At 44.7% G+C, this 144,179-nt stretch overlaps 2 protein-coding genes across 6 annotated transcripts; one reads left to right on the plus strand and one right to left on the minus strand.

Moving 5' to 3' along the window:
* Positions 1-22,308: 22,308 nt before the first annotated feature.
* On the minus strand, positions 22,309-39,743 carry pex11a (peroxisomal biogenesis factor 11 alpha). Of its 5 annotated transcripts, none has more exons than XM_078427244.1 (4): positions 39,644-39,743; positions 37,447-37,558; positions 28,355-28,470; positions 22,309-23,555 (listed from the first exon to the last, which is right to left on the minus strand). In XM_078427244.1, exons 2-4 carry the CDS (start codon positions 37,500-37,502, stop codon positions 22,978-22,980), a joined length of 750 nt encoding a protein of 249 aa, XP_078283370.1. In that variant the 5' UTR covers positions 37,503-37,558; positions 39,644-39,743; the 3' UTR covers positions 22,309-22,977. The 5 variants fall into 5 exon arrangements, with proteins under 5 accessions (XP_078283370.1, XP_078283375.1, XP_078283374.1 ...); XM_078427249.1 differs by having other exon boundaries at positions 37,447-37,534; positions 39,644-39,737; XM_078427248.1 differs by having other exon boundaries at positions 37,447-37,534; positions 39,623-39,731.
* Positions 39,744-40,617: 874 nt separating this feature from the next.
* Positions 40,618-103,809, plus strand: wdr93 (WD repeat domain 93). The gene is made up of 17 exons (XM_078427409.1): positions 40,618-40,714; positions 42,094-42,388; positions 43,174-43,375; positions 51,100-51,164; positions 53,814-53,892; positions 67,549-67,652; positions 76,305-76,386; positions 79,376-79,556; positions 80,686-80,756; positions 83,010-83,099; positions 85,324-85,455; positions 86,123-86,324; positions 88,742-88,802; positions 98,633-98,789; positions 101,696-101,870; positions 103,510-103,619; positions 103,736-103,809. Exons 2-17 carry the CDS (start codon positions 42,128-42,130, stop codon positions 103,807-103,809), a joined length of 2,046 nt encoding a protein of 681 aa, XP_078283535.1. The 5' UTR covers positions 40,618-40,714; positions 42,094-42,127.
* Positions 103,810-144,179: the final 40,370 nt, after the last annotated feature.

A 144,179-nucleotide genomic window follows, 5' to 3' on the forward strand; every position in this document is an offset into this window, starting at 1 on the left:
GATAACAACAATCTAGGTGGATCAATGGTCAGCGTGGACCCGATGGGCCGAAGGGTCTGTTTCAATGCTGTATCTCTAAACTAAAACCTATCTGCCTGCAAAAATCTCTTAATGGTGAGCATTTACTGACAGTGATTGAATGAATGTGTGATTAGCCACTTGTTTTTCCCTTCACCTCTCATCCTGTGTTGCTTTGGAAACATCAGACAGCCCGTGACAGCTGGCAGGCAGTGAACTGGAAGTGCAGCAGGTTTATACATACCACCCCCGCATAATGGCTGTTCAGGTTAAGGGAATTCACCTTTACACAATTCCAGGGGCTAGTGGAAACAAGGGATATGGGGAGAAGGCAGGCACAGGTTACTGATTGTAGATGATCAGCCATGATCACAATGAATGGCGGTGCTGGCTTGAAGGGCCAAATGGCCTCCCCCTGCACCTATTTTCTATGTTTCTATGTTTCTACAATCACTAACCCACAATTTGACAATTGGTTTAAAATTCGCTCTCATGGAATTTTAGAATAAAAGTTAAAGCAACGGAATACCACCGTATTACGAACAGTTTGCGAGCAACACAGTCTCCTTAACATTAAAGAGCACAAAGTGCTGAAGTAACTCAGCAGGTCAGGCAGCATCTCGGAATCAAGGGATATGGGGAGAAAGCAGGAATGGGGTACTGATTTTGAATGATCAGCCATGATCAAATTGAATGGCGGTGCTGGCTCAAACAGGTGAATGGCCTACTCCTGCACCTATTTTCTATGTTTCTATGTTTCCATGAAGAAGGGTCTCGACCTGAAACGTCATCTATCCATGTTCTCCAGAGATGCTGCCTGACCCGCTGAGTTACTCCAGCACTTTGTGTCCTTTTGTGTAAACCAGCATCCACAGTTCAAGGTTTCGACACCTTAATCGATCTTATCGAAACGTATAAGATTATTAAGGGGTTGGACACGTTAGAGGCGGGAAACATGTTCCCAATGTTGGGGGAGTCCAGAACCAGGGGCCACAGTTTAAGAATAAGGGGTAGGCCATTTAGAACTAAGATGAGGAAAAACCTTTCAGTCAGAGAGTTGTGAATCTGTGGAATTCTCTGCCTCAGAAGGCAGTGGAGGCCAATTCTCTGAATGCATTCAAGAGAGAGCTAGATAGAGCTCTTAAGGATAGCGGAGTCAGGGGGTATGGGGAGAAGGCAGGAACGGGGTACTGGTTGAGAATGATCAGCCATGATCACATTGAATGGCGGTGCTGGCTCGAAAGGCCGTAAGGCCTCCTCCTGCACCTATTGTCTATTGTCTATAATGTAAAGATCACTTGCACGTTTCTTTGAAAAGGGAAGGAATGAACTCGTGGACTCAAGAAACTGCAGATGCTGGTTCTTAGATAAAAAACACACAAAAAGTGCTGGAGGAACTCAGCGGGTCAGGCAGGTGTGACTGACCTGCTGAGTTACTCCAGCATTTTGTGTATCTTATTTAGGTATGAACCTCTGTCAACCAGTGCATTGAAGCCTGAGGTAGCCACTCCAAACATTCAGTGTGATCTTTAACTGGATAATCATTCAGTTTATGCTTTGCACAGATTATAGCAGAACAGAAATTAAAATGTCATAATAGACACAAAATGCTGGAGTAACAGCGGGACAGGCAGCATCTCTGGAGATAAGGAATGGGTGACGCTTCGGGCCGAGACCCTTCTTCTGACACAAACCGAAACGTCACCCATTCTCTTCTCTCCGGAGATGCTGTCTGACCCGCTGAGTTACTCCAGCATTTTGTGTCTATCTTCGGTTTAAACCAGCATCTGCAGTTCCTTCCTACACATTAAAATGTTATTAGTTCATAAGCTCATGTGATCGGAGTAGAATGAGGCCATTCAGCTCATCAGGTCTACTCCGCCATTCAATAATGGATGATCAATCTTTCCCTCTCAACCCCATTCTCCTGCCTTCTCCCCATAATCCCTGACACCCGTACTAATCAAGAATCTATCTATCTCTGCCTTAAAAATGCCCATTGACTTGGCCTCCACAGCCTTCTGTGGGTCATTGGTTAAACGTCTTTCGAAGGAAGTTGAGAATACTGAATATTCACTTTGTTCACTATGCAAATGAGGAGTCAACATCTATAAAATGAGGTGCAGATTTTGCATTTGGACAAAATGACTCAATCGGAAAAGGATTTGATTTTCTGGAAGGCAGCTCCCTCCAGTGGAGTGTGAAGGAATTTTTTTTTAAATCGTGAGCTAAAAGAAAATGTCGGAGGAACTCAGTAGGTTAGGCAGCATCTGTGGAGGGAAACAGACAGATGGAGTTTTGGGCGACCTTATTCAAAGTTATTTTTCCCTCTCATGATGTGGGACGGAGCAGTGGGCAGAAGATGCCATCAAGATCACCCATTATTCTGCCTCAAAGGTATCACAAAATGCTGGAGTAACTCAGCAGGTCAGGCAGCATCTAGGAGAGAGGGAATGGGTGACGTTTCGGGTCGAGACCCTTCTTCAGACTGACCCTTTTGAGTCTGAAGAAGGGCCTCGACCCGAAACGTCACCCATTCCCTCTTTCCTAGATGTTGTCTGACCTGCTGAGTTACTCCAGCATTTTGTGATACCTTCGATTTGTACCAGCATCTACAGTTATTTTCCTACACTATTCTGCCTCAAAGCCATTTGGATCAATCAAGGCAATTGAGCATTGAATTAGTTTCAGAACAATTCAAAACCTCCCCCTTCCCAGTTCTCCCTCTATCTTCCTGTCTCCACGTATATCCTTCCTTTGTCCCGCCCCCCTGACATCAGTCTGAAGAAGGGTCTCGACCCGAAACGTCACCCATTCCTTCTCTCCTGAGATGCTGCCTGACCCATTGAGTTACTCCAGCATTTTGTGAAATAAATACCTTCGATTTGTACCAACATCTGCAGTTATTTTCTTACAAAACGAGAATTAGTTTCCTTGTAATAACTTTAGGATCAATCCCCAATCTCTTGTGGAAATTTGTCATATTTGTTGCGATGAAGAAGAAGACCATTCGGTCCATCAAGACCAGACCTACTCTCAGAGAGTTCCCATCTGTCCCATTCCCCATTTATTTGGTCTCAAAGATACTCACCAGTTTGAAGAAGGGTCTCGACCCGAAACGTCACCCAGTCCAGAGATGCTGCCGGTCCCGCTGAGTTACTCCAGCATTTTGTGTCTATCTTTGGTTTAAACCAGCGTCTGCAGTTCCTTCCTGGACACTCACGTTCGCATGCCTGTTTACTGAACACAATATAAATGTATTTCAATTCTTAGTTTAGTTTAGTTTAGTTAAGAGGTACAGTGTGGAAACAGGCCCTACAGCCCCCAGATTCCTTGCTGACCATTGATCACCCGTTCACATCAGTTCTATGTGATCCCACTTTCTCCCCGCAGACTACAGGCAAGTTACAGAGGTCAATTAACCTAGAAATCCATACGTCTTTGGGATGTGGGAGGGAACCGAGGCACCCGGAGGAGACCCACGTGGTCACAGGGAGAACGTACAAACTCCACACAGACAGCACCCATAGTCAGTATCGAACCCGGTCCTCTGGCACTGTTAGGCAGCAACTCTACCGCTGCACCACAGTGCCACAGTTCACTCGGCCATCTTGTAAAATGATCCTTCTGTAATATAACCTTCCAGTGGGAGAGATCCATTTTTCATATGACTGAATTGGAGCTGAGGGATTGTTCATTATTGAGTCTGACATCAGACCTTGTTCAACATATGTATTTCTTTCTAAGTACACCAAACTCTCATTTCAAAATGAAGAGTAGACTAAAGCCTTTGCACAACATTTGATTTCCCGATGCAGGAATAAGTGCCCTGATGCAATTAGTTTAGGCAAGGCAAGGCAAGGCAAGTTTATTTATATAGCACATTTCATACACCAATGGCGGTTCAAAGTGCTTTTCACAGAGCATAAAAAAATGTAGAACAAGGAGAAAAGGTAGGAAAATACAAATAATAAGAGTATTAAGATAAATAAATAATAGTTATAAGTAAGATTAATAGAGTAATGGGGGATCATGACAGAAGCCTCCTCGTGGCGATGCCCCGGAGAAGACGACACGATGCGCTCTGTGACGCGTCGAGCGACCAATTCTGTCAACATGTTGGACGACGACAGAAGCCAACAGCGAGCTAACATCGTCTGACACACGAGCGAACGATAGAGTAATAGAATTAGACAAAAAGTAATAAGATATAAAAAGTAATAAGATAAATAAATAATAAGATATGGCACGGTGGCGCAGCGGTAGAGTTGCTGCCTTACAGCGAATGCAGCGCCGGAGACTCAGGTTCGATCCTGAGTACGGGCGCCGTCAGTACGGAGTTTGTACGTTCTCCCCGTGACCTGCGTGGGTTTTCTCCGAGATCTTCGGTTTCCTCCCACACTCCAAAGACGTACAGGTTTGTAGGTTAATTGGCTGGGCAAATGTAAAAAATTGTCCCTAGTGGGTGTAGGATAGTGTTAATGTGTGGGGATCGCTGGTCGGTGCGGACCCGGTGGGCCGAAGGGCCTTTTTCTGCGCTGTATCTCTAAATCTAAAAAATAAATTAAAAATCTAATAAGAATAGACCAATGGTAAGATATATAGTAGCAAGAATCAAAGTGTTAGTCATAGACTGCAGAACACGAAGGTTTTGAATATATATAGAGTTTGGGCCTGTTTGAGTTCTTCGGGGAGTTTATTCCAGATGCACGAAGCAGAGTGACTAAAAGCTGCTTCACAGTGTTTGGTTTTTACTCGGAGTGTTTAATAGACTGGTCCCAGCTGACCTAAGGGGTACAGCGTGGAAATCGCTTAGGTTTCTCTACGTTTAGAGATACAGCGTGGAAATCGGCCCTTTGGCCCACCGGGTCAGTGCTGACCTTACAAGACCATGCATGGCCCGTTCACACTAGTTCTATATTATTCCACATTCCATACACTCTCTACAAACTAGCGGCGATTTACAGAAGCCAATTAACCTACAAACCCGCACATCTTTGGGATGAGGGAGGAAACTGTCTTTGGGATGTGGTCCCATGTCACGTATCTACACACTGTAAATGGATCGATTGCATTCATGTAATGTCTTTCCGCTGACTGGTTAGCCCGCAACAAAAGCTTTTCGCTGTACCTCGGTACACGTAACAGTAAACTAAACTGAACTGGAGTGCCTCAGCGGGTCTGGTGAACTTGGACAGGTGACGTTTCGGGTTGGAATCTATCCCTGAATAGATGAGTTACTCTGCCGATGAAATAAAAATCTGTCAAACAAAAATACCAGTTTTTGGACACTCTAGATTTTGGCATTCTTTAGAAAACTTGTTGAGTCTTTCAAAAGGATATGTTGACTTAAAAGAAAGTTTTTCACTCTGAAGATCGGAGAACATTCATTTAATATTTACAATAAACTTGAAAACATGGGGAAGCAAATCTGGTCCTTAAAGTTTACACTATGCGACATTCTAACACAGTGGAATCTTTGTCATGCCATCCCATGAGTACAATCAACCCACACACAAGTACCACAGGTGGTGAATCTGTGGAACTCATTGCCACAGACGGCTGTGGAGGCCAAGTCATGGATATTTTTAAGGCAGAGATTGACAGATTCTTGATCGGTACGGGTGTCAGGTTCATGAGGAGAAGGCTGGAGGATGGGGTTGAGAGGGAAAGATAGATCAGCCATGATTGAATGGTGGAGTAGACTTGATGGGCCGAATGGCCTAATTTCTGCTCCTATCACTTGTGAATTTATGAACTCATGATGTGGTGTAAAAGACAAAGAAACAGAGTACAGAATATAGTGTAACAGCCACAGAGGAAGCACAGATAAAAATGTACAAAGCTGCAGCAAGATGGATTATGGGATCGTGAATTATGGCATCCTTAGCTTACGAGAATCTGATAACAGCGTGGAAGAAGCTGTTCCTAAATCTATTGGGTTTGTGATTTACATCTTTTGTATCTTCTTCTCTGCGGAGGGGGAAGAAGGGGAAGAAGTGGGGATGACCTGGGTGCCAAATATCTCTGTACCGCCCACTCCCCTGATATCAGTCTGAAGAAGGGTGTCGACCCAAAAAACCTGGGCCTCCTCCATTGTCAGAGTGAGGCCCAGCGCAAATTGGAGGAACAGCACCTCATATTTCGCTTGGGCAGCTTACACCCCAGCGGTATGAACATTGACTTCTCCAACTTCAAGTAGCCCTTGCTTTCCCTCTCTCTCCATCCCCTCCCCCTTCCCAGTTCTCCCACCAGTCTTACTGTCTCTGACTACATTTTAGCTCTGTATCGTCCACTCCCCTGACATCAGTCTCGACCCAAAACGTCACCCATTCCTTCTCTCCAGAGATGCTGCCTGTCCCGCTGAGTTACTCCAGCATTTTGTGTCTATCCTTGATGAGTTTATGGAACGTGTTGCCCGAGGAGGTGTTTGAGGCAGGTAGATAGGATAGATAGGAAAGGTTTAGAGGGATATGGGCCAAATGGGACTAGCTTAGATGGGGCATCTTGGTCAGCATGGACGAGTTGGGCCGAAGGGCCTGTTTCCATGTTGACTGTATTCAATGACTCAATGACTCTACACAGGTTGGAATATTTTCACGTCCTCTCTCTTATCTCCCTTTGGATAGTCTTAGACTGGTGACTCTATGACTCTATGACTCTCGATGGCTATGTTAGCTGTTCTCCTAAGGCAGCATGAAGTGCAGATGGAATCAATGGCAGAGAGTCTAATTTGTGTGACGGACTGGGCTACGTCCACAAATCTCTGCGATTTATTTTCACCTGACATTTACCTCACATAGTGAGACCACACCTTGGAGTACTGTGTGCAGTTTTGGTCTCCAAACTTGGGGAAGGACATTCTTGCTATTGAGGGAGTGCAGCGTAGGTTCACTAGGTTAATTCCCGGAATGGCGGGACTGTCGTACGTTGAAAGACTGGAGCGACTGGAGCGACTGGGCTTGTATACACTGGAATTTAGAAGAATGAGAGGGGATCTTATTGAAACATATAAGATTATTAAGGGATTGGTCACGCTAGAGGCAGGAAACATGTTCCCGATGTTGGGGGAGTCCCGAACCAGGGGCCACAGTTTAAGAATAAGGGGTAGGCCACTTAGAACGGAGATGAGGAAAAACTTTTTCACTCAGAGAGTTGTGAAGCTGTGGAAATCTCTGCCGCAGAAGGCAGTGGAGGCCAATTCCCTGGACGCTTTCAAGAGAGTTAGATAGAGCTCTTAATGATAGCGGAGTCAAGGGATATGGGGAGAAGGCAGGAATGGGGTACTGATTGTGGATGATCAGCCATGATGACGGTGAATGGCGGTGCTGGCTCGAAGGGCCGAATGGCCGACTCCTGCACCTATTGTCTATTGTCACATACAATGGCATGAAACCAAGCCAATCTTAATCATCCTTCGACATCAGTTCTTAAATCTTGAAGAAATATAACGGACTACAAATATAACAAATGCAACAGACCACTATCGTGTTATGTCAAATAAAAGCCTTGTGAGACAAGGCAAAACACATTCACAAGAAATTTGTCCTGTCATTAAATTTCCGTTGCATTTCAAAGAGGCAGTAAGTTCTCTATCAGTGAACTATTGTTTGCCCTGGTCACATTTCATCTGTCATGGTTTTGTCATGGTGATGTTGACCTTGGCACTTGGCTCAGTGCAAAACACTTCTGGGAACTGCACCGACAATAGCTGATGTTATTCAGTAAAGAACAGTGAAGTTTGGACAGCTACATCGACAGCATACAAGGTCAACACTGCAATTAATCCCTCCTTCCTTTGAGGTGGCAGCTTCTACAGAACTGCCTGCGAGTCTGTCAGAGCTGGCGTTGAGATTCGTCTTAACCCTCTCTCAGAAACCGTGCAAAATGCTGCAAGCAAGAGATAACGGTCTTGGCTTTTCTTATGACCGATTATAGAAAATATAATAATAATAACAATAATGCATTACATTTATATAGCGCTTTTCTAGAAACCCAAAGACGCTTTACATATTAGATCTAACATAAAGATAAATAAATAAACGAACAGAAAAGGATGAATAAGGTGGAGCGACGGTCAATGATTGAAGGCAGTGTTGAACAAGTGAAACTTCAGTGATGTTTTAAATGTGGTGAGTGAGGAGGAGTCTCTGACGGTTTGGGGTAGTGAGTTCCAGAGGGTGGGAGCAGCGATGGAGAAAGCCCTGTCCCCCCAGGATCTGAGTTTGGTCCGGATGGGGGGGGACAGGAGGTTAGCAGCAGCAGAGCGGAGGGTGTGTGTGGAGGAGGTCAGTCAGGTAGGATGGGACCAGGTTATGGAGGGATTTGTAGGTCATGAGGAGGATTTTGTACTGGATTCTCTGGGGGATGGGGAGCCAGTAGAGCTTGTAGAGGACGGGGGTGATATGGTCACGGGTCGGGGAGTGGGTGAGTAGACGGGCAGTGGAGTTCTGGATGTATTGGAGTTACATGTGTGAAAATATCACATGTGTGAAAATATCACTGCAAACCCTCATCATAAAGTTCTCCTATGCAAGACACTGGAGAGGCCATATTTTGTGGCACGGTGTCCAGTTTTTGTCAGCTGGTTGTGGGAAGGATGGCATTGAGCTGGGACGAGTGCACAGAAGATTTACTAGAAAGTTGCCAGGATTCGAATTCCTGAGCTGTAGGGAGAGGTTGGGCAGGCTGGAACTCTATTCCCTGGAGTGCAGGAAGCTGAGGGATGGTCTTATAGAGGCGTACAAAATCATAAGGGGAACACATGTGTGCTTTGCCCAGAGTGGGGGAATCGTCAGGACATAGGTTTAAGGTGAGAGGGGAAAAGATTTAATAGGAGCCTGGCGGGTAACCTTTTTACACAAAGGGTGGTGGGTGTATGGAACGAGCTGCCGGAGGAGGTGGTTGAGGCTGGGACTATCGCAACGTTTACGAACGTCCAAGAAACATGGATAGGACAGGTTTAGAGGGATATGGGCCAAACACAAGCAGGTGAGACTAGTGACGATGAGACAGGTTGGTCGGGTGTGGGCATGTTGGACTGATGGGCCTATTTCCATGCTGTGTGACTCTATACAGGGTGAAACACACAGAATCTTTTACTCAGAATAGGGGAATCAAGAACCAGATGACATAGGTTTAAGATGAGAGGAGAAAGATTTGATAGGATTCTGAGTAGCTTTCTCTACATGGTCAATGGAACAAGGTGCCAGACGAGGTGGCTGAGGCAGGGACAATAACAACATTTAAAAGATACAGGTACATGGATAGGAAAGATTTAGAGGGATACTAGATCACGTGGACCCGTTGGGCCCAAACCTCTCCTGCATCGCTGCAGCACCCTCTCCTCCCGCCTTCCCCCTTTCCCCCCTTTCCCCCTCCCCCTTCCCACCTCCCTCCCTCCTCCCTCCCCACCCTCCTCCCCCCACGCCCCCTCCTCCCCTCCCCCTCCCCCCCACTCCATTAGCCTCAACCCCCCCTTATCCTCCCTCCTCCCCCTTCCTCCCTCCGCCCCCTCCCTCCCTCCCTCCCGCCCTAGGAGATAGATTTAATGTGAATAACTTTAAAAATATAACACCGATTTCAATGAAATGTCTTCCATTAGCACCAAAGGGACGACGGTGAGTAAGGTGGGCTTAAAATTGTCGCGCTATCGTGTACGGTTTTGGCTGTAGTTCAGGAACAAACAAACAAACAAACAAGAGTTTTAGCATATAGATGGGTCAATTGCAGGCACATGGGACTAGCTTAGATGGCCTAGGTTAAAGTTTGAAGAAGGGTCTCGACCTTAAACGTCATCCATTCCTTCTATCCAGAGATGCTGCCTATCCCGCTGAGTTACCCCAGCACTTTGCGTCTATCTAGCTCAGGTGGGGCACCTTGGTCGACATAGATGATTTGGGCCGAAAGATTTGTTTCCATGCAGTATGAATCCATGACTTTATAAAAGGCACGATATATGTTATACATTCACCAAGAACATAGATATGAAGATGGATTGTTGTTGACACTTCCATATCAGCAGAGTCACTGAGTCGTTCGTGCCCTATCTGCCTCCCGCAGATGTGGCTTGACCTGCCGATTACCCCCAGCAGCTTTTGTTTTTATTTTTTGTGGTTCAGTTGGATGAATGTCTCAAGGCATAATTTCATCAGCAAGGAGTCTCTCCCTTCTCATCGCCACAAGAAGCAAATGAACCGATTCAATCTCACAGTGGCTTAGAGCACATTATCCCATCAAATGCCAGAAAGCTTAGTAATTCCATGGGACTGCACAAGTCATACACATGGAGGTGCAGCGGTAGAGTTGCTGCCTTACAGCGCCAGAGACCCGGGGTTCGATCCTGACTGCGGGTGCCGTCCGTACGGAGTTTGTACGTTCTCCCCGTGACTGCGTGGGTTTTCTCCGGGTGCCCCGGTTTCCTCCCACACTCTAAAGACGTACAGGTTCGTGGGTTAATTAGCTTTGGTAAAGGCGTAGGATAGTTTTAATGTACAGGGTGATCGCCGGTCATCGCAGACTCAGTGGGCTGAAGGGGCTGTTTCCACTCCGTATCTATAAACTAAACTAAAACTAAAGCCCTCGGCTTGCTGCCGACACTTGGCTCGTGATTTCCTGACTGCACTCTGGTGTCAGGCTCCTGCTGTGATTTTTACAAACAGCGCAGTTCTGAACCTGTGACAGGAATAACAATTCCATTCATACAAAATGGGAGGTGTAATTACAAAGGATCAAAGCCATCATTGGGTCATTCACTTCACTGAAGTAATTGGTTTTATTTAAATCATCGTGTGTTCCAGTTATGTTGATATCTTTATAAATTAGATTTAATTATTTAACAGATATAACAGACAGGGCAGCATGGTGGTGCAGTGCCTTACAGCGCCAGAGACCCGGCTTCCATCCTGATTACGGGTGCCGTCTGTCCGGAGTCTATACGTTCTCCCCGTGACCTGCGTGGGTTTTCTCCGGGTTCTTTGGTTTCCTCCCACGCTCCAAAGACGTACAGATTGGTAGGTAAATTAGCTTTGTATAATTGCAAATTGTCCCTAATGTGTGTAGGATAGCATTAACGCGCGGGGATCGCTGGTCTGGGCGGTCTCGGTGAGCCAAGGGGCCTGTTTCCATGCTGTGTCTCTATATCTCAAATCTAAACTAAGATATAGATGTTTCAGAATACCAGCGACTCTCGGCAGTACTCATCGTGTTTGACAGCCTGTTGAAGACAGCTTCATCGGTTGTCAATGTTTCTTCAGCTGCTACTTGAACGACATTTGATTTGCTTCCGATGCAATGGCATTAAATCACCAAGGCCCTACCTACCTCACCGTGATAGCAGAGGCCATTCAGCCCATCAGACGCGTGCAAGTTCGCAGTACAGGAGCCTCACCACTCGCGTTCCCTCTCCTCGTGTTTCCCTGTGGCCCTGCAATTTTATGTAGAAACAAAACCCAGTCCTTCACGGGTTCTGACCTCCCCACCATCAAAGGGATTTACACCGAGCTGCTGTCATGTTTACCAGGGAACAGTGAAAAGCTTTTGTGTCGCGTGATATCCAGTCAGCGGAAAGACGATACCTGATTACAATCAAGCCATCCACAGTGTACAGATACAGGATGAAGGGAATAACACTTAGGGCAAGATAAAGTCCAGTAAAGTCTGATTAAAGATAGTCCGAGGGTCTCCGGTGAATCAGATGGGAAGTCAGGACCGCTCTCTGGTTGGTGGGAGGATGGTTCAGTTGCCTGATACCAGCTGGGAAGAAATTGTTCCTGAATTCAACTAATAGGAGTATAATAGAACAAATGAGGGGGCTTGTTGCCACATGTGAAGGCAGGCAGTAGATACGACTAGCTTAGAACGTATAAAACTTTGTCGGCATCAGAAACGTGGCGCCATTTGTGTACTGGCCGGGTGAAGCTTGCTATATGATTTTACTGGCTTGCATGCAAAACAAAGCATTTCACTGCACGTATGTACATGTGACAATAAAATATCATTGCATTGAATCATAGAGTCACAGCTTGATACAGTGTGAAAAGAGGCCATTCGGCCCAACGCCCACACCGGCCAACAATGTCCCAGCCACACTAGTCCCACCTGACCGCGTTTGGTCCATATCCCTCCAAACCTGTCCTATCCATGTACTTGTCTAACTGTTTCTTAAATGTTGGGATTGTCCCTGCCTCAACTACCTCCTCTGGCAGCTTGTTCCATGCACCCACCACCCTTTGTGTGAAAAAGTTACCCTTCAGATTCCTGTTAAATCTTTTCCCCTTCACCTTAATCTAATCATTGAATATCCTGAAACCACAACCACTGTAAGGGGAGAATAGAAAATAGAACAGAAAATAGGTGCAGGAATAGGCCATTCGGCCCTTCGAGCCAGCACCGCCATTCAATATGATCATGGCTGATCATCCAAAATCAGTACCCCGTTCCTGCTTTCTCCCCATATCCCTTGATTCCGTTATCCCTAAGAGCTATATCTAACTGTCTGTAGAACAGGGTTAGAGGGACTTTGTACGATAGCATTTGCTGAGACAGACAGCAGGAGAGTGACTCTTCCAACTGAACTCAATAATACAGCCAATTTTAGTCAGTCTACTGCATACCTGACAGCAATGTAACATTGCCTCAGGTTCCATTCTGAATCTCAAAGGTACAGCAAAACTGCACTATTACCACTAATTATGGGATGTCAGCACTTGAGGGATTACTGCTGACTGTTCCAGTGGACCATAAATAGTCAAGCCAAGAAAAATGTTTTATCTGCCGATTGGGAGGATGTTCCAACCATCAGTTTGAGAATTTTCACTGTAGTTCTGACACTGTAATATTAGTAATACACCAGAAGATGTGGGCCCAGACGATAGCCAGAAAGGGCATTTGGATAATTAGGAGTAGGTAATTAAAAAAAACCAACAGACCACGTCCAGAGAAATGTCTCTTGGGACTCTTGATTCAAAAAGGAACAGTGAACGTTTCCATAGCCTACCTAATGCTTCTTCAACTCATTTTAAACAAGGCAAGGTAAATTACTGTAGGAAAGAACTGCAGACACTGGTTGAAATCGAAGGTAGACACAAAGTGCTGGAGTAACTCAGCAGGACAGGCAGCATCTCTGGAGAGAAGGAATGGGTGACGATTCAGGTTTGAAGAAGGGTCCCGCCCCGAAATGTCACCCATTCCTTCTATCCAGAGATGCTGCCTGTCCCGCTGAGTTACTCCAGCATTTTGTGTCTACCTTCAAGATAAAGTACTGCTTGTGGTAAGTGCATTAAGGTTCCTTGGATCAATATTCTGAACATATGCTATTAAAATCATTTCAGCTGCATCTTCTCCAATAAAGTGCTATTGCTTTAGGCTATTCTCTGAGAAATCCTCTTTTCTAAAATATATCCCTTATCCCCTTAAAAATAATGGCATGTCACTGGTCCTATTTAATATTCCAGTCAACTTTCTGCATCGATATTCAGCAGATTACCATAATTTTATTTAAAACGGTTGTATCATGGAAGTGCACTAATTGTGTACAGGAGAGAGTGGAGCTGTCCTCCATAATTGGAGATGGGTACAAAAAGAAAAGGTTATCAGTGCATGACTGGACAATATTGAACGCAAATACTGAATATGCTGGAAATCTGAAATAACAGAGGATGTTGGAAATACTCAGCAGGCCAGACAGAATCTGTGAAGACCTGGACAAAAGCAATGTTTTGGGTCAAGCTTACATTAGCACCGGTAATGCTCGAGATGGGTGAAGTTTTTCATTACAGAGAAAGGGGAAGTAGGGGGAAAACATAAAGAAAGGCAAAAGAGAGTTTGTGACTACTGAGCAAGGGTGTTACCATCCTTAGACGTCCCACCAAGCCAATATTGTTTCCCTTTCCTCTGACTCGCAGTCTGAAGAAGGGCCTTGACCCAAAACGTCACCTATTCCTGTTCTCCAGAGATTCTGCCTGACCCGCAGAGTTACTCCAGCTTTTTGTGTCGATCTTCAATATTGTATCCAGGTGGCTAATTCGCCCTGGATCCTGTGTGACCTAACCCTTCCAGACTGCCCACAATGCTTCACTTTGTTAATGGTCTAGCAAAAATCCATGTAGACATGCTTCAGTCTTCTGATGAATTCTCCAGTCTCACCCATGGGTGATGATGATATAAATATCTCTGCTAGGGTCCTCATGATTTCTTCTCTGGCTTCCCACAGAGATGTAGGATAATCTCCTGGGGATTTATCCAGCATTATGCACTTTAAGGCTGCCAGCATCTCCTGTTTTTGTAATGTAGATATGTTGCCAGGCATCACTGTTCTCTTCCTTCAACTCCCTGGCATCTACAACTTGTCCACAGTAAATACAGGTTGACCCTCTTCCTGGACTCCAAATCTAGTTCACCCAAGGAACGGGTTAACAGTTTCAGATTTATATTTTAAAAATTGTAAACCTGCGAATTACCTGATCTGAAAAAAAAGACCTCCATTGATGGGTCACCTAGAAAAGCAGAGACCACAGTGGTCCAGCTGGTAGAGCTGCTGCCTCACAGCACCAGAGACCCGGGTTAAATCCTGACTATGGTTCTGTCTGTGCGGAGGTTGTACGTTCTCCCTGTGACCGCGTGGGTTTTTTCCAGGTGGTCCAGTTTTCTCCCACATTCCAAAGACGCGCAGGTTTGTAGGTTAATTGGCCTCTGTAAATTGCCACTCGTGTATCGGATGTGAAAGTGGGATAACACTTTCCACCAGGAAAAATATGGCTGTTCTATAAATGGCTTTTGCTCATTCCAATTCCACATTGACAGCATACAAGAGCATTCAAATCAATGCACAATGAGACAATATACAGAAAATAAATCTCAGTTGCCTTCTTATTGGGGCGGCACGGTGGCGCAGCGGTAGAGTTGTTGCCTTACAGCGGCAGGGACCAGGGTTCGATCCTGACTACGGGTGCTGTCTGTACAGAGTTTGTCCGTTCTCCCCGCGATCGCGTGGATTTTCTCCAGGTGATGCGGTTTCCTCCCGCACTCCAAAGACGTACAGGTTTGCAGGTTAATTGGTTTCTGGGAATTGTAATTCGTTCCTAGCGTGTAGGATAGTGCTAGTGTGCGGGGTGATCACTGATCGGCACAGACTCGGTGGGCCAAAGGGCCAGTTTCCACGCTGTATCTCCAAAGTAAATCAACTAAAGTGAATGAAGATTTAGACCTTCCGAGACGTTTGATTAATAGGGATAATTGCTCTTCCAATTCCAAAAAGGTGCTATCCAAATATTTGTTTTAATATAAAGGGGACTATGTTTACACTGGGATGAACAAATTATACCTAGAACCAAAAATTACAAATTCAAATGGCTTTCAATGCACCACCAGCTTCTGAGTAATTGATTAGATTTTTCTGTTTGATGTTTGTTTTGATGAATACTTTTAATGTCCAGAGGTGCCTAATGTACACATGAATGGTGAATAGCAAATGCTCAGCTTTACCAACAAGCCTCAAGAGCAAAAAACAACTCTGTGCTTCTGCAAAGTCGAGAGCACGGTAAAAATCACTAATTGGTAGTTTTTTAGCTTTGGAGCAAGCAGATTTATGTGAGGAACTGTAAATTACCATTCACTACCCACGTGATGTGTTACTGCAGTATTTATTTACTCGGTTGCAAAGCATACAAGATATATTGTGGGTCTTTCTGCTATTTTTAGTGCACACTGTCGTACTGAACTCACTCATTTTGGAATCACACTGCTGTCAACTGGTGAAAGGAATACTTCGTTTTATTCAGACTCTTAAGTGTATCTTCAAAGCACAAGCACTTGCAGTTTGCTCCATCTACTGTCTGTTGAGACAGAACATGATTAGCCTTGGACTTGTGAAAACCAGCAATCATTGAATACCAGACTCATGAACACTTCAGTTAGTTGCTGGTGACAAAAGTTTGCGTGGTTCAAGGGTTTGGAAAGGGCATAAATCGCGTTTGCAAGACCCATCACCCTCCTTGTCCTTCTGTTCTCCTTCAATGATGTGGTGTCCAGTCCAAACCTATTTTGACTATGGTTTTAGCATTGGACAATTGGATGCCACAGATAGTCACAACATGCTGGAGTAACCCAACGGGTCAGGCAGCATCTCTGGAGAAAAGGAATAGATGACATTTTGGGTCAACACCCTTCTTCAGACCTGAGAGTTTCTTCCCACAGGCCATCAGGACTGTCAACTTTTATAACTCCAGAGACTAAATTTTTGTCTGCACTATAGTAACTTATTAACTTTATTTATATGCTGTAACTGTAATTCTTTTTTGTGTACAATCCGCAGGCATTGCCACTTTCATTTCACTGCACATCGTGTATGTGTATGTGACAAATAAACTTGACTTGACTTGAAATGTCACCGACTCCTGTTTTTTTCCAGAGATGCTGCCTGACCCACTGAGTTACTTCAGCATTTTCTCCCCTCTCCCATCGGGCAAGAGGTATAGAAGTGTGAAAACGCACACCTCCCAATTCAGGGACAGTTTCGTCCCAGCTGTTATCAGGCAACTGGACCATCTTAAGGAGTGGTCCTTAATAATTTTGGCTGCTTTCCAGAGGCAGCATGAAGTATAGCTGAAGTTGATGTCGGGGGAGGCTGCTTTGTGATCGACTGGGCTGCATTTATAACTATTGCGGGTTTGGGCAGAACCATACCAAACACCACCATCAGTGAGGATAGATGACAAAACATCCTGCATGACGCCACACAAGAATACCTTCTCAGCCCTTTACGATACTCGAACAATGATGATATGGAAAGCCTTAAGGAGAAATGGTCCCGAGTAAAATTATGTCAAGACAACCACCTCTCCCTCAAGATAGGGTGACGTTTTGGGTCGAGACCATTCTTCAGTCTGAAGAAGGGTCTCAACCCAAAACGTCAACTCATTCCTACTCTCCAGAGATGCTGCCTGTCCCGCGGAGTAGCTCCAGCTTTTTGTGTCTATCGTCAGTTGAAACCAGCATCTGCAGTTCCTTTCTTCACCTCTCCTTCAATGTCAGCAAGATGAAAGGAACTAGTTGTCGACTTCAGGAAATAGGTGGTGTGCAAACCCCAGTCCCCATCGATAATGCCGGAGTGGAGATGGTCGACCACTAAAAGTTTATAGGTGTAAATATCACCAACAGGTTGTCCTGGTCCAACAATGTTGAAGCTTCGGCCAACGGTGGCGCAGCGGTAGAGTTGCTGCCTTACAGCGAATGCAGCGCCGGAGACTCAGGTTTGATCCTGACTACGGGCGCCGTCTGTACGGAGTTTTGTACGTTCTCCCCGTGACCTGCGTGGGTTTTCTCCGAGATCTTCGGTTTCCTCCCACACTCCAAAGACGTACAGGTATGTGGGTTAATTGGCTGGGCAAATGTAAAAATTGTCCCTAGTGTGTGTAGGAGTGTTAATGTGCGGGGATCGCTGGGCGGCGCGGACCCGGTGGGCCGAAGGGCCTGTTTCCGCGCTGTATCTTTAAATCTAAAAAAACTAAATTACATGAAGACCTTCACTTACACAAAAAATTAAAGGGAGCTCCATGTCTTCAATGAATCTTACCAACATCAAAAGATGCACCATAGACCATACCTAGCCCTTGTCCGTGACCCACATCTCCCAGACTGTTTTTGACCTCATACCTCCAGCGATCTCCCCTCAACAGCCTCCAACCTTATCGTTCCCTGGTCCTGCACTGCCTGGTTATATCACTACCCCAAAATCCAGACACCCATTGTTCTGATAGACACAAAATGCTGGTAACACAGGACAGTCAGCATCTCCGGAAAGGAGGAATGGGTGACGTTTTGGGTCGAGATCCTTCAAAGGTCTTTTATAGTCACGTGTACCAATTAAAATATAGTGATATTTGTAGTACCATACAGCCATACCAAAAAAAACAAGACACTCAACTACATAAAGTTTAACATAAACATCCACCACAGCAGATTCCACATTCCTCACTGTGATGGGAAGGCAATAAAGCCTAATCTTCTTCGCTCATTTTTCTCCCGCAGTCGGAGCAGTCGAACCATCTGTCAGAGTGATCGAAGCTCCCACAGCCGGCGGTTGAAGCCCCTGCATCGAGGCGATCGAAGCTCCTATGTCGAAACTCCTGTGGCTCAGAGCTCCCAAAGTCAGGCTCTAACCAGAGACCGCGAGCTCCACTATGTTAAATTCGTGGACTCCCGCGGTTGGAGCTCAGAGGTCGATTCCTGGCAAAGGGATCGCCAGCTCACGATGTTAAAGTCTCGCAGGCTCCCACGGTTGGAGCTTCTGAAGTCGGTCTCCAGCAAAGGCCTCCAGCTCCTCGATGTTAGGCTGCAGTGTGGACGGAGATACGATACGGTGAAACACCCCCCCAAAAAAAACGCATCTCCGTTGAGGTAGATTTTTAAAAAGTTTCCCCCAACCCCCTCACCACCCCCCATATAAAACAAGCTAAAGAACACTAAAAACATACATTTAACACATGCCAAAGAAACAACAGAGAAGGGACAGACTGTTGGCGAGGCAGCCATTGCTGGGGCCACGCGGCGGGACAGGCAGCATCTCTGGAGAGAAGGAATGGGGGACGTTTTGGGTCCAGACCCTTCTTCAGACTCAGAGTTAAGGGAAAGGGAACGAGAGATATAGACGGTAAATAGAACAATTGAGTAAAAGATATGCAAAAAGCAACAATGATCAAGGAAATGTGGAGCCCACAGTGGTCCATTGTTGGCTGTGAAGATCATAACGAGTTAAGAGTGAAACTCAACACAACAACAGTGAAACTAGTATGACACCCAGGGTGAGAGAAAAGGGATGCAAGATGCTGCCTGTCTCGCTGAGTTACTCCAGCATTTTGTGTCTATCTTCGGTATGAACTAGCCAGCTGGATTCAAAATTGGCTTGGAAAAACGAGGGTGGAAGTGGAGAGATGTATTACTGTTTGGAGGAGAATAACTGCAGATGCTGGTACAAATCGAGGGTATCACAAAATGCTGGAGTAACTCAGCAGTTCAGGCAGCATCTCAGGAGAGAAGGAATGGTTGACGTTTCGGGTCGAGACCCTTCTTTACACTGATGTCAGGGGGGCGGGACAAAGAAAGGATATAGTTGGAGACAGGAAGACAGTGGGAGAACTGGGAAGGGGAGGGGAAGAGAGGGACAGAGGAGCTATCTAAAGTTAGAAGTCAATGTTCATACCTCTGGGCTGTATGCGAATTGCACTAGGTCCATTGTCTGTTATCTGAATAAGCAATCTAGATGACAATGCAGTGAATGTGTTAAGTTTGCAGCTGACACCAAAATTAGCAGTACATTGAGAGTGAGGAAGGCTCTCTAAGTTTACAAAGGGACCTGGATCAAGCAAGTGGGTCAAGGTAGATAAATTAACAAGTGTGAGGTGATGCATTTTGACAAGTTCGACTAGGGCAGGACTTGCACATTAAATAGTAGGGCCCTGGAAAATATGTTGTAGAACAGAAAGCACAGCTACACAGTAGGGGGGGGGGGAAACCCCAGCATTGCAGAAGTGGGCCGGATGGCCTGCTTCCATCTGGTATGATCCTATTGCTCTAATTTAAAGATGCAAAGGATGTTGGAGAAGAATAGGAGCAAACCAGAAATTATAGCTGGTGACAGGAATGGAGATAATACAAATAAAGAAAAATAAACAACAATGTCCATTAAGGAATGAAAGGGAAACAATATCAAGTGTTTCAACGTCACCTAGGAGGAGTTTGAGGTGAATTTGAAAACAGAGGGTTCTGAAGACTTGGAGAACAGAACCTGATAGAGACATGTTGTGTACCTGCTTTGTAGCAACTAATTGAAAGGTTCTGAAATACAGTAAACCCTCATTATAATGGACCATGGCGGGGCAATGGTGTTTGTTATTGCCGACTGCCTGCTATAACCGGGTAAGGCATTATCATTGTTTATGTGGTGGAGTTGCTAGTTAATACACTAAAGGACACAAAGTACTGGAGCAGGTCAGCAGGATCTCTGGAGAACTTGGATAGGTGACCTTTCAGGTCGAGACCCTTCTTCACTCTCAGTCTGGAACTGGGCCTGGAATCCAGATGAGTTTGAAGTCTGAAGAAGGGTCTCGACCCGAAAAGTCACCCATTCCTTCTCTCCAGAGAAGCTGCCTGTCCCGCTGAGTTACTCCAGCATTTCGTGTCTATCCAGATGAGTTGACAGCCTCCGCCTGCTGGCGGAGAGGTGCGGATCGAGTCAATGGTCGCGGGCGGCCAGAGTACAGATAAGAGTTGTCGTTGGTGGCAGGCGCGGCTGAGGAAGCTATGTGGACCAGAGGTGGTAGCAGAAGGTCTGGTCGCAGCGGTGGCGCGAGCTGGTGGGCTATGTGGACCAGAGGTTCTAGCAGAAGGTCTGGTCGCAGCGGTGGCGCGAGCTGGTGGACAGCAGGCGTGGCGTGAGCCAGGGACATCGCAGCAAGTGGTCAGGGAGCGGTCAGCAAGCTGCCGTCGTTAGGTCAGTCCCTGCAATCAAAATCTGTTAGAAAGAGGTCAGTTAAAAAGTGTTCACTGTATCTGAAATGGCATTAGAGTGAATGCATTTAAAATAAAAATAAGCCATACAAATTTTGTAACAAATAATTTATTAGAGCACAAACAGAACAGTAGAATTATTCAGCAAATATAGCAGCAGTGGTTTGCAGCAATCAATGAAAATTAGTTTCTTCATAATTTAGGATAGGGAAATTAACATTGCTCTGTATCAAAAACCTGACATCCCATCTTGCTACACTAGAATGTGGTTGCATAGTTAGTCTCAATGTTTTAATGCTTTCCCTTCCTAAGCTACACCACGTTCAAGTAAGGTTCCTAACTAAAAAATGTTAACATTCTTTTGAAGCCTTTAATTGAATATTACTCATGGTTTTTTTTTTTTATTGCATAGGCCTTCAGTAAACAAATAGGTTTCTGATAAGAGCTTATAAATATTCTAAACTCCGAAGCATTTCCTCTTATAAGACAAGCCCCATATCAAAAAGTGCAACACTCAAATATTTCTACATTTTCACGAAAGGTTTGCAAATTCAAGTCATGAGATAAGCTCAACAAAAAAAAATCATAAAACATTATCCAACCACTTGTCACAAATATATTAAATTAAACACAGTTCTTTCTTCTTTAGTTTGTTCTTTTGCAGGCAAGTCATGGTAAGGCACAAGATCCTGAAAATTATAGACCCTGCTCTTCAGCAGAAAAGTGCAATAGAAATTCTTCCATAATTACCTCCACAAGGAATATAAAAGAGAGAAAGTGAGGGGGAAATATGAAGAGCTCTAGAACTATGAAATGCTTTTGCACAACTTATCACAACCCAGATTGAAATAGATGGCAAGGTATTAGGGATGTATGTTTGAAATTGAGGGGAAGACAAGCTTGCGATAATTCAGTCACACACAAGTGACCAATTCTCTCAACAGACCCCAAACAGTTTTAGATGACTATTTAGTCTAGTTTTAGTTCAGAGATACAGGGCGAAAACAAGCCCTTCGGCTCACCGAGTCCGCACCGACCAGCAATCCCCGCACACTAACACTGCTCTACACACACTAGGGACAATTTTACATTTATACCAAGCCAACCAACCTACAAACCTGTTCATCTTTGGATTATACAGACAAGTAGTCAGGATGGAACCCGGGTCTCTGGCGCTGCAAGGCAGTAGCTCTACTGCTATGCCATCATACTTCCCATCGTATTTGATGACAAGGGTTTTGCAAAGAGACTTTCTCCATCAGGCACATTTGCTAAAGTTATACAGTGCTTTAATTCAAATGAACGTCATTTCAAATTTGATCCTGTAAAAAAACAAGCTTTTTAGGTAAAAACTGGAATTTTTAAAGAAATAATCCTTGAACAGTAAGATAATAGAGAACAAGAAATAGCTCCATACCAAAGCAAATAATGAAGTAGGGCACAAAGGTATTAGAAGTTAAGAAAGTTCTTTGCAAATGTAAAAAACTTTAGCTGAATAAATTGGTTTCTCAAATGGATTGAACCAGAGATCACATCACACAAGGGGCTAATCCTCTTCTATTACTGACTCGGCAAGCACAAAACTGAAGGTGTTAACACCCAATTTCAGACACCTATCCCTAATACCTTGCCATGTACTGCAATCTTGAAGACAGAAACAAAAAACTGGAGTAACTCAGCGGGACAGGCAGCATCTCTGGAGAAGGAATGGGTGACGTTTCGGGTTGAGACCCTTCTTCAGACTGAAGGGTCTTGACCCGAAATGTCGCCCATTCTTTCTCTCCAGATATGCTGCCTGTCCTGCTGAGTTACTCTAGCTTTTTGTGTCTATTTTCAGTTGAAACCAGCATCCGCAGTTTCGTCTTACACATCTTAATCTTTATCACACCTTTTGCATTAGCATTTCATAATTCCAAAGTTCTCGCACTTTTCCCTCACTTTTTCTCTTCAATCTCAAGACTATAGTCTTGTTACCAATATCTAGCAAATGTAAATGCCAAATTTCTCTCTATTTACCTTGCTTGGGTGAGAGATAAATAAAAATGTAGAACAGGTAGAAGTGCAAGATCAGACAGATAGACATAAATTAAAGAATCAGTACCCTGGTAAAGTTGAAAAACTAAATTGGTGCACTTCTAGTCTGCCTTTGTATCCAAATGGAATTTTGCCAACCTGAGCCTGGCTTCACATTAACTAATAATTGATTTTTTTGCCCATGACAGGAGGATGTGAGATTTTGATCAAAAAGGCTTCAGGTTCACAAATTGGAGATCACTGCTTGGAGATTTAGAAAATTCAAGTTGCACTGAGCAAAATTTAAATCCACCATGTACCTTATAAATTTTCAGGAAACATATTGAAAACACTATTTCCATTTCACGCTTTTTTTTTTCATTTGCTGTTTCCGTCGGAGAAGTAATAAAATTCTTATTCTTCTGGGAGAGCAGAGCTTATTCATGGTTTCAACTTCAGTGCTGGCTGTGTAAAAGCTAGAATTGAGAGGATTGAGGAAAGGAGCCCACAGAACCCAACCACAGCAGGATTGGTTTTGCAGATGCCAATTTTGTCGAGCGGGAGGACGAGGTCACAGAGATTTTTAACAACATCAAGCAACACAGGAGGATTGCTCCCAAGGCTTTGGAAAAGCAGCACGAGGAAAGCTTTGGACTTGATCCTTGCTATCCAGTCAAACTCGATCTGCACATGATTGTTTTCCAGGTTGCTAACGGATTTGCTCTCTTGCCTTTTTCGGACAAGCGCTTCTTCTTTCATGAGCTGGACAACCTCATAGACATCTCTACCTAGGCTGACAACTAGTGAGAAAAAATAGTAACGGTTGCATCGTTTGCTCCACTTCTCCTTATCAATATCACCGAGTCCCACTGCTCCCGCCCAGAGAATATTATCACAAATGTAGTACAGCGCCCGACTGAGGGGGATGGCAGTGAGACAAAACCGAAGCACTGGGTCTGAAAGCTGAACGTTCCTTCTGGCTGTCTGAACGGCATCCACTGTGTTACCCAACCGAAATACTGAAACAAAACAAACAGCATTTATCACAAGACTCTTGTTATCAATGGCTAAGGTATTTAAATGAAATTATTCTTGGTGAGGCAGAAGCAATTTAAATGTAGTCTTTCTGTTGGAGCACAAGTGGTTCTCTCTATTGCAATGTGTCTTCCATATGCAATATCACACACTAACTATGACATAGAAACATAGAAACTAGGTGCGGGCACAGGCCATTTGGCCTTTCGAGCCAACACCGCCATTCAATATGATCATGGCGGATCATCCAGAATCAGTACCCCGCTCCTGCTTTCTCCCCATATTCCTTGATTCCGTTAGCCCCAAGAGATATATCCAACACTCTCTTGAATACATCCAGTGAATTGGCCGCTACTGCCTTCTGTGGCAGAGAATTCCAGATTCACAACTCTCTGGGTAAAAAATGGTTTTTCCTCATCTCAGTCCTAAATGGTCTGCCTCTTATTCTTAAACTGTGACCCCTGGTTCTGGACATCCCCAACATCAGGAACCTTTTTCCTGCATCTTGTTTGCTGCTGCTTTTTATTACATCCTCTAGCATACTTGAACATCAGACCAAAAGAAAAATGGGCCATTTGAACTGGTTTAAAAAGGATACTCTTTGATAACAACTCTTATGGGAAAAAAATTATGAATATTGTTTTATATCAGATGACCACAATTTTTCCACTGTTTCTTGCTCTAGTAATTTCCATCACAAGGATTTTATAATTTATTGAACTGAATGCAGAATTTTCATTTGCATTAATAAAGCCAGTTTCCTTTTTATGGACACACTGAGTCAATTGGCAATAGTCACACTTCTCAAAGCTATCCATTCAAACGTCACAGAAAACGAGTACATTTTTCAAACCCTGTAGTGACAACGTGTAATTTATCCCTCGACGTGGATCCTGACCATATAACTATTCACTCACTTGATTTTTGTCAAACATTACTGTGAATGCAAATGTTGTCACATGCATCCAGTACAATAAACTCACTTCAAATTCTACTCAACTGGTTATATAATACATACATCTGGTTATTATGCACAGCAAATACGTATTTCTTCTCCCCTTGTAAAGGCTGGTCTTTGCAGCATAGACAATGACATCAATTCAATGTAAACACCAATTGATGTTGTTCCTTGGCACTTGTGATGAGTGGTACAAGCTGCTATTGAGCTATTGCTATGACCTTACATTAGATCTGTTCACAGCTCCATTCCACATCAATTTATTACTTTGCAGTTTAATAAAACAGAGCTCTCCGGAAATATTTTTAGCTTCCAACACGGAGTGGAAACTAGACACTGATGGTTGTAGCATTGGGCAACACTGTACATGTTTAATAGTAACAAAAACAAAATCAATATTGAAAACATATAGCAATCCCAATCTTTCCTTGAAGACTAATTTCTATTTTGTTTTAGTAACAGAGGGAGAAGAGACCAATCTATTCTAGTTTTCATTTCACCCACCAGTTATTTTTACTTCCCATCGACCCCAGCACATCACTGCTATCAAAGTTCATTGAACTGCCCAGCAAAAATAATCGGGCACAAGCCAAAAGCTAGTATCACAACTGCCCCAGCTTGTGTCACCTAAAGCTTTGCTCATGGGTGCAAGATTTTGCCTGTGGTGAAGCTACCGACTGGATACACCTTCTTTCACCGTATCTATACATGGTGCAGCTCATAACCAGATCAGACATGTCTCTCTTTCCCATCCCTTTCTTAAAAATCCAAACTGCACCAGTCCACTAGCCTCATGACCATAAATTCTACCTTAACTTGCTTAGTTACCTAAAATCATTCTGAATTTGCACTGACTAGTCGTTTTTGCAACCCATTCTTTCTCACAGCTAAATTCACCCTCCACCTATTCAAAATTCATTGCCACCGTCTTTCATTTTAGTTTAGTTTAGTTTAGAGATACAGCGCGAAACAGGCCCTTCGGCCCACTGAGTCCGCACATTAACACTATCCTACACACTAGGGCCAATTTGCACTTATACCAAGCGAATTTACCTACATACCTGTATGTTTTTGGAAAGTGAGAGGAAACTGAAGATCTCGGAGAAAACCCACATGGTCACGGGGAGAATGTACAAACTCCCTATAGAAAGCCCCCTTAGTCGGGATTGAACCCGGGTGTTCGGCGCTGCAAGGCAACAACTCTACTGTTGTGCCACCGTGTCGCCATATGTTGTCTGTATGTGTTTTTTCCATTGAATGTCTTATCACACACATGTCCATGCTCCTTCTAACCCACGTCCTTCTGAGTCTACCAATTGCAAGTATAAATTCAACCACCCAATTACCAAGACTTAAGATTCTTGTCATAAAAAGAAAATCATGCTGACTTGGATCTGTCTTCACTAAGGAAGATACAAACAATCTCCCAGATGTTCTAGGGGCCAGAGATCCTAGGGTGACGGAGGAACTGAAGGAAATCCACATTAGGCAGGAAATGGTTTTGGGTAGACTGATGGGACTGAAGGCTGATAAATCCACAGGGCCTGATGGTCAGCATCCCAGGGTACTTAAGGAGGTGTCTCTAGAAATTGTGGACGCATTGGTGATCATTTTCCAATGTTCTATAGATTCAGGATCAATTCCTGTGGATTGGAGGGTAGCTAATGTTATCCCACTTTTTAAGAAAGGAGGGAGAGGGAAAACAGGAAATTATAGACCAGTTAGTCTGACATCAGTGGTGGGGAAGATGCTGGAATCAATTATAAAAGACAAAATTGCGGAGCATTTGGATAGCAGTAACAGGATCGTTCCGAGTCAGCATGGATTTACGAAGGGGAAATCATGCTTGACTAATCTGGACTTTTTTGAGGATGTAACTAGGAAAATTGACAGGGGAGAGCCGGTGGATGTAGTGTACCTCGACTTTCAGAAAGCCTTCGACAAGGTCCCACATATGAGCTTAGTGGGCAAAATTTGAGCACATGGTATTGGGGGTAGGGCACTGACATGGATAGAAAATTGGTTGGCAGACAGAAAGCAAAGAGTGGGGATAAATGGGTCCCTTTCAGAAAGGCAGGCAGTGACTAGTGGGGTACCGCAAGGCTCGGTGCTGGGACCGCAGCTATTTACAATATACATTAATGACTTGGATGAAGGGATTAAAAGTAACATTAGCAAATTTGCAGATGACACAAAGCTGGGTGGCAGAGTGAACTGTGAGGAAGATGCTATGAGGTTGCAGGGTGACTTGGACAGGTTGTGTGAGCGGATGCATGCAGATGTAGTTTAATGTGGATAAGTGTGAGGTTATCCACTTTGGTGGTAAGAATAAGAAGGAAGATTATTATCTGAATGGTGTCAAGTTAGGAAAAGGGGATGTACAATGAGATCTGGGTGTCCTAATGCATCAGTCACTGAAAGGAAGCATGCATGTACAGCAGGCAGTAAAGAAAGCCCATGGAATGTTGGCCTTCATAACAAGAGTAGTTGAGTACAGGAGCAAAGAGGTCCTTCTGCAATTGGACAGGGCCCTAGTGAGACCACACCTGGAGTACTGTGTGCAGTTTTGGTCTCCAAATTTGAGGAAGGATATTCTTGCTATTGAGGGCGTGCAGTGTAGGTTTACTAGGTTAATTCCCGGAATGGCGGGACTGTCGTACGTTGAAAGACTGGAGCGACTAGGCTTGTATACACTGGAATTTAGAAGGATGAGAGGGGATCTTATTGAAATATATAAAATTATTAAGGGGTTGGACACGTTAGAGGCAGGAAACATGTTCTCAATGTTGGGGGAGTCCAGAACCAGGGGCCACAGTTTAAGAATAAGGGGTAGGCGATTTAGAACAGAGACGAAGAAAAACTTTTTCAGTCAGAGTTGTAAATCGGTGGAATTCTCTGCCTCAGAAGGCAGTGGAGGCCAATTCTCTGAATGCTTTCAAGAGAGAGCTAGATAGAGCTCTTAAGGATAGCGGAGTCAGGGGGTTTGGGGAGAAGGCAGGAACGGGGTACTGATTGAGTATGATCAGCCTTGATCACATTGAATGGCGGTGCTGGCTCGAAGGGTCGAATGGTCTACTCCTGCACCTATTGTCTATTGTAGATGGGGCATGTTGGTTGGTGTGGCCAAGTTGAGCGGAGCGGCCAATTTCCATGCTGTGCCTCCATTACCCACAAATGGCAGAAGCCACATTTCCTGGAAAAAAAAAGGATATTTCAGATGCCCGAGAGTAGAAAGCCTCCTCTCAAGATGCTGCGGAGACAGAAAAAGGGATGGAAAAGGAAACAGAGAAAGGGACGATGACTTACAAGAGGGAAGGTGGAAGGAGTCTAGGCTACTCGAAGACTTTTATTGGAAACGTTCTTGAGTACAAAATTATGGGTTTACGATTTCTTTACTTGTGGCAGCCACATGCCATTAACTGCCCACCAGGAATGAAAATGCCAGGAATCACACTTCAGGTACAACTTATTGGATGCCTATTGCCTTAAAATGCAGAGATGCAAAGAGTTGTCCTCTAAAGAGCTATCCTGGGTTTGATGCTAAATTTCCATTGTGTTTCAGCCTTGCTGCTACTCAGAAAAATCCATAACCAAATCTGCTAATTTTAAGACTGGAAAATGGGAAGTCTTTAGGGAGAAATGGTTCCCAGAAAAACGTGTTACAAATTAATCCATTCACTTTGGATTAAACTATGCTTTAAAAAACACCAAAGCATTGTGGAGGAACACAATAATCTGCTTTTGCAAATATCACAACGAATAGCTGCAGCAGGCCAGAGTAAGGTGCGTTGCTTTCTTCCCCTCCCAGCACTGTTTTATACTTACACTTGCGTCCTGAACTCAAGTTAGACTCCAGATGTTTAAGTTTGGCAGCCAGCTCCTTGTTGCTGCCATTCTTGTGAATGAGATAATTAAGTAATATGCATGCATACTGAGTAGTTCTGAAAGAAAACAAAATGCAAGCACAGAGCTTATTTCCTGCTACATGCAACAAACAGCAACTCATGCTTACGGCAAATGCATGCTTAATATCTTGGACTAAAGACAAGGAATGTCATTATGTGCCTTTTAAGTTAGAAAAAAAAAGGAGATGTTTTACGAATGTTTTCATGCAGCATCCAATTGCAGGAGGGAAAATATTATCGTCCTGCTGAGTTTTACTGTTTGTATCACTCGTTATCACTTCCCCACAGCTAACAACGGACCATTGTGGAGTTTACCTTTCCTTGATCATCGTTGCTGGCTATTATTTGTCCTTTTGCATATCTTTCATTCATTTATTCTATGTACCTTTTCATATCTTTCGTTTCCCTCTCCGCTGACTCTCCGTCTGAAGAATAGGAATCAGAGGGGTAACATTTTCACACAAAGGGTGGTGGGTGTATGGAACAAGCTGCCAGAGAAGGTAGCTGAGGCTGGGACTATCCCATCATTTAAGAAACAGTTACAGGTACATGGATAGGACAAGTTTGGAGGGATATGGACCAAGCGCAGGCAAGTGGGATTAGTGTAGCTGGGGCATTGTTGTGTGGGCATGTTGGACCGAAGGGCATGTTTCCACACTGTATCACTCGATGACTCTAAGGGTCTCGACCCAAAACGTCACCTCTTCCTGTTCCCCAGAGACACTGCCTGACCCACTAAGTTACTCCAGCTTTTTGTGTCTATCTCCAGAGATGATATGTCAGGAAAAATAATTATCCATCAGTAATTAAGAATCTGTAGAGGTTTTTGCAAGATCTATGCAGACAGATTAATGGAGTTTCAATGGAAATCATAGTTAAAAGGGTTAATTTGTGTACTTCAATAGCCATCAATTTAATAATCAGTTTAAAATAGAATATGTAGATGAGCAAGGAGAAACCATGTCTTGATGAGTAACGACGGTCACCATTTGCAGAAATTAAGCAAATATAGTTGTCTTGAATTAGTTGTGGTTAGAAATGGATATTATGTAGAGGTTGTGGGAAAAAACAGGCCTACCAGACAAATGATGGACAACATCATCCATAATGATGTCTAAAATCAATTGCACTGAAAGTCACTCCAATAACAAAACAGAGGACTAAGAAATAGCCTGAACCATAACTAAATCTAGAATTTGAGGAGTTCCTCAATATAAATTTGTGAGAAAACTGGCAAGATGAACTCCACATCTTGAGCATGACATCTTAGAAAGATAGCTTACAAAGCAGATAATCAAGTTCTACACATTCCAAATTAGTGCAAACTATACTTAATTTGATCAAAAAAACCAGTCCCATTAATGTCTTCACTTATGCCACTTGATTTGAATTTACTTTTTTCACCCCCCCCTCCCCCCCTCCCGTTGCCTATTTCCATCTATCATCCTCGACTCTTATTTCCCAACTCGATCCCTCCCTTGGCTCGATCTGCCATCATCCTTCGCCCCCTCCTAAGTCCACCTATCACCTACTTACCACTCCCACTTTCTCCTTTTTACTGGCCATCATCCCTTTCCACTCCCAGTCCCGATGCAGGGTCTCGACCCGAAATGAGAACAATTCCTTCTCCCTGACACATGCAGTTTGACCCATTGAGTGCATCCAGCACTTCAGTTTCTTGCTCTCTTAATTTACATCACTTAGCTCACATCCATCAAAAACCAGTGCACTTCACAGGAGCATTACCAAATAAAACAGAAACATTAGGGCAAATGCAACAAGCCCAATTAAAGGTAGTGATATTATGGGGCATCTTGCAAAGAAAGATAAAGCAGCAGACGGGTTCAAGGAGGTAACTCCAGAGCTCAGGACCTTGATAGTTCAGCATTCAACACAATAGTCCCCAGCAGACTGGTTGAGAAGCTGCTGGAACTGGGGCTTAGCACCCCTCTGTGTGCCTGGGTCCTGGACTTTCTCACTGCCAGGCCCCAAGTGGTCAGGATGGGGGAACACACATCTAGCTCCCTCACCCTGAACATAGGATCCCCCAGGGCTGCGTCCTTAGCCCCCTACTGTACTCCCTGTACACACATGACTGTAGGGCCAGGTTCAGCTCAAACTCCATCATCAAGTTTGCTGATGACACTGTGGTGGTGGGCCGGATCTCCAACAACGATGAGAAGGCCTACCGGGAGGAGGTGGCTGATCTGGCACTCTGGTGTCAGGACAATAGCCTCCTCTTGAATGTCACTAAAACAAAGGAGCTGATTGTGGACTTCAGAAGGGCTAAACATCCAAGGACGTACACGCCACTGGAGATAAATGGGTCTATTGTGGATAGGGTGAGCAGTTTCAAATACTTGGGAGTCCGCATCGCAGAGGATCTGACGTGGGCAACGCACATTGCCGCACTGGTGGGTAAGGCTAAGCAGCGCCTTTACCACCTTAGACAACTGAGGAAATTCAGAGTGTCGCTGAGGATCCTTCATTGCTTCTACTCTGGGGCTGTAGAGAGCATCCTGTCCGGCAACATTACAGTCTGGTTTGGGAACAGCTCTGCCCAGGACAGGATGGCCCTGCAGAGAGTAGTGCGTTCGGCAGAACGCACCATGGGAACTACACTCGTCCCCCTGCAGGACCTATACATCAGGAGGTGCAGATCCAGAGCAAGCAAGATCAAGAGGGACCCCTGCCACCCCAGTAACGGACTGTTCCAGATGCTACGGTCAGGCAAACGCCTCCGCTGTCACGCTGTGAAAACGGAGAGGATGAGACGGAGCTTCTTCCCACAGGCCATCAGGACTGTCAACTTTGATAACCCCAGAGACCAAATTTTTGTCGACACTTTTTGTGCTATGTTTAGTAACTTATTACCTTTATTTATATGCTGTAACTGTAATTATTTTTGTGCACAACCCGCAGGCATTGCCACTTTCATTTCACTGCACATCGAGTATGTGTATGTGACAAATAAATTTGACTTGACTTGACTTGACTTGATAGTGAAATCATACAGCAATTACATTTCAGAGTGACAAACGGCAGATTTCAAGGACGACATAGACAATAGGTGCAGGAGTAGGCCATTCGGCCATTCGAGCTAGCACCGCCATTCAATGTGATCATGGCTGATCATTCTCAATCAGTACCCCGTTCCTGCCTTCTCCCCATACCCCCTGACTCCGCTATCCTTAAGAGCTCTATCTAGCTCTCTTGAATGCATTCAGAGACTTGGCCTCCACTGCCTTCTGAGGCAGAGAATTCCACAGATTTACAACTCTCTGACTGAAAAAGTGTTTCCTCATCTCCATTCTAAATGGCCTACCCCTTATTCTTAAACTGTGGCCCCTGGTTCTGGACTCCCCCAACATTGGGAACATGTTTCCTGCCTCTAACGTGTCCAACCCCTTAATAATCTTGTATGATTTGAAAAGATCCCCTCTCATCCTTCTAAATTCCAGTGTATACAAGCCTAGCCGCTCGTCTTTCAACATATCACAAGTTACAAGATTGGACAGTTCACAGAAACAGGAAGGACAATACCACAAAGGAACTTGAAAACATGGATGACCATTTTCAAATTGATGATACTGCAATTCAACAAGACCAATGGTAATAGGGTGGTTGTTATGAAGTACAACATGGAAGGCATGCAAGAAGTTCATAGCCAGAACTAGAGGGTGTGAGCTACAGGGTGAGGTTGAGTAGGCTGGGTCTCATTCCATGGAGCGCCGGAGGATGAGGGATGGATCTTATGGAGGTATACAAAATCATGAGAGGAATAGATCGGGTAGATGCACAGAGTCTCCTGCCCAGAGTAGGGGAATCAGGGACCAGAGGACATAGGTTCAAGGTGAAGGGGAAAGGATTTAATAGGAATCCAAGGGGTAACTTTTTCACACAAAGGGTGGTGGGTGTATGGAACAAGCTGCCAGAGGAGGTAGTTGAGGCTGGGACGGGACTATCCTATAATTTAAGAAACAGTTAAACAGGTACATGGAGAGATATGGACCAAACGCAGGCAAGTGGGACTAGTGTAGTTGGGACATTGTTGGCCGGTGTGGGCAAGTTGGGCTGAAGGGCCTGTTTTCACACTGTTTCATTCAATGACTCTATAATCTAAGTGAAATAGTAGAAGTCTCTATCTATATGGGAATTGTGGGAAGAACCGAGCTGTTCTTCCATTTTGTATTTCAACAGGGGCAGCATTTCACTGTAGGAATCAAATGTTACTCCAGTGAATGGCTAAACATTCCTGGTGCAGGTGGCCCATAGTGTCATGAAAACAAGTTTGCTAAACACAAAGAAGAGCTTGTGAACTCAAGGCTACACCGAAACTCCCAAATCTTTCTACATCGATAAAGAGGCCTGTTTCTCAGTGGAAAGTAACTGAATGCTGGATCACAATAGTTAACCCTGTAAAAAAGTGTACGTGACTAACCTTGCTATTAAGCTATTAAAAATGATATCAAAATACTGCATGGAATCGTGAGGACAGTTTCTTGCTTGACTGTTCTCCTTGTCTGACAAGTTATTGCTAATAAAGTAGCTACAGTTTGATAGTCACTCGCGTCTGGTGTAAATTATTCCAACAGTTTGAGGTTCCACTGAGATCGGTAATCTCTTCAACTGACTTGGATTCTTGAGAACAGAACTCTAGTGACAGACGACTCAGCTGGCATATAAACAAGTATCCCAGTAGAGACATCTTACCCTGTGGATCCTAAAGCCCCAAAGGGAAGAATGTTTGGAAGGGGAAGGGGGAAGAACCAGAAACTGTAAGAATAACTTGCTTTCTTTGTTGTCAATATGGACACTGGGTTAAAAACTGTCTGTACAGTGACACTTCATACATTAACCAGGGACACCATCTGAAAGTTTACACCAACGTCATAAGCTCTTTACTGTGAGTAACTTTTTCGGATCCAGTTAGCATCAAGGCCGGTCTATTAGATGACTATGTCACCCTGAGATATCTTCTTGGTTCTTGGTCCTCCAAAATATTCCAAATGGAATTTACACACAATTGCTATCCCAGACCCAAGTTCCCAGTGAGCCCTGAACCACTCTCACAATTAATGGCATCAGTAACGAATTCCTCATTCACACTGGAGCAACACACTCCATAGTACGACCTTCAGACTACCCTCATTTGCCAAAATCAAACTCAATGTTAAATGATGTCAGTGTTACAGGAGACAGCCTGTCTCCATGCCACTATCAGAAAAAGCCTCGTATGACATCCAAGCATAAAAGGGTGAGCATCAGCTCCTCATTACAGACAATGTACCAGTTAATCTTTTGGAAAGAGACCTACTTTGCAAGCTAGGATGCACCATTATATGTTCACCTACTGGAATGACTCTTCAAATTCCTGAAGCACAGTACAGTCACATTATGGTTCTTTTAGTATCAGAAAGAGAGCAAGGAGCCCAGGTCTGATGTTGGAAAATATTGCCCGATAACTTTTCAAGCTACTTGCTCCGTAAGATTGAAGGACTGTCTAGTTTTGGATATGCAATAAATCTGCAAACCTAGCAAAACCAACCTACACTGCACAGCCTAATACCATCCTATGGGACAAAATTACACTTATGCCAAAACTGCAACTTCCTACCTGGGTGACTGTGAACTGCTTAAAATTAATTCTGTGCACTGTGGAATATGAATTGTTCGTTGATGTATCCTCCACCAGAGTTCCTGTCGACTCCCTTCAAATAGGCTACGTGATATCAACCTCCAGTTCTCCGGTCGAATCAGCAGCCGTACCTTCAAACTGCGCAGCTCAACTTGCTGAACTTTTTGCCTCACCCGTGCATGTATTTTAAACTAATCTGCTACTGTTAACATTAATCCGGATTCCTAATTATCGGAAGCCCACAAATTTTTAACCTCTTTCAGTTCCCCCGTAAGACACAAGACAATGATCCGTAACCTTTTGAAACCTATTCAACTGCCCGCAGCTATTGCAGTAGTGAAATGCTCCGCACACACTAGGGATGACACCTCCTTAGGCAATGGCTGAGCTGATGTAGCACTCCGAGCAGTAGCCACCCTCAGAATTAAAACATTAATCCCCCCCAGTGTCTGCAAAATTGTGATTCCCCAGGGTCCTCTATAAATAATAGATAAAAGCTGCTGCCGATGTTTCTGAGCGCCAATGGGGGAGAGATGCCAAATGTTTTCAATTGCCTAGTGATCTTTGGGTCGCCTGTGACGGCTGCAATTGCCTCTAAGCAACCTCTACCCTGGTTGGCACACGTATCATCACTTTACACATGCTGCCAAAGGGGGATGAATGGGATTAGTTTTGCTGCTTTTACTGATAGAGTTACTGCTGACTGTATGAAATGCCAAAAGTATAACATGGGAAAAACTCCCAGCGTACAGCCTGCTTCACAACCCAAACCACGGGGACCTTTTGTTTACACGCAAATGGATTTTATACAAATGCCCGAGTGTACAAGTTATAAGCATGTGTTGGTAATTGTAGACTTGTTTTCCAGATGGGTAGAAGCCTTTCCCACTCACAGCAGTGATGCCACAGCAGTAGCCAATGTGCTACTGAAAGATGTAGTACCGAGATTTGGCATTCCAGAGGTTCTGTCAAGACAATGAATTCCACTTTACTGGTTTAGTTGTTAAGGAACTAATGAAGGGACTTCATTGCAAACAACATTTATCCTGCCCATATCACCCACAATCATCAGGGGTAGTTGAAAGACAAAACAGGATACTCAAGACAAAATTGGCTAAATTATGTAATGAGACAGGTTTAAAGTGGCCTGAAGCCTTGCCATTAGCTCTAATGATAATGAGATCTAGCTCTAATCAGTGTACAAGGTTAACTCCTTGAGATAGTAATGGGGAGGCCAATGAAATTACCTGCTCCACTGCCAACAAAGGCAAGGGACACTCATAGCATGGATGAGAACATGCCGAATCATTGCATTGCACGAACTAAATCTTCCCAAAGTTTCCATTCACAGGTGACCGAAGCACAGAAGAACAAACTAGTGAAAGTTGCCTAGTGTACCGGCCTGTAAACTACGTGCTCATAAAGACTTAAGCAAAATAATTGCTTTCGACCACGTTGGGAAGGACCGTTCCAAGTGCTGATGTTGACCCACAGTGTAGTGAAGCAAAGAGGAAAAGTGACATGGATCCACACCTCCCATTGCAAGCCTGCACCAGCCCCAGACTAACGTCCCATTGCAAGCCTGCACCAGCCCCAGACTAATGTCTGGACTCTATCTAAAGTCGGTAACTATTGTGATCAAAAGCACAACAGCTTAGGACAATAACTTTCAGCTAATACAGGTAACAACCCACACAGATTCTCATGAGAGAGAGCACACTTGTGTGTCCAGAAGAACAATGCACAAAGGGGGTACCCAGATGGGCAGCATCAATCCAAAACAATGTCAGTATCTGGTAGACCATTCCCATTTTTGGTTTACTAGCCCATTTTCCGAATACCCTCAGAGTTCATGGGAATGCTGGCGTGGGACCCTAGAAACTTGCATAACACTACCATCGATATTGATTTTAAACATCTTGGTGTTAATTCCACCTGCGACTACCAGGGGTCTGAAAACATCACTTATGGTGACACCTCATACTGGTGGACAGCTGATACCTTTGTTAAGCAGCAAAATACGCAAACATACATACACACCCTCAGGCTGTTCGCTGGAAATTATTTTGCTGGAACCGAACTGAGTAATACCTTACGGTTGTTCAGCACGGGGTATTCTGGACGTGTGGTGACAATGGTTATAAATCCCTACCTACGAATTGGATTGGGACCTGTACAATGGGATACGTAGCCCCTAATGCTTGGGGAGTCAAAACACTCCAGGCTTACTTGATCAGGAATCATGGTCAGCCAACACTCTAGTTTTTAAATCCTCTACCCAGGGGACAAGTCTGTGTTTGTTTGTTCATTTGTTCCGGTAAAGTCACTGTGCACACGGTGGCCAGCCAATAGTCACTTGTCTTTTTCTTTTCACTTTTAATTTCAAGTTTTTGTGTACCTTGTGTGTTGTGACTGTCAGCAGACCAATTTCCCTCCGGGGATGAATAAAGTTTATCGTATTGTATCGTATCGTACCCTGAGCTATTATGCTATCAAAAATAATTTTAAAATACTGCACACTTGGAATATTGGGGACATTTGCTTGACTGTTCTCCTTGTCTGACAAGTTATTGCTGATAAAGTTGCTACAGTTTGATAGTCACTCACGTCTAGTGTAAATTATTCCAACACCTACCTGGATACATCTAGTCGGGTAAGCCTTGGATCCCTTCGATTAAATTCAAAGTAATTGAGGTCCCCAAACAACCCAAAGGATTACGAGTTACTTCTAATCAAACTTGACAGTGCATTAGCTTTACACATTGCAAGGCAAATCCATCTGCTCCACTTCACTTAAACCCAACTCACTTGCCAGTTTGCTGCCAGTGCAAGAATCAGTTGAATTATCTGGAGTTCCACAACACATTCTGTTTAAAAATATCAATTGGGGAACATAGAAAAAAGGTCTCGTTGTTGGAGTAATTTAACTCTGTGCAAATTCAAATTGCATTCTAAAGTTACACTATTTACATATACAGTACTTTCTTCCTTTAGATTATTACAATTTATGTGCTAGAGAAGTATATAGAACTCATGCAGAAATATACACACATTTAATTCCGGATTTGTCACAATAAATGTTCAACTGAAGTACATTAGTACAACAGTAAACTTAAATTGGTGTTTGCAGAGAAACTAATTACATTCTGCCATTCAAAATACTGCAAGGGAACAATTAGAACAATTATGCATCACACAACTTTAATAATGTTTACACTGAGCTGTGGACTGCAAAATGCGTTGATTAAAATGCAACCAAGGGGGATATTGGTGGAAGGTGGTTAACTACAAATGAAAATGCAAACATCATTACCATGAAAACCAGTCCATTCAATGCACAAGCTATACACATCTTTACTGTGTATAAAACATACCTGAAAATCTTGTCCCTTCCTTGGCTGAGGGAGGCAAGTTTTACATAAGAATCCATGGAGGTTTGGGAGGCAGCAGAGACCAGTGGAGCTTGGGTGCAATGAGAAAGAAAACCTATGAACTCAAGAGGTACAGACACAAAATAAATAACTTCCCCAATGCAGACACAACCTCAATTTACAACACAGTAGGAAAAACAACCAAAGAGAAGTTAGAAAAAGGAGACACTAAAAGAGAAACACAGTGTACCTGTCCCAATCGCTAAAATAAATCATCGACAAGACTGATGCCATAGATGAGTCATTGTCTCATTTGTGGTTTAAATGGCTGGATTAAAGTGTTTAGATGTTAATCAAATTCTGCATCAGGTCCAGAGAACTTTGCAAACTCCAGTCTCAACCTCTATCCCTCGGCCTCCCTGCTCAAAGCATTCAGGATCAAACCCACCATGGTTTGCTTCACAACACACTTTGTTTGAAAATATCAATTAGGACACAGAAAATAGGTCTCTATTAGAAAAAGTTAGCTCTGCACAAATTCAAATCACACCTCAGAGTTACACTGAGTTACTCAAGCATTTTGCTTGAGTCTATCTAAAGTTATGCTATTTACATGTAGATACAGAACTTGCTTCCTTTAGATTAATACCATTTATGTTAAAGTATATAAAGCTCATCCAGAAATATACACATATTTTAATTGCAAATTGGTCACTGTAATAAAAAATACAAACAAATAAAAGGAGCTACAGCATTTCCTCGTCGAGTAGGGTTTACCTTACACTCTAAAGTTACACTGAATTACTCTAGCATTGTGCCTATCTAAAGTTATGCTATTTCCATACAGATACAGTACTTGCTTCCTTTAAGATGAATACAATTAATATGTTAGAGAAGTATGTCGGACTCATCCAGATAGATACACATGTTTTAATTGTAAATTGGTCACTATAATAAAAATGCAAACAAATAAAAGGGTTTACAGCATCTCGTAGACGAGCAGGGTTGACCTCACATCACATTGGGAGCAGCGTGGTGACCCACTCTACATCCCCGCTCTCATGGCCTCTACTGACCGTCTCTAGGGCCCCTACTGACCGTCTCTAGGGCCCCTACTGACCGTCTCTAGGGCCCCTACTGACCGTCTCTAGGGCCCCTACTGACCGTCTCTAGGGCCCCTACTGACCGTCTCTAGGGCCCCTACTGACCGTCTCTAGGGCCCCTACTGACCGTCTCTAGGGCCCCTACTGACCGCCTTTACGGCCTCTATTGACCGTCTCTAGGGCCCCTACTGACCGTCTCTAGGGCCCCTACTGACCGTCTCTAGGGCCCCTACTGACCGTCTCTAGGGCCCCTACTGACCGTCTCTAGGGCCCCTACTGACCGCCTTTACGGCCTCTATTGACCGTCTCTAGGGCCCCTACTGACCGTCTCTAGGGCCCCTACTGACCGTCTCTAGGGCCCCTACTGACCGTCTCTAGGGCCCCTACTGACCGTCTCTAGGGCCCCTACTGACCGTCTCTAGGGCCCCTACTGACCGTCTCTAGGGCCCCTACTGACCGTCTCTAGGGCCCCTACTGACCGGCCCCACTGACCGTCTCTAGGGCCCCTATTGACCGTCTCTAGGGCCCCTACTGACCGTCTCTAGGGCCCCTACTGACCGTCTCTAGGGCCCCTACTGACCGTCTCTAGGGCCCCTACTGACCGTCTCTAGGGCCCCTACTGACCGTCTCTAGGGCCCCTACTGACCGTCTCTAGGGCCCCTACTGACCGTCTCTAGGGCCCCTACTGACCGTCTCTAGGGCCCCTACTGACCGTCTCTAGGGCCCCTATTGACCGTCTCTAGGGCCCCTACTGACCGTCTCTAGGGCCCCTACTGACCGTCTCTAGGGCCCCTACTGACCGTCTCTAGGGCCCCTACTGACCGTCTCTAGGGCCCCTACTGACCGTCTCTAGGGCCCCTACTGACCGTCTCTAGGGCCCCTACTGACCGTCTCTAGGGCCCCTACTGACCGTCTCTAGGGCCCCTACTGACCGCCTTTACGGCCTCTATTGACCGGCCCCACTGACCGTCTCTACGACCCCACTCTCCCCGGCACACTGACCGCCTCCACCCCACTGACCGCCTCTAGGGCCCCGCTGACCACCTTTACTGACCGTCTCTACGGCCTCTACTAACCGCTCTCCGGCCCCTACTGACCGCTCTCCGGCCTCTACTGCGTCTCTAAGGCCCCGGTCCCGCTCTCCCTGCCGCGGCCGCGGCGCCGGCGGACATGTTGAAGCGACGGACGGGACTTCCGGCGCCCGTCTCCTAGCAACGGGCGGCATCGAGACGCTCACCGCTAGCCCACTCACTCTGCCCCTCTCTCTCTCACTCTGCCCCTCTCTCTCTCTCTCTCTCTCTCACTCTGCCCCTCTCTCTCTCACTCTGCCCCTCTCTCTCTCACTCTGCCCCTCTCTCTCTCACTCTGCCCCTCTCTCTCTCACTGCCCCTCTCTCTCACTCTGCCCCTCTCTCTCTCTCTCTCACTCTGCCCCTCTCTCTCTCTCTCTCTCACTGCCCCTCTCTCTCTCTCACTCTGCCCCTCTCTCTCTCTCACTCTGCCCCTCTCTCTCTCTCACTCTGCCCCTCTCTCTCTCGCTCTGCCCCTCTCTCTCTCACTCTGCCCCACTCTCTCTCTCTGCCCCACTCTCTCTCTCTCTGCCCCACTCTCTCTCTCTCTCTCTGCCCCACTCTCTCTCTCTCTCTGCCCCACTCTCTCTCTCTGCCCCTCTCTCTCTCACTCTGCCCCTCTCTCTCTCTCACTCTGCCCCACTCTCTCTCTCTCTGCCCCACTCTCTCTCTCTCTGCCCCACTCTCTCTCTCTCTCTCTCTCTCTCTCTCTCTGCCCCTCTCTCTCTGCCCCCCACTCTCTCTGCCCCTCTCTCTCTCTCTCTGCCCCTCTCTCTCTGCCCCCCACTCTCTCTGCCCCTCTCTCTCTGCCCCCCACTCTCTCTGCCCCTCTCTCTCTGTGCCACCTGCTGCATTTGGGGCATTCACTTTTGTTTGCATTTACTTATTTTCATTTTTTGCTTTATTTCTCATTTTCCTTTTTTCACCAACGACCAGAGAGACAACTTCCAGCAACTTCTGCCACTCCGCAACGTGTTGCATCTACGTTTTTCACTGTTATGCGGGTATTTCTGTTAACAATTCTCCCATAAAAGCACTTACCATCTGCTGGGGCGAAGCCTGCGACCAGCCAGGTGTGTCTGTTGCAAAGTGTCAGAGTGTAGGTACATTTCCATATATTTTAGTTACTTGCTTGATACAATGTTGATTTCTCGAGGGAAGGAGAGCATACAATGTTTGCCTGGATTTTTCATTTGTACCTTTGATTTGTGTTTTATTCTTTATATAAATGCAGCAGAGGAACAAATCACTCTGTTGGAGAGCTGCATTTGATGTTGGTGCAATTTCAAGTTACATTGCTGCATTACGACACTATATTGCATGAGGTCAGTCAAGAAACCCTAGATTCAGCCAAAGAAGGGGGGCTGCACAGTGGCACAGCTGGTAAAGCTGCTGCCTTACAGCGCCATTGATCCAACCCTGACCTCGGGTGCTGTCTGTGTGGAGTTTGCACGTTTTCCACTGTCACCGTTGGTCTCCAGCCCCTGTAAATTTTCCCTATTGTGTAGGAAATGTTTGCGAAACTGGGATAGCATAACTATTGTGAACAGGTTGCCATGAACTTGCTAGGGCAAAGGGCATCTTTCCATGATGTATTTTTCAATCAATCAATTTAACTTGGTTTGAGCCTCAAAAACCAGTGTCAAACAATTTCGCACTCATTATTTCGCACTCATTATTTTGTAGCTGTGTTTTATAGTTAAGAAGAGGCAGAGCAAAGAAATGTTTTTGTTTTAATCGCGTCGTCAAATGTCATTTTAACCAGACAGGCTGATTTAACCCAGAATCCAAAGGAGCAATCATTGTGCCTCAAACTTGTATTTCAGAATCTTCTTCACTCTGAAAGGAAGAAAATAGTGTTACACAAAAAGGAATCCACATTTTTTTGTGGTTTAATGAGAGCTTAAAATGTTCAGAATAAGTTCTGAATTTAAGAGAGTGAATAAAAATTGTGATTTTTGGATGCAAAAACAAATTCTCTAGAGAGACGATCGATGTAAACAGAGAGGGATTCTACCAGCTGTGCCACTCTGCAGCCCCCCTTCTTTGGCTGAATCCAGGGTTTCTTGACTGACCTCATGCAATATACAGTGTCGTAATGCAGTGCAGAGAGATTTATATGATTTTGTTCAAAATACAGTTTTTTTTATTGCAAGGGAGGAGGTTTCGAAATAGGGAAAAATTGTCATAAATTGCCGTGGGTTTTCTCCGTGATCTCGGTTTCCCCCCACACTCCAAAGACTTACAGGCTTACAGGTTAATCGGCTTTCTATAAATGTAATTTGGCCCTAATGTGTGTAGGATGGTGTTAATATGTGGGGATCGCTGGTCGGCGTGAACTCAGGCCGAAGGGCCTGTTTCCATGCTGTATCTCTGAACTAAACTAAACTAAAAATATTAATGATGTGATAGGCTTAAGGGGCTGAGTGGCCTGCCCCTGCTACTGTTTTCTTATATACTTGTCTTCTTGTGTTTTAGAGTGTTGAAGAACCAAGGCCATAAAAGCAAAAGAATGGCGAGCAACTATTTTAAATATCTGGCAGTGCCAACGCCTTCTGAACTTAGTTGGAACGGCAATGATGAAGACGACTATTATCTACAGGATCCAGAACAGCTATTCGATGAATTACCTCAACCTTTCAGGGTGATTGATAAATTAATTGGTCGCATCATCGAGAATGCGTGTGAAATCATTGAAAAACGAGAAGCAGAAAGGGAAGCTGAAAGGTTAAGGAAAAAAATACCTTTGTATGAATTATCAGAGGAGATTCAGGTGAGTAAGTGTGCCTCGCAATCTATCAAACATCAATGTTCAATACTACCTTCCAAGATTCATAAAATATCACCAAAAAAAAGTTAGGTTGTCAAACATACTTCATTGAGTAGACTGAACACTCCTTTTTAGGGAGTATTTTTTAACATCATCCAAGTTAAAAGATTCCCACTCCCCTGCTTGCACCCCAGTTGGGCACCTCTTGATTATCACATGATCTTATGAAGAGGGAAAGATCGATCATCCGTGATCGAATAGCAGAGTAGACTTGATGGGCCAAATAGCCTAATTCTGCTCCTCTCACTTATGAACTTAAATCTTCTGCCCTTCTTGCTTAAAGGCACATTTTGTCCTTGGCTCTGATTTCATGTGTACAAATGACCTAAATGTCCCGCAACCAGAAGTTTACCTGCAAACTGGGGGATAGGTAAAGGTTAACTTGATTACCGAGGTGAACAATGAAAGGCACAGGCACTTAAATTCCCCATCTTACTTAAAGCAGTTATTTCACAAAAGTGCTTTAGACGTCCATGAAATTGTGTGAATATAGTTTGGGGTAGAAGTTGTCAGGAGGCTCTTTAATTTCTCAGAGAAATGGACATGAGAGGCCAGTCATTCCTAATGTGTTCCTGGCAGATTGCAATAATAAGAAACAATTATTTAATATAATTTTAGTGCACATTGATTCATGCGAAGGGCAAGCTGTTCAGTCTGTTGAAAGGTTGTGTAAAAATCTTGGCCATTGCTACATTGCTGTTTCTCTGTTCCTTTACTGTTTTGAGCAGGTTGCTGGCAACGTAACCTGCCTTGCAAGTTCCATGGATGGAAGTTATATTTTTGCAGGACTGTCTGAGGGAGTGGCTGTTCTGAGCATGGGGGATCACACCGTTAAAACTGTTTGGAAGACAGAAGATGCTGAGATTGTTGCACTCCAAGTAAAGAGTGTGGGAAGCCAGCTTTATCTGCTTGCTGCTGTGGATGACATGGGTATTTATTGAAACATCTTCATTGCTTAACAGCTTATTTAACTACCCCTTGTGTCAGCATCTGATTCCTTGCCAATGTTTTTTGTCATTTTTAACGTAACAGATTATGCAATTTATAAGTTCTTTGATCGTAAAGAATGTCACAGCATGCTGATTTTCACTTGTATATAATGCAGATCCTATTGGGATCTTGGCTAGATTTCTCCATTCCTGACTCACAAGCAAATACACTAACTATAATACCTCACATAAAAAAGAACAGAAATCTATGGAGATATTCAGATCAGACACAAAAAGCTGGAGTAACTCAGCGGGTCAGTCAGCATCTCTGGAGAAACGGAATTGATGACGAGGCCCTTCTTCAGGAGGTCAAGCAGCATTTGTGGACTGAGAAACAGAGTTAATGTTGCAGGTTTAAGACGGGTGTCAGGGGTTATGGGGAGAAAGCAGGAGCATGGCGTTAAGAAGGAAAGATAGATCAGCCATGATTGAAGGGTGGAATAGACTTGATGGGCCCAATGGCTTAATTCTGCTCCTGCAACTTATGAACTTATGAAGGCCTGTTTTAAAAACTGTAATGTCTCAATGTCTTAGTCTGTAAGGGTAGATATTTGTTCCTCCTTGGTTTTCTTTTTCCCTTTCCTTCCTAAGTTTTTGCACTTAGGCCACTATGAATGTGCAAAATCATGTTAATATGCTCTCTGGGGTATGCTGAAAATATTAAAAAGCTTTATAGTACTTCATTGCTACTGAAGTACAACTTGTAGATTGCAAGCCGTATCTACAGTGGTTAGTGTGAAACTAATCAGATGGTTTCTAAAAATACCTTTGGTACAGTTTTAGAATTGACCAAATTTTGAAGCAGAACATCATATGCACTATGGGCGAGACTACAAGCTCGTTAGATTTTGTGTTCAGAGCTTAAATTTAAGTAGAAGTTATGTTTTCTCCAAATGTATATGCCTAAATATGCTTTACATTAACAGCAGCATTGTTTATCTTCTTGTCTTTATCAAAGACTCAGTAAAGTTATTAATGAAGTGAGGGTGCAACATGGTTTGAGGAAAAGCAAAGTATGAAAAAAGTCCCAGCCCGAATCGCCGCCTATCAATTCCCTCTACAGATGCTGCCTGACCCTCTGAATTCCACCAGCACTGTGTTTTGCTCAAGATTCCAACATTTGAAGTTCCTTGTGTCCCCTATAATTGGTGTCTGCAAGGTGTAGTTACTTATCCATATTACATTAAGAATCTGATCATCTTTAACTGTCTGAAGAAGGCTCCTGACATAGAAACATAGAAAATAGGTGCAGGAGGAGGCCATTCGGCCCTTCGAGCTAGCACCGCCATTCATTGTGATCATGGCTGATCGTCCACAATCAATAACCCATGCCTGCCTTCTCCCCATATCCCTTGATTCCACTAGCCCCTAGAGCTCTATCTAACTCTCTCTTAAATCCATCCAGTAATTTGGCCTCCATTGCCCTCTGTGGCAGAGAATTCCACAAATTCACAACTCTCTGGGTGAAAAAGTTCCTTCTCACCTCAGTTTTAAATGGCCTCCCCTTTATTCTAAGACTGTGGCCCCTGGTTCTGGACTCGCCCAACAATGGGAAAAAATTTCCTGCATCTAGCTTGTCCAGTCCTTTTACAATTTTATATGTTTCTATAAGATCCCCTCTCATCCTTCTAACCTCCAGTGAATACAAGCCTAGTCTTTTCAATCTTTCCTCATATGACAGTCCCGCCATCCCTACGCTGCACTGCCTCAATTACAAGGATGTCCTTCCTCAAATTAGGAGGCCAAAACTGTACACCATACCACCAGATGTGGCCTTACCAGGGCCTTATACAACTGCGGAAGAACCTCTTTACTCCTATACTGAAATCCTCTCGTTATGAAGGCCAACATGCCATTAGCTTCCTTCACTGCCTGCTGTACCTGCACTCCAACTTTCAGTGACTTGAAATGTTGTCTGTCCACTCCCTCCACAGATGCTGCCTGACCCGTTGAGTATGCCCAACACTTTGCTTTTTGCTCAAGGTTCTAGCATCTGGAGTATCTTGTGTCTCCATCTTTATATATCTTGTGTCCTTGACTTTTAATGGACATTTCTCGCGACTGCCAATTACTTTCCATGTGTTATTATGGCAGAAAATAAAGTTACAAATAGAGTCAGTTAAGCTCTTCAGGTCCACACCAGTCCCTTAGGGGAGTAATCACTACCCTCATTCCTCCTCTCATTCGTTCCATTTCTGCAACTCGATCCTGCCCGCACTCCATCATCTCCTCTTTGACTATCTTAGCATTTAACTGCACAGAAAGTTAACAGAGAGAATGTCTAGACTCCACGCAGACAGTACCCGGAGTCAGGAGCTATTGTCGGGTCCTTGGGGGAGTGAGCCGGCCACAGCTGTGCCATTGTTTGACACCTTGTAAAACACCTACTACCACAGATAATTCATGCGCCAGGGAGAATTCCATCGTGATATTATGGAGAGTCCGAAACTTGCTAGTTGTAGACGAAGTTTATTGCAGCCGCAATACACGAATACAGAATCAAAACAACAAGTTACAGGACAACCAATATAAACTTACTGTCTTCCTTGAAGACTTCGCCGAACTGGCTAAAACGGGCGCCAAACGCGCACCTGACATCGCTGGCCAATCAGCGATGTCGTTTGCTGGACCAATCCTCATGGTCGCGTTCCCACGTGACCTCGCTGGCCAATCCGAGGGTTCGACGACCTGGACCATTCTCTATGGTCGCTACATGACCCCCCCCAGAACCCGAGGTGCGGAACCTAGCAGGGAGCCGGATTTCGCGACCATAACGAGTACGGAGAGGGACAGCCTGAACCACAGGAGCCGGAGGTTCCGGACTTGGTGGAACAGCCGGAACGGGAGGTTCTGGAGGAACTACCGGAACGGGGGGTCCTGGAGGAACTGCCGAAACGGGGGGTCCTAGGGGAACTGCCGAAACTGGAGGTCCCGGAGGAACTGTCAGAATGGGGGTTTGTGGACTGGGCGGAACTAACGGAGGTCGGCCTCTTCTAGGGGTTTGACCGACCAGGACTGGTTGATCTGGGTCCAAATGGGCAGGTTTAAGCCGGGACACCGAGACGAGTTCACTCTTGCCGCCCATGTCTAAGGTGAAAGTAGCCGTTCCCTTACGTAAAACCCGAAACGGCCCTTGATAGACCCTCTGCAACGGGGCGCGATGGGCATCTTTACGCAAAAAAACAAACTCACAGTCCTTCAGGGAAGACGGTTCATGTACCATGGGACACCCATGACGTGAAGTCGGCACTGGAGCCAGGGAGCCTACCCGTTCCCGGAGAGCTGCTAACGCTGATGGGACTGTAGGGAGCAGGGCTGAAGTGTCCGGAAACAGATCTCCAGGTACTCGAAGGGTCGAGCCATATACCAGCTCTGCGGACGACGCACCGAGATCTGGCTTAGGAGCCGTCCGGATGCCCAACAGAACCCAAGGGAGTTGGTCTACCCAGTCTGGGCCTTCAAGCCTTGCACAGAGGGATGCCTTAAGTTGGCGGTGGAACCTTTCTACGAGTCCATTTGCCTGGGGGTGATATGCAGTTGTGGGTTGCAATTTGGACCCGTACAGTTCCGCCAGCGCGGCCCAGAGGGACGAAGTGAACTGTGGTCCTCTGTCAGTTGTAATAACTGCCGGGACCCCGAAACGAGCTACCCAGTGAAGGGCCAAAGTCCTAGCACAAGACGCTGACGAGATATCACACAATGGGAAAGCCTCTGGCCACCGGGTGAACCGATCCACCACCGTGAGGAGGTGGGTGTAGCCCCGGGAGGAAGGCAAAGGCCCGACCAAATCCACGTGGATGTGGAAAAAACGAAAAGCCGGGACTTCGAAATCCTGTACGGGGGGCTGGACGTGGCGCTGGACCTTAGCGGTCTGACAGGGCACGCAGGAACGTGCCCATCCCGCTACCTGTTTCCGCAGGCCATGCCAGACAAACCTCGCTGCCACCAAGGCAGAGGTGGAGCGGATGGACGGGTGTGCCAGCCCATGAATGGCATCGAAAACCCGGCGCTGAAGGGAGGGCGGTACTACCGGCCTGGGGCGAGGAAGAGAAACATCGCACCAGACTTTCGTGCCCTCCGACCCACAAGCTACCTGGGCCAACTTCAATCCCGAAGTGGTGGACTGGTACGTCGAAACGGTATCCGCCAGGAGTTGTGCCTCCGCGAGCTCCTGGGGATCCACTTCGCAGTCCATCGCCGAAATAGGGGGAAAAGCAGGTCTAGACAGGGCGTCAGCAACGGCATTCAGCTTACCCGCGATATGACGGACATCTGTGGTAAATTCTGAGATAGCAGTCAGGTGCCGCTGCTGGCGGGCCGACCATGGGTCAGACAATTTCAAAAAAGCAAATGTTAATGGCTTGTGGTCCGTAAATGCCACAAATGGGCGGCCCTCGAGGAAATACCTGAAATGACGGACAGCTAAATGGAGAGCTAGAAGCTCTCGGTCAAATGCGCTATATTTCAGCTCGGCCGAATTTAGTTGCCGGCTGAAAAACGCTAAAGGCTGCCAACGGCCACCAACCTGCTGCTCCAGAACCCCGCCCACCGCCACGTCAGAGGCGTCAACCGTCAGGGCCGTGGGGGCGGAGGGGCTCGGATGGACCAGCATGGTGGCGTCTGCCAAGGCTGCCTTAGCTGCCGTAAAAGCCGACTCTGCGGCCGGGGACCACAACAACTCTACCGGATTACCTGCAAGGCATTGGAAAAGTGGGCGCAGGACTCGCGCCGCTGCCGGAACGAATCTATGGTAGAAATTAACCATGCCTACGAACTCCTGCAGCCCTTTTACTGTGGTAGGCCTGGGGAAAGCCCGGATAGCCTCCACCTTCTCTGGCAAAGGGACAGCGCCGGCAGAGGTAATTCTGTGACCTAGAAAATCGAGAGCAGGCAGGCCGAATTGACATTTGGCGGGTTGAATAATGAGCCCGTGGTCTTGGAGCCGCTGGAACACGGTCCGCAAATGGGCCTGGTGTTCTTGCACTGAGGGGCTGGCTACCAGGATGTCGTCTAAATAAATAAACACAAAGGGTAAACCCCTGCCCACGCGGTCCATCAGTCGCTGGAAAGCCTGTGCCGCGTTCTTTAAACTGAAAGGCATACGCAACCATTCAAACAACCCGAACGGAGTAATAGTTGCAGTTTTTTGTATGTCCTCCGGTCGCACCGGAATCTGATGGTATCCTCGCACCAAATCGATTTTGGAAAACACCACCGCTCCTTCCAGTCCAGATGAAAAGTCCTGTAGGTGCGGTATGGGGTAGCGATCAGCCGTGGTGACAGCATTGAGACGCCGATAATCACCACATGGCCTCCACCCCCCAGATGCCTTGGAGACCATGTGTAACGGCTCGGTCATCGTCAACGAGGCGTCGGGTTCCTGCTCAGTTGGTGATCGTCCAGATCACGTTCGGGGTCACCAATATGGCGAGTCCGAAACTTGCTAGTTGTAGACGAAGTTTATTGCAGCCGCAATACACGAATACAGAATCAAAACAACAAGTTACAGGACAACCAATATAAACTTACTGTCTTCCTTGAAGACTTCGCCGAACTGGCTAAAACGGGCGCCAAACGCGCACCTGACATCGCTGGCCAATCAGCGATGTCGTTTGCTGGACCAATCCTCATGGTCGCGTTCCCACGTGACCTCGCTGGCCAATCCGAGGGTTCGACGACCTGGACCATTCTCTATGGTCGCTACAATATTACCTATTTTTAATTTACATCATCGCCTATATCTCTCGTTTTCCTTATCCCTAACCAGTCTGAAGAAGGGTTGACGCAAAACGTCACCCATTCCTTCTCTCCAGAGATAGATGCTGCCTGTCCTGCTGAGTTACTCCAGATTTTTGTGTCTATCTTCGGTTTAAACCAGCATCTGCATTTCCTTCCTACTACACATTTAATTTCTTGAGACCTGGTCATTTCATAGCTATTTACCCTTGAGCCTAAAGCCATACCTTTGTCTATGTTATTGCATCAGAGTTGTCTTGGGATGCTCTGCATAATTGAATTGGCTTAGTACGTGGAGTGATCTAATCGAAAGGTCTCCAAGCTAATACTAAAAGATCCACTGAAACATAAAAAAACCTTAAAAACCTTTTGCCCTAAAGCTATGCCCTCGAGTCATTGACATTTCCATCCTGGGAGAAAGGTTCTGACTGTCCACTCTAATTATGCCTCTCATAATTTTATATACTTCTATCAAGTCTCCCCTCAGTCACCGACGCTCCAAAGAAAACAATCTAAGTTTGTCTAACTTCTCCTTACAGCCAATCCTGTCCAGGCACATTCTGGTAAACCTCTTCTATACCCTATCCAAATTTTCCAGATCTTTCCTGTAACTGTACACAATTTCCAATTACTTCAAGTAACCCTTCTTTCCCTCGCTCTCCATCCCTCCCCTTCCAGTTCTCCGACCAATCTTACTGTCTCCGACTATATTTTATCTCTGTTTGTTTTGTTGTTACTTCTCCCAGCTAACAATGATCTATTCTACATTTTCCTTGATCTCCATTCTCTTTGACCTGTTTTCACACCTTCTCTCTTCCTTATCTATGTATCTCCCTCCCCCCTGATGCAATCTGAAGAAGGGTCTCGACCTGAAACGTCACCCATTCCTTCTCTCCATAGATGCTGCCTGTCCTGCTGAGTTACTCCAGCATTTACAACACCGTAGTCACATCTGTGGAGTCATTTAAGTTCCTTGGAACCATCATCTCCAGGGATCTTAAATGGGGGGCCATCGTCGACTCCACTCCACAGAGGATGTACTTCCTGCAGTAACTGAAGAAACACGATCTGCCACAGGCAATGATGGTCCAATTCTATACTGCTATCATTGAGTCCGTGCTCACCTTCTCCATCATGGTCTGGCTTGGCTCAGCCACCAAGCACGACATCCGGAGGCTACAACGGATCGTTCGCACAGCTGAGAAGGTTGTTGGCTGCAACCTTCCCCCCATTGACGAACTGTACACTGCAAGGGCCAGGAAGCGAGCGGGCAAGATCACCTCTGACCCCTCTCACCCTGGCCACAAACTCTTCGAAGCACTTCCCTCTGGAAGGCGACTTCGGACTGTCAAAGCAGCCACAGCCAGACACAAAAACAGCTTTTTTCCACGGGTGATAGTTCTACTCAATAACCAAAGTCTGTAGTCTCTTTTTTGCTCTGGTTTATTTTCACCCACATGTTTAGACCGTAATGTTGTATCCGTATTGTTTTGATGTGGTTATGCTTTATTCTTAATTGTTAACTGTCTGTTTGTGTTGTCATTTGTGAGCGGAGCACCAAGGCACATTCCTTGTAAATGCATACTTGGCCAATAAACTTATTCATTCATTCATTCATTCATTCATTCATTTTGTGTCTGTACACAAAGTCTACTTCCTAAGTTGTATAAATATAATATTTTGTTTAGGTTTTGTTTGAACATTTAAATTGACAATATCCTTCAAATATTGACTAACCTGCTGTGCATTATCAACATTTCCTGCTTTCATTACAAATTTCCTACTCCAGTTTACGTAATTATGGTGTCCTTCACAGCAAATTTACAATACAGTACAACTTCTCATTCGACATAATTTTTTTTTCACCAAGGATTTGTTCGTATGTATTTTGTGACAATCTTAATTTTTCTCTCGCTTTTTTCATTTTAGGTTTGGCACATCTTCTTTTCTATTACGGTGACATATTCTCCTCAATAAAAGTTTTCAATGCATTTGTAAGTCTTTTTATCATGTGAATTCTGTAAATAGATTGTAGTTCATTTTCAATTAGCTTGGAATCAATAAGATTTAATGGTTGAAACCAGTCTCTGCTTGGTTCGCTGAATAAGTTGAGGAGGCAACTGGAAAATAACAGTTGACAACATTAATCCTTCCTTGGAGAGATGCACTTCTGTACCCTAGATATTGGATCAATTTGTGCCTGTTTTTATAAGTAAGGAATTGCTTGGGTCAATTTCCTGATAGGCGCCATTACATAATTAAATGGCCACAAATGCATTTAACCTGAGTTATTTTATTAGCAATTATTTTCAGATTAAATGCATGCCCATCAGGAAATTAACATGCTCTGTTCACCTCAGTGAGTCGATGTTTTTCCAGTATCACTAATGCCTCAATGATATAATAAGCCATCCATTTACTCCTGTATTAATATAAACTGAAGCTTTTGGTGCAGCCTACAGCCTTTATTGAAATGTCAGGAAATAAACTGAAGCACATTGAGCTGAGATCACTGGTGTGACATTTCTATTCAAGTCAAGTCAAGTCAAGTTTATTTGTCACATCCATATACAAGATGTGCAGTGAAATGAAAGTGGCAACGCCTGCGGATTGTGCTAAATCTACAAAACAGAATAGAAAAAAAAAAATTTAACACAAAAAATAAATTAATACAGTAGATTAAATTAGTCCCTGGTGATATGAGAGTTAACAGTCCTGATGGCCTGTGGGAAGAAACTCCGTCTCATCCTCTCTGTATTCACAGCGTGACAGCGGAGGCGTTTGCCTGACCGTAGCAGCTGGAACAGTCTGTTGCTGGAGTGGTAGGGGTCCCCCATAATGTTGCTGGCTCAGGATCTGCACCTCCAAATGTATAGGTCCTGCAGGGGGCGAGTGTAGTTTCCATGGTGCGTTCAGCCGAATGCACTACTCTCCGCAGAGCCTTCCTGTCCTGGGCAGAGTTGTTCCCAAACCAGATTGTGATGTTTCCGGACAAGATGCTTTCTACAGCCCCAGAGTAGAAACACTGAAGGATCCTCAGAGAGACTCTGAATTTCCTCATCTGTTTGAGGTGGTAAAGGCGCTGCCTTGCCTTACTCACCAGTGCGGCAATGTGTGTTGTCCATGTCAGATCCTCTGTGATGTGGACTCCCAGGTATTTAAAGCTGCTCACCCTATCCACAGTAATCCCATTTATCTCCAGTGGCATGTACGTCCTCAGATGTTGAGCCCTTCTAAAGTCTACAATCAGCTCGTTAGTTTTTGTGACATTCAAGAGGAGGCTGTTATCCTGACACCAGAGTGCCAGATCAGCCACCTCCTCCCGGTAGGCCTTCTCATCGTTGTCGGAGATCCGGCCCACCACCACAGTGTCTTCAGCAAACTTGATGATGGAGTTGGAGCTGAACCTGGCCACACAGTCATGTGTGTACAGGCAGTACAGTAGGGGGCTAAGGATGCAACCCTGGGGGGATCCTGTGTTCAGGGTGAGGGGGTTAGATGTTTGTCTCCCCATCTTGACCACTTGGGGCCTGGCGGTGAGAAAGTCCAGGACCCAGGCACACAGGGGAGTGTTAAGCCCCAGTTTCAGCAGCTTCTCAGCCAGTCTGGTGGGGACTATTGTGTTGAAAGCTGAACTAAAATCAATGAACAGCATCCTCACATAGCCCCCACCCCCCCCCCCCCCCCCTCTGGCTGTCAAGATGAGAGAGAGCGGTGTGCAGAACCTGGGAGACCGCATCATCCATGGATCTGTTCGTACGGTATGCGAACTGCAGCGAGTCCATATTGTGAGGGAGGAAGGCACAGATGTGGTTCTTGATCAGCCTCTCAAAGCATTTCATGACCACCGAGGTGAGGGCCACCGGTCGATTACCACTTCCGTAACCGATGTCTTGCAAACAATATCTGCTGGCCTCTGTCTTTAGTGTCCGATAATTTGAAATCCCATTGTTGATTGTTCCATTAATGACAGCAGCCTTTTTTTACCATGCAGAAATGAACAGAATGCTCCGACCTCTACTTCGTCAATCATCTCCTCACAATAGCCTGTAGCTTGGGATATTATGTAGAAAATCACTAGACTATTTTCTTCTCCCTTTTTTTGTTCAGTTGATTTATACCAAGTACCAAGGCTGCAATATGTCCATGATACGATGTCTGCCTGGTGCAAAAACACTCTATTAAAATAACCAGTGTGAAGGATTATTGATGTCGTACCCACCAGAATTGAACAAGTATCTCAACTACTAATGGGTCAGATAACCAATAGTGGGAGAATTTAAGGAAAGTGACAAAAATACATTCCAATGAGAAATAGCAAATCAGTGCAAGTAAAATTGACAGATTCTCCCTTAGTCCATAAGGAAAATATTGTCTTGCACAAATTCCCAGTGAACTCCCATTTCGCAGAGCTGATGTTTGTCATTGTCACAGTATAAAAAGTTCAGTAAAAGTGTATATAATGGGCCTGCATGTTTCAGATCAAATAAACTAAGGAAAATTCACTTTCAATTTAATCTTTGGGTTGAACTTCCTGTCCCATCCATTGCTAATTTATGAAACTTAAATGCATTAAAATACATAACTTGATTAAATGAAGCAAAACATGATAAATTATTACTCTGTTTTCATTGTTTTTTAAGGAAAATATAAGTGAAAGAAACACATGCAGCAAATTTGAATTATCAGATGGTGGGGACTATGCTGGTGTAACTCTTGAAGGTAAAGAATTCTATAAATTCCTGTATGTTCCTAGATGCTACTTATCTATCTAGTTGTTTTTTTCATTTGGCTGGAAACCTAAAAAAAAAATTAGTAGCCTTCAATGCTATCACTAATATGAAGTGGTTTAGATGTATTGAGAAAGCATAATTTTCAGCTATAAAACACGTTTTTCTTTCCTAATTTGTACTTTGAGTCAATATGAAGAGTCGCAATCTACAAATTGGAGCAATTTTGAAACATTTAGAAACACAATTGTACAAAGGGTGATAGAAATCTGTACCAAATGACTCAATCTGCCGCATCAGCTGAAATATTTGACCAAAATTGATATACTTTTGTGAGTTAAAGATATTGAAAGATGAGGATGACAGGTAAATAAATATAATTGAGGTCCAGCTCGGACAACTATGAATTTATATCAGTAGAAGCTGAAGTAGCCTACTCCCACTCCCCAGTAACATATGTTGCCAAATTCTACTTAAGAGCTAAGAGGGAGCAATTTTTTTATTTTCTTACAAATTGAAGTTGAGTATGAGATTGAGAAACATAAAAGTTTTGGAGACAACAAATTCACAGTGCCCTTCATTCATCTTCCCAAGCAGTTATTTCTTGATCTCAACTCATATTGAAGCTCCACTCTTCAGCTTTTTTTTGTGATGGAGAATCAGAGAACCAAAAAAGATAATTTAAAGGTATTTGAAGAAATGAGGCAAAATAGTTTTTTTTTTAAATTCCTTCTGATGTCAACCTAAATTTATTGTTCCTTTATTTGTATTTGTGATATTTTCTGCAATTATCCTGCTTTACTTCAAAGAAACATGTATTTAGGATTTACCATACAGTTTGCCTGTTACAGTTCGCATTTTCAGGGAGCTTTCTTCCACTTCACTAGTGTTCACAAATAAATTCTTCTACTTCCTACTCCTCTTGGATAAATGAATAATTCTTGTTCTCTGAACCCAAATCCTTCAACCCTGTCATCAATATTTGTCCACTTTCCAGTTTGAGAATTGTCTTCATGTTGTTGAAAATGTTACTGAGGATAGCATTATATCTGAGAAGACCGTAAGGAAAATGGCCTTGCTTTCTTTGAAAACTAGATATAATCTATATACTAAAACTCTCGTTTGTTATCTTGTTTGTGACTGAACTTCAGCCAAAACGGCACACGATAGCGCAACAATTTTAGGCCCACCTTACTCACCATTGTCACTTTAGTTATAATGCAAGTAGTTTTATTGAAATCGGTGTTATATTTTTAAAGTTATTCACATTTTAAAGTTTAAAAGGAGGGGAGGGGAGGGGAGGAGGGATGGGGGAAGGGGGGAGTGGGGAGAAGGGAGAGAGGAGGGGGGGTTGAGGAGAGAGGAGAGGGGGAGGGGGAGGGGGAGGAGGACAGGGTGCTGCACCAATGCAGGAGAGGTTTGGGCCCAACGGGTCCACTTGGTCTAGTAAGAGATAATAATATAAGAGACATGAAGACATTTCTTAAACTGGAAACTAGACAAATATGGATGACAGGGTCAAAGTTAGTGTTAAGGTTAATGAAATCAACGGGTTCTGCATCTGTGCAGGAGGCAGCACTGATGCAGTCATAGATGTGGAGAAAGAGATGAAGGATGGTGCCAGAATATGTTTGGAACAAGGATTATTCGACGTAACTGACAAAAAGGCAGGCATAGCCGGGGCGTGTTCTAGTGCCCATGGCTACTCCTTTAACTTGGAGAAATTGAGAGGAGTCAAAGGAGAAGGATGTTCCACCCCATGGAGGAGAGTGAAATTGATTGGGTCTCTGTTTATGGAAGGGCCGCTATGTATCTATACACTGTTGTAATCATGTATTGACTTTCTGCTGACTGGTTAGCACGCAACAAAGACTTTTCACTGTACCTCGGTACACGTGACAATAAACTAAACTGAAAGGTAGGGCATGATGCCTTCCTGGTGGTGGGTGGAGGTGTAAAGGGACTGGACATTCATGGCAAAGATGAGGCAATGGGGGCCTGGAAACTAAAAGTCATTGAAGAATGGAAGGTTTGGAAGGGACTGGACGAGGGGCCGGATAGAATCGAGGTGTTTGGAGAGGAGTTCTGTGAGGCAGGAGCAGGAAGAAAACAATGGGTCTTTTCAATTTCCTTTTAAAAGTTTTTAATATTGCTCTTGTAGGATATTGACATTTCTCAGCATTGCTTTACACAATATATATTGCTACGAAAAGAATTAAAGAAAGAATACCCCTAGAGTCTGCGAGAGTGGGGGCGGAAGAAGACTCATTGACGGATAATACGGCCATAGACCTAGGAACGGAAAAGACCATGAGCAATACATGCACTCACCAAGAACCATGTGCACAATCAGCATCCGAGAAGAGGCTTCAGGTCTGCCCCTGCGGCTGGATGAAAATAACATCTTCAAAGGGCTTGAAAATACATCAAGGAAAGAAAGGATGCTTGAGGGAGGGAAAACAGGGACCTCGCATTGATAAGTACTTCCTGAGAAGTCAATCAAGTCAGTCGAATGAAGTCCAGCGACTGGAGTCTCACCAAAGTTTGCAGGACATCAGCCCCCCTGATGAAGGAAACTCAAGCACATCCAGCCAAGAAAACCAGCAATGGAAAAAAAGATCCGCGGAAGAAAACCCCGCGTGAAATGGCCTGGAGCCTCGGAGAAGAAAGAATGGGAGACCATAAATGCAGACCTGACCAATATCCTACAGGGTGTAAGGGGTACAGTCGAAAAAAAGCTTGATAAGATGGGGGACATTATCTATGGCTATGGAGCAGAGCGATATGGAGTAAGGGAGGAAAAGGAAAGGGCACCCGCTTTGGAAAGCAAGTCCAGACGGCAAAAGGAGATGGAATGCCTAATCCGGGAGAGAAGGCAGCTCAAGAAGCAGTGGAGGAAGGCTTCTGATAGTGAGAAGGAGGGCATCAACATTCTCCAGGGAAACATCAAAAGCCGTTTAGCAACCCTGAGACGAGCAGAATACCTGCGGAAGTCACGAAAAAAGAAAGAACGAACGAGATCACGCTTCTTCAAGGACCCCTATAAGTTTGTAAAATCACTTTTCATCAAAGAAAAGGGAGGAAACCTGAAAACATCAAGGCAGGAGCTAGACGAGCACCTGAAAAGAATACATGCTGATGACAAAAGACACCTGAAGACAGCTATTCCATCGGACATTCCACCAATTGAACAACCAGAGCACCAGATGGACATTAGTCCTCCAAAGTGGAGGGAGGTTGAACAGACAGTAAAGCGGGCAAGAGCATCTTCAGCCCCAGGGCCAAATGGGGTTCCGTATCGACTCTACAAGAGTGCTCCTGATGTTCTTCGCTTCCTGTGGAGGCTAATGAGAGTGGCTTGGGAGAAGAGAATTATACCCAAAGCATGGCGCAGGGCAGGTGGAGTCCTGATTCCGAAAGAGAAGGAATCCACAGATATCAGCCAATTCCGCCCTATCAGTCTCCTCAATGTAGAGGGTAAAATCTTCTTCAGCATCATAGCTCAGAGGATGACCAGCTATTTAGAGAGAAACAACCTTGTGGATACAACAGTCCAAAAAGCAGGCATCCCAGGGTTCTCTGGGTGTCTCGAACATACCAGCATGATTTGGCACCAAATCCAGACTGCAAGAAAAGAAAAGAGAGATCTGCATGTCGTTTTCCTTGACCTTGCCAATGCGTTCGGAACTGTCCCTCACAGTTTCCTGTGGGCATCCTTTGACTTCTTCAGGATACCAGAGACCATCACAAGCCTTGTCAAGGCTTATTTTCAGGATCTGCAGCTGTGTTTCACCACGCCAGACTTTACCACCACATGGCACTGCATGGAGATTGGCATAATGGCAGGGTGTACCATCTCCCCATTGATTTTTACAATGGCTATGGAAGTCATCATAAGGGCCTCCAAGTGGGTGGTGGGAGGCGAGCGGCTGATGTCTGGAGTCCGTCTACCACCCATCAGGGCCTACATGGATGACATGACAATCATAACAACAACAGCACCTTGCACCAGGCGCCTTTTAGGGAAGCTTCAAGAGAACACTGGGGTTAGAATGAAATTTAAGCCATCCAAATCAAGAAGTATTTCTATAATCAAAGGCAAACTGACGTATCAAAGGTTTTTCATTGATCAAGAACCAATCCCAACTGTGTCAGAGAAGCCAATCAAAAGTCTGGGGAGATGGTATGACTCTAAACTGAAGGACACTGATCAAGCAAATGAGCTGAGGCAAGAAATCATCAAAGGCCTAGCAAACATCGACCGATCCATGTTGCCTGGAAAGCTGAAAATCTGGTGCCTGCAGTTTGAGTTACTACCTCGCCTTATGTGGCCACTAACCATGTATGACATCACCCTCACAAGAGTTGAGAAGATGGAAACAACAATCAGCTCTTTTGTGAGAAAGTGGTTAGGTGTTCCTCGATGCCTGAGCAACGTAGGCCTGTACGGTCTGGGGGTACTTCAGCTGCCTCTCTCTAGCCTCACAGAGGAGTTCAAGTGCACTAAAGTCAGACTAGAGATGACCCTGGCAGAATCGAGGGACACTGTCATCCGAGCTGTTGCCCCAACCCTGGCAACAGGAAGGAAGTGGACGGCTAAGAATGCGACACAGCAGGCAAAATCTGCTCTCCACCAAGGCGACATGATTGGGCAAGTCCAACACGGACGAAGTGGCTTGGGGCTTGGCGAAAAGCGACCTTGCTGGAACAAGGCATCCTCACTGGAGCGCCGGAAGTTGGTCACGGCCGAAGTCCGCCGACAGGAGGAGTCGAGTAGGTGTGCCAAGGCTGTGTCGCAAGCTAAACAGGGCCAGTGGATGAGATGGGAGAGTGTGGAAAAGCGGAAGATCAGCTGGAAGGACTTGTGGGAGATGGAGGCGAGCAGGATAAGCTTCCTCATTCACACAACCTATGATGTCCTTCCTAGCCCAAAAAATCTCAACCAATGGCTGGGCGAAGATCCATCATGCCCCCTGTGTTCAACACCAGCCACGCTTAAGCACATCCTCACTGGGTGTAAAGTAAGCCTCTCCCAAGGACGGTACACCTGGAGACATAATCAAGTGCTCAAATGCCTGGCAGCGACTCTGGAAAGCAAAAGAACAACCAACAATGCCCTGCCGCCCAGAACAACCAACCCAGTTATGCCAATTGCCTTTGTTCGGGAGGGGGAACAAAAGCAACGGAAAATTCCACCAAGGACAAGGTTTGGACAGCTGGAGGCAGCCCGGGACTGGCAGATGCTGGTGGATGTGGACCAGCGGCTTACAGTTCCACCAGAGATAGCCATCACCAACTTGAGGCCTGATCTTGTCCTCTGGTCTAACTCTCAGCGCATGGTGTATTTTGTGGAGCTCACAGTCCCTTGGGAGGATGCTGTGCAGGAAGCCTTTGAAAGAAAGAAACTGCGCTACACAGACCTTGCAGCGGAGGCAGAACAGCGGGGCTGGAGAGCAAAGATCTGCCCGGTAGAAGTTGGATGTCGAGGATTTGTGGCAACATCTACCGTAAGACTGATGAAGGACCTGGGGATTAGCGGACAAGCCCTACACCAGGCTATCAAGGAAACATCACAGGTGGCAGAGCGGAGTAGCCAGTGGCTCTGGCTGAAGAGGAAAGACCCAATCTGGTCTCCCAAATAAGCCGGCTAGGCAGATGTAGAAGGGGGTGGTTCTGGGACGCCAGAATGCACTGCTGAGCCTACTGGAGACGTCGTGGGTCCAATCAGCGAAACGTCGATGAAAGTAGGTGCCCGCTTGATAACCCCAATGACGTGTCTGCCTAGCCTTTCTCAACATCGGATGAGCATAGGTGAGTGCATAAGCCTCCCATCACCACCGGGAGCAAATTGACATTTGGCACTTTGGATTTCTAACATCTTGTCCTGTGTATTTGGAAACATTGTTCCAAATTTTTGTGATTATACCATGAATGCCATACCGTGCTGACACGTATAATATATTACTCACCAGCAACAGCAAGCTATAAAAAAAATAATCGCGCCAAGATAGACCACATTCACATGATGATCTGCAGTGACTCATCTGTAAGATTGAGTGGACAGTGTTAACCCTGTATACTCAACGGTATGAACATTGATTTCCCTAATTTCATGTAACCCTTGCATTCCCTCTCTTTCCATCCCTCCCCACCCTAGTAGTCTTGCTAGTTGCACGGTTCTTATCCCTTCGTTTTCACCTACTCCACAGCCAAAAATGAACCCTTGTGGCTTTTGGCTATTTGAGCCGTCTCTGCTTTGTTCTGCACCTTTTCATGCCTCTAGTTTCCCTTCCCCTGACTCTCGGTCTGAAGAAGGGTCTCGACCCGAAACGTCACCGATACCTTTTCTCCAGAGATGCTGCCTGACTCGCTGAGTTACTCCAGCATTTTGTGTCCAAGTTCAGTGTTAACTCTTTGTTGTACTTGCATAGCAAAATCTTTGATGAATTAATTGTCAACATCTCGTGGATGTAATAAACTGGCTGCTAATTACCTGGTTTCTGAATAAACTAACAGGTGATCTATGAAAATATAAACGTTTATTTCTAAGGTTTAATTAAGTTGCAGTTATATAGCAGTTATTAAAGTCTTTTGGTGCAACATCTGCATTTAAGGTTCAATTACAGCTCATGAAAAGGTATTTCATCAAAAGCAGTTGGCATGGTGGTACATCGATTAGTATTACTGCCTTACTGTTTAGGGATCTGGGTTTGATCCTGACCTTGGAGGCTGTCTGCATGCAATTTGCACATTCTCCCCACGTCCAAATGGGTTTCCTCTCGCATCCCAAAAATATGGCTACCGCTCAGTCCCCGTGCCTCGGGCACCTCCCACAGCCAACCTCGGAACACCTGGAACACCACCGAGGCTACAGGAGGTCGGGCCCAACCCGATCACCGGCACCATTCTTTCGCTGCATCCACCATTGCCTCCATCTTGAATCTATTATTCTCTGGTTTCCCACTTTCTCATCCACTCCCTGCACAATAAAGTCTTACGGATACCAGTTAACCTACAAACTTGCAAATCTTTGGGATGTGGGAGGATAACGAAGCACCCGGAGGAAACCCCTCGCGTTCACCCCTTAGAGATTGTGCAAACTCCACACAGGCAGTAGCTGAGGTCAGGATGGAATCCAGATCTCTGGCAATGTGAGGCAGCAGCTCTACCTGCTGCACTGCTGTTCCTGTTCCTTCCCACTTTGGTGACAACCTTCAAGTCTCATCGACGTTGTAGATCTGGCCAACAAAAGTGATATCATCAGAGAATATAAATCTCTGATTGATATTATACTTGACCACGCAGTCATGGATGTACAGGGAATATAACAAGAGGTTAAGCAAACTACCCTGAGGGGTACTAGCGTTGAATGTGGATGGAAGAAATGTTATGACCAATTCTAACCAACTGAGGTCTGCTGGTCAAGTTGTCCAGAGGTTAATTATAGATGGAGGCCCTAAGACTAAGGCTGAGGAGAATGGGGATGAGGTATTTTGGTATTATGTAGAAACAATGAACTGCAGATGCTGGTTTACAGAAAAGACACAAAGTGCTGGAGTATCTCAGTGGGCCAATACAGAAAAGAACACAAAGTGCTGGAGTAACTCAGCAGGCAGAATGGTATGAAGGTATTTTGGTCAATGAATAGCATTCTGAAGTACATATTCTTATAGTCAAGGTGATCGAGATGAAAGTAATGCAAGAGAGTTGATGGTCTCTGAAGACCTGTTTTTCCTGTACGCATATTGCAGGGTGTAGGTTGTCCGGAAGACTGGTGCAAATGTGGCCCATTATCAATTCTTCAAAGCACTTCATTATATTCTCGTTTCAATCTCTGTCTAGAAGTCGGCGGAAACAGCACCGACAGATTTACTGCCCTATTGCCTTCAGTGGAAACAATTATCTAGTCAGAGTGTATAACATCATGTCAATCCACTACGATATTGAATAAAAAGAATATATAGAATGTGGAAATATTGTGGCATCCATGATCCACATTTTCCCCTCCCAGGTCCAATATAACAAGATGGCATAGTGGTGCAATGGTAGAGTTGCTGCCTCACAGCGCCAGGGACCTGGGTTTGATCCTGACTACAGGTGCTATCTGTATGGAGTTTGTACGTTCCCCCTGTAACCACGTGGGTTTTCTCTGGGTGCTCCTGGTTTCCTCCCACACTTAACAGATGCACAGGTTTGTAGGTTAATTAGCTTTGGTAAAAACTGTAATTTGTCCCTAATATGTAGGATAGTGCTCATGTAAGGAGTGATCGGCAGGGACTCAGTGGGCCGAAGGGCCTGTTTCCACGCTGTAGCTCTAAAGTGTAAAGTCTAAAAAGATGCATCCATGTGCAAAAAGACTGACGGGCAGGAGAACGGTCAAAATGAATGGTGGGCTGAAATAAGTAGTACCATAGAAATTCACTAAATTACAGCGATCAAAGCACCATGTAGGAGAAAATTGCCCAGCATTTTACATCTAATTTTACAAAATAATCCTGAGGGAAATGATGTTAAAAACTTCTCTATTTATACATTTCTTTCACGGTATACTTTTGTCTTACTGTGAACAAGAAGTTTGGGAGATTAAGATAATTCTATGTTCCTCACAGTATCAAACACTCCCTCATCAAATCTAAACTGCTGGAACAATATGGAATCGGCATTTATATTTGGTATGAGTATTAGTTCCTATGTTGTTATTCAAGTATTGCATGATGTTGCATAATGCACAGTTTTTTACCCAGGTTAGGGGAATCAAGAACCAGTGGACATAGATTAAAGATGATAGGGGAAAGAATTAATAGGAACCTAATGGGCATTTTTCTTCACATAGAGGATAGTGGGTATTTGGAAAGAGCTGCCAGAAGAGGTAGTTGAGTCAGGTACTAAGACAACATTTAAAAGACATTTGGACAGGTACATGGATAGGAAAGATTTAAAATGATTTGGGACAGATGCAGGCAAATGGGACTAGCTTAGATAGGGCATCTTGGTGGGCAAGGAAGCATTGGGCTGAAGGGCCAGGTTCTGCTGTATGACTCTACGACTCCATGACTCTCTTAAGTAGTTTAAATAATTTCTCCACCAAACTCTCAATTGTGATTATCCCATAAAATAAGCAGGTTAAATCTTATATTGATCATGCTTGTGCTGGTTTATATCACAGAATGACAATGATGCTCCTCCCATAGAAAGCATTTCCATCCACATTGAATATGTTCTTGTATCCATCATTAGTGGAGATTAGTGGAGAAGCAGAAATGGTTGAGAGCTTCCAGTTCCCATTTGTAAATATTTTCACCCCGATCATTCCCTCTCTCCCGTCTCCTGTCGGGCAGAACATACAAAAGCTTGAAAGGAAGTACCACCAGATTCAGGAACAAATTCTTCCCCATTGTTATCAGACCACTGAACGTACTTCCGATAGACTAGAGTGTAATCCCAACCGACCTCATTGTGGACTTTGAGCATTATTTTTATCTGCTCTTTCTATGTAACTATATTGCTAAAATGCTATAACACCACATTCTGCACTCTAGTATTTTTCTCCTTGCACAACCTGTTGTACCTGATGTATGGGTTGTTGGCACTCATGTATGGTATGATTTGACTGGGTAGCATGCAGACTGTTTTTCACTGCATCTCAGCACATGTCACAATACTAAACCAATATTAATTATTAGTACAAAATGCCAGAAACCAGGTACCAAGCAAATAAGTCTTATGTTGACTGAGCTAAATTAGAAAAATTGAGGATTCAATTGCTACTCCAAAATTTGAACGTGTAATCTATGATGACAATGCAGTGCAGTACTGAATGCTGAATTATCACATTTTTTGAATTGGGATGCTGAACTCTCATTGTATCTGCCAGTTTAAATGAGTATAAGCCCTTTCAAGGAAATACTCAACTCTGCTCAATATTTCTTTCTTAACTAAATCCACCAACACTGAAGTTGGAGGGAGATATTCATGTAGATGAATTTTCATAAGGTCCCAGATAGCATATTCATATTACAGCACTGTTATAATATGATTTCAACACCATTTGAAGTACAAAGATTGTATGATGTCAACAATGAGCAGAAAATTCCAATTAACCTTTTTCCACAAAACCTGCCATTGGGAGTAATTTCTCATTCAATAGTTGCTGTTTCATTTGCGAGTCTATAATGACAAAATCATGCAGCATAGTAGGAAGCTGCTTGCCCAAAGCTGAAAAGTGACTATGATAGGGTGTTATATTAGTGCATTGTTTGTATTTCTTTATGCTTAATAATGAATTTGGTTTAACAAGATCTACGTAGAATCGATGCGTACAAAGCAAAATGTCCCTGATTGAAGTCTTAGCCTAATTTTTTTAACGTAGTTTAGTTTAGAGATGCAGCAGCACAGATAAATTCCCTTTGGCCCACCGAGTCCGTGCCTACCACCAAACCTCGTACACTTGCACTATCCTACACACTAGGGACAATTTACTATTTTTTACCGAAGCAAATTAACGTACAAAGCTGTACATCTTTGTAGTGTGGGAGGAAACCGGTGCACCCAGGGAAAACCCACACAGTCACGGGAAGAACGGACAAATTCTGTACAGACAGCACCACTCGTCAGGATCGAACCTGGGTCTCTAGCACTGGAAGGCAGCAACTCTACCGCTGTGCCACTGTGTCGCCTCTATGGGACTCACTACTCTTTCTCAAACTGAGGCAAATGTAACATTTGCAATATCTGAAGACTGAATTGGAATCTAATCCGGATCGTTTTGTTGTGTACAGTTCAGTTATAACTGTCTTTAAAGACAAAACAAAAGTACAGTAGGGGTAATGAAGAGGGTGCATTATCGCACTGGTTCGCGTGAAGCAACTATTGAAAAAAGCTTTTTTAAGGTTTCCTGAGAGAGCATATTTATTTCCTTAAACCAGGAAAAGTCCCGCTGAATAAGAAGAGAAAGGTAGAAACATAGGAAATAGGTGCAGGCATAGGCCATTCGGCCCTTCGAGCCAGCACTGCCATTCAATATGATCATGGCTGATCATCCAAAATCAGTACCCCGTTCCTGCTTTCTCCCCTTATCCCTTGATTCCGTTAGCCCTAAGAGCTACAGTGCCCTCCATAATGTTTGGGACAAAGACCCATCATTTATCTGTACTCCACAATTTGAGATTTGTAATAGAAAAAATCACATGTGGTTAAAGTGCATATTGTCAGATTTTATTAAAGGGTATTTTTATGCGTTTTGTGTTTCACCATGTAGAAATTACAGCTGTGTTTATACATAGTCCCCCCATTTCAGGGCACCATAATGTTTGGGACACATAGCTTCATAGGCGTTTGTAATTGCTCAGGTGTGTTTAATTGTTTCCTTAATGCAGGTATAAGAGAGCTTTCAGCACCGAGTCTTTCCTCCAGTCTTTCCATCACCTTTGGAAACTTTTTTTTGCTGTTTATCAGCATGAGGACCAAAGATACAGTTACAGATATAGATACAGAGCTTTATTTGTCATTCGGAATTACATTACCAGCAGTCACACAAAAAAAAGAACACAAGACACATAACCCCAACACAAACATCCATCACAGTGACTCCAAACACCCCCTCACTGTGATGGAGGCAACAAAACTTCCGCTCTCTTCCCCACGCCCAAGTCCCCACGGCCGAGCCGCACCGGGCGCTGAAGCATCCCGCGGCCGAGCCGGGCGACGGAAGGCCCGGCGGCCGTACCGCGCGCAGCTAAGTCCCGCGGCCGAGCCGCACCGGGCGATGGAAGGCCCCGCGGCCGAGCCGCACCAGCGATGTAAAGTCCCGCGGCCGAGCCGCACCAGCGATGTAAAGTCCCGCGGCCGAGCCGCACCAGCGATGTAAAGTCCCGCGGCCGAGCCGCGCTGGGCGATGTTAGGTCCCGCGGCCAAAGATGTGCCAATGAAAGTCAAAGAAGCCATTATGAAACTGAGAAACAAGAATAAAACTGTTAGAGACATCAACCTTAGGCTTACCAAAATCAACTGTTTGGAACATCATTAAGAAGTAAGAGAGCACTGGTGAGCTTACTAATCGCAATGGGACTGGCAGGCGAAGAAAACCCTTCACAGCTGATGACAGAAGAATTCTCTCTATAATAAAGAAAAATCCTCAAACACCTGTCCAACAGATCAGAAACACTCTTCAGGAGTCAGGTGTGGATTTGGATTTTGAGATACAGCGCGGAAACAAGTCTTCGGTCCACCGAGTCCGCGCCGCCCAGCGATCCCCGCACATTAACACTATCCTACACACACTAGGGACAATTTTTACATTTACCCAGTCAATTAACCTACATACCTGTACGTCTTTGGAGTGTGGGAGGAAACCGAAGATCTCGGAGAAAACCCACGCAGGTCACGGGGAGAACGTACAAACTCCGTACAGACAGCACCCGTAGTCAGGATCGAACCTGAGTCTCCGGCGCTGCATTCGCTGTAAGGCAACAACTCTACCGCTGCGCCACCGTGCCGCCCACAAATTTGCAATGACCACGGTCCGCAGAAGACTTCATGAACAGAAATAAAGGGGCTACACTGCAAGATGCAAACCACTGGTTAGCCACAAAATTAGAATGGCCAGGTTACAGTTTGCCAAGAAGTACTTAAAAGAGCAACCACACAGATGGACAGATGAGATGAAGATTATATCAGAGTGATGGCAAGGGCAAAGTATGGAGGGGAGAAGGAATTGCCCAAGATCCAAAGGATACCACCTCATCTGTGAAACACGGTGGTGGGGGTGTTATGGCCTGGGCATGTATGGCTGCTGAAGGTACTGGCTCACTTATCTTCATTGATGATACAACTGCTGATGGTAGTAACATAATGAATTCTGAAGTGTATATATAGACACATCCTATCTGCTCAAGTTCAAACAAATGCCTCAAAACTCATTGGCCGGTAGTTCATTCTACAGCAAGACAATGATCCCAAACATACTGCGAAAGCAACAAAGGAGTTTTTTAAAGCTAAAAAATGGTCAATTCTAGAGTGGCCAAGTCAATCACCCGATCTGAACCCAATTGAGCATGCCCTTTATATGCTGAAAAGAAAACTGAAGGGGATTAACCCCCAAAACAAGCATAAGCTAAAGATGGCTGCAATACAGGCCTGGCAGAGCATCACCAGAGAAGACACCCAGCAACTGATGATGTCCACGAATCGCTGACTTCAAGCAGCCATTGCATGCAAAGGATGTGCAACAAAATACTAAACATGACTACTTTCATTTACATGACATTGCTGTGACCCAAACATTCTGGTGCCCTGAAATGGGGGGAATATGTATAAACACTGCTGTAATTTTTACATGGTGAAACCAAAATGCATAAAAATTACCTTTATTAAAATCTGACAATGTGCACTTTAACCACATGTGATTTTTTCTATTACAAATCTTAAATTGTGGAGTATAGAGGCAAATAAATAAATAATGAGTCAATGATCCAAACATTGTGGAGGGCATTGTGTATCTAACTGATGTGAGATTGGAAAATGTCAGGACCTGGGTTGAACATATCATCAGGTAAACAGCAACTCTGACAATGTGTTGTTTGGTGTGGACCGGCGTGTATGGTTTATTGGATTTCGACAAGTTCCTCCTTATTTGTTTTTCCTCATTCAGCTAAAGGTGAGACTTGGCTCGAGGTGTATCGACTGATGAAAGATAATTGGGTTCAAGAGTTGGACCAGTTTGCAAAGCTAGTGGAACTTAATGAATTATCTGAGGTAAGTAACAAGGTGACTAAAACAGACTGCAGCTTATTTGCTTTTAAGCTTGTATACACTGGAATTTAGAAGGATGAGAGGAGATCTTATCGAAACGTATAAGATTATTAAGGGGTTGGACACGTTAGAGGCAGGAAACATGTTCCCAATGTTGGGGGAGTCCAGAACCAGGGGCCACAGTTTAAGAATAAGGGATAGGCCATTTAGAACGGAGATGAGGAAAAACTTTTTCAGTCAGAGAGTTGTGAATCTGTGGAATTCTCTGCCTCAGAAGGCAGTGGAGGCCAATTCTCTGAATGCATTCAAGAGAGAGCTAGATAGAGCTCTTGAGGATAGCGGAGTCAGGGGGTATGGGGAGAAGGCAGGAACGGGGTTCTGATTAAGAATGATCAGCCATGATCACATTGAATGGCGGTGCAGGCTCGAAGGACCGAATGGCCTCCTCCTGCACCTATTGTCTATTGCTCATCAATGGAAGCCTAAACCCAATGTCATTTCAATGCTAAAATTGTGTGGCATGCTAATTAATATTTGATAGAAAAATCCATCAAAGCATTTAGAATTCAAATTGGAGTTTATATATTTTTTGTGAGTTAAACAGGTGTTGTGTGTAACCCCAGTCATCAATTAGATGACCTGTAATAGAAATCTAGGAAATGTAGGAAATTGGCAAAAACTCTAATTTCTAAAAAAAAAGACACTTCCTTTCTGAAGAAGGGTCTCGACCCGAAACGTCACCCATTGCTTCTCTCCAGAGATGCTGCCTGTCCCGCTGAGTTACTCCAGCTTTTTGTGTCTATCTTCCTTTCTGATTCCTGTGTGAAAACTTAACCTGCATGATTCCTGCAGAAATTACAACTGTTGAAACAATCCTTCTTTGAAGCCAAGGGAGGGTGACACACTTTTCCCAGTGGAGCAACTGCAGAAAGGCCTTGAGAATAAATGCAAGGGGACACATGCTTTTGGTGTGTCTGAATGGATCCTTCGCCCAGTACCCCTGTGTTCCCCTTCCCCAATGCCATGCACGCGGAAATCACAACAGGCATATGTGAATTATGTAGAGGGCTGTTATAACATCTGTTCAAAATATGTTAGTGGAGAAAACTAGAGGGGGACAAAAGCAGAATGCAATAAATCAATAGAGCAGTATCGATTCGATTCAATGATACTTTATTGTCGCCTGTATCTAGGTACAGTGAAATGCTTTGTTTTGCATACAACCTGGTAAAATCATATAGCAGACCTCATGTTGGCAGTACACAAGTGTTGATCTATTGCATAATTTATTTCCATTCCTGTGATTTATAAATGCAAATCACGCGTCACAAGGTTAACATGCATTTTCTCTTGGTAACTATAGAAATGTGCCGTGTGCATTGGGATGAGGTCTTTAGCTGTACTTTTGATACTGGGAGACTATCAGCTATGTGCAGGAAAAAACAGCAGATGCTGGTTTAAACTGGAGATAGACCCAAAATGCTGAAGTAACTTAGCAGGACAGGCAGCATCTCCGGAGAGAAGGAATGGGTGACTTTTCAGATCAAGACCCTTCTTCAGACTATTCCATCAGCTATTCTCCCTCGTTTTGCAGCCAGAGATGGCTGGGCCAATGTACTGATGAGAAGGACGTAAATTGCTGGAGTAACTCAGCAGGTCAGGCAGTATTTCTGGAGAACATGGATAGGTGATGCTTCGGGTCTATTAGTCTGAAGAAGGGCCCAATCCCGAAATATCACCTATCCCTGTACTCCACAGATGCTGCCTGACCCGCTGAGTTACTCCAGCACATTATGTCCTTTTTTGTAAACCAGCATCTGCAGTTCCTTGTGTCTTCAATTTACTGATGCTTGGTAATTGACCTGGAAATAATCTCTCATGTGAACGAAATGCATGAAACACCTATTATGTGCAATTTTCTTTGCCATCTCATGATCTTGTGTACTTTTCACCTCCCCTCCTGAAGATATTGTCTTATGTATTTACCCTCTGAGAACTGATAAACCTCCACTAAACTGCTGAAGCAGTAATTCTTCATGACTTCCAGTTCAGTGTAAACCCCAATATTACATTTCCCTTCCTGTCTCCACATCCAACATTAAAGAAGTGGTTACCTCACTCTCTCAGGTTTTGGACATTGTTTAAAAATAATGCCAGGATGTTGCCAAGACTCAAGGGCCTGAGCTATAGGGGGCGGTTGAACAGGCTCAGACTCTATTCCTTGGAGCGCAGGAGGATGAGGGATGATCTTATAGAAGTGTACAAAATCATGAGAGGAATAGATCGGGTAAACTCTCAGAGTCGCTTGGCCAGAGAAGGGCAATCGAGAACCAGAGGACATTGGAAACTTTAAGGCGAGGGGTGAAAGATTTAAAAGGAACCTTTTTACACAAAGGGTGGTGGGTAAATGGAACGAGCTGCCGGAAGAGGTAGTTGAGGCAGGTACTATCGAAACATTTAAGAAACATTTAGACAGGTACATGGCTAGGATAGGTTTAGAGGGATATGGGCCAAACGCAGTCAGGTGGGACTAGTGTAGATGGGACATGTGGTCGGTTTGGACAAGTTGGCCTGATGGGCCTGTTTCCATGCTTTATGACTATGACTCGAGAATGCTTCATTATCATGATTGTTGCGAATTTAACTTAGCCAAAAGATTTCAGGGTGTAAACTTTTAGCTGATGCGAGTTAATGTAATAGCTTTCCAAGTCTTAATAGTAGCTTTAAAATACTCAGAAATAAATCGTTTGCAATTATGCAGGATTTAAGATTTTGAGACTTCCCAAAATACTTTATAGCTACTTAAGTTCTTTATAAATTGAGCATCTTGTAATGTTGGAAACAATACAACCAATGTGTATTCAGCTAGGTCTCATGCATGACTGTTCATTAATTAGCAGATTTGTTTTTGCAATGTCAGCTAAGGGAAAAATAGCCACTGGATAAAAGAGAGAAATAGTTATGATTCTTCATAATAGAGTTATAGTATCTCATATCCATTACAGGCTTCAGTTTAATGCCTCGTCTAAAAGAAGCAAATTCTGTTGCTGTAATGCTCAGTACAGTGCTGAAATGTCGGCCTAAATCTCTGTAATGGGGCGTATCATAATCTTCGTACTCAAAGGCCTCTCCTGAGCCACTGCTGATGTATTCAAACTCTATTGAGCACAAGAACAGGAATGCTGTTTCATGTTTTGGGTATAAATGATGACAAGGTCTTGGCGATTTTGCAAAAAAAATGTTGGTAAAGAATTCAAATGGCAGTGGGAATTGCTGGGATTGGGAAAGTATAGGATTAGTGTACATGCTAAGTGATGTTTGTAGTTGTGAGATGCTCTGATTTCTGCAGGAGAAATCTGCCTACATCCGTCACAAAATCATGTACCCAAACTCATCAGGCCATCCACAGAGCACTGGAAAACTGTCATCTGCTGATATAGCCACACAGCATGGAAACAGGCCCTTCGGCCCAGTTTGTCCATGCCGGCACTGTGCCCCATCTACACCAGTCCCACCTGCCCGTGTTTGCCCCATAAACCTCTTAAAGCTTTCCTATTCATGTACCTGTCCAAATGCCTTTAAAATGGCGTTATACTTTCTACCTCAACTACCTCTTCCGGCTGCTTATTCCATACATCCACCACTCTTTGTGTGAAAACGTTGCCCCTCAGATTCCTTTTAAATCTTTCCTCTCTCACCTTAAACCAATGTCCTCTGGTTCTTGATTACCCTCTGTCTATTCCCCTCATGATCTTATACACCTCTACAAGATCACCTCTCATTCTCCTACGCTCCAAGGAATAGTGCTAGCCTACCCAACCATTCCCTGTAGCTCAGTCCCTCGTGTTGGCAACATCCTCATATCTTCTCTGTCAGCTTAATACCATCTTTCCTATCACAGCTGACCAAAACTGACACAATATTTCAACTGTGGCCTCAGCTATAACGTAATATCCCAATGTCTATACTCAGAACCCTAATTGATGAAAACCAAAGTGCTAAGAGACTTCTTGACCAACGTATCTATCTATGACACCACTTGCAAGGAACTATGTACCTGCACTTTCTTGATCCCTCTTGTGCTACAACACTCCTCCGAGCCCTGCCATTTACTGTGAAGGTAAGACTTCCCAAAATGCAACACCTCACATTTATCTGCATTAAACTCCATTAACCATTCATCTGCCCACTTGCTCAACTGATCAAGATTCTGCTGTAACCTTTGATAACCACCTTCGCTATCTACAATAGCACCCACATTAATTTAATCTGGAAACGTACTAATCATGCCTTATATGTTCTCATCCAAATTGTTGGTATAAACCACAAATAGCAATGGGCCCAGCACTGAACCCTGAAGCACCCCACTAGTTGCAGGCCTCCAGTCTCAAAAACAATCTTCCACGATCACCCTCTGTTTCCCTCCATGAAGTTAGTTTTCTATCCAGTCGGCTAGCTCTCCTTGCATGCAATGCTCTCTAACCTTCCAGAACAGCCTACCATGCAGTTGCCATCTAATCTTCCAGAACAGTCTGCCATGCATATCTGCCATTACGAGGCAAGTTGCTGAAGATCCTAAGTTTTTGGGAGAGGTTCTAGAGTTTGGCTGGGGGTGAGGGGGGGGGGGTAGTTGGTGGTTGCAGGAGGAAAAGTTGTCTCAATCAGATAGTAGCTTCCAAGGGGACAATTTGTGGAACTCAGTGAGACCTCCCTCTCGGAGAGTGCAAGGTCAGCAATGGGAAAGTTTCTGGATGGGGTGAATGGGGCTGGGATATGTGAGTTGAGAGAGTAAGGAAATGGATGAGGGAGGGGACTAGGAGAGTAGTAGGGTGGGTGAAACATTGTGGAGTTCCATGAAGGACCAAGCGAGGAAGGAGAGCGATGGAGGGCAGAATTAGGGTGACTGATGATGGTGTTGGAGAGGACAAATCCGGGAGGTGTTCTGGCTAGGTATGAGGTGAGGAGGGATGGAGAAAGTAGGCGTGGGCAAGATTGTGCACTATTTGCGATATTTGTTCAGCAGTGCACAATCTCCCATCATTTTGAAGTTTGTTACCATCGTGCCAAAACCTCATGCTGTTAAAGACACATGGTAGCTGGCGTGTAATGGCTGAATCATGTGAAAATAATTCACACGTTGTTATTTTCTAGTCCTCCAATCGCAGGTAAGGAAACAAGGCAAATTGGACTAACTCGGATAGACATTATGGGATAAACTACAGGTGCACCATGGAAAGCATACTGTTATACATGCACCACAGAGTGCATACTGTCCAGATGCACAAAAGAGAGACTACAGATTGCATCCCAGCATGGTTTGGGAACAGCTCTGCCAAAGATCGCAAGAAATTGCAGAGAGTTGTAGATGTAGCCTAGTCCATCACACAGACCAGACTTCCCACCAGTGACTCCATCAACACCATGCTGCCTCGGAAAAGCAGCCAACATAATCAACGTGTTTTCCCACCCCGGTCATTCTTTCTTCTCCCTGCTCCTGTCCAGTAGATGTTCCAGAAGTTTGAAAGTGCACTCTCCAGATTCAGGATCGGACCCTCAACTAACAGTGAACCATTCTACATTTCCTTGATCACCATCAAGGAATGTTGATCTGTTGTTTTCACACCTTACCCTTCCATATCTCTCGTCTCCCTCACCCCTGACTTTCAGTCTGAAGAAGCGTCTCGACCTGAAATGCCATCCATTCCTTCTCTTCAGTGATGCTGTCTGCCCTGCTGAGTTACCTCAGCCCTTTGTGTCCTTCTTCAGGAATAGCTTCTTCCCTTCTGTTATAATGCTTCTGAAAGGCCCTTCCAAAAAATAGGGTAATGCAATTTACCCCTACCCCAATGAGGACATTGGAGGCTGTTTATGGAACTAATGCACTACAATGCTGAGAAGTATATATATTCTGCACTTTGTATCTTCCCCTTTGATCTGTTTATTGTATTTGAGTTTGACTTGATTGTATCCACGTATGGTATATCTGATCTGTTTGGATAGCATGCAAAACAAAGCTGTTCACTGTACCTCGGTATAGATGACCATAATAAACCTACACCTAGACATCTTGATTGGCATAGATGAGTTGGGCTGTTTCTGTACCATGTACGTCTGCGACTCCAAACTAAGGAGAAAGGGTATCAAAGAGATACCCAAAGGTGGCGCAGCGGTAGAGTTGCTGCCTTACAGCGAATGCAGCACTGGAGACCCGGGTTCTATCCCAACTACGGGTGCTGTCTGTACGGAGTTTGTACGTTCTCCCCGTGACCTGCGTGGGTTTTCTCCGAGATCCTCGGTTTCCTCCCATATTCCAAAGACGTCCAGGTTTGTCGGTTAATTGGCTTGGTAAATGTAAAAATTATCCCTAGTGGGTATGGGATAGTGTTAATATGCGGTAATCGCTGGTCGGTGTGGACCCGGTGGGCCGAAAGGGCCTGTTTCCGTGTTGTATCTCTCAACTAAAAGATGTCCCAGAGTGGGGCGAGGGATGAGTGACCTGTGGAGAAACTGGAGACCTTGGTTTACGAAGAATCTCCTTGAAAAAAGAAGAATCTGATTGAGATTTCTAGATAGCGAATGTTTTTTTATGGAGTAAACAATGAGAAATTATTCTCAGTGCCTGAGGATTGTAAACCAGGGATGCAGCGGTATTGGCAAAAACAAGGTGACATAAGATCATCATTTATTTTCATGGAGTTGTTGTAATCTGGAACACAGTGACTGAAATTTAAAACCGATTCACTAGCAATATCAAATGTGAATTGGTTTACTATCTGAATGAAAAATATTTGCAGGAGCAAGGGAATGAGAATATTTGGAGAAATATAGCAAAGGATGTTGGGTCAAATTGTCTCCTGTCAATGATAATGTGGACTGTTGAAACAGTTTAGTTGTATAGAATGGTTGGTTGGTTGCACTGTGTTTCAGATGAGGGATTAAACTTCACTTAAATGGTTATTAAGGACCATAAGATGTTCTTTTGTGAAGGGCAAAGACTAACCTTCTAAATTACACCACCAAAACCTGGCCATGCAACCCTTTGCTAATGAAGGAACCTTGATGTGTCCAGGTTGATAATAAAAACATATAGCTACACTTCAAACATAATTAATTGCAAAAGACCCTGGCAATCAGAGTAACTGGAGAAGTGCTTTTAAAACTACAGTCTCTTTTTTTTAATGCACCAAATGTTGGCTTTAACTCATTAGTAAATCTGCATCTGGTAGTCGGAGGGCAATCAGTGCAATTATAGTGAGTTTGTGAAGCTTGCAATTAATTGTCATGTAAGACTACAATGCGTGTTAATATTGTTCCCCTGATCTAAGGGTCTTAGAACACACACAATATGAATGCCAAGATGAATGTTGCCTATCTTTATAATTTTCGCTCTGTCAATTAATACAAAACAATGATGATTAACAGCTTAAATGTCCGTTGCAGCTGTAATATCAGTTCACAGCCAGGAAATTATTCACAGCATTTCAAAACGAGTGTGAAGAAAATTATTCTTGGTAATTAACAATTAGACAGATTATTAAATAAAATGTATTATCAAACAAAATATAGTATCAAATCCCTTCAAATTATGCCACATGATACCAGCATGCACATATAACACATTACACCCTTTTTTTCTGCTGCATTAGCTTGTTAAAACTGCTTAAAATTCATGAGGTATTACATTTCTAACATCATAATCGTAGGGTCAGAAGCATAAGGCCAAATAGTGGTCTGGTGAGAATGAATATATGATATTTTTGATGTCTGGAATATTGTACTTCAGCTGACATGCACAGTCCTGGATCCATTCCCAATTCATCATGAGAATTACGTAAGAATTTAAGAATTAGTAGGTGTACACCATTCAGCTCCCGAGTCTGCTCTGTCACTCATTCAGATCCTGCCTGATCATTCATGTCACTACTATTTTCCTTCACAATCCCCTTATCCACTGATTCCTCTCATACCTAGAAATATATCAATCTATTTTAATTCCATTCAATGACTGATTCTCCAAAGGCCTCTAGTGCAGTAAACTCCAACAAATTATCCCCCTCTGAATGATGAACTTCAATGTAATTTCATTGCTAAATGGGCGACCTCCTATTTTGACACTGTGACTCTAAGCCAGGGAATCATTGTCTCAGTATCTACCCTATTAGTCGCTCTTCATATTGTGTGCGACTCAATGAGGTCACCCCTCTTTTTACCAAACTCTAGAAAATAGACATCTAGCCTACTCACTTTTTCTTCATATGACAGACTCACAAGCCCAGAAATCTGTCTAGTGAATTAATATTGTAGACCTCTATAGATGTATATCCCTCTGTTTTCATGAAGTCTGCTTGGCACATTGTTATCTACAGGTCTTTCATAGATTACCGACTAGTTGGCACATTATCTTGACAACCCCTTTAAGTTGTCTCCTGGCCAGAAAAGGTAAGCAGAAAGTAATAGCATAGTCTATTGATGCAGTTCATTTGCTCCATGTTGGTATTTTATACAGGCTAACTCTGGTGTATAATGTGCTTTCACAGATTAGCGCTTAATATAATTAATTTGTGTGGGTTGATTAGTCTTATCTTGAATCGCAGTATATTACTAAAATAACAATTAAAACAAAATCAAATCTTGATTTATATAATTTCATTTTAGCAAATGAATCCACCGAATCCACAAGATATTAAATGGACACCTCCAAGTCTGGTGATGAAAGTGCGACCCAAGCAGATCACAGGTATACATCAAAATTATTTGAATGAGCTCATACTTCCAGCTGCTTTTGTCAAAGTTCACCATCAAACTATCTTTGTAGTCAGGAGTAGAGGGTCTGAGCTATAGGAAGAGGTTGAGTAGTCTGGGTCTCTATTCCATGGAGCACAGGAGGATGAGGGGTGATCTTATAGAGGTGTATGATCATGAGAGGAATGGATCGGGTAGACGCACAGAGTCTCTTGCCCAGAGTTGGGGAATTGAGGACCAGAGGACATAGGTTCAAGGTGAAGGGGAAAAGATTTAATAGGAATCTGAGGGGTTACTTTTTCACACAAAGGGTGGTGGGTGTATGGAACAAGCTGCCAGAGGAGGTAGTTGAGACTGGGACTATCCCAAAGTTTAAGAAACAGTTCGACAGGTACATGGAGAGGACAAGTTTGGAGGGATATGGACCAAGTGCAGACCAAGTGCAGGCAGGTGGGACTAATGTAGCTGGGACATATTGGCCGGTGTGGGCAATTTGGGCCAATGGGCCTGTTTCCAAACTGTATGACTCTATGACTCTATGAATACACACTGGAATTTATAATAAGATGTTTGTATACCATCAAGTATACTATTGAAAGAAAAGCTTGCCTGATTATTGATAATAGGCACATGTAATTTAATTGGGAGGATTTTTTTTGTGCTTAAGTGGAAATAATGTTAATAAAAGTTTTACTGTAAACTGGGAATGGGAATATCTCCCTGACAACTGTGCCTGACAACACACATATATAAATACAAGGCAAATCAGGTAGCAACAATCTCCACTTTTAAGCCAGCTCTCAGCTCAGCTCAGCTTTGGTTCTGAAAAGTGATTGAAGTAAAGGCAAACTGGCATCCTGTCCAGAGGCAGCATCTGCAGCAGGGTTCAAATTGACTTAAAACTGCCTTAAAAGATTTGTCAGGCACATAGTTTCAGTGGATTTCTTATCAATAGACAATAGACAATAGGTGCAGGAGTAGGCCATTCAGCCCTTCGAGCTAGCACCGCCATTCAATGCGATCATGGCTGATCACTCTCAATCAGTACCCCGTTCCTGCCTTCTCCCCATACCCCCTCACTCCGCTATCCTTAAGAGCTCTATCCAGCTCTCTCTTGAAAGCATCCAACGAACTGGCCTCCACTGCCTTCTGAGGCAGAGAATTCCACACCTTCACCACCCTCTGACTGAAAAAGTTCTTCCTCATCTCCGTTCTAAATGGCCTACCCCTTATTCTCAAACTGTGGCCCCTTGTTCTGGACTCCCCCAACATTGGGAACATGTTATCTGCCTCTAATGTGTCCAATCCCCTAATTATCTTATATGTTTCAATAAGATCCCCCCTCATCCTTCTAAATTCCAGTGTATACAAGCCCAATCGCTCCAGCCTTTCAACATACGACAGTCCCGCCATTCCGGGAATTAACCTAGTGAACCTACGCTGCACGCCCTCCATAGCAAGAACATCCTTCCTCAAATTTGGAGACCAAAACTGCACACAGTACTCCAGGTGCGGTCTCACCAGGGCCCGGTACAACTGTAGAAGGACCTCTTTGCTCCTATACTCAACTCCTCTTGTTACGAAGGCCAACATTCCATTGGCTTTCTTCACTGCCTGCTGAACCTGCATGCTTCCTTTCATTGACTGATGCACTAGGACACCCAGATCTCGTTGAACTCCCCCTCCTCCTAACTTGACACCATTCAGATAATAATCTGCCTTTCTATTCTTACTTCCAAAGTGAATAACCTCACACTTATCTACATAATAACCTCACACTTATCTACATAATAACCTCACACTTATCCATGGATTTCTTACTGAAATGTGCTTTGGAATATGCAAAAAATATATCGTCTGGTAATTCTATCGTTACTTTGAATGTACCACTAGATAAACAGACAGGAATATTTACTTGCATTGAACAACTTCTGCAATTTTGTCGAGGCTATTAGAATGGTGTAAGCAGTAAGATTAGTCACTATGATTGGTAATTGCTATGTGAATTGGTAATTTATTTTAAATGGCCCTTCGGCCCACTGGGTCTATGTCGACCATTTCACACTCGTTTTATGTTATCCCCCTTTCTCATCCATTCCCTACACACCAGGGACAATTTACAGTGGACAATTAACCTACAAACCAAAATGTCTTTGCAAGTCATGTTGTTCTTTTTGTTCAGTGAAGTTTCACCCAGCATCAAGCAGATACAATATCTGAGGCAAAAGTTAAAAAAGGCAAAAATATAGTCGTCATAACGTGAACGTAACGAAAAACGTAGAGTTGGCAAGTGTTTGTTGAGAGATAGATAACGTTAATATCTTAAATCATGATCTTAGAGTCGCACTGCATGGAAACAGGCCATTCAGCCCAACTTGACCATGCTGATCAAGATGCCCCATGTTCGCTCGTCTCACCTGCCCATATTTCCCCCCTATTCCTGTAAACCTTTTGTATACATATACTTGTAAAAAGTCGTCTAAATGTTGATATTGTACCTTCTCCAACTACCTCTTCTGGCCCCTCGTTCCAAAACGTTGCCCCTCAGGTTCCTATCAAATCTTTACCCCTCTCACAAACCGATGTCTTCTGGTTCTTGATTCCCTACACTATTTCTTTCTCCAGATCAGAGGAATAATACAAATGAAAAAGTTATTAGGTGAACAAAAACGAAAGAATGAGAGACTGGGAGAAAATATATCATCTGAGATTAGTTGAAGGGCAGTAGTTGCTTCTTTTGCCATAAATCCCTTTCCTTGGCCACATGTTTCACTTGTCATCTGGGAAATGATCAAAGTACTTGATGGTTGCTGCAGATCCTCTGAAGTGGGTGGGAGAAACACTCAATGTCAAGGAACAGCTAGTTCTACTTTCCTGTCACAGGGCAATAGCTCAACAAATGTACTTGCATCCTCTTAGATCACATCATTAAAATACTCATAAATTTGCATTAATGTGAGATTGATATTTTGCTTTTTATATAGATTGCCTTTGGAAAAATCCATTTGATGCTCTTCAGAAGCTTGATGATGGAAGCATTATTGGTACAGGCCAGAACCATGTCATTACTACACAACAGTGGAATGGGGAAAAGAAAATATTTGAAGAAATGTATGAGACCTACCTATCTAAAGACACAACAGAACAGAGTGAAGAAAAGCAAAGGTTTTTGTTATTAGTATTTCCACATTAACACATTGACATAAAATAGTGCAAATTAGAAATACTTGTTTCCATGAAGTCTTCACATTCCTTTTGGGATATCTCAAGGTATTTACAGCTAATTAAGTCTCTATGGGTGGCTTAATTGTAATCATGTGTCGTCTTTCCACTAACTGGATAGCACGCAACAAAAGCTTTTTCATGTACCTCGGTACATGTGACAATAAACTAAACTAAACTGAGTACTTCTTGTAGCATAACCACCTTTGAAATGTAGGTAACACAGCAGATAATTTGTACATTGCAAACAATTTGTATGCAGCAAGCACCTACAAACAGCAATGTAAAGTGACCACATAATGGGATGGAACACCCCATCTGGAGCAACTTGTAGACCTGTTGCCTCACAGCTCCAACCTGAGTTCAATCCTGACCAGGGCCGTCTTAACGCATGGGCCTGATGGGCACTTGCCTGGGGGCCCACGAGCATAGGGGCCCCATGCTGATCTGTGTATGTTAAGTGACTTGCAATAAATAAATACTACTTTAAAAATGTAGTTTCAATAAGTGCTTTTTTCGCAACAATTAGCTCCCTACGTGCTTTGCTTTTCCATCCCTAAGTGCTTCTCACAGCGATCTGTAAGAGCTTTTCGCAACAATGTAGCACCCTAAATCCATCGCTAAGTGCTTTTCGGTAAGTGCTTTTCGACCGGCACGACAGGGGGGGGGCTGGTAGGGAAAGGGGGGTGGGGGAGAGTAACGGTAGGGGCCCCAGTACACTGCTTTGCCCGGGGGCCCATAATGCTGTAAAAACGGCCCTGATCCTGACTCTGGGGCTGTCTGCGTGGAATTTGCATGTGTTCTATGAGCATGTAGGTTACCCTTGGCTGCCCCAGTTCCTCACACATCACAAAGATAAGCATGTTGAGAAGACAATTAAACTTTACGTCATGTGCGTTGGTCTGAAGTAACAATGCAACACTAGAGAACATCTAAAATGGGAGATTTGCGCAAGTATAAACTCTTAATACATTCAGCAATGTAACTGGATGGATTTCTTTGAACACATCTTTGCTCATTTAAGCATTTGTATTTTGCACCAAAGTGTATAAATGTTTTTTGAATGTTTCAGTCAGCCAACAATTCATTTTCTAAATCTTGGACGGCTACTTCCAGTGGGTCTGGAGCAGAAAACACAAGTTGGTAAGTTGCGTCCTTCTCATTTCTTGATATTAAAAAAACCTCTTGTTAATCAAAGGGTAAGATTGTGTTTTATTTGTCTCCCTTATCTGTAAATCCACACAAAGCGCAGCTGATGAGGTTATGGGGAGAAGGCAGGAGAATGGAGTTATGAGGGGGAGATAGATCAGCCATGATTGAATGGTGGAGTAGACTTGATGGGCTGAATTACCTAATTCTACTCCTATCCTTTATGACCTAATCATGACAAGACTTAAAGATGTCTTCCCTTGGTCTCAGCAGTGTTGTCATTCGCAAGGAGGTACAAGACAGTGTTTCAGATTATTTTCTTCTGCAACATTCCCAGAAAAGGAAAGTTTCTGCCCCCTTGCTGTAAAAATTCACCCAAGACTGGGAACTCAGTAGCCACTTCACCTTGCAGGTCTCTTTAGGCTAATACAGATGCTCCGCGACTTACGATGCTTCGACCTACGATATTTTGACTTTACGAAGGTGCAAAAGCGATACACATTCACTGGAAACCGTACTTTGAATTTTGATCTTTTCCCGGATTTTTCCCGGACTCGCAGACCTGTCCGCTGCTCAGACTGGCAGTGTCTTATGCGGCACAATACTCTCTGGTGATGCTGGACAATGTCAGCGAGCCACAGCTCCCAGTCAGCCACGATTGGGAGCTGCCACGGCTATGATGTTTGGCAGGTTAGGTGTATTAAATGCATTTTCGACTTACGATATTTTCGATTCATGACGGGTTTATCGGAACATAACCCCATCGTAAGTTGAGGAGTACCTGTATCTATTGAGAATCTACGAACAATGCACCTGTAATTGGGAGCGCAATAGCCTAACAAAATCAAACCGCGTTTCACCACGTGATCGTTTTTTTAGTTTCGTTTATAAATACGGCGCAAAAGCGGGCCCTCCGGCCCACCGAGTTTGCGCCGACCAGCGATCCCAGCACATTAACACTAACCCACACACACAAGGGACAATTTACAATTATACTAAGCCAATTAACCCACAAACCTGTACGTCTTTGGAGTGTGGGAGGAAACCGAATATCTCGGCGAAACCCCACGCAAGTCACGGGAAGAACGTACAAACTCCGTACAGCTAGTGCCCATAGTCAGGATCGAACCCTGGTCTCTGGCGCTGTGAGGCAGCAACTCTACTGCTGCAACACCGTGTCACCACATGATTGTTTTGTATAAAAAGTGCATTGTTCTGAGATTTTATCTAACATAACCGAAGGAACAAGGCCATTCTTAAAGATTATTTTTGTTTGAATGCTGTAGTTATCAATGTGACGCATTTCAATACAAGGAATAAAGTACTTTCCATCTCAGCTGTTTAGTGTCTGCAGAGTCATGAAGGACAAAGTAAGATCATTCTATAGTCCCTCACTTTGAAAGCATTTGGCTGCTATACACATTTTTCCAAACAACCCATTCACGATCTTATAGTATGTATGATCATTTTAGTCATTATCAGTTTGTTTGGAATATAGCTCAACATTATGATGTGGGTCCTTTCTCAATTTGGATTGATTAAGTTTCCAAAGTTGCCTGAGACATTGCATTTGCAACTGATCTGGCTGTATTTGTCAATCTTAGGTCCCAAGTCAACAGGTCAGGGTCAAGTCACAATAACATCCAATCATCCTTACTGCAAATCCATGATAAAAGTAAATTCTACAAAAAATTGCTGTGGCAAATGTCATCTCACCAAAGTTGGTGCAACAAAAAGCTTATCACCTTACCTCAGTATATGTGGCAAAAATAAACTAAAATAAAATAGTTATCATTTTGGAAACTTCCAAAAAACTCTTTTGGGTCAGTTTCGAGATACAGCATGGAAACAGGCCTTTTGGTCCACCGTATCCACGCTAATCAGTGACACTAACACGATCTTACACACACCTTACAATTATTCCAAGCCAATTAACCTACAAATCTGTACGTCTTGTCTGAGCACTTTACAAAGAAGACAGTTTCCGTTAAAGGACTGCTATGAGGCTTTTGATATGGTCAAGTTCTGTGGTGAAGGAGACCATGGAAATGGGGCATAAATGAAGTAAATTAGAAGGTAGTGGGGGCATGGAGATTGTGTTTACAAATGCTAGGAAGATGAAACCGGAAAGCCCAAGTTAGACTCTCCTTTGAGAAAAGGATATTTATTCGAAAGTTGTTTTAATTTTCTAGGATGAGCTTGGGGAATCCAAGGAAATTGAATTGATCTTCTGTATTTTCTCTCTAGGTCTACCCAATGACTTGTGTGTGTGGTGGAATGGCAGCCATGTTCTATTTCATTACATACTGAAAATACCAGGAGCAAAAGAAAAGATAGGTGGGTGTACCACTCCATATAATCATCAAATGTGAATTCATCCAATAACTTATTGGTTTCTACAAATAAAACAGAATGTCCTGATATCCAGATAAAATATGTGGAAAAAGTTATCTGCTTAATTAGCATTTGGTATAGTTAGTTATCGAGTAAGAGTTATCAGAATTACTTTTCTACAATTACTTTACTATTTTTTTGCATTGAATTGAATAAAAAAAACTTAAAATTGAATATTTTTTGTTAGAGTCTGAAGAAGGGTCTCGACCCGAAACGTCACCCATTCCTTCTCTCCCGAGATGCTGCCCGACCTGCTGAGTTACTCCAGCATTTTGTGAATAAATACCTTCTATTTTTTGTTAGAGAGCAGCTAAGCTTCTTTAAATACTTTTATCAAACTTTTAGGCTTAAAGTTCTTTCATCTCTCTATTCTTTTCTCCTCAAACTCTATAAAACGTCAATACTTATATTACAACAGAGAGAGTTATAATTATATTTAAGAGAGTTAGATAGAGTTCGAGGGGCTAGTGGAATCAAGGGATGTGGGGAGAAGGGAGGCACGGGTTATTGATTAGGGACGATCAGCCATGATCACAATAAATGGCGGTGCTGGCTCGAAGGCCGAATGGCCTCCTCCTGCACCTATTTTCTATGTAACAATCAGATGCTAATTTTACACATTATTCAGAGTTCACAATTGAACCAAAATCTGTAAATTAAAGAAGAAACTTGGGACCATTTTATTTCTATAGGTCTAGGATAATGACAACAGAGTGTAGGAAGGTCTTGCATTGTTATCATTGCCATGATGCTTTCAGAGTTTAATTTACAATAAATTGCCTGAAATATGATGAATGACATTCAAATTGAGGAGGCAATGAAATGAATGGATTGCTGATTCGTTTTCACGGTTTGTTGAGAGAAGCCTACTGTTCAAGGCCTCCAGTGAACTCTCTAGTCTTCTTTGAATTGCGCTATGTATCTTTAATATCCATTTAAGTAACAAATTGCTTCTTGTTCTATTATCTCAGTCCGATGCACACAATCTCTAATGATGTAACACCTCCCCGGTACTGCTGCAACCTTACCATCACCACAATTATGCATTCAAGTCTATAAGTATGTGTTGAATCCACGCCCTGGCAACTAAAAGGTTGAACATGCTACCTGTTGGCTTGGTACAATAGATGACCTTCACCTCTTCCCTAGTCTACCCTTCCTTGGTCATCTGTTGCCGGCCCTGATTTGTCCTGGCCTTTTCCTACCTCCAGTTTCCTCTTCCCTCCTCCCACCCCCTCCTTTACACTCAGTCTGAAGAAGGGTTCGGACACAAAACGTCACCCATCGTTTTTCTCTGAAGATGCCAACTGCCCCACTGAGTTACTCCAGCACTTTGCGTCTACCTGTTCATAGGTTCATATGGATAGAAATTCCACCCTGTTTGGTGGTACTGAATATTGTAGACATGGGTCTTTGACAAGGTTTCATATGGCAGGCGAGTCGAAAAGGTTAGAGCCCATGGGATCCAGGGCAGGCTGGCAAATTAAATCAAAATTGGGTTGACAATAAAATGCAGAGTAGGGTTGCTTTACTAATTGGAAGATTGCGAGTGCTGTATCACAAGGATCGGTGCTGTGACCTTTGGTGTTGATGGTATACATTGACAAAGTAGCTGTGAATGCTTGGGATGCTTGCCTTGGCTGTGACATAGAACAAAATATAGGACTGTTATGTTACAATTTAGAGGCTACAGATCTAATGCAGGTACATGGGGTTAGTGTGACAGGTAAAATAGTGAGCTAACGAGCCTATTTCTCTGCTGAACAGCTGTGTGACTGTGTGGCTCTGAAATTAATTCCACTGAAGTCGGTAGAATGGATTGCTGAAACAGAAGACAATGTAATGAAGCACCTATGTCGTGCTGTGAACCAGAATGAATTTCTGGACAATCTTGAATTTTGATTCAGTTCTTTGTAAGACTTTATCACGCTTTGTTTCATCCTTACACCATTAATTCCCTAATCACAGTCTCCTGGTCGCCCAATCACAGTCTTGTCTCTTTCAATTTGTTTTATATATATATATATATTCTGGACCTTTACAATGGAAAAATGTACATATGGCTCGGTTGCATATGTAAAGGTGACCTGAAGATTTTTATAAAGGTCATGTTTTAATGAGTATAAACAGAAGTATGTGGATGTTCAATATCTCTGCTTCTCTGTAGATCTGGAGCCAAAAGCTAACATTGTCTGGCCCAATGCTTCTCCGATCACTTGTTCTGCTGTGGAAACCTGTGCATCACTCCTGGCGATTAGCCTTACTGATGGGACAGTGACGTTATGGGACGTGTACCTGGGTAGGTATGGGACGTGTACGTGGGTAGGTATGGGACGTGTACCTGGGTAGGTACGGGACGTGTATATGGGTAGGTACGGGACATGTACATGGGTAGGTACGGGACATGTACATGGGTAGGTATGGGACGTGTACATGGGTAGGTATGGGACGTGTACCTGGGTAGGTATGGGACGTGTACGTGGGTAGGTATGGGACGTGTACCTGGGTAGGTATGGGACGTGTACCTGGGTAGGTATGGGACGTGTACCTGGGTAGGTATGGGACGTGTACCTGGGTAGGTATGGGACGTGTACATGGGTAGGTATGGGACGTATATATGGGTAGATATGGGACCTGTACATGGGTAGGTATGGGACCTGTACATGGGTAGGTATTTACCAGCGATCCCTGTACATTAACACTATCCCACAAACACTAGGGACAATTTTACATTCATACCAAGCCAATAAACCTACAAACCTGTACGTCTTTGGAGTGTGGGAGAAAACCCATGCGGTCACGGGGAGAACGTACAGACCGCATCCGTAGTCGGGATCGAACCCGGGTCTAATAATTTGAATGAATTTACAGTTGCTGTTAATTGCTCACTAAATTTACTTTTAAGCTCTCTACATTTATTAATGTGGCTTTACATTATTAAGATCCAATCCCATGTTTTCTCTTAGGTCTCCCAATATCAGTCTTGCCCGTTTCGGTTGACAGTGCTATCAGGAGCCTGCATATCCTAGAGCCCAGTTATTGTGTTCCCTCTGCATCATCAAATGGATATTCAAAATCCCAGGTATTGGCAACCTGCAAAAGTGGTGCCGTTTACCTCATTACCGCCAATGCACACACCGAAGGTACCATCACCACTTTGAGAGACAGGTGAGTTGAAGATAGGTAAGCTTGCTGTTATTAATGTCAAAATGCAGAAACATATTTTATATGTTAACAACTTCTCCTTCGACTCCTCCCACTTCCTCCAAATCCAAGGCGTAGCTACGGGCACTCGCATGGGCCCCAGCTACGCCTGCCTCTTTGTAGGGTACGTCGAACATTCCCAGTTCCTGGCGTACACTGGCCCTATCCCCGAACTCTACCTCCGCTACATTGATGACTGCATCGGTGCTACCTCCTGCACCCATGCAGAACTCACTGACTTCATCAACTTCACCACTAATTTCCATCCTGCACTCAAATTCACTTGGATCATCTCCGACATCCCCCTACCGTTTCTAGATCTCACCATCTCCATCACAGGAGACAGACAATCGACTGACATCTATTACAAACCCACTGACTCCCATAGCTATCTAGACTACACTTCTTTCCACCCTGCATCCTGTAAAGACTCTATCCACTACTCCCAATTCCTCCGTCTATGCTGCATCTGCGCCCAGGATGAGGTTTTCCATACTAGATCATTTGAGATGTCCTCATTCTTTAGGGAACGGGGGTTGCCCTCTTCCGTTATAGATGAGGCTCTCACTAGGGTCTCCTCGATTTCCTGCAGCTCCACTCTTGCTCCCCCACCCCCCATTCATAACAAGGACAGAGTTTCCATGTCCTTACCTTCCACCCCATCAGCCGTCGCATACAGCACGTAATACCGACATTTTCGCCGCCTCAAACGGGATCCAACTACTAGCCACATCTTCCACCCCTTTCTGCTTTCTGCAGAGACCGTGCGCTTCGCACTCCCTGGTCAATTCGTCCCTTCCCACCCAAACCATCCCCCCCTCCAGGTACTTTCCCTTGCAACCACAGGAGATGCAACATCTTTACGTCCCCCCTCGACTCAGTCCAAGAACCCCGACAGTCCTTTCAGGCGAGGCAGAGGTTCACTTGCACCTCCTCCAACCTCATCTACTGTATCTGCTGTTCCAGGTGTCGACTCCAGTATGTTGGCTAGACCAGGTGCAGACTCGGCGATCGTTTCACTGAATACCTCCGCTCCTGCCTTAACCTACCTGATCTCCTGGTTACTCAGTACTTTAACTCCCCCTCCCATTCCCAATCTGACCTTTCTGTCCTGGCCTCCTCCATTGTCAGAGTAAGGCCCAGTGCAAATTGGAGGAACAGCACCTCATATTTTGCTTGGGTGGCTTACACCCCTGCGATATGAGCATTGACTTCTCCAACTTCAAGTAGCCCTTGCTTTCCCTCTTTCTCTCTCCATCCCCTCCCCCTTCCCAGTTCTCCCACCAGTCTTACAGTCTCTGACTACATTTTATCTCTGTACCACCCACTCCCCTGACATCAATCTGAAGAAGGGTCTCAACCCGAAACGTCACCCATTCCTTCTCTCCAGAGATGCTGCCTGTCCCGTTGAGTTACTCCAGCATTTTGTGTCTACCTTCGATTTAAACCAGCATCTGCAGTTCTTTCCTACAGAACATATTTTATATGATGGCGATTTTGATTTCTGTGCAGTATCAATGTTTATTGAACAGAAAGTGACTTACCTTGAAAGATCTGGCTTGGAAACAGCCCAAGGCAATGCTAATCATTGATCTGCCCATTTATATTAATTCTATGTTATCGCACTTTTGCATCCGTGCCCGCCACACCGGAGGCAATTTACAAAGGCCAATTCACAAACAAACCCACACATCTTTGGGATGTGAGAGGAAACCCAAGCAGTCACAGGGAGAACGTGTAAACTCCAAACAGTTAACATCCGAGGTCAAGATTAAACCTGGCGCCGTGAGGCAGCAGCTCCACCAGCTGCACCACTGTGCCGCAAAACATACTTCACATCACAACTAAAACCTTTGGAGTCAATGCTTATTGGAGGGAATTGCCTTTTTTTGTATATAGTTCTTCCCTTTTTGCCAAAAATAACCAAATGGTCACCAGTATTATTTCTTAGAGGGTGATTAGCAGGAAGGAACATTTTATGGTCTTTTTCCTTCTCCTACCCCCACCACCTTCACTTTATTAATTTTGAATGTTTTCACAGAATACAGACATGACAGGTTATTTTGAATCTTTTCAGCTTCTCAGCTTCGCCTAGTAATGAGTCATTTAATGTCAAAAACTGAGTGCGTTGACATTCACAGTTGTACTTCTGCATCCCCTGGTTCCATTTCACAGCAGGGTGTACAGCTTACTTGCAGAGGACCCTGATGTGAGAGTAGGTGGGTGGTAAATATCCTATTTGTTAGTTCCGATCTGATAGGGCTTAGGCACGGAAGTGGATCCTGACATGAACATATAACATAATGTGTTGTTCAATGTAACATTTTGCCTCCGAGAGCTTTGTTAATATGAAGTCTGATCATACATTTTATTTTGTATAGAAATGAAGCACCGGGAAAGGTCATCAGTGCAGTTGCACTTGTACCACAACTTTCGAGCCAGGTAGATATTAACTTTTGTTCCAGAAACATGCCAACCACTTATCAAGTGCTGGAGTAACTCAGCGGGTCGGGCAGCAGGAGAAAAAGGATGGTGACGTTTCGAGTCTGTAGCAGGGTCCCAACCCGAAGCGTCACCCACTCTTTCTCTCCAGAGATGCTGCCTGACTCGCTGAGTTACTCCTGCACTTTGTGTCTATCTCTGGTATAAACCAGCATCTGCAGTTCTTCGTTTCAACCGTTTGTTAATACGCATTAGCAAAGCTAATGGGTTTATGCTTTTCACGAGACAAAGGGCAGAACCAGTCAAATTCGTGCACTTGCAAAACAAAGCCACAGTGTGATCAAATTCGATGAATGTGAACCAGTAGCTCTAACTGTTCAAGGGGGTTTTAAATTCTGTATTTACTTAACTGTGAACTTCTGTTCACCATTAAATGTATTGAAAATTATATGCTAATGAGCACTGAAGCAGAAAACCCTGTCCAAATTGCCTCAGTCATTTTGTGTTTATTTTTGAAAACCATTCTCTGTCTCTCACCTCTCAACCCAAAACAATCCATGCTGTGCAAAGAAAATTATGGGCACTTTTATTCCAAACGGATGACGCATCACAGGTATATTATTTTTAAAGTTTCCTTGACAACTCGGTGCCTCATTTAATTAATTGTCAGTCCTCATGGGCAGGGTACCAACGATTTGGCAGAAGTTAAGTTTTGATAAACAGCTAAAACAGGCTTCAAATAAACTGTTTTCAAAAGGAATATTAAACTGGCAATGCCTAGAAAATTAGATAGTATCGCTAAACACATCTGTGCGTTTCACAAGGAGTTTCATCTGAAAGACAAAGCCGATCGTGCTTACTTTAGAATGCAAGTAACATCGCCATCACACTGAGTCGAAGAACTCTATGTATCATGCAGAACATCATTTCGGTGAATAATAAGCAGCGTTTGCATAGAATCAAGGAATCTCAAAATATTCAACACCTACTTGTGCAGTTATGAGCTCACTTATCTGGTTCGGATCCATGGAATCAATGAGTAAATTCTCTTGGATGTAGATTGTTATGACTTTAATTGTTCACAGCTACCCAATACTTCCAAGTCATGGACATCTTTTGACTCCATACGCTCCCAATCTGAATGGGTTCCTACCCCCCAGACATGACTTCTGAAGCCATAACCCCTACTCCTCCTGACTCTGGTACCAAATCTATTTATCCATGATTTGCCCATCCCCAAGTGTGTGTGCTCGCTACAACCTTTCCCCACAGGTTTTCACTGCAAACTACCAGAAGAAAGAGAATTTTATTTGGTCTTGAGGCTCTGGGTTTAGACGTCACAAGATCGTGAGGGTTTGAGTTAGACAATAGACAATAGACAATAGGTGCAGGAGGAGGCCATTCGTCCCTTCGAGCCAGCACCACCATTCAATGTGATCATGGCTGATCATTCTCAATCAGTACCCCGTTCCTGCCTTCTCCCCATACCCCCTGACTCCGCTATCCTCAAGAGCTCTATCTAGCTCCCTCTTGAATGCATTCAGAGAATTGGCCTCCACTGCCTTCTGAGGCAGTGAATTCCACAGATTTACAACTCTCTGACTGAAAAAGTTTTTCCTCATCTCCGTTCTAAATAGCCTACCCCTTATTCTTAAACTGTGGCCCATGGTTCTGGACTCCCCCAACATTGGGAACATGTTTCCTGCCTCTAACGTGTCCAACCCCTTAATAATCTTATATGTTTCGATAAGATCCCCTCTCATCCTTCTAAATTCCAGTGTATACGAGTTGTAAGGAGAAACTGGATCGGGTGAGTATTTTTTCCCTGAAGTGTAAGAGACTGGGAGAGTGACATAGAGGTCGATAAAATCATGAGGGGCATCAATAAGGTGAATAGCCACCGTCTTTTCCCCAGGGTAGGGGAGTCGGTAAAACGAGGGCATAGGTTTAAGGTGAAAGATTTAAAAGAAACCCGAGGAGCAACTTCTTTCACACAGAGCTTAGTGCGTATGGGGACAAGTTGCCAGAGGAAGTAGTCATCATGGCTATCCCTCGAGGTCGAGGATGATGGTCTACGTTCCGATGTCAGAACGATGGCGCCTGTGCGTGTGTTTGTTTATCGTGTACTTGATGTTGCACTCCAAGAAGCACACGGTCCTTCACAAATCAATCAACTCATTCCAATGGCAAGGGAACCAAGAAAATTGGAGCTGATAGATCTGTTGCAGCCTTCATCCGCCTTCACAGTCGTTGAGTTCAAGATAACTCCGTCCGCCTGGTGTGCCGTTGAGGTCTTGTAGGTTGGATCGTTCTTAGTCTGGACCCTCATCCTCGACCTTACCGCCATGGGTGGCCCGACCAGAATCTCGTGCTTCCAACGGCATCGCTCTCGGTATCACGGGGGCACGTAAGCCTCTTCACCACGACAAGGTGAACGATCCGAAGAGGTCAGAGGAAGTGGTAGAGGTGGATACAATTAAGATTCAAAAGACCCTTGGACAGGTGCAGGGATAGGAACGGTTCAGAGAGATATGGGGCAGGGCAGACAAGTGGCACTAGCTCAATTTGGTAACTTGGTTGACTAGATGAATTGGGATAAAGGGTCTGTTTCATTGCTATCTCGCTGTGACTGGAAAGGTTTTTGTGAATATTTACGTGTATGAGACTTTTCAATTTATAGAATATGTTAGGTCTTGTGCTTACAGAATATTGCAATGGGTTGGAGGCTCGAGGCTCCTGCAGAGCACTGGTTTAATCCACCTTATCAAGGCATTCCTCAGCCCAAATGACCAATTGTTTATTTTATTTTTACTTTTGGACATCATCATTCATTGGTCTGAAGAAGGGTCTCGACCCTTTTCTCCAGAGATGCTGTCTGATCTGCTGAGTTACTCCAGCCTCTTGGGTCTATCTTTGGTTTAAACCAGCACCTGTGGTTCCTTCCCGCACCATTCATACCACCTCAGTCTTTCTTTGATAAGCCGTTTCTACCTATTTTAGATAATAATAGACAATAATAGACAATAGGTGCAGGAGTAGGCCATTCGGCCCTTCGAGCCAGCACCAGCATTCAATGTGAGATGGGGTATGGGGAGAAGGCAGGAACGGGGTACTGATTGAGAATGATCAGCCATGATCACATTGAATGGTGGTGCTGGCTCGAAGGGCTGAATGGCCTACTCCTACACCTATTGTCTATTGTCTATTGATCATGGCTGATCATTCACAATCAGTACCCCGTGCCTGCCTTCTCCCCATACACCCAGGCTCCACTATCTTTATGTCTATCTAACTCTCTTGAAAGCATCCAGAGAACTGGCATCCAGAGAACTGGCATCCAGAGAACTGGCATCCAGAGAACTGGCATCCAGAGAATTGGTCTCTATGCCTGGGTATCAGAAAGTATGAAGGAGAAAGACATGTGCCTATGTTTTCCCCGTCTTCCTGTGGAGAATCTGTTTCTAAATGATTTTGGTCCGAGAGTTCGGAATGTGTCAATCGCACCTGTTCTGCCCGTTACTCATAGACACGGTAGACCCCAGTGCGTTATAACAAAGGCTGTGATGTTTGAATGCAAAATTCCCAACATGTCTGCCAACACCTAACAGAAAAAAATGTTGATATCCTTCAGAAAGCAAGATCTGTATTTTCAGTACCGTTGTGAACAGTTATTCATGAACACAGCACTCGGTTCAGTGATTTCCTCCTTTGGTGTAAATACTACTACTTTCTGGGAGTGGGTAGATGTTATGCAAGGTCGGCCAGCTAGCAATGTATTTACAATAGGAACTATTACATTTGGGGCCCCAATCCATTACTTTAATGCAGAAGCATTCTGAGTGCACCTTACTTGCATTCACTTGGGCTGTTGTAGAACAAGCAGCAATGATAAAATAAATTGGTATAATAACATTTCAAAAAGAGTTTTTTTCTCCACTGCTGCTCGTATTACTCCACACCACACTGGTGTATTGTGTGCAGTTTTGGCAATTGGCATGTTGGCCTGCCTAGCGAGAGGATTTGAGTATAGGAGCAAAGAGGTCCTCCTGCAGTTGTACAGGGCCCTGGTGAGACCGCACCTGGAGAATTGTGTGCAGTTTTGGTCTTTTGGACATTCTTGCTATTGAGGGAGTGCAGCGTAGGTTCACCAGATTAATTCCCGGGATGGCAGGACTGACGTATGTTGAAAGAATGGATCGACTGGGCTTATATTCACTGGAATTTAGAAGGATGAGAGGGGATTGTATAGAAACATTTAAAATTCTTAAGGGATTGGTCAGGCTAGATGCAGGAAAAATGTTCCTGATGTTGGGGGAGTCCAGAACCAAGGGCCACAGTCCAAGAATAAAGGGGAGGCCATTTACGACAAAGATGAGGAAAAACGTTTTCACCCAGAAAGTTGTGAATTTGTGGAATTCTCTGCCACAGAAGGCAGTGGAGGCCAATTCACTGAATGTTTTCAAGGGAGAGTTAGGTATAGCTCTTTGGGCTAATGGAAACAAGGGATATGGGGAGAAAGCAGGAATGGGGTACTGATTTAGGGTGGTGATAGGCCATGATCTTATTGAATGGTGGTGCTGGTTCGAAAGGCCGAATGGCCTACTCCTGCAGCTGTTTTCTATGATTCTATTTTTCTGTTAACATCAATAGTATGGACAGATCATGCAAGATTTATATAATGAGGCATGGATAGATTGCTGCTTCCAAATTTTGGCCTGACTGATCTATGTTCTTTCATGGAGTGCTGTGGAATTTCTGTCCCAAGGGAATTGGGGTCAGAACGGTGGCGCAGCGGTAGAGTTGCTGCCTTGCAGTGCCAGAGACCTGGGTTCGATCCTGATTACGGGTGCTGTCTGTACAGAATTTGTACATTCTCCCTGTGACTGCATGGGTTTTCTCCGGGTGCTCCGGTTTTTTTCCCACACTCCAAAGACCTACAGCATTTTGTGTCAACTCTTTTACCTACAGTTTACCTCGCTGTAACCATGTCCCTTTGAAGTAGACTGAATCAAGCCTAGCTCGTCTTCAGAATACCTACTGGAGTTACTGATGTTTTCCGTGGACCACTTCTACACCAATGATTTTTGTACAGGTGGCCTTTAGACATGTGGCATTCACTGTGCAGATCCAGAAGCACGTTGGAAGGCTCACATGTAGAAACTAAGAACTGATGCTGCTTTATACCAAAGATAAACTCATGAGGTATATAAAGAGTCATGGTAGAAGCACAGAATCTCTTGCCCAGAGTAGGTGAATGGAGGACCAGAGGATATAGATTTAAGGAAAAGACTTACTCGTAATTTGAGAAGTAACTTTTTCACACAAAGGGTGGTGGGTGTATGGAGCAAGCTGCCAGTGGTGGTAATTGAGGCAGGGTCTATCCCAACATTTAAGAAACAGTTAGACAGGTACATGGATAGGACAGGTTTGGAGGGATATGAACCAAGGCGGGCAGGTGGGACTAGTGTAGCTTGGGCATGTTGGCCGGTGTAGGCAAGTTGGGCTGAAGGGCCTCTTTCCATACTATATCACTCTATAAACACAAAGTGCTGGAGTAACTTAGTGGGTAAGGCAGCATCTCTGGAAAAAAAAAGAATGAGTGACATTGTAGCTCAGGATCCAAAAACGTCACCTATCCATGTTCTCCAGAGATGCTGCCTGACCCGCCGAGTTACTCTGGCACTTTGTGTCTATGTTGGGAGAGACACATGCTTGGAGAAGCTAGAAGGAGAGGTGCAGACTGCAGGTCAGGTGGTTGCTCGCACTCACATTCCCACCTCTAGAACCTGTTTTCCTCCATATACAAGGAACGACAAAGGGCGTGTGAAATGTCAAAGAAATTCCATAAGAAATTGTCTGGATAAAGGTCCTGACCAGGTAACGTCGCCGAACCATTCTCTCCATAGATTCTGCCTGACCTGCTGAGTTACTCCAGCAATTTGGGTCTTGCTCAAGATTCCAACAACTGCAGTTGATTGTGTTTCCAAAGAAATTCTATGACGTTCTGCACATGGTATTGCACCAGAAAGAATATTTGGTATTGCATCCATTTCCTTGTCTGATGCCTATGCAGTGAGTCATTTGGATTAGCACAGATAATAATAATAATAATAATAATAATAATAATAATAATAATAATAATAATAATAATAATAATAATAATAATAATAATAATAATAATAATAATAATAATAATAATAATAATAATAATATTCATTTATTGTCATTGCAACGAGTACAACGAAATTAAAAAATAGCCAATCCTGACGGTGCGTACAAACATATATGCAATAAATGCAAAAACAAATAAATACATAAATACAATTAAATACAATTATATTAAGTACAAGATTTTTTAACGGTGTTGCCTAGTGCAAAGGTAGTGTTCAGTTCTCGTATGGCCCTGGGGTAAAAACTGTTCTTAAGTCTGTTTGTTCGGGATTTGATCGACCTGAAACGTCGACCAGAGGGCAGATGAACAAACAGACGGTGGCCGGGGTGGGATGGATCTTTTATTATTTTGCCTGCTCTACTGAGGCAGCATAGGCTGAACAGGTGCTCCAGGGAGGGCAGTGAGCAGCCGATGATCTTCTGGGCCGTCGTGATGACCCTCTGAAGGGCCTTCCTGTCCTTTTCTGAGCAGCTGGCATACCATGTGGTTATACAGTATGCCAGCACACTCTCGATGGAGCAGCGATAGAAGGACAACATGAGCTTCTCCTGCAGGTTGGTTTTCCTGAGGATCCTCAGGAAGTGGAGTCTCTGCTGTGCCTTCTTTACTGTGGTGATGGTGTTGGTAGACCAGGTAAGATCCTCTGCAATGTGCGTACCCAGGAACCTGAAAGCTGGTACCCTTTCCACACAGACCCCATTGATGTAGAGTGGGTCGTAATCTACACTGGTTTTTCTAAAGTCAATTATAAGTTCCTTTGTTTTGGAGGAGTTCAGGACCAGATTGTTCACTGAACACCATGCTGCCAGCCTTTGGATTTCATCCCTATAGGCTGTCTCATCTCCTTCTGAGATGAGTCCAACCACAGTCGTGTCATCCGCGAACTTGATGATGGTGTTGGTGGGATGGGTGGGGGCGCAGTCGTGAGTGTAGAGGGAGTAAAGGATGGGGCTCAACACACAGCCCTGTGGTGAGCCGGTGCTCAGTGTAATGGTGGAGGAGAGGTGAGGGCCTATTTTGACGGTCTGGGGGCGGTTGGTCAGGAAGTCCTTGATCCATTGGCAGATGGTTTGGGAAAATCCAAGGTCGGAAAGTTTGGTGACCAGTCTGCTCGGGATGACCGTGTTAAAGGCAGAGCTGAAGTCGAGGAAGAGCATCCTCACATAGCTCCCCTGGTGTTCAAGGTGGGTCAGTGCAGTGTGAAGAGCAGTGTCGATGGCATCCCCTGTAGACCTATTTGCTCTGTAGGCAAACTGGTATGGGTCGAAGGTGGGTGGGAGGCTGGCTTTGATGTGCTGCAGGACCAGTCTCTCGAAGCACTTTGTGATGACCGGTGTGAGTGCTACCGGACGGTAGTCGTTAAGACCGCTGATGACAGACTTTTTCGGCAGTGGGATGATTGTGGCGGACTTCAGGCAGGGAGGGATGGTGGATTTTAAAAGGGACAGGTTGAAGATTTTTGTGAAGACCTCAGATAATTGGTCTGCACATTCCCTCAGCACTCTGCCCGTCACACCATCGGGGCCTGCAGCTTTCCTGGGATTCACTGCTCTGAGCACGCGCTTAACATCATACTCCTGCACAGTGAAGGTGTTGCTGTCAGGTGCTGGAGAGGGTGTTATGTCTGCCACTGTAGCTTTCACCTCGAAACGAGCAAAGAAACAGTTAAGTTCCTCTGCCAGCGAGGCGTCGCCGTCGGCAGTCGTGCGGTTGCTGGTCTTGTAGTTGGTGATGTGCTGGATGCCTTGCCATACCCGCCGTGGGTCATTGTTGGAAAAGTGGTCCTCAATCTTCCTCTTGTAGGACGCTTTGGCATCCTTGATGCCTCTCTTCAGGTTGGTTCTAGCAGCACTGTATAGAGCTCTATCACTAGACCTGAAGGCGGTGTTACGGTCCTTGAGGAGAGACCTGACATCCTTTGTCATCCAGGGTTTTTGATTGGGATACAACCGGATGCGTTTGTCGACGGTGACATTGTCAACACAGTTTTGGATGTAGCAAAGTACAGTTGATGTGTACTCCTCCAAGTCCTGATCCTCAAAAATATCCCAGTTGGTCCTTTCGAAGCAATCCTGCAGCTGCGAGGAAGCTCCTTCAGGCCATGTCTTAACAGTCTTTATGGTGACTGGAGCTTTCCTCCTGAGTGGGGTGTATGCTGGAGTTAGGAATATGGACAGGTGATCTGACTGCCCCAGGTGTGGTAGTGGTGCTGACCTGAAACCCTTCTTAATATTTGAGTAAACCTTGTCTAGTGTGTTTTTCCCCCTGGTAGCACATCTTATGTGTTGTTCAAATTTCGGGAGAACTGACTTTAGGTCTGCATGGTTGAAGTCCCCGGCTATGATGTGGGCTGCTTCTGGATATGTGCACTGTTGTGAGTTTATTGCACCGAGAAGGTAGCCTAAAGCTGTGCTAGCGTTAGCATTCGGTGGGATGTAGACTGCTGTTACTATAACCCCTGTAAATTCGCGAGGAAGGTAAAAAGGCCTGCATTTAACTGTTAGATCTTTACTGCAGAGACTATCACTAAAGTTGTGGTGTAAGAAAATAACTGCAGATGCTGGTACAAATCGAAGGTATTTATTCACAAAGTGCTGGAGTAACTCAACAGGTCAGGCAGCATCTCAGGAGAGAAGGAATGGGTGACGTTTCGGGTCGAGACCCTTCTTCAGACTGATGTCAGGGGGGCGGGACAAAGGAAGGATGTAGATGGAGACAGGAAGACAGTGGGAGATCTGGGAAGGGGGAGGGGAAGAGAGGGACAGAGGAACTATCTAAAGTTGGAGAAGTCAATGTTCATACCACTGGGCTGCAAGCTGCCCAGGCGAAATATGAGGTGCTGTTCCTCCAATTTCCGGTGGGCCTCACTATGGCACTGGAGGAGGCCCATGACAGAAAGGTCAGACTGGGAATAGGAGGTGGAGTTGAAGTGCTCAGCCACCGGGAGATCAAGTTGGTTAAGGCGGACTGAGCGAAGGTGTTGGGAGAAGCGATCGCCGAGCCTGCGTTTGGTTTCGCCGATGTAAAGAAGTTGACATCTAGAGCAGCGGATGCAATAGATGAGGTTGGAGGAGGTGCAGGTGAACCTCTGTCTCACCTGGAAAGACTGTTTGGGTCCTTGGATGGAGTTGAGGGGGGAGGTAAAGGGACAGGTGTTGCATCTCCTGCGGTTGCAGGGGAAAGTGCCCGGGGATGGGGTGGTTTGGGTAGGAAGGGACGAGTGGACCAGGGAGTTAAGGAGGGAACGGTCTCTGCGGAACGCAGAAAGGGGAGGGGATGGGAAGATATGGCCAGTGGTGGGGTCCCGTTATAGGTGACGGAAATGTTGGCGGATGATTTGTTGGATACGCTGGCTGGTGGGGTGGAAGGTGAGAATGAGGGGGATTCTGTCTTTGTTACGAATGGGGGGAGGGGGAGCAAGAGCGGAGCTGCGGGATATAGAAGAGACCCTAGTGAGAGCCTCATCTATAATGGAGGAGGGGAAGCCCCGTTTCCTGAAGAATGAGGACATCTCTGATGCCTTAGTGTGAAACACCTCATCCCGGGCGCAGATGCGGCGTAGACGGAGGAATTGGGAGTAGGGGATAGACTTAGTTGTGGTTGTGTTTCGAGTTGTGAAGACTGAAATTCTACAAGAAGTCCTCCTTTCTCGTTCTAGTTTCTTCTCATCCTGACCGACGGCACAATATCTTTGTTGGACAGCATGGATGGGGAGGCTCTATGCCACTATGTGCTCCCTTACCCCCATGTAGTGGCATCGCCCTGGAAGCCGGTATTTGCTTTTGACAGAGACAGCAGTGTCCTCTTTATCAAAGGTAGGAATAAGAGATATTTTGCTTTTCAGACACTTTTCATGCCAACTGTGAGGCGTTGGGAACTAAAATAATTGTACAATGCAGCTTCTAACTTGAACAAAGCATTTTTTACATACTTTGTGACATTAGTAAAATAAGTGGGAGTAAGGTGGTCGGCTGATTGCTGATATCGGGCATTTGAATTATGTCGGGAGCAATGGAAACCTAGTGATCACACTGAAGATCGACACAAAATACTGGAGTAACTCAGCGGGGCAGGCAGCATCGCTGGAGAGAAGGAATGGGTGACGTTTCAGGTCGAGACCCTTCTTCAGACCCATCCTCTGAGACAGGTTGAGAGGTCCTCAATCTGCAGCATTAACTTGTATTCTCTACAACAATGCGACATGACCTAAGTATTTCCAACACTCACTGCCTTTATAAGGTTGGATTGCCAAGCTAACCCTCGCAGCAACATAGTGCGATCATAGCAAGACAGACGGAAACCAGTGTAGGAAAATTGAAGATGTATGTCAGGAAAATGAAGTGATTCAGGTCTGACAGCTTATGTCTCAGCTATAGTTAAAGGACAAACAGTGTGCAAACAAGGTTAAAATGTTGCCGTACAAGTTCAGAATACTGTTGTTCAATCTCCATCTTGCTCCTGATGACGCTATAATGACTACGGAACCATTGCGTAAAACAGCTTAGCATTCCTGCAAACCCTTCTCAAACAGACCTGCTCTGCAGTTAAAAGCCATTCTCTTTTCACTCCGCCTCCTCCTTCTTCTAACAGTTTGAACTCCCCTACCTTTCCTCTGCTCATTTCCCCACTTGTCCTCTCGGCCGAGAGAAAGGTGCGTTCATTCACCCATGCCTGTGCCTTTGACTTGGCAAAGAGGAAGTTTAGCCTCTATCAGAGCAGCCCTGTACTCAGTGAACTTCTACCAAAGGAAATATGTTGTCTGGTAGAATCGCAGCAACAATCAGAAAAAATAGACTGAAATTTGCCCAGCATGTATTAAATGATTCCTTTAAATGTGGCATGCCTTTGTTAGTACTGAACTTATTTTCAGATATGTGATGCCTGGTCTGATATGCCTGGGTCAGAGATCTACATCAGATCAAACAGCACAAATTGGCATCATAACACACCCATTTACCAATTAGGCTTTCTGCACATCTCAAGTCTTTCCAAATACCGCTTTGGGACTCTGAGAAACCTTAATGTCTTTAATGTCATGGGCACCACTTGTCCAAACCTCACTACGTTTGGCCGAGTCTGAAGAAGGGCCCTGACCCGAAACGTCACCTATCCATCTTCTCCAGAGATGCTGCCTGACCTGCTGAGTTACTCCAGCACTTTGTGTCTTTTTTTTTTAGACCAGCATCTGCAGTTCCTTGTTTCTACCTTTGACTGTGGTATTGAAGGAAGAATGTGAAAGCTGGAGTGGAGGTTTTCAAGCAGAGTTCCAGTTAGTAAGGCTGGTGTGCATGAAAAGAATGCCACGATGATGGGAAGAAAATGAAAGAGGGCGGGTTAATTTTTTATTAACTTCTTCAATGATATCCATTGGAGGAAGAAACTGCAGATGCTGGTTTAAACCGAGGATAGACATAAAATGCTGGAGTAACTCAGCGGGACAGGCAACATCTCTGGATAGAAGGAATGGGTGACGTTTCAGGTCGAGACCCTTCTTCAGACTGAATCAGGGGAGAGGGAGATACAGAGATAAGGAAATGTGAGGTCTGAAAATGAGACAAAGGGAATGGAGATCAAGGAAAATGTAGAATAGATCATTGTTAGCTGGGAGAAGGTAACAACAAAGCAAACAGAGATAAAATGTAAACAAGGACAGTCGGACTAGTCGGAGAACTGGGAATGGGGTAGGGATGGAGAGAGAGGAAAGGCAAAGTTTAGTTGAAGGGAGAGAAGTCAATATTCATACCGCTGGGGTGTAAGCTACCCAAGCGAAATATGAGGTGGTGTTGTTCCAAATTGTACTGGGCCTCACTCTGACAATGGAGGAGGCCCAGGACAGAAAGGTCAGTGTGGGAATGGGAGGCGGAGTTAAAGTGTTTCGCAACTGGGAGATCAAGTAGGTTTAGGCCGACTGAGCGGAGGTGTTCAACGAATTGATCGCCGAGCCTGCACTTAGTCTCGCCGATATATAGAGGTCCACACCTGGAACAGCGGATACAGTAGATGAGGTTGGAGGAGGTGCAAGTGAACCTCTGCCTCACCTGAAAAGACTGTCGGGGTCCTTGGACAGAGTCCAGGGGGGGATGTATAGGGTTAGGTGGTTGCAGGGGAATGTACCCGGGGAGGGGGAGGTTTGGGTAGGAAGGGATTGAATAACTGAGAAGTTTTGGAAAAGGATTGAAATGTTTCATAAAAATATCTTTTCTCTTTTTTTCAGTTTTTATTTCCTTAGTTCACCTTTTACTAAATAGCTGTGCTTCATGACGGAGGCAGTAGATGATTCCTATTCTTAAGGTATCACAAAATGCTGGAGTAACTCAGCGGGTCAGGCAGCATCTCTGGAGAGAAGGAATGGGTGTCGTTTCGGGTCGAGACCCTTGTTCAGACCCGAACAGGGTCTGAAGAAGGGTCTCGCCCCGAAACGTCACCTCTTCCTTTAGTCCAGAGAACTGACCTGCTGAGTTACTCGACCTTTTTGTGTCTGTCATCGGAATAGTAAATAGTAAATGAGACAAAGTCCCATTTACTGCCCCTTCAACCAACAGATTGAAGTTACCATCCCTGGTACACTGTTTTACTTGTAGAAAATCGCTAGTGAATTGACCCGAAACATTTTCAGCCCAAACCTTACACAGAAACCACAGAATTCAACCTGTTTCAAATCGGATCCCCGAACAGTGCCTTTAGTTTCAGTGGGAACCCTGCATTTTCCTTTTGCCTGCAGGAGATAAAAATGTAAGCAACGAGACCCCCGACCAAGAGGAGAGCAGCAGCTCGCTATTCGCCTTTTCCTTGCTCTCGTTTTATCCGCTGGAGAAATGCATGAAGATGAAAGAGTTACCACAACCTCCCACATACACTACGTGGGAACAGAGATGTGAACAGATTTTACAGGAGAGGTAGGCTTTTTACTTTATGTACACCGCTGCATCCAAAGCAACAAACTTTAATAATAGACGAGACTGTTCATTAAAGATTAAACTTCACAGTGTCGTGAGCGAAATAAGGCAAACCTGTTTTGAAAATGGGATAATAAATATAAAAGCTGTGAACTGTGTAATCCTTTAAACCTAAACCACCATTAGAGGGGTGTTTGGACTAACTTGCAACTTATTTCATTATCTGCCTGATTACATCTTCTGTGATACTTTTAGTTAACAAAAATCTACAAATCTCAGATTTCAAATTCACCAAGCATCATTTGGGATTTGTAGGAGTGATTTGCAAACATATTCTGGTAAATCTGTATGACTCACCCTCCAATGTAACCTTTCTCAGTCCTGGTCACAGTGTGCCAGGTATATCTAGCTGGGCTGTGTATAATTAAGACAACCTCTACCCTTCCAGTCCATTAGATATTGAATGTCAGCTTTTTTTAATCCTCTTCACTTGTAGGTTGTGCTAGACAGGGTTATGTTTCCATAGTTGTTGGTCACTCCATAACCACACAGATTTTTCTGCTCAATATCTGCATGAGTGGAATATCAGAGCACACAATCAGAATAAACATTTGGCTGGCAGGAATTCAAAATTGATCATATCTGGAAGGGCATGTTGAACCTATAACTTACACACGCGCGCGCGCACACACACACACACACACACACACACACACACACACACACACACACACACACACACACACATACACATACACATACACATACACACACACACACATCCAAGTTACAACAGTATTCCATTCCTGAGAACTGTTCATAACATGAAGATAGACACAAAAAGCTGGAGTAACTCAGCGGGTTAGACAGCATCTCTGGAGCAAAGGAATAGGTGGCATGTCAGGTCGAGACCCTTCTTCAGACTTCTTCAGACTGAGAGTTAGGGAATTCTCAGTCTCAGTCTGAAGAAGGGTCTCGACCCGAAACATCATCTATTCCTTTTCTCCAGAAATGCTGTCTAACTCGCTGAGTTACTCCAGCCTTTTGTGTCTATTGTGTCTATCACCAGAATAGTAAATTCGGCTCTTCGGTTTGAACCAGCGTGTACTAATGATGGAATTGGGATCTGACCTGGCATAATAGATTTTATGTTTTTGCAGGACTTTAAAGTGTTTTTGGAGTTGTAAATATTTTTGAGTACGATTTTAAACCTTGTCATAAGTTCATAAGTTATAGGAACAGATTTAGGTCATTCGGCCCACCGAGTCTACTTTGCCATTCAATCACGGCTGATCTCTCTTTCCATCTCAATCCCATTCTCCTGCCTTCTCCCCATAGCCACTGACACCCTTACTAATCAAGAATCTGGCCATTTTCACCTTAAAAAATTTCCATTGACTTGGCCTCCACAGCCGTCTATGGCAATGAATTCCACAGATTCACCACCGTCTGAAGAAAGAAATTCCAGCTCATCTCCTTTCCAAAGGTATGCCCTTTTATTCTGAGGCTGTGCCCTCTAGTCCTAGTCTCTCCCACTAGTGGAAACATCTTGTCCACATCCACTCTTCGGTAAGCTGTCACTATTCGGTAAGTTTCAAGTTTGAATAATATACCGTTTAATTTATTTTCTGCATTTAAGATTGAAGTCTGTGATGAGGAGAAATGAAAAAATGACAAAGTGTTGGCATCAGCTTCAGCATCACGCCACGTTAATCAGGCAGGAAGGATTTAAAGAAGACAGCCTGACCAGTAAGACAAATAACCTGATGACAAGATAGCATCAGATAAGAGTATGACTGAAAATAGTTTCTATTAATTTCAATTTGCTTCATGAATTTTTTAAATGATGCTTCCTGATTTCTCAGGTAAGGATGTTAAACAAAGGCATCTGAGAATGGACACCCCACATCTGCAAGAGGAGGGGCAGGAGGAGCTCTAGGTAACCTTTGTAACACACAGACTCAGTTCTGAATAGTAGAAATAACTGTGCAAGACTGAACTGCTGACAGAGACTTGTACGAAGAGACCATGGATTGGAAAGTCTTGAAACCTCCGTTTCATGCCATGCACCTATCCAGTGATGCTCGAGATTGTCAGCAGAATTCTCCACGCCATTGTCTTTGTCTTCAGTGCCAAGGTCTTTTTTTTTCTCCCAGCTGGCTCATGCCAGCAGTACAATTTCCCATCATGCTTGATCATCCAAGCTGTCCACCCATCACTCATCTATTATTTGTAGCCAAAACATTCGCTGCTCAGAAAACAATGCAAAACACACCAAATGCATCTTACAGCGCCAGAGACCCAGGTTCGATCATGATTGCGGGTGCTTTCTGTACGGAGTTTGTACGCTCTCCCTGTGACCGCGTGTGTTTTCTCCGTGTGCTCCAGTTTCCTCCCACAGTCCAGAGAAGTACAGGTGTGTAGGTTAATTGACTTGGTATAATTGTAAATTGTTCCTAGTGTGCAGGATAGTTCTAGTGTAAGGGATTTCCTGTTCGGCGCGGACTCGGTGGGCCAAAGGACCTGTTTCTGCACTATACCTCTAAAGTCTAAAGTTAACTGAAATAAAAATGCAAAATGACCAAAGCTCTCAGTAGGTTGGGCGGTATCACAAGAGAAAGAAACAGCCAATGTTTCAGGCCAGTGACCACCATCAGTACTGGAAAAATGAGAGAACAAATGTTTTCAGAGAGTAAGGTGAATGGAGAGAAAAGAGGGAATGCCTGTGATAAAGTGCAGAGCAAAGTTTCCAGGTAGAGATTGATGAATTTAAACTGGATATTCCTGTTTCAATTTGTTCATTATTTTTTTGTCTTTTAACCAAATGCATATTAAAACAATGTTTATCTTGACAACTTTGCTTCCAACCATATCACAATAATTCCCTCTGTCTTCTCCACCCTTTCCTATGTCTAGATCTTGAGATACTTGTTTTCTCACTTTGCCAGGGTTATTGACTTGAAATGATAACTCTGTTTGTCTCCTCACGGATGCTGCCTGACCTACTGAGTGTTTACATTATTTGCTATTTTTGCCCAGCGTTGGCTGTGTGCTCCTCCTAAACACTCGAATGTGTTCGGCATCATTACACCGCACCCGCCAAGTGTCAACACACGTGGAAAGATCATATCACCATTCTCCTTTTCACAGATGATTGACCAAGGAGGTCTCAGTGCCATCTCCTGCCTGCATCTTTTTGGGGGCGGGAAGTACTTATGGTGGCGCAGCAGTAGATTTGCTGCCTTCCAGCACAAGAGACCCAGGTTCGACCCTGACTCTGGGTGCTAGTCTGTATGGAGTTTGTCCGTTCTCCCCGTGACCCGCGTGGGTTTTTTTCCCGGGGTTTCTGGTTTCCTCAAACACTCCAAAAACAGTGGGTTAATTGGCTTTAGTATAATTGCAAATTGTCCCTTGTGTGTGTAGGATGGCGTTAGCATGCGGGGATTACGATGGGCTGAAGGACCTGTTTCCATGCTGTATCACTGAAGTCAACTAAACCTGCTCGACAACCCAAAAAAGGTCTTTGCTGAGAAACATCACCAAAATTCTACGTCCATCATTAGGGAAAAAGCCTGTGTTCGAAAAATTATTAATATAGATTTTTTAATGTATGAGAAGCTCTCTGCTTTCATTTCATTGTTTAACCAACATAACCTTGCCTTGAAGACTGGTATTCTGGGCAAACAATCGGCTTGTGTGAGTTGATCCATTTAGCAATCCAAGTTGTAGCAGGAGGTCTCAGCGAAGCTGGTTCACTGAGACTGAGGTATGCTAGCTGCGATCAGAGATGTCCCTCGGCATCTCTGCCAAGCAGGCAATTGGAAGGTGGCCAGATCAGCTTGTAACAGAGCTCTCCATCGACCCAGCTATCTCTGGACCAGGATATGCACTTGTTCCAGTAGCTAATCCCAGCGGAAGATGGGCACAAAAAGCTGCAGTAACTCAGCGCCTCAGGCAGCATCTCTGGAGAAAAGGAATAGGTGATGTTTTGCATCAAGATCCTTCTTTAGACTCGACCCGAAACATCACCTATTCCTTTTCTCCAGAGATGCTGCCTGATCCGCTGAGTTACTCCAGATTTCTGTATCTATCTTCGTTTAAACCGGTATCTGCAGTTCCTTCCTACACTAATGTCAGCAGGTCAGACAATCTAACCCATTAGTTTTTTTAATACATTCTTAATGCTTTTATCTATCTATCAGGGAAATCTTTTTAAAACGCCGAATGTAAATAAGGTTGTGTTAAAATTTCCCAGTACCATAAAATGATTCTCAACTTCCTAAAGTGGCAATGAGCAGTTCTTTCATCATGAAGTAACAGAGCACACACAAACAGGATCGATGTGTGGGAAGAAACAGCAGATGCTAGTTTATACCAAAGACGCACAAAATGCTGGTGTACCCGCTGCGTTACTCTACCTTCAAAAGAAACAGCCTCCCTGGCCCACCAAGTTCATGCTGAACATCATTCCCCCATTAATACTCGTCCCACGCTAATCCAATTTTTTATTCTCCTCACTTTCCCAGAAACTCTCCCCGCTCCTCAAGTTCTGCCATTCACCCTGGGGCAATTTCCAGTGGCCTATTAGTCTGCACAACCTGCATGCAGCAGGAAACCAGGGCACCCGGGCAAACCTCGTGCAGCCTCAAGGAGTGATTGCAAACTTCAATAGCGGAACTCATTACTCATTAATAAACACAACAAATCTGGGAAGTCTGTTGTTTGAGTTTGATTATCCTAACAATTGAATCTGTAGGAAATGATTGCAAATCACTGGATGAGTTTTATCTTTGGATTTAGAAATTTGCATCAGTGAAAAATGAAATGGACCTACTTTCTCCTTAAAACCTTACTAGCTGGGGTGACAGTTGAACGTGTTTATTTAGTAGCTTGCTGAGTCGTGCTGGTGCAAACCAAGGACATTGAATACCTGCAGTGCTGAATCAAGAGATTTAGACTTTAGAGATACAGCGCAGAAACAGGCCATTTGGCCCACCAAGGTGAGGGCTGACCAGCGATCACCCCGTACATTAGCACTATCCTACACACTAGAGAAAATGGTACAACTTACTGAAGCCAATTAACCTACAGACCCGTGGGAGGAAACTGGAGCACCCAGAGAAAACCAACACGGTCACAGGAAGAATGTACAAACACCGTACACACATCACCGGTAGTCAGGATCGAACCCGGGTCTCAAGTGCTGTAAGGCAGCAACTGTGCCACCCCTTTAATAAGATCTTAGATAAGACAATGTTTTAACTGGCGTTAGTACCCTTTGAAATTGACCATTTTCATGTTCTTGACTATGCTGCAAAATGCCAAGTCTGCAAGAACACATAAAGTAGGAGTAGGCAGCAGGCCACTCAAGGCTCCCTGTCATTTAATATGATCATGGCGGATTTATGTTGGCCTCAACTCCTCCACTGTGCTAGTTTCCCACAACCCTTAATTCCTCAATCTTTAAAACTTGATGAACCACACTGGCACCGAGGGGAAAACCAGCTGCAGAGGTGAGTCAATGTCTTCAACAGAACTGATGAGAATGGGTGGAAATTGGATTTTGCTCCAGGGTGTCTGTGTGTAAACGTTGCTGTGGTTCCAGTACTACCGAGAGGAAAGATTAAACTTGACGTCCAATCAAATATTCTAGTGGTTCAATTAAATCCAGAGAAAGAAAAAAGCCACAGCTGGTTGCTCTCAAACCTCTGAAGAAAAGACGTCTTTGCTGTATTCCAACAAAGGATTTCAAAAATCTCACTTGGTAATACGCTGGGATATTTATACAAGGTTTTTATGCAAATTGATTGTTTCGTGCATCTCTAATTGTAATTATATATGTGTTGAGTACATTTAAGAACCAATTCTCATGGCATAATATAATTCATGATGTATTGTACCTAAAAACTGCAGTACATTGGAAAATTGCCGCCTTCAATAAAGCCTCCTATTTATTTGTTTTTATTAATTGCTACTGAATAGAACTCCCAGGCACCATACTATTCAGGACTTATTGCTGTATACTTTGGGCAACATTAAATGAATCATCTCTATAATATATCATTTTGTGTGAGGTAGATGATGTTGATAGTAATGACGATGTTACTAAGCATTTTCATATTCCAGTCTACTGTTTCCTCTTCTAAGACAGTTCCTCAGTTCTGAGGATGACTTCCTTCCACTTTGGCCTCATCGGCTGCTTCAGAATCCACGAAACCAAGGTGGGGACTGCAGATGGAGCAGGAGGTGGCTAACATTGGGTCGTTTGTGAAGTCTGTGTGTGCACTAGGATGGTGGTTCTTCAGGGGAACAAAAAGGGTCAGGAGGGTACTGTTCTACCTTGAATCTATGAGGTCAGTACATGGGTTCAGAATCCAATAACGCAAAAATTTGTTGGTGAGCAGGAGAAAAGCCAAAGCATTTACTTTTGACCAAAGACACTCGGGAAGTATTGTATTATGTACAATGCTAAATATTTGTAAAAAGGAAAAAGATGCCTTTCTAACCCTGAACTCTGAATGTTCAGATTCAAATGAATGTGCATTCCCACAGCAATAACTGCAAGTGTTGAGTCATTTTAATTAAATTTGTTCATGAGCAAAGGTCACACTTATCATATCATATCATATATCTACAGCCGGAAACAGGCCTTTTCGGCCCTCCAAGTCCGTGCCGCCCAGTGATCCCCGTACATTAACACTATCCTACACCCACTAGGGACAATTTTTTTTTTTTACATTTACCCAGCCAATTAACCTACATACCTGTATGTCTTTGGCGTGTGTTTAGAATTTTTTAGACTCTGTTTAGACTTGATTGGTGAATGAGCTTGAGAAGGCAATGGTGTGTCACCTCCTGAATCTCAGCAGACAATAAAGTACATTTTCACACAAACTGGCGTTCAACAGCATGGTTCCCAAAATATGGCCCACTGATGGAAAGTATTTCCAAATCAGGGTGGTGCATAATTTGAAGAACATGCAGTGAGTGATGTTCCAACAATCTTACGCCTCTACTTCCTTAGAAGGCTTAGGGAGTTTGGCATGTCCCCTACAACTCTCACCAACTTTTACAGATGCACCATAGAAAGCATTTTATCAGGATGCATCACAGCTTGGCTTGGGAACAGCTCCATCCAAGACCGCAAGAAATTGCAGCGAATTGTGGACGCAGCCCAGACCATCACACAAACCAACCACCCTTCTATTGACTCCACCTCTTCCTCACGCTGCCTCGGCAAGGCCAGCAGCATCATCAAAGACGAGTCGCACTCTGGCCACTCCCTCTTCTCCCCTCTCCCATCAGGCAAAAGGTATAGAAGTGTGAAAACACACACCTCCAGATTCGGGGGCAGTTTCTTCCCGGCTGTTATTAGGCAACTGAATCATCCCACCACAACCAGAGAGCAGTGCTGAACTACCTACCTCTTCGGTCATCCTCGGACTACCCTTGATCAGACTTTACTATATTTACCTTGCACTAAACGCTATTCCTTTATCATGTATCTCTACACCATAAATGGATCGATTGTAATCATATATTGTCTTTCTGCTGACTGGTTAGCACGCAACGAAAAAGCTTTTCACTGTACCTCGCTCGGTACACGTGACAATAAACTAAACTAAACCTCTTATCCATTCAGGTGAGAGGAGAGAGATGAAAAGGAGCCAATGCTGTGTGGCAGGTGGAAAGTTTCATAAGTGAGTTGAGGAATAGAAATAGGTTTATTATTGTAAGGTGTACCGAGGTACAGTGAAAAGCTTTACTTTGCACATTATCTGTACAGGTGCTCCTCAACTCACAATGGGGCTACGTTCCGATAAACCCATCGCAAACCGAAAATATCGTAAGTCGAAATGCATTTAACACACCTGATCACGTGGCTGGAAGCGAGCTGCGGCTCACTGCCATTGCCCAGCGATGGCACCATCGTAAAGTCGAAATATCGTAAGTCGAAGCATCGTAAGCCGGGGAGCATCTGTACTAGATCAGATGTACAACGCGTAAAGACAATCAAGTTAAACTTAAGTAGAATAGATAGAGCAAAGGGGGAAATACAGAATGCAGAATATAGTTCTCAGCATTGCTGCTCATCAGTCCCGTGGACAATGAAAGAGCACCTTATAAATGATACAAGTGGAGCTTAGTATAAAGTGCTGGAGTAACTCAACAGGCCAGACAGCATCTGTGGAGGGAATGCATAGGTGACATTTTGGGTTAGGACCCTTCTGCAGACATTGTAGTAGGGGGGCGAAAGCTGGAAAAGAGGTATGGACAGGACAAAAGCTGGCAAGTGATAGGTGGAAGATCGGCATTAAAAAGTGGAGGAAATCGGCGGGTCAGGCAGTATCTCTGGAGAAAAGGAATTGACGTTTTGGGTCGGACTGAAGAAGGGTTTGGACCCGAAACATCACCCATTCCTTTTCTCCAGAAATGCTGCCTGACCCACGGAGTTACTCCAGCATTTTGTTGTCTTTCTTCGGTATAAACCAGCATCTGCAGTTCCTTCCTACACCAGTGGTAGGCGGGCACAGGCGAGGGGAGTTTGACTAGCAAATGGGTGGACAAAGGTGAGAGATGAAAAGGAGCCAATGCTGTGTGGCAGGTGGAGAAGGTATATGATCAGACAGGTGGATAGCGTACCCATCAAACAGTCTGCTTTGAATGTTGACCTTTATTGGTGCGTTGCAGTCAGTCATTCAAGAAAATGGATCTCTGAGCCAGTGGTGGTCTCACTGCTGCAGCCCATAATGTTGCTGCGGGCCACTTCTATTCGACCCAATCTCCCATTGTGTGTGTGCGTGTGTGTATAGCCTTAGCTTACGTGCTCTGTTTTTCACCGCAATTGCAGATGGTAGAAAAATTAACAGGATGAGCATATGAGAAACAGAGAAAACAAGTGGAGGGGCGGCATTGCTCTGAGCCTTGGTGGGGTGAAAAACATAACAAGAGAAATATTTCTTCATACCTTTGGATGGGAGATCAGAAAGTGGGCTGGCTCCGCAGAATGCTCAGTCTTTATCTGGCTCCTGTCAATTGTAAGTCCCTTACGATTCCTCGGACGCTTGGGGATTTGGCAACTGAGATGGCGCCGAGTCTCAGGGTCCGACCCTCTTGCTGTCATTTCCTTGCAATTGTGGGAGCGCGATAGAAGTGCAGCTGGTAAAGCCGCCATCTGACAGCGCCAGAGATCCGGGTTCAATCCCAACCTCGGGTGCTGTCTGTGTGGAGTTTGCGCACTCTCCCTGTGAATGCACGGGTTTCCTCCGGGTGCTCCGGTTTCCTTCCGCATCCCAAAGACGTGCAGGTTAATTGGCCCTCTGTAAATTTCCCTTAGTGTGGAGCGAGTGGATACGAGAGTGGGATAATATGGAACCAGTGTGAATTGGTGATGGAGGGTCAGCATGGATTCAGTGGGCCGAATGGCTTGTTTCCATGCTGTACCTCTAGGCAATGAGGAGTGAACGTTGCTTTAGCCCAGTGGTATGAACATTGACTTCTCTAACTTTAGATAGTTCCTCTGTCCCTCTCTTCCCCTCCCCCTTCCCAGTTCTCCCTCTATCTTCCTGTCTCCACCTACATCCTTCCTTTGTCCTGCCCCCCTGACATCAGTCTGAAGAAGGGTCTCGACCCGAAATGTCACCCATTCCTTCTCTCCTGAGATGCTGCCTGACCTGCTGAGTTACTCCAGCATTTTGTACCAGCATCTGCAGTTATTTTCTCACACTTGCTTTAGCCAAAGTGTGCCACGTGACCTACTCTGGCCTCATAGGTCTGAGTTGAATTCAGGGTTAATTGATACCTTTTACTTTGCGAATTAACACCTTTTTGAGGCTGTGCCTGTTTTCCTGAAGCTTGTGTAATTAACTTTCCAAGTGGTGGAGACTAATGCGAGAGGATGGCATTTCATGCAAAGGGCCCCAGGCAGTTTAATCACCATCATAGACAGCATGCTTTAACAATCCCTTATTCAAAGAATATATTGCCACCACATATCCAGATTCTCAAAATTATGCAGCCTCATTACTTTCGCTGGGATTTTCAAGGAATATTATATCAAGGTCATAGAGTACAAGAGAGTCGGAAGAGATGCAGCCGAGAGAGTCCACGCCAAACATTAAGCACACATTTAATCCTACAGTCAATCTAATTTTCCATAACACTGACATCACCATTGGTCAAGAAGCTGATGGTGGAGCACGTTGTCCTGGTAGCGAATCATAAGAGACCATCATTCAAGCAGCTAACAACTCAGTGGCATGAATCCATAGATTTACAGACCAGGGTAATTTACAATGGGCAATAAACTTACTGACATGTACATCTTTGGGATGTGGAAACCCACGCAATCACAGTGAGATTCGCAGTTACAGTGCAAATTCCACACAATCAGCATCAAAGGACAGCAATGAACCGTGATAGAAACAAAATGCTGGAGTAACTCAGCGGGACAGGCAGCATCTCTGGAGAGAAGGAATGGGTGACGTTTTGGGTCGAGACCCTTCTTCAGCCTGAAGAAGGGTCTCGACACGAAACGTCCCCCAGTCTGAAGAAAGGTCTGGACCCGAAGCATCACCCATTCCTTCTCTCCAGAGATGATGCCTGTCCCGCTGAGTTACTCCAGCATTTTGTTTCTGTCTTCGGTTTAAACCAGCGTCTGTAGTTCCTTCCTACACAGCAATGAACCTTGATCGCTGGAGCAGTGAGGCAGCAGCTTTACCGTTATGGGTGACTAGTAAAATCATCTTTACTGTGGGTGACTTTACTCGTCCCTAGTCTTGTATTAATTTAAGGAACATATGTCTTTGAAGGTGAATATTTTGAATATAAAGTATCCAGCAATGTAAATCTTGATTGCTGGGCTCATATCATTACCAATTCCACAGATCTGATATTGCTGATACTTTCATGCAGCATGGAAGTGAATAAATTGTATCTCATCTTCAAAGCACAATCCCTTTCGTTGCTAAGTGATTCATTGTTGGATCAGCAATAAATTATAATGTACATTTCTACTTTGATTCACAATATTCAGAAGTGTTGTGACAGGGGTTGGCATCTGCCATGCGATCTGTAAGTCTATTTGTAACCATTGGCCAAGAAGCTGATGGTGCAGCACGTTGACCTGGTAGATTTTTTTTTTAGATTTTAGAGATACAGCGCAGAAACAGGCCCTTCGGCCCACCGGGTAAGTGCCGCCCAGCGATCCCCGCACACTAACACTATCCTACACCCACTAGGGACAATTGTTTTTTTTTACATTTGCCCAGCCAATTAACCTACAAACCTGTATGTCTTTGGAGTGTGGGAGGAAACCGAAGATCTCGGAGAAAACCCACGCAGGTCACGGGGAGAACATACAAACTCCGTACAGACAGCGCCTGTAGTCAGGATCGAACCTGAGTCTCCGGCGCTGCATTCGCTGTAAGGCAGCAACCCTACCGCTGCGCCACCGTGCCGAAAATCATAAGAGACCATCATTCAAGCAGCTAACAACTCAGCGGCATGGATATGGATTTCTCCAACCAAGGAACCCTTGCATCCCCTCTCTCTCCATCCCTCTCCCACCCCAGTCGGCGTGCTAGTTTCACTGCTGTACTGCTGAGTTTCACTGTATCACACATTTTCACGATAGGCGATAGATAGGAAAGTTGTTCTCAATGCTCCTGCCACCCTAAGTAGAAGAAACATTACCAATGATCTATGCTCTCCATAGAACATTGCTGCAATATATCATGAGATCCAAAGAAAAAATCAGTAAAGTTTACATATCATTATACTCTAATTTCTTCTTGTCCAAAATTATTGAAGTTATCTAGGTTATATTTGCTAGGTTATATCTAGGTTATATACTGAGGCATTGATGGGTCAGAAGGGTACAGTGTAGCATTTAGCCATTTGAGTGGCTTTGAAGTTACATTAATAATAAGACATAGGAGCAGAATTAGGCCGTTCAGTTCATTGAGTCTGCTACGCCATTCAATCATGGCTGATCTACTTTTCCCTCTCAACCCCATTCTCCTGTCTTCTCCCCATAAGCTTTGATGCCCTTACTAATCAAAAACCTGTGAATCTCCGCTTTAAAAATACCCAACGACTTGTCGTCCACAGCTGTCTGTGGCAATGAATTCCACAGATTCACTACCCTCTGATTAAAGAAATTCCTCCTCACCTCTTTTCTAAAGGTACATCCTTTTATACTGAGGCTGTGCCCTCTGGTCCTAGACTCTCCCACTAGTGGAAACATCCTCTCCACATCCACGCTCTACGCCTTTCACTATTCGGAACGTTTCAATGAGATTCCCCCTCGCCTTTCTAAACTCCAGCGAGGACAGGCCCCACGACATCAAATGCTATAATGTGATACGGCATCGTCCCCAGGTTTGATCTGTTCACTTGTATTGAATTAGCCGCTAGCCGGGTTAGTGTCTTACATGACCTTCGTGTCCCAGCCTTGACTGGTAGGATGGTAGTTTGTAAAGGGGGGTAAAAAAAATGAATGGCTTCCACACACTGGAATACTATGGCTAGGGTAGTAATCTTGTACAGGAAGGAACTGCAGATGCTGGTTTAAACCAATGATAGACACAACTCAGCGGGACAGGCAACATCTCTGGAGAAAAGGAATGGGTGACGTTTCGGGTCGAGACCCTTCTTCACAATGATAGTCAGGGAAAGGGAAATGAGAGATATAGACGTTGATGTAGAGCAGCATCCGGCCCGTAACCCAAAATCATCCAGCCCGCAGTCCCTAAGAGAAATATTATATCAACCCGGCCCACAGGTGGGGTTTTTTTCTCTCTGCTGTTAAACACAAAGAAATAGCCAAAATAAAAGAAAGAAAAAATAAACATTTAGAATACTAATATATTTGGTAATCAGTGGTGCTTTTTCTTCGTTACTAGACCAAGTGGACCCGTTGGACCCAAACCTCTCCTGCATTAGTGCAGCACCCTCCTCCCCCCCTCTCCCTCCCTCTCCCTCTTCTCCCCCTTCCCCTCCCCCTCCCCTCCCCCCCCCCCACTCCATCCCCCTCAACCCCTCTTATCCTCCCTCCCTCCTCCCCCTCCGTCCCTCCCTCCCCCCACCCTCCCATGGAGATAGATTTAAACTTTAAAATGTGAATAACTCTAAAAATATAACACCGATTTCAATGAAACTTCTTCCAATAACACCAAAGGGACGATGGTGAGTAAGGTGGGCCTAAAGTTGTCACGCTATCGTGTACCGTTTTGGCTGTAGTTCAGGAACAAACAAACAAACAAACGAGTTTTAGTATATAGATTATTTGTTACTTTTATTAGTTCAGATATTCCACAGGTCCCGTTTTCTGTATGCTACACAGCGACTGATGACACCACGGCCCTGGTTGCACCAGCTGCTTAAAATATTATATAACAGAGGCGCGTTCCACAATAATTCACTTAACCTGTGGCTGGCGCGTCTGTACCTTCTCAGCCACTGGTGACCTTGTGTGCATTTAACGTAAAAGTAGACACTGTACCAGAAATTTATCAAATGGAATTGGTAGAAATGCAGTGTGGCGGCATATTAATAATAATAAAGACGTACAGGTATGTAGGTTAATTGGCTGGGTAAATGTAAAAATTGTCCCTAGTGGGTGTAGGATAGTGTTAATGTGCGGGGATCACTTGGCGGCACGGACTTGGAGGGCCGAAAAGGCCTGTTTCCGGCTGTATATATATGATATGATATGAATGCATTACATTTATATAGCGCTTTTCTAAACACTCAAAGACGCTTTACAAGGTTTACTAAAACATAAAAGAAAATAAATAGATAAATAAGTAAACGAAGAGAAAAGGAAAAAGAAGGTGAGGTGACGGTCAGTGATTGAAGGCAGTGCTGAACAGGTGAGACTTCAGTGATGTTTTGAATGTGGTGAGTGAGGAGGAGTCTCTGACGGTTTGGGGTAGTGAGTTCCAGACTGTGGGAGCAGCGATGGAGAAAGCCCTGTCCCCCCCAGGATCTGAGTTTGGTCCGGATGGGGGGGGACAGGAGGTTTGCAGCAGCAAAGCGGAGGTTACGGGTTGGAGTGTGTCTGTGGAGGAGGTCAGTCAGGTAGGATGGGGCCAGGTTATGGAGGGATTTGTAGGTCATGAGGAGGATTTTGTACTGGATTCTCTGGGGGATGGGGAGCCAGTGGAGCTTGTAAAGGACGGGGGTGATATGGTCACGGATCGGGGAGTGGGTGAGTAGACGGGCAGCGGAGTTCTGGATGTGTTGGAGTTTGTTGATGATTTTTGAGGGTGAACCATAGAGGAGGCTGCTGCAGTAGTCCAGACGGGAGGTGATGAAGGCATGGATTGAGATCTAAATGTTATTCAGAAGATGTGCCTGTGCTTGACTATTATAAAAAGCATATAAATCCAAGTGGAAATATCCCGGCCTGATGGACCACACAAAAAAAATGGCATAATTGTTTGGTAGACCTTATTTGTGTGAGCAACTACTCTCAAATATGAAACGCACCAAGAATTATTTGAGACTCAAATTAACTGATGCTCATTTAAATACACAAAATGCTGGAGTAACTCAGCAGGACAGGCAGCATCTCGGGAGAGAAGGAATGGGTGACGTTTCGGGTCGAGACCCTTCTTCAGACCCTTCTTCAGATTTGTACCAGCATCTGCAGTTATTTTCTTACACTCATTTAAATAGTGTACATTGCATTTGGCATCAACAAATGTGAACCCTCAATATTGATAAGTTTTTAAGCATCAAAAAACATTACGTTTCTCAATGATTTATTAAATATTTAAATTTAAACAAACTGTTCCCTTTTTATGTGGACTTTCCACTTTTCAATAGTGAATGTTTAAAATGTTTAGATTTTAAAGTTTCCTTGTATTTTTACAAATTAAAAAGATTTTTTATAGAAATAAATTATGAATTAAATATGTTTCTGATCACAAATGGTGAACCTTGGTTAAGGACAAATCATTTTCTAAGTTTTAGCCTTTAATTTTTTTATGCAGAATATTATAAGTCGTGTTTTAATAAAATAAGTATATTTTTTGCTTTTTTAGGTAGGAAAATAACTGCAGATGCTGCTACAAATCGAAGGTATCACAAAATGCTGGAGTAACTCAGCGGGTCAGGCAGCATCTTAGGAGAGAAGGAATGGGTGACTTTTCAGGTCGAGACCCTTCTTCAGACTCAGTGCAGAGACAGTGTCCTGCATGGGGTGGGAGTCGTCGTCCAGCAGCGATGTTAGCTTTGCCATCATCCTCCTCTCTCCCACCGCCTGCACGGAGTCGAGGGGGCAACCTAGGACAGAGCTGGCCTTCCTGACCAGTTCATCAAGTCTCTTCCTGTCAGCAGTTGAGATGCTGCTGCTCCAGCAGACCACTCCATAGAAAATGGCTGCCGCCACCACAGTGTCCAAGAAGGTCCTCAGGAGTGACCCCCGCACTTGTAAGAGGCTTCACTGAGCTCCCCGCCTCAATAAAAGTCTCATGGAGTTACTGGGGCACACAGCATGGACACATGCTCATTGGCATATTGGTCAGCATGAGCAGGTGTGGCCGAAGGGCCTGTTTCCACACAGTATGACTCTATGACATTAAGGAGAACGGAACCACTGTCTTTAGTAATACACAAGAAGTCATTTAAAATTATTGAGTTAGTTACCCACCAGTAATTTCCTTGCTCCGTGTTTATCCGTGACTTCTCACCTTTGTTTTTCCCTTTGTAATTGCTGGCACTCCATTTGAAGTCACATCAGCGCATTTGTTTAATTTTTAAATCCCAAGAACTTGATCTATTCCCACAATAGACAATAGACAATAGACAATAGACAATAGGTGCAGGAGGAGGCCATTCGGCCCTTCGAGCCAGCACCGCCATTCAATGTGATCATGGCTGATCATTCTTAATCAGTACCCCGTTCCTGCCTTCTCCCCATACCCCCTGACTCCGCTATCCTTAAGAGCTCTATCCAGCTCTCTCTTGAATACATTCAGAGAATTGGCCTCCGCTGCCTTCTGAGGCAGAGAATTTCACAGATTCACAACTCTCTGACTGAAAAAGATTTTCCTCATCTCAGTTCTAAATGGCCTACCCCTTATTCTTAAACTGTGGACAGGGCCATTTTTACAGCATTATGGGCCCCCGGGCAAAGCAGTGTACTGGGGCCCCTACCTTTACTCTCCCCCACCACCCTTTCCCTACCAGCCCCCCCTGTCGTGCCGGCGAGAAGCACTTACCGAAAAGCACTTAGCGATGGACTTAGGGTGCTACATTGTTGCGAAAAGCACAGTGACCGGAAATGTTGCGAAAAAAGCACTTATTGAACCTACATTTTTAAAGTAGTATTTATTTATTGCAAGTCACTTAACATACACAGATCAGCATGGGGCCCCAATGCTCGTGGGCCCCCGGGCAAGTGCCCATCAGGCCCATGCATTAAGACGGCCCTGACTGTGGCCCCTTGTTCTGGACTCCCCCAACATTGGGAACATGTTTCCTGCCTCTAACGTGTCCAACCCCTTAATAATCTTATATGTTTCGATAAGATCTCCTCTCATCCTTCTAAATTCCAGTGTATACAAGCCTAGTCGCTCCAGTCTTTCAACATATGAAAGTCCCTCCATTCCGGGAATTAACCTAGTAAACCTACGCTGCACGTCCTCAATAGCAAGAATATCCTTCCTCAAATTTGGAGACCAAAACTGCACCCAGTACTCCAGTTGCGGTCTCACTAGGGCCCTGTACAACTGCAGAAGGACCTCTTTGCTCCTATACTCAACTCCTCTTGTTATGAAGGCCAACATTCCATTGGCTTTCTTCACTGCCTGCTGTACCTGCATGCTTCCTTTCAGTGACCGTTACAATGATCTTTACTTAGTAATACGTTCGTTCCCCCCACCTGATAATGCTGACGTCATTGTTAAATTCCCCTCTGAGACTCTGATCTTGATCGATAAAACAGAAGCCACCGAGCCTTTGCCCCTTCCGTAAGGACTTGTGCTTTGTTCTGTTTTCTTAAAGAATTATCAATAAGTCAGATCTTCTCAGCATTACAGTGGAACACCCGTAGTGCGTAAGAAAGGGGCAAAGTTTAATCTAACTGAGTTTTCAAAGATTAATGGGCATTGACGTTGCATTAATCTAACAAACCCAGAACTTGAGGCAGCTCTCTACTGTAATAACTACAAAGCAATTTCTAAATCGCATGTGTCTCAATTCACTAGACAGCTGGCCTGCTGCTGTGAACAGAATTACTATATTTCTAAAAGGATGATCACAAGCAAGCTCATAGTTACTTGCAATTTTTTTCTACCACTCACAAAATTATTTTATCTTTCATGTGATTAAACAATTCGGCACTGCAGGGAATCGACATTTGTACAATCTCAAACAGCAAACAAATCAAAGATGACAGTACAAGACTCACAAGATGAACACTTACCATTTGGACCTCTCAACTGCACATTAGTTTAGAGATACAGCACGGAAACAGGCCATTCGGCCCACTGTGTCTGTGCCTATCAAGCGATCCCCGCACACTAACACGATCCTACACACACCAGGGTCAATTTACAATTTTTGACCAAAGCAATTTAACCTACAAACCTGTGCGTCTTTGGAGTGTGGGAGGAAACCAGAGATCCTGGAAAAACCCACGCGGTCATGGGGAGAACGTACAAACTCTGTACAGACAGCGCCTGTGGTCAGAATCGGACCGGGTCTCTGGCACTGTGAGGCAGCAACTCTACCGCTGCGCTGTTTAGAATGATGAGGTGGGACCACATTGAAACTTACCAAACAGTGCAAGACCTGGACAGAGTGGATATGCAGAGGATGTTTCAACTAGTGGGAGAGTTTAGGACCAGAGGCCATAGCCTCAAAATAAAAGGACATACATTTAGGAAGTAGATGAGGAGAAATTCCTTCAGTGAGTGAATGGTGAATCTGTGGAATTCTGCCACAGACTGCTGTGGAGGCCAAGTCAATGGGTATTTTTAGGACAGAGATTCATAGATTCTTGATTAGTGAGGTTGTTAGGGGTTGTGAGGAGAAGGTAGGAGAATTGAGTTGAGAGGGAAGATAGATCAGCCATGACTGAATGGCGGAGTGGACTTGATGGGCTGAATGGCCTAATTCTGCACCTAGAACCTATGAACTTATTAACTAAGGTTCCCCCTTCCTGTTTAGAGATGTTGCACCCAAGTAGGATTGGAAACACAAGGACAAGATTTTAGTTTTAACAACCCAGAAAAAATGTATTCTGAGATTATTGCAAAGTTTATATATATATATATATATATATATATATATATATATAAAACAGCATCTGCAGTTCTATGTGTCTTGAGGTAGGGTCTCGCCCCGAACCGTCACCTATCCATGTTCTCCGCAGATGCTGCCTGACCCACTGAGTTACTCCAACACTTTGTGCCTTTCTTTAATTTCCTGTTGGTGACATTTTTCTGCCAGAGGAAGGAATATCGGTGGAATGGGGTCAGGTGGAAAAGGGTCGGGTGGAAGGGGGTTGGGTGGAAGGGGGGTCGGGTGGAAGGGAATGGAAGAAATGGGAGCACATCCAGGTGGAGCACTGTCCCCACCTCTCCTCCAGCTTTCTCCCCTCTGTTACAATCAGTGTGAAGAAGTTGATGTCTGACCCACTGAGTTCCTCCAGCACTCGGTGTCTTTATTTGTAAACCAGCATCTGCAGTTCCTTGCGTCTTTACTAAATAACCTAATTTTATCTCTTTTTCAGATAAATCATATTACCAAGCAATTGATCTGTTGCAATCTTCAAGTAGTACTCAATGCAAGGAATGATGATAGCAAATAATGATTATCATTTGATAAATCTGTAGGTAATCCGCTACCATCAGAAAGATTGCATCAAAACAGCATGCTATAATGTTGAAACCCATTGATTTCTCCAGAGTATGTTGCAATAACTTCATTAAAATGCTGTGCAGCAGCAATGCTGGTATTTTTATTTAGAGATTGAAGAACATTTAGAACTTGATATAAATCTGAAAGAATTAAGTTTCATGTTGAAGATAGACACATAATGCTGGAGTAACGCAGCAGGACAGGCAGCATTTCTGGAGAGAAGGAATGGGTGACATTTCGGGTCGAGACCCTTCTTCAGACTGAGAGTCAGGGGTAAGGGAAATGAGAGATATAGACGATGATGTAGAGAGATATAGAACAAACTAGACCAAGTGGACCCGTTGGGCCCAAACCTCTCCTGCATTGGTGCAGCACCCTCTCCTCCTGCCCTCTCCCTCCCCTCTCTCTCCCCCTCTCCCCCCCCTTCCCCTCCCCTTCCCCTCCCCCCCACTCCAACCCCCTCAACCTCTCTTATCCTCCCTCCTCCCCCTCCCACCCTCTACCCCTCCCCCTCCCTCCTCCTCTCCCTCTCCCATCCCCCTCAACCCCCCCTCCCTCCCTCGGAGATAGATTTAAACTTTAAAATGTGAATAACTCTAAAAATATAACACCGATTTCAATGAAACTTCTTCCATTAGCACCAAAGGGACGACGGTGAGTAAGGTGGGCCTAAAATTGTCGCGCTATCGCGTACCGTTTTGGCTGTAGTTCAGGAACAAACAGACAAACAAACAAGAGTTTCAGTATATAGATGATTGAAGGATATGCAACAAAAGTAATGATGATAAAGGAAACAGGCCTTTGTTAGCTGTTGCTTGCTTTATATTCATATTAACATCATTGCCGTCATTTTACTTTTGACAATGCTCAGTTTGCGGCATTTGTAAGACTCTCAAGCTTGGGTTAAAAGATTGCCAACACAATTTCCATGCATGGAACTTGATTATACGATCAGATACACTCCTTTGTGATACCGGTGAACTCTCACATCACTGTTGTTCATTTCTTTAGGTCAGATATCAGCTTATTGGCAACAAGGAAGTTAGACTCATGGAGTCAGTGAGTCGTATAATATTCAAAGAGTCACATTGTCAAAGAGTCATAAATACAAATAACACCCAACACCCAACATTTGTGTGTAGGAAAGAACTGCAGATGCTGGTTTAAATTGAAGATAGAAACAAAATGCTGGAGTAACTCAGTCGGGACAGGCAGCATCTTTGGAGAGAAGGAATGGGTGACTTTTCGGGTCGAGACCCTGCTTCAGAATGATATCAATAGACAATAGACAATAGACAATAGGTGCAGGCGTAGGCCATTCGGCCCTTCGAGCCAGCACCGCCATTCAATGTGATCATGGCAGATCATTCATAATCAGTACCCCATTTTTCCTCCCCATACCCCCTGGCTCCGTTATCTTTAAGAGCTCTATCAAGCTCTCTCTTGAATGCATCCAGAGAATTGGCCTCCACTGCCTTCTGAGGCAGAGAATTCCACAGAACTTTCTGACTGAAGTCTCTCAGGGGAGTGGTCGGTACAGAGGTAAAATGTAGTCGGAGACAGTAAGACTGGTCGGATAACTGGGAAGGGGAAGGGGGAGGGGAGACATTTGTGTCTATCTTCGGTTTAAGCCAACATCTGCAGTTCCTTCGTACCCAACATTGTGACACAGAAGCCAAATGCATACTAACTGAGCTAAAGTTGACACTTCCTGAAGCACAACTAAACGTTTTGTTGGATGTGACATTAAGAAATAGGCAGTTTATGACTTGAAATGGCGGTGTTCTAGTAATAATGATAATGATAAATAATAATAAGTAATAATATTCTTTGATAGTAAAATTGGTCAGCCCCTGCAGCTTTGAGATAGTTTTGCCTGGAACTGTAATGCACATTTTAGTGCACACAACACTACACCTTTTCGATTTACAACAGATGGGAACTCAATTTCTTGAGTTCTTGAACTACAGATGCTGGTTTACACAAAAAAAATGCCCAAGTGCTGGAGTAACTCAGTTGGTCAGACAACATTTGTGGTAAACATGGATGGGTACATTTTGGGTCGGGAGCCTTCTTCAGACTGATCGTAGTCTGATCGGAGGGAGGGGGTGGGGAGTGGGATCGGTCGGTGGGGGCTGGCGCTGGGGTAGAGGGATGGAGGGGTGAGAGGAAGGTCTGGGATTCGGAAAGGAGGTGCTGATGGGGTGGGGAAAGGAGCAGGGGAAGAGCTGCTTGGGTCTGGAATTGAATGAGGAGGGGTGGGGACAAGGGCTGGGAAGAAAGTGGACAAAGCAAGAAGAGATGTGGGAGCACAGTGTTCCAGCTGGATGTGCTCCCATTTCCCCCATTCCCCTTCCACCCCAACCCCTTCCACCCCAACCCCTTCCACTTATATTCCTTCCTCTAGCTGAAGGATGTAACTAACAGGAGATTAAAAAAAGACAAAGAGTGCCGGAGTAACTCAGCGGGTTAGGCAGCGTCTCTGGAGAACATGGATAGGTAATGTAATTATCCGATCTAAAGGTGGTTCAATATCTTTAAGGTACATTGAAGAGTTGATAGAAACCATTCAGGTTGTCCGGCTTGAGTGAGCTCATTGAAACGGATAACTACCCCAAGAGTCCCATTCCTCTGAACTTTCTATAGCGAAACGCTTTTGTTAACAAGTAAAATCATGTCCCATTTCATCCTCATGGACCACTGTAATCACAGCGAGAACGTATTCTCTTAAATAATTTAATGAAGAAAAATGTCTAAAGATGTGAGGGAAAATGAACAGTGAAGTGTGAGGATAGACAAAAAAATGCTGGAGTAACTCAGCGGCTCAGGCAGCATCTCTGGAGAAAAAAGGATGGGTGACGTTTCGGGTCAGATCCCCTCTGAAGAAGAATTCCAATCCAAAACATCAGCCATCCTTTTTCTCCAGAGATGCTGCCAGACCCGCTGGGTTACTCCAGCACTTTGTGTCTATCTTTGGTATAAACCAACAGATGCAGATCCTTCCTACACAGTGAACTGAAGAACTAAGACTGCCAAGTCATCCGGTCCTAGATGAGATTTTTAAGGAGTATCACTGAGGAGGGGGAGGTGGTGGGACAGTTTTATTGAAGGAGTTCTCGTCTTCCCGTGCTGTTGAAAGCTCATCTGCCGATAATGGTGCAAAGGAATGGAAAACGTGACTCAGAGGATGAGGAAGATTGGATAGACAATGGACAATGGGTGCAGGAGTAGGCCATTCGGCCCTTCACGGATAGTTAGGTTATGGGGAGAGGACTTTAAAATATGGCTGCGAATTTTAAGGTCGAGCTTCAAGCCTTTCATTTCAAGGAAGGATCACGAGTATTTAAGTGTCAAATATACTGACAACGGAACAATGAAATTCGTTCTTGCAGCAGCACAACAGGCATGTAAACTCAATCCACAAATAATATATGACAAACAAACATAATAAATAAATTATTAGCCACAATACCAGTGCCAATAAAAACCCTTAAGTTCTTAGTGCCAACCAAGGTGGCCCATAGATTATTGGTTAGTGTTCTGAAGTGTTCAAGATGGTTGTTGGGAGCAGCGATAGTTCTTCGTGCATTTGGGGCCGCAGAAGTCATGTAACGCCCTCCAGGCGCTGTAGTCTAAAGTGGCAGTCCCGTGAGTGTGGCTCTCACTGTAGGCAGCCAGGGTACAACCAGGGATCTTCAGATGGGAGCTGCCACTTTTGTGGTTCTCTTGGAGCAGGATTGCTGTGACTCTGTGGGGGTCTGTAGCAGATGTTCAATGATGGTGGCCTTCGCCTTGGTGAGGCCTTTCGCATTCAGCTGCGGCAGGGTGGTGCCATGCGGTTCCACATCCATAGGTGCCCGCCCTAAGAAGGGCGCATGCTCCAGGGTTGGCGCCAAGCTGCAGCGACTGAAGTTGCATTTGGGCTGCAGGCTGTTGTTTGTTCGTTGTTATTTCTGCCTCTGCTTCTGCTGTCTGTGTTTGTTGTCGTTCGCCTGACTGTCGGTTGACAGGGCTCACCACGAGGAGGTCGACAACATAAGCCCCAAGCGATAGTTGAAGCTGGTGTTCACGGTTTTCCGGCCCCTGTACTTTCTTCCCGATGGAAGGATTGAAATGAGAGTGTGGCCAGGGTGGCGTGGACCCTTGATGATGCTGGCTGCCTCTTTGAGGGAGTGGCTCCTACAGATGTTGGGGAGGTCATTACCCGTGATGGACCGGGCCTGTGCACACCACTTCTTGGAATCTCCATCGTTCCTGGGCGTTCGAACTGACAAACCTGGGCGTGATGCAACCTGCCGTACATCTGTAGAAGTTTTAGAGAGTACTCAGCGACGAACCGAATCTCCTCAATCTTCAAAGAATGGAGGGCTTTCTTTATGATCGGATCAATATGTTGGGTCCAGGACAGATCTTCAGAGATATGCACGCCCAGGAACTTGAAGGTCATGACTCTCTCCACCACCAACCCATTGACAAAGACGTTAATGGATCCTTAGATAGACACAAAATGCTGGAGTAACTCAGTGGGACAGGCAGCATCTCCGGAGAGAAGGAATGGGTGACGTTTCGGGTTGAGAGCCTTCTTTATGGATCCTTGAATCTATCGCGTGCTCTCTTTGCACTGAGCTACTTAAGTCGAATTTCAATGTATCTTAATTGGTGCGTGACAAGAAACTGACCGTGACCTTGAAACCAGTTGTACAGGGCCCTAGTGAGACCGCACCTGGAGTACTGTGTGCAGTTTTGGTCTCCAAATTTGAGGAAGGATATTCTTGCTATTGAGGGCGTGCAGCGTAGGTTTACTAGGTTAATTCCCGGAATGGCGGGACTGTCATATGTTGAAAGACTGGAGCGGCTAGGCTTGTATACACTGGAATTTAGATGAGAGGGGATCTTATCGAAACATATAAGATTATTAAGGGGTTGAACACGTTAGAGGCAGGAAACATGTTCCCAATGTTGGGGGAGTCCAGAACAAGGGGCCACAGTTTAAGAGTAAGGGGTAGGCCATTTAGAACGGAGATGAGGAAATACTTTTTCAGTCAGAGAGTTGTAAATCTGTGGAATTCACTGCCTCAGAAGACAGTGGAGGCCAATTCTCTGAATGCATTCAAGAGGGAGCAAGATAGAGCTCTTAAGGATAGCGGAGTCAGTGGGTATGGGGAGAAGGCAGGAACGGGGTACTGATTGAGAATGATCAGGCATGATCACATTGAATGGTGGTGCTGGCTCGAAGGGATGAATGGCCTCCTCCTGTACCTATTGTCTATTGTCTATAACCTTGAAACCTTGAAATCCAGAAATCCAAACACTAATGAATTTAGCTATGCAGAAAATGGTCTGCAATCTGAATTGGAGTTTAGACCATCATTAAGTTAGTTGAAGGTTTGTTTAGTCACCTGCTGATACTCCAATGAGGCTCATTAAAAACGATAGAGTGTCTATGTAACCCTTATGCTGCTAATTGGATTGTTGTTCCAAAATTATAACTACCAGCACATCTTTGCTTTCTACATTAGTCCATGTGCGTGATATTCCCAACAATGCAAGGTGTTTCAGATATAATGCAGCTTTGATTTATCTCTTTATATTCTGATTTTTCTTTAATGCATTTAAGATTCCCTTCTGCAGCCCTCAGATCAACTGGAGTGTATCTCAATTTATTTACAATTAGAGAACAGTAAGAGTTTAATAAATTGCGCAGGTTACAGTTTAAAGAGCAGCCTGCCTCCTTACAGAAATAATAGATGCACCATTAGCTATCTGAATGTAATTCAAGGGAAACACAAAACGCTGGAGTAACTCAGCGGGTCAGGCAGCATCTCTGGAGAAAAGGAATAGGTGCCGTTGCAGGTCGAGACCCTTCTTCAGGCTGAGAGTCAGGGGAGAGGAAAACTAGAGTTATGAAAAGGTACAAAGAACGAATGAATGAAAGGTATGAAAAGAACAAATGATCAACGATGATCAAGGAAAGGTGGTGCCCACAATGGTCCATTGTTGGCTGTGGTAAAGGTGCTAATGAGTATACAAACAGTGAAAATAGGCAGGACAACAATGAAACTAGTCGGATGACGAGGGTGGGGGAGGGACGGAGAGAGAGGGGATACAAGGGTTACTTGAAATTATAGAAATCAATATTCATACCACTGGGGTGTAAGCTGCCCAAGTAAAATATAAAGTGCTGTTCCTCCAATTTGCATTTGTTCTCACTCTGACAGTGGAGGAGGCCCAGGACAGAAAGGTCAGAGTGGGAATGGGAAGGGGAGTTAAAGTGTTTGGCAACCGGGAAATCACGTGAGCCCAGGTGGAATTGCCAGGTTGGTGATAGAGTTGAATTGGAAATGTAAAGGTGAATGTGGTGGATGTGGGAACAGCCGGAGTTCCTGATAGTAACTGCTGATCAATACCTCCTCTTGGCCAGTGTATATTTGAGCACAAGGTTGCAATTAACTGTTTGATGCACACGTACGATCATAGAATATTACAGCACAAAAGCAAGCTGTTTGCATTTGGATGGCTATTGTGTTATATTTCCAACTGCAGGCGAGGCTACCATTTTTCGCCGAACACTTGTGCTCTGTCCGCCCAAGGCCTGCAGGATCTCCTGGCTGATAACCATCTAGATCTTCCTTCCCATTCCCTTCCCACACTGACCTCTCTATCCTGGGCTCCTCCATTGTCAGAATGACCCCACACACAAACTGGAGGAACACCACCTCATATTCCGCTTGGGTAGCTTGCAACCCAACAGTATGAATATTGAGGATGGAAGCAAGATGCTGGAGTAACTCTGCGGGGTCAGGCAGCATCTCTGGAGTAAAGGAATACGTGACGTTTCGGGTCGGAACCCTTCTTCAGACTCTGTACCCGAAACGTCACCTATTCCTTTTCTCCAGAGGTGCTGCCTGACCCGCTGAGTTACTCTGGCATTTTGTGTCTATCTTCGGTGAAAACCAGCATCTGCAGTTCCTTCCTATACAGAATGAATATTGAGTTCTCCAATTTCAAGTAATATTCTCCTACCCCCTCTTTCTTTCCTGTGCCCCCAGCCCTTCTCTCCAGCACCCCCCCCCCTTTTCCCCCACTACCTCCCACCCATCTAGTCACCCTCCTCCTTTCCCCCTCTTTCATTCACTCATCTCCCATTCCCAGGTCCCTCATTTCCCTTTCATCCTACCTCTCTCCAAACCCCCTAGCAGTTAGTCATAGAGTCATAGAGTGATGCAGCGTGGAAACAAGCCCTTCGGCCCAACTTGCCCACATCGGCCAACATGTCCCAGCTACCCCAGTCCAAACAGCCCCTTGTGCCTCCACTGCATCTAATCATTGCTTGTACACACTCCCCACACCTTGTACTATTCTCCTTCAGCATGCAGGGCATGGTGGCACAGCGGTAGAGTTGCTGCCTTACAGCGCCAGAGACCAGGGTTCGATCCTGACCACGGGTGCTTGGCTGTACGGAGTTTGTACGTTCTCCCCGTGACCTGCGTGGATCTTCGGTTTCCTCCCACACTCCAACGACGTACAGGTTTGTAGGTTAATTGGCTTGGTATAAATGTAAATTGTCCCTAGTGTGTGTAGGATAGTGTTAGTGTGCGGGGATCGCTGGGCGGCGCGGACCCGGTGGGCTGATGAGCCTGTTTCTGCACTGTATCTCCAAACTACACATATACGTTCCATATTAAGGGGACTTGCAAACTTAGCTCCAGCAAACGTTTTTTGGAGAATTTCAATGCAAATAATTCATTTCTTCTCGTTATTTTTATTTTTTTACACGACTTTATTTTATTGGTATTAGCATTTTACGAAATGTGAATGATGCATTAGAGTCAGGCATAGAGTCAGACTACAGGGGAAGAGACCGTTAGCCCACTGTATCCTTGTCAACCATCAAGTACCCATACTAATCTCATTTTCCCATAATTGGCATGTAGCCTTGACCTGGAACAGTACAGCACAAGACAAGGCCCCACAGCCCACAATGTCTGTACCGAACATGAAGTCAATACCCTCACTTATTTACCTGCACATAACCCATATCCCTCCGTTCCCTACATATCCATATACCTATTGGCGCAGCGGTAGAGTTGCAGCCTTGCGGCGCTAGAGACCCAGGTTCCATCCCGACTACGGGTGCTGTCTGTACGGAGTTTGTACGTTCTCCCCGTGACCTGCTGGGTTTTCACCGGGATCTCCGGTTTCTTCCCGCACTCCAAAGATGTACAGGTTTGTGGGCTAATTGGCTTGGTATAATTGTAAATTGTCCCTAGTGTGTGTAGGTTATTGTTAGCGTACAGGGATGGCTGGTCGGCGCGGACCCAGTGGGCTGAAGGGTCTTTTTCCGTGCTGTATCTCTAAGCTAAACTAAATTAAATTAAACTAAACTATCCAAATGCCTCTTAAATGCCACTAACATCTTGGTGATTGAAATCCTCATCTGACGCCCAAACCAGGGGACTCCTTATGTGCTGGTCACAGAAGTGGATCTGCAATCACGCATCACAATTATGCTCCATTCTTTTAAATCTCTATCTGTACACTGTGGATGGCTCAATTATAATCACGTATTGTCTTTCCGCTGACTGGATGGCACGCAACAAAAGCTTGTCACGAAAGCAGTCTGAAGACCCGAAACGTCACCCATTCCTTCTCTCCTGAGAAGCTGCCTGACCCGCTGAGTTACTCCAGCATTTTGTGAATAAATGTCACTGTACCTCGGTGCACCTGGACAACAAACTAAACTAACCTGCTTCTTCAATGCATTATTAGGTTCTGAAAAAACCCTTCATGAAGCAAAATGGGGGACATTGTTAGCATCATTGGTGAACTGGTGGAAATATAAAGGACCAAATAGCTACAGTATGTTATCAAATTCAATGGTTCTGTGTGCACGCAGGGCTAAGCCCGATCAATCAAGGTCTTCCTCAAACACAAAGGTCAGGTACAGGATTAAGCAGCTGCAAAGTGAAGCTTGCTCTACAGGTATCCCAGGTTAAGTACATGCAGCTGTGTGTAAAGGCATTTACAGTGCATCCGCATTATCAAAGAATGTTGAAGGTCAAATGGAAAAAACAATGATAACATGCAATGAACAATTCCTTGAAGATTAGTCTGCCCTAAATCTGTATCTGAATACTTACCTACAGATGCATCTTTCTGTATCTCTATAATCCTTGCTTGTACATCTCCAGTAAACACTATTTGGTAATTTTTTGGGGGAATGTGTTTTTATATCAAATTCTTCTGATTTTAAATGTTTCCAAATGCACAGGACAAGATGTTAGAAATCCAAAGGGCCAAATGTCAACTTGCTCCCGGTGGTGATGGGAGGCTTATGCACTCACCTATGCTCCTCCGATGTTGAGAAAGGCTAGGCAGACACGTCATTGGGGCTATCAAGTGGGCACCTACTTTCATCGACGTTTCGCTGATTGGACCCACGACGTCTCCAGTAGGCTCAGCAGTGCATTCTGGCGTCCCAGAACCACCCCCCTCTACATCTGCCTAGCCGGCTTATTTGGGAGACCAGATGGGGTCTTTCCTCTTCAGCCAGAGCCACTGGCTACTCCGCTCTGCCACCTGTGATGTTTCCTTGGTAGCCTGGTGTAGGGCTTGTCCGCTGATCCCCAGGTCCTTCATCAGTCTTACGGTAGATGTTGCCACAAATCCTCAACATCCAACTTCTACCGGGCAGATCTTTGCTCTCCAGCCCCGCTGTTCTGCCTCCGCTGGAAGCTCTGTGTAGCGCAGTTTCTTTCTTTCAAAGGCTTCCTGCACAGCATCCTCCCAAGGGACTGTGAGCTCCACAAAATACACCATGCGCTGAGAGTTGGACCAGAGGACAAGATCGGGCCTCAAGTTGGTGATGGCTATCTCTGGTGGAACTGTAAGCCGTTGGTCCACATCCACCAGCATCTGCCAGTCCCGGGCTGCCTCCAGCTGTCCAAAACTTGTCCTTGGTGGAATTTTCCGTTGCTTTTGTTCCCCCTCCCGAACAAAGGCAATTGGCATAACTGGGTTGGTTGTTCTGGGCGGCAGGGCATTGTTGGTTGTTCTCCTGCTTTCCAGAGTCGCTGCCAGGCATTTGAGCACTTGATTATGTCTCCAGGTGTACCGTCCTTGGGAGAGGCTTACTTTACACCCAGTGAGGATGTGCTTAAGCGTGGCTGGTGTTGAACACAGGGGGCATGATGGATCTTCGCCCAGCCATTGGTTGAGATTTTTTGGGCTAGGAAGGACATCATAGGTTGCCCGAATGAGGAAGCTTATCCTGCTCGCCTCCATCTCCCACAAGTCCTTCCAGCTGATCTTCCGCTTTTCCACACTCTCCCATCTCATCCACTGGCCCTGTTTGGCTTGCGACACAGCCTTGGCACACCTACTCGACTCCTCCTGTCGGCGGACTTCGGCCGTGACCAACTTCCGGCGCTCCAGTGAGGATGCCTTGTTCCCCAAGCCACTTTGTCCGTGTTGGACTTGCCCAATCATGTCGCCTTGGTGGAGAGCAGATTTTGCCTGCTGTGTCGCATTCTTAGCCGTCCACTTCCTTCCTGTTGCCAGGGTTGGGGCAGCAGCTCGGATGACATATTGTTTAAATCCTTTAAATAGTCCCTCGTCGGATTTAATGTGAAATCTTATATTTTCCTATGGTGATATCATCCAGCGCGATTTAGTTTAGTTTAGTTTGGAGATACAGCACGGAAACAAACCCTTCGGCCCACCGATTCCGCGCCGCCCAGCGATCCCTGCACAATAACACCATCCTACACACACTAGGGACAATTCCCAATTTACAATTTTACCAAAGCCAATTAACCTACAAACCTGTAGCTTTTGGAATGTGGGAGGAAACCGGAGCTCCCAGAGAAAACCCACACAGGTCACAGGAGAACATTAATACCAAGCCAATTAGCCTACAGACCTATACGTCTATGCACTTGTAAGCTTTAACGTTGATTTTGAGATGGGCTGAGATACAGAATGTTTCAGCCGAGATAGAACATAGAACATCCCGATGAAGGGTCTCGACCCAAAATGTCACCTATTCAAGTTCTCCACAGATGCTGCCTGGCCCGTTGAGTTACTCCAACACTCTGTGCCATTTTTTGTAAACCAGCATGTGCAGTTTCTTGTTTCTACATGGACCAAGAACGGCCACAATGTTAGTGCCAAGTGCAATTAACCTCCTCTGCCTACACATGGTCCAATCCCTCCATTTACTGCCTTACCACTCGCCTATCGAAAAGCCCCAAATGCAATTACCCTCTCTGCCTCCACCACCACCCCTGGTAGCACATTCTGGGCACCCACCACTCTCTGTGTAAAACACTTGCCCCACACATCTCCTCTCAGCTTTGCCCACCCACTTGAAAGCTGTGCCCTCTAATCTTTGACGTTTCCACCCTGGGGAAAAAAGTTCTGACTGTCTACCCCATCAATGCCCCTGTCTCTATGCACTGCCTCAATGCCCCTGTCTCAATGCCCCTGGTAAATTTTAGATACACTTATCAGATGTTTTCACACAAAGGGTGGTAGATGCATGGAATGAGCTGCCAGAGGAGATAGTTGAGCCAGGCACTATTGCAATGTTTAATAAACATTTGGACAGGTACGCGGACAGGACATGTTTAGAGGGATATAAACAAACACAGACAGGTGGGACAACAGGAGTGGGACATGTTGGCTGGTGTGGGCAAGGTGGGCCGAAAGGCCTGCATTTCCACACAGTAAGACTCTGACTCTCTATGATTCTAAGTCTCCCATCAGCCTCTGACACACCAGCGAAAACAATCCAAGTGTGTCCAACTTCTCCTTATAGCTGACACCCTCTAATCCTGGCAGCTTTGTGAAGGGTCGCCACCTGAAACATCACCCATTCCTTCTATCCAGTGATGCTGCCTGTCCTGCTGAGTTACTCCAGCATTTTGTGTCTCCCTTCAGCATTTTCGTAAACCTCCTCTGCACCTCTCCAAAGCCTCCACATCCTTCAGCACTGCACACAATACTCCAGGATATATTGGAATTTCATATCCCTTCAATGTGGGCTGGAGTTGATGCTCAGACTAGAGTCAATGGACAGATGTTCCCACATCGTGTAAGAAAATAACTGCAGATGCTGGTTCAAATCGAAGGTATTTATTCACAAAATGCTGGAGTAACTCAGCAGGTCAGGCAGCATCTCAGGAGAGAAGTAATGGGTGACGTTTCGGGTCGAGACCCTTCTTCAGGCCCATGACAGAAAGGCGGACCTTCGCTCAGTCCGCCTTAACCAACCTGATCTCCCGGTGGCTGAGCACTTCAACTCCCCCTCCCATTCCCAGTCTGATGTTTCTGTCATGGGCCTCCTCCAGTGCCATAGTGAGGCCCACCGGAAATTGGAAGAACAGCACCTCATATTTCGCCTGGGCAGCTTGCAGCCCAGTGGTATGAACATCGACTTCTCCAACTTTAGATAGTTCCTCTGTCCCTCTCTTCCCCTCCCCCTTCCCAGATCTCCCTCTATCTTCCTGTCTCCACCTATATCCTTCCTTTGTCCCGCCCCCCTGACATCAGTCTGAAGAAGGGTCTCGGCCCGAAACGTCACCCATTCTTTCTCTCCTGAGATGCTGCCTGACCTGCTGAGTTACTCCAGCATTTTGTGAATAAATATGTTCCCACATATTACAAAAACTCTCATCTTGTATGTATAATTTGTTTGTTTGTTTGTTTGTTTGTTTGTTTGTTTCCGAAATACAGCCAAAACAGTACACGATAGCGCAACAATCTTAGGCCCACTTTACTCACCGTAGGCCTGTGGGGTGCAGTAGGAAGTTTCTTCAAATTGCTGATATATTTTAAACGTTGGTGACATTTTAAACTTTAATGAATCACTTTTCCATTTGCCGTGCCGGTCAGCCGCGCCTGCGCAGTAATACCTCCATGTTCGACATCACAATGGGAACCCAACGGGTCCGTGCCTGCGCAGTTGGGGCCCGTTGACCCAATACTTACGTGTTCACCGTGCGTCACAAGGGTAAGATGGCCGCCGGATGTGCGCGTGCACAGTTGGGGGAGGGTTGCCATTTTGAGACTGCCATTTAATTGGCTCCTGCCGCTCCCCCCCACGTGGGGTCGGTTGATTGGCTCTGACTTCCCGCTCGACGCCCGATTGGTCGCTGTTCCGGGTCCCACGTGGGAGGAGCACCGCCGCTCTGATTGGTTGCCGGCTCTTACCGCTCAAAGCGCGCTGGTTGTCCGTCCGGCAGGGCTTCTTCCCACTCAAAGCAACGGCCATCGCCGTCGAGCTGCGTCCCTATCGTAAAAATTAATAATTTATTTCCTAGAACTCGGGCTGAAAATAGGCAGACACGTTTTCACATCACATATTGCCAATTAAGCCTTCTGGGCTTATTCTGGGGCTCAGGTCTCATTACAAGTGATTTGTATGCATTCTACAACACAACTTAAACTTCCTGATTTAGTTGGCTTCTCACATAAATGTGAATTTTGTTATCGTCGGCAACTTTGCAGCTGAAGAAAACTAACTGACAATTCCTTCAGCGTTGGTCTCATTAGAATAACAGCAATCCACCGTCTGAAGAAGGGTCTCAACCCGAAACATCACCCATTCCTTCTCTCCTGAGATGCTGCCTGACCCGCTGAGTTACTCCAGCATTTTGTGAATAAATAATCTGATCTAATTTAATCTCTGTTCCTTATGAAAATCATTTTATGTGGAGGTTCATGAGTTCCTGGGGGAATTTGCATCGGTGGTTCAGTGGTAGAATTCCCGCCTGCCATTCGGGAGGCCTGGGTTCCATTTACGGCCAATGCAATACAATATTTTTTCTTGATTAGTACGGGTGATTATGGAGAGAATGGGGTTAGGAGGGAGAGATAGATCAGCCATGATTGGGCGGAGTAGACTTGATGGGCCGAATGGCCAAGTTCTGCTCCTATCAACTAAAGGGTGGCATGGTGGCACAGTGGTAGAGTTGCTGCCTTACTGCTCTTGCAGGGGGGGGGGGGGAGGACGGAGGATAAGGGGGGTTGAGGGGGATGTAGTGGGGGGGGAGGGGAAGGGGGTTAGGGGGGAGATGGAGGGGAGAGGGGAGGAGGGAGGGGGGGGGGAGGAGAGGGTGCTGTACCAATGCAAGAGAGGTTTGGGCCCAACGGGTCCACTTGGTCTAGTGTATTTTAAATGTTGTTATAGTATCAGCCTCAACTACTCCTCTGGCAGCTCGTTCCATACACTCACCACCCTCTGTGTGAATATATCGGTTGACAGCATAGTGGCACAGTGATACTGCCTTACCACTGAGATAAAAAGATTTTCTATATCAATCAGTGGAGTAAAGCTATGGAACAGAATGAATGCGGAATTAAAACAATGTTCAAACATCATCCAGTTTAAAAACAAATATAAACACATGATTTTTTCTAGGTACAGTGAGGAAGGGGATTAACAGTCACCAGGGGGTCTACATATAATAACACATCATTATTTAAATAAGTATATCTATATGAACATATAAGGGTGTATGAGTATTTTTGTATTAATATTTGACTTATTATACGGGTGGGTGACTATATTTGTATTTATATTTTGTATGTAAATGGTCGGGTATATGTATATATATGATTGGCCTAATGTATGTATATATATCAGATGTAGTTAATATAGACATTATTGTGTAAATAGGTATATTCATATGAGTGTAGGGGTGAGTGAGTATATATGTAGTTATATATGTATTTTAGGTATTAGTTATTATAGATAATACTTGATAAATATTGATTAGGGAATGGGGGTAGGGTTAAATAAGTTCACACTTCTTCCGACTTCTTTTCGCACATGTAAACACGTTAAGTAATGGATGAAATTCTTTGTATTTCTTCTGGGTTTTTTTTGTTTATTTTGTTTTTTAATTGATGTCTTTTAACATGTACGAAATAAAAATGATAGACAGATACTCCAGTCTTTTGTTTGTAAACCAGCATCTGCAGTTCCTTGTCTCTGCTGGTTGTATGTGTTAGGGGAAGAAATGGACTATATCTATGATTACATGAATGAATGAATGAATGAATGAATGAATGAATGAGTGAATGAATGAATGAATGAACGAATGAACGAATGAACGAATGAACGAACGAATGAATGAATGAATGAATGAATGAATGAATGAACGAACAAACAAACAAATGAATGAATGAATGAATGAATGAATGAATGAATGAATGAATGAATGAATGAACGAATGAAAGGATGAATACTTTATTGTCACATTTGCTTGCTTACCCAAGTTGTGCAAATAGCCACCACAACGCAATCCCCCTCTGTTCTCCCCCATCCCACATCCTTCACGGTGGCCCCCTCCACTGGGTCCTCCATTGTTCATTGTTTAGTTTAGAAATACAGCGCGGAAACAGGCCCTTCAGCCCACCGGGTCTGCGCCAACCAGCGATCCCCACACACTATTAATGATTTGGACGAGGGAATTGAATGCAACATCTCCAAGTTTGCGGATGACACGAAGCTGGGTGGCAGTGTTAGCTGCGAGGAGGATGCTAGGAGGCTGCAGAGTGACTTGGATAGATTAGGCGAGTGGGCAAATGCATGGCAGATGCAATATAATGTGGATAAATGTGAGGTTATCCACTTTGGCGGCAAGAACAGGAAAGCAGAGTATTACCTGAATGGTGACCGATTGAGAGAAGGGGAGATGCAACGTGACCTGGGTGTCATGGTGCACCAGTCATTGAAAGCAAGCGTGCAGGTGCAGCAGGCAGTGAAGAAAGCGAATGGTATGTTGGCATTCATAGCAAGAGGATTTGAGTTTAGGAGCAGGGAGGTTCTGCTGCAGTTGTACAGGGCCTTGGTGAGACCGCACCTGGAGTATTGTGTGCAGTTTTGGTCTCCTAACCTGAGGAAAGACGTTCTTGCCTTAGAGGGAGTACAGAGAAGGTTCACCAGATTGATCCCTGGGATGGCGGGTGTAGGATAGTGTTAATGTACGGGGATCGCTGGGCGGCACGGTCTTGGTGGGCCGAAAAGGCCTGTTTCCGGCTGTATGTGTATGATATGAAAGACTGGATAGACTGGGCTTGTACTCGCTGGAATTTAGAAGACTGAGGGGGGATCTTATAGAAACATATAAAATTCTTAAGGGGTTGGAGAGGCTAGATGCGGGAAGATTGTTCCCGATGTTGGGGGAGTCCAGAACCAGGGGTCACAGCTTAAGGATAAGGGGGAAGTCTTTTAGGACCGAGATGAGAAAACATTTCTTCACACAGAGAGTGGTGAGTCTGTGGAATTCTCTGCCACAGAAGGTAGTTGAGGCCAGTTCATTGGCTATATTTAAGAGGGAGTTAGATGTGGCCCTTTTTGCTAAAGGGATCAGAGGGTATGGAGAGAAGGCAGGTACAGGCTACTGAGCTGGATGATCAGCCATGATCATATTGAATGGCGGTGCAGGCTCGATGGGCCGAATGGCCTACTCCTGCACCTATTTTCTATGTTTCTATGTTTCTATGTTTCTAACACTATCCTACACACACTGGGGACAATTTTTACATTAAACCAAGCCAATTAACCTACAAACCTGTACGTTTAGAGTGTGGGACGAAACCGAAGATCTCGGAGAAAACCCACGCAGGTCACGGGGAGAACGTACAAACTCCGTACAGACGGCGCCCGTAGTCGGGATCGAACCCTGGGTCTGCGGCGCTACATTCGCTGTAAGGCAGCGACTCTACCGCTGCGCCACCGTGACCACCGTGTTCTTCCCCCACCTCACGGCAGTGCCCCACGCCGGGTCCTCCATTGTTCTTCCCCTATTGAAATCTCTTGAAACATGGACATAAAGGAGAAGGAAGGACTAAGATGGACTGATAAGAGAGGGAAAGAAAATGCAAGGTGCAGTATCTGTGTTTGCGCCACTCACAAAGAACGTCAGCAGTTGGGTGCGAATGTTAGGATAATCACGTCCACAGAATCCCACCTGGTAACCAGGAGCGAGAAGAGGCCCCAGAGAATATACTGCTGGTGGACACACAATGCTGGAGTAACTCAGCGGGACAGGCAGCATCTCCAGAGAGAAGGAACGGGTGAGGTTTTGGGTCGAGACATTTCTTCAGACACTGAAACCTTACCCATGCCTTCTCTCCAGAGATGCTGCCTGACCCGCTGAGTTACTCCAGCATTTTGTGCCGATCTTCGATTTAAACCAGCATCTGCAGTTCCTTCCTACACGGAATATATAGAATGCTGCCAGGTTTCATCCAGCACGAACCGTCTGAGAGGGATGTTTGTATTTCTTAAGCTGGTGCTTTAATGTAACTTAAAATAGCGAAAACTGCATGCTGGCTTTTATCTGTAGCTTAGTGACTGGTTTTAAAGGCATGTTCAGTTATCTGGAATTGCACTGGAAGTATACATAAACACTTATCGTTACACACTCCAATGCATTTGATTGCTAATGACCTGAATATACATTAAAACACCATGTTTAAGAGATTCGTTTACCTTAATTCTTTGACAATCAATTCTTGCCAGCAGTTAGTCAATATTTCTGCTAACCAAAATCGACACGAATTGAGCACCTACGAAAAAAATAAATAAGATTTATGTATATTTCTCAAGAACCGTGTGTTCGTTGTCATGTGTAGGAAGGAACTGCAGATGCTGGTTTACACCGAAGATAGGCACAAAATGCTGGAGTAACTCAGCGGGACAGAAAGCATCCCTGGAGACTGAAGAAGGGTCTCGACCCGAAACGTCACCCATTCCTTCTCTCCGGAGATGCTGCCTGACCCGCTGAGTTACTCCAGCATTTTGTGTCTATGTTCGTTATCAGGATCCAGAGGCTGCTGCTGAAAGATATAAAGATATAAGAGGGTATCACAAAATGCTGGAATAACTCAGCGGGTCAGGCAGCATCTCTGGAGAGAAGGAATGGGTGACGTTTCGGGTCGAGACCCTTCTTCATCCTAACCCGCTGTTACTCCAGCATTTTGTGATACCTTCCATTTGTACCAGCATCTGCAGTTAATTTCCTACGCAAGGTATATGAGGGAGTGTGCTGTTGATATGGTACACATGAACGTCAGTAAGACCTTTGGCAAGGGTCTCTCAGTATTTAGTTTAGAGTATCGTTTAGAGATAGGGCGTGGAAACAGGCCATCTAGCCACCGAGTCTGCGCTGACCAGCGAATACCGCACACTAACGCCATCCTACACACTCGAGGGCCAATTTACAATTATACCAAGCCCATTAACCTACCAACCTGTACGTCTTTGGAGTGTGGGAGGAAACCGGAGCACCCAGAGAAAACTCACGCAGGTCACGGGGAAAACGCATAGAGAATGCATTGACGTGTTGGAAAATAACTGCAGATGCTGGTTCAAATTAAAGGTAGACACAAAATGCTGGAGTAACTCAGCGGGTCAGGCAGCATCTCAGGAGAGAAGGAATGGGTGACGTTTCGGGTCGAGACCCTTCTTCAGACTGACGAAGTAATGGATGACGTTTTGGGTCGAGACCCTTCTTCAGGCTGATCGGGGTGACGTTTCGGGTCGAGACCCTTCCTCAGACTTGATAGTCAGCATGGATGTGGTGGCTGAAGTCTCTGTGTCTGCGCTGTGGCTCCACAATGGACAATAGAAAAAAAAATAGGTGCAGGAGGAGACCATTCAGCCCTTCGAGCCAGCACCGCCATTCAATGTGATCATGGCTGATCATTCTCAATCAGTACCCCGTTCCTGCCTTCTCCCCATACCCCCCTGACTCCGCTATCCTTAAGAGCTCTAACCAGCTCTCTCTTGAATGCATTCGGAGAATTGGCCTCCACTGCCTTCTGAGGCAGAGAATTCCACAGATTCACAACTCTCTGACTGAAAAAGATTTTCCTCATTTCAGTTCTAAATGCCCTACCCCTTATTCTTAAACTGTGGCCCCTGGTTCTGGACTCCCCCAACATTGGGAACATGTTTCCTGCCTCTAATGTGTCCAACCCCTTAATAATCTTATACGTTTCGATAAGATCTCCTCTCATCCTTCTAAATTCCAGTGTATACAAGCCTAGTCGCTCCAGTCTTTCAACATATGATAGTCCCGCCATTCCGGGAATTAACCTAGTAAACCTACGCTGCACGCCCTCAATAGCAAGAATATCCTTCCTCAAATTTGGAGACCAAAACTGCACACGGTACTCCAGGTGCGGTCTCACTAGGGCCCTGTACAACTGCAGAAGGACCTCTTTGCTCCTATACTCAATTCCTCTTGTTATGAAGGCCAACATTCCATTGGCTTTCTTCACTGCCTGCTGTACCTGTATGCTTCCTTTCAGTGACTGATGCACTAGGACACCCAGATCTCGTTGTAAGTCCCCTGTTCCTAACTTGACACCATTCAGATAATACTCTGCCTTCCTATTCTTACCACCAAAGTGGATAACCTCACACTTATCCACATTAAACTGCATCTGCCATGCATCCGCCCACTCACACAACCTTTCCAAGTCACCCTGCAACCTCATAGCATCTTCCTCACAGTTCACACTATCACCCAGCTTTGTATCATCTGCAAATTTGCTAATGGTACTTTTAATCCCTTCATCCAAGTCATTAATGTATATTGTAAATAGCTGCGGTCCCAGCACCGAGCCTTGCGGTACCCCACTAGTCACTGCCTGCCATTCTGAAAGGGACCCATTTATCCCCGCTCTTTGCTTTCTGTCTGTCAACCAATTTTCTATCCATGTCAGTACCCTACCTCCAATACCATGTGCTCTAATTTTGCCCACTAATCTCCTATGTGGAACCTTGTCAAATGCTTTCTGAAAGTCGAGCTACACCACATCCACCGGCTCTCCCCTGTCAATTTTCCTGGTTACATCTTCAAAGAATTCCAGAAGATTAGTCAAGCATGATTTCCCCTTCGTAAATCCATGCTGACTCGGAACAATCCTGTACTACTATCCAAATGCTCTGCAATTTCGTCTTTTATAATTGACTCCAGCATCTTCCCCACCACTGATGTCAGACTAACTGGTCTATAATTTCCCGTTTTCTCTCTCCCTCCTTTCTTAAAAAGTGGGACAACATTAGTTACCCTCCAATCCACAGGAACTGATCCTGAATCTATAGAACATTGGAAAATGATCACCAATGCGTCCACAATTTCTAGCGCCATCTCCTTAAGTACTCTGGGATGCAGACCATCAGGCCCTGGGGATTTATCAGCCTTCAGTCCCATCAGTCTACCCAACACCATTTCCTGCCTAATGTGGATTTCCTTCAGTTCCTCTGTCACCCTAGGATCTCTGGCCACTATAACATCTGGGAGATTGCTTGTATCTTCCTTAGTGAAGACAGATCCAAAGTACCGGTTCAACTCGTCTGCCATTTCCTTGTTCCACAACTCTATTAGAAGTTTGAACATCAGTTTTAGACACAATCTTGCTCAATCTTTGGACGCTTTCAAACACAATTGTCCAACTCGTACCCTAACACCCTTGGGCTATCTGTAATCAGACTGTACTGGACTCTATCTTGCATTAAGCGTTATTCCCTTCATCATCTATCTGCGTACTGTGGATGGCTCGACTGTAATGTCTTCCGACTGACTGGTTAGCATGCAATAGTACATGTGACAATAAACTAACCTAAACTAAACTAAGCTAAACAATAATTGATCCACAAACCTGCGTTCATTGACCGATTGATGGGCATCAAGTTCCTGGGCGTGCATATCTCTGAAGATCTGTCCTGGACCCAGCACACTGAGGCAGTCATAAAGAAAGCCCATCAACGCCTCCAGTTCCTTATAAGATTGAGGAGATTCAGTATGTCAATAAATACTCTCTTGAACATCTAGAGCAATAAGGTAGAGACCATATTGACTGGTTGCATCACGGCCTGGTTCAGCAATTCGAATGCCCAGACACTAAGGAGATAGACAATAGACAACAGACAATAGGTGCAGGAGGAGGCCACTCGGCCCTTTGAGCCAGCACCGCCATTCAATGTGATCATGGCTGATCATTCTCAATCAGTACCCCGTTCCTGCCTTCTTCCCATACCCCCTGACTCCGCTATCCTTAAGAGCTCTATCTAGCTCTCTCTCAATAGTCAATAGTCAATAGTCAATAGTCGTTTATTTGTCACATACACATAAATGTGTTGTGAAATGAAAAATTACCCGCAGTTCAACAATAAGACCAATAAGAATAATCAATAAAAATGCAATAACACATACAATCATAAACTAACACCAAACAAAAGAAACATCCATCACAGTGAGTCTCCTCCAGTCCACTCCTCACTGTGATGGAAGGCCACAATGTATTTTTCTCTTCTCCTGCCGTCTTCTCCCGCGGTCAGGCTGTTGCATTCAGAGAATTGGCCTCCGCTGCCTTCTGAGGCAGAGAATTCCACAGATTCACAACTCTCTGACTGAAAAAGTTTGAGAAGTGGTGAACACTGCCCAGTCCATCACGGGTACTGACCTCCCCACCACCATTACAAGATCTACAAGAGGCACTGGCTCAGAAATGCAGCCAGCATCACCAAGGACTCACACCACCCCAGCCACGCTCTCACTTCACTCCTGCCATGGGGAAGTAGGTAGAGGAGTCTGCAAACTGTAACGTCCAGCCTCAGGGGCAGCTTCTTCCCAACAACCATCAAGCTATCGAACACCATGAACTTCAACGAAACTCTGAACTACGCCTGAGGTGCACCAGGGAGCACGGGCTTAGTTTTGTTTTTGAACTATGTTGGTTTTTAATTTTTTTGTTAATAGAATATAGATCATAGAACAACATTTCAGCACAGAAGCGGGCCCTTCGGCCCACAATGTTTGTGCTGAACATGATGTTTAGTTAAATGTCACCCATTCCTTCTCTCCTGAGATGCTGCCTGACCCGCTGAGTTACTCCAGCACTTTGTGAAATAAATACCTTCGATTTGTACCAGCATCTGCAGTTATTTTCTTACTCTAGTTAAACAGATCTCATCTGCCTGTCCTTGGTCCATATACCTCTACTCCCTGCACTTCCGTGTGCCCATTGAAAAGCCACTGTGGTGTCTGTCTCCACCACCACCCCTGGCAGCACGTTCCAGGCCCCCGCCACCCTCTGTGTAAAGAACTTGCCCTGCACATCAACATTAAACTTTCCCCCTCTCACCTTATAGCTACGCCCTCTAGTGTTGGACACTTCCAACCTGGGAGAACTGGTTCTGACTGTCTACCCTATCTATGCCTCATCATTTATTATATTAATATTTTTTGGACTTTTTATGCTTGTTATTATTGTATCTATTGAGTACTGTGCGTATAAACCCGTTGGTGCATCTATATACTACAATTCTCGTTTGTTTGTTTGTTTGTTCCTGAACTACAGCCAAAACGGTACGCGATAGTGCGACAATTTTAGGCCCACCTTACTCACCGTCGTCTCTTTGGTGCTAATGGAAGACGTTTCATTGAAATCGGTGTTATATTTTTAAAGTTATTCACATTTAAAGTTTAAATCTATCTCCTAGGTAGGGAGGGAGGGAAGGAGGGAGGAAGGGAGGGAGAGGGGCAGAGGAAGGGGGGTTGAGGGGGATGGAGTGGGGAGGAGTGGATGGGGGAGGGGGGGGAGGAGGAGGGGGAAGGGAGGGGGGAGGAGGGAAGGGGGAGGGGGAGGAGGGAGGGGGAGGGGGGGTGGCGGGGAGGGGGGAGGGAGGAGGGGGGAGGGGGGGAAAGGGGGTGCTGCACCAATGCAGGAGAGGTTTGGGCCCAACAGGTCCACTTGGTCTAGTATCACAATAAAACAGTCTTGCCTCTCTTGATGGGTCAATTGAAGCAATGGTTCGCAACCAAACACAGAGAAGAGAAATAAGCATCGCCTAAAAGAATGAAAATCATACAATTCTATGACCTGACCAAAAGGATAAGCCTCTTGGTTCTCAAGCCAGCAATCATCCCTGATTATGTAATGCTGCCTCTCCATAACTGTAGATAGACACAAAAAGCTGGAGTAACAGCGGGTCAGGCAGCATCTGTGGAGAAAAGGAATAGGTGACAAAAAAACATAGAAACATAGAAAATAAGTGCAGGAGGAGGCCATTTGGCCCTTTGAGCCAGCACCGCCATTCATTGTGATCATGGCTGATCATCCACAATCAGTAACCCGTGCCTGCCTTCTCCCCATATCCCTTGATTCCACTAGCCCCAGAGCTCTATCTAACTGAAACTATCTAATGTTTCGGGTCGAGACCCAAAGTCTGAAGAAGGGTCTCGAACCCGAAACGTCGCCTATTCCTTCTCTCCAGAGATGTTGCCTGCCCGCTGAGTTACTCCAGCTTTTTGTGTCTATCTCTGGTTTAAACCAGCATCTGCAGTTCCTTCCTGCGTAACCTCTCCATTACTGTGCACAGCCTATTGTCAAAGAGGCAAGGGGCTCAAATGG

The sequence above is a fragment of the Rhinoraja longicauda genome, chromosome 33 (assembly GCF_053455715.1).
Source record: "Rhinoraja longicauda isolate Sanriku21f chromosome 33, sRhiLon1.1, whole genome shotgun sequence".
Taxonomy (NCBI): domain Eukaryota; kingdom Metazoa; phylum Chordata; class Chondrichthyes; order Rajiformes; family Arhynchobatidae; genus Rhinoraja; species Rhinoraja longicauda.

Coding starts and splice junctions, on each gene's coding strand:
- pex11a (XM_078427244.1), bottom strand. CDS start 37,502: ATGGATTCTTATGTAAAACTTGCCTCCCTCAGCCAAGGAAGGGACAAG. Junction 28,471..37,446: donor GGAAGGGACAAGATTTTCAG/GTATGTTTTATA, acceptor GTTTTCTTTCAG/AACTACTCAGTATGCATGCA. Junction 23,556..28,354: donor CTTGAGTTCAGGACGCAAGT/GTAAGTATAAAA, acceptor GTTTTGTTTCAG/TATTTCGGTTGGGTAACACA.
- wdr93 (XM_078427409.1), top strand. CDS start 42,128: ATGGCGAGCAACTATTTTAAATATCTGGCAGTGCCAACGCCTTCTGAA. Junction 83,100..85,323: donor AGGAGCAAAAGAAAAGATAG/GTGGGTGTACCA, acceptor GCTTCTCTGTAG/ATCTGGAGCCAAAAGCTAAC. Junction 86,325..88,741: donor ATCACCACTTTGAGAGACAG/GTGAGTTGAAGA, acceptor TATTTTGTATAG/AAATGAAGCACCGGGAAAGG.